This window comes from Musca vetustissima, unplaced genomic scaffold (assembly GCF_032173495.1).
Source record: "Musca vetustissima isolate MV318-11 ecotype Yass unplaced genomic scaffold, APGP_CSIRO_Mvet_v1 utg16188, whole genome shotgun sequence".
Taxonomy (NCBI): Eukaryota; Metazoa; Arthropoda; class Insecta; order Diptera; family Muscidae; genus Musca; species Musca vetustissima.
The window spans coordinates 138,112-282,290 of NW_026880015.1; the positions used below are offsets into that span (position 1 = coordinate 138,112).

The window sequence follows — 144,179 nt, forward strand, 5'->3', positions numbered from 1 at the left end:
AGAATTTTTTTGTTTTGCTTTTTTTGATTAAAAGAAAACATAATTAAAAAATTTAAAACCGGTTTTTGAACCGGTTATTCGGTTTTTTTGAACCGGTTATACGTTTTTTACCGTTTTTTTTTCAAACAATTTAGACGATTTTATGAACCGTGTTTGAGTGCATTATAACCGGTTACTCGATGTTTTTAATCAGATTTTTAATTATTGTACTTCGAATATCTATTTTTCTGACTCCAAACGATCTTATGCTTTTAAAATTTAGAGATTTTAACCGAATTTCCGAGATTTTTGAACCGGTTATTCGGTTTTTTGAACCGGTTATTCGGTTTTTCTGAACCGGTTTTTCGGTTTTTATCCTGTTTTTTTTTCTGAAATTTCCTCAACCTTTGTATTTCCATTTACATCTTTATAAAAATAATCTACATTACAATAAATTATAAGTAAATAAATATACATAATGTCTATAAATATTTTTGTTGTAGTTTTTTTTGTTTTCTATTTTTTGTTGTTGTTGTTGTTGAAACCAAATAAACTTAAAATCTAAAATCACAGAAAGAAACATATACATACACATATATAATATAGTTTAATAGAGAAATAGTTAATTTGAAATGTGTAGTAGAATATATATAAAAAATAATTGAGATAACATCAAGAAAAATATACCATCTAAATTAAATTATTTTTTTCAGGAACTAAATAATTTTTTTTCTTTTAATTTTATAATTATATAAAAATTAGTAATACATTAATGACAAAAAATATATTTATTATTTTTTTATAATAATAAAACTACAGTTAAATAAAAAATATATATTGGTTAGCTTTTCTGATAATTATTCAATTATCAAACAACGAGGCATATGATCTTTAAGATATTCAAAGAGTTCCTGCGACGCTCCCGGGCAATTGGTCAACTCCAATTCTTGCAAATGTCTCAGCTGGATGAGACTGGACAGACCTGAGGAGGTTAGTAGGGGGCAACCGGCCAGCGATAGGACTTGCAGATTACGCATTGAGCACAAATGTTGTAGGCCAAAGTCACGAACTTGGGAACACCAGCGTAAAAATAAAGCGGTTAGCGAGAGCATGGTGGAGATATAGCCGACACCGATGTCGGTTATGTGGACGCATCTAGAAAAAATTAGAAATTTTAATAAAAATTTTATAGATCTTTTTGGGCATGGGGTCTTTACCTATCCAATGTCAATTCTTCCAATTGATTTAGATCACAGGCAATATATTCCAATGAGGCATCCGTTATACGTGGACACCATGACAAATCCAAAGCTCTTAGCTTTTGTAAATTTTCGGCAATTAGCTCGACACCATCATCGGTTAATTTACTACAACCGGATAAGCTTAAAACTGTCAAATGCGGCAGCGAATGGACTGAAAAGAGAGAAAGGAGAACAATTGTAGGAAAAGTTAGCCAAATTAAGGAGCGGGTTTTAGGGATATATATTAGAGCTATGAATTTACGTTATTAGACAACCCATAGTAAAATTTTGCGGAGAACATTTTTTCCATTGATGGCAACCCTCTAAAATTAAATTTTGGTCGACTTTAAGCCCAATTTTGAATTCTACCAAAAAATTATATTTAAAAAAAATGACTCTTGTTTAGATACCGATTTAAGAATAAAATTTTATTAATAAATATTGGGGATACAGAATTCGTTTGTTAGAAAACCTATAGTGAAATATTCTGGGGAACACTTTTTCCATTGATGGTAACCCTCTAAAATCATAAATTGGTCGGGTTTAGGCCCCTATTATAAATATTGCCAAAAAATTCGATTTAGAAAATCTTTTCATATAGATAACAAAATAATTACAGATTTTTGCTGATAAATATTAGACCTACAAAGTGCTTCGTTTTAGTAACCTATAGTGAAATTTTGTGGAGAACATTTTTTCCATTGATGGCAACCCTCTACAATTATAAATTGGTCGAATTTAAGACCAATTTTAAATTCCACCCAAAAATTGTATGTAAAAAATTGTATTTTTTAAAAACCAAATACTGAAAAGCTTTTAACCGATAAATATTAGAGCTACGGATTAATTTTATTAGGTAACCTATAGTGAAATTTAATGGAGAACATATTTTCCACTGATGCCAACCTTCTAAAATTACATTTTGGTCGAGTTTGGATCCAAATTTAAAATTATACCCACAAATGCTGCTCCTTCCTAATTTCCAAATTAAGAAGAGCTTTTCTACTTATAAATATTGGAGTTCGTGATTTCTCTTCTTTGGTGACCTATTGTAAAATTTTGTGGACAACATTTTTCCCATTGATGGCAACCCTCTAAAATCATAAATTGGCCGATTTTGGTTATAATTTAAAATTTCAACCAAACATTTAATTTAAAAGCTACTCCTTTCCAATTTCCAAATTGAGAAGAGCTTTTCTACTGATAAATATTGAAGTTAGCGATTTTCTTTGGTGACGTATAGTGAAATTTTGTGGCAAAAATTTTTTCCATTGATGGCAACCCTCTACAATTATAAATTGGTCGAATTTGAGACCAATTTTAAATTCCATCTAAAAATTGTATGTAAAAAATTGTATTTTTTAAACACCAAATTATGACGAGCTTTTAACCTATAAATATTAGAGCTATGGATTTATTTTACTAGGTAGCCTATAGTGAAATTTAGCGGAGAACAGATTTTCCACTGATGCCAACCTTCTAAAATTACATTTTGGTCGAGTTTAGGACCAATATTAAATGTTACCCACAAATACAATTTAAAAGGTACTCTTTTACAAATTCCAAATGCAGAAGAGCTTTTCTACTGATAAATATTGAAGTTATCGATTTATTTTGTTCGGTGACCTATAGCGAAATTTTAGGTAGAATAGTTTCCCCCATTGATACCAACTCTCTTAAATTAGATTTTGGTCGAATTTGGGGCAAATTTTTAAAAATTACCTAAAAATTAAAATTTAGAGGTAATATTTTTATATATCAAATTTATTGTTGATTTATCATTGGTATATATTGTATCGACAGGTTTTTATTGTTCGGAAACCTATAGTGACATTTTGTGTAGAACATTGTTTTCATTGCGATCAAAATTCTAAAATCATTTTTTATTCTAATTAGAAACCGATCAAAATTTGAAAAAAATTAATCTCAATAAATGTCATTTCAAAATACAGGTTAAATTTAACCCGATTTTCCGGCTCATGTGCTGTATGTATAAAGTTCCTCTGGTCTGAGACCTATACTTAAATTTCCTGTAGAATATTTTTTCCATTGCGATCAAAACTCTAAAATGAATTTTTGTCAATTCGTAAACCGATTTAAATGTGTGCAAAATAAAAATCTCACTAAAATTCATTTCAACTTAGAGGTTAAATTTAACCCGATTTTTAGGGTCATATGCTGTATATACAAAGTTCCTCTGCTCTGAGACCTATACTCAAATTTCCTGTAGAATATTTTCTCCACTGAGATCAACCCTCTTAAATGACTTATTGGCCAATTTATAAACCGTTTAAAATTTAAGCAAAATAAAATCCCACTTTAAATTCATTTCGATTTGGAGCTCATATTTAACCCGATTTTTCTGGGTCATGTGCGGTATATACAGAGTTCTATTTGTCTTAGACCTACACTAAAATTTCCTGTAGAATATTTTTTCCATTGCGACCAAAACTCTAAAATGACTTTTTGGTCGATTTATAAACCGTTTAAATTTTGACCCAAAAAAAAACTTCCACTAAAATTCATTTCGACTTAGAGGTTAAATTTAACTCGATTTTCCGGGTCATGAGCTGTATATACAAAGTTCCTCTGGTCTGAGACCTATACTCAAATTTCCTGTAGAATATTTTTTTCATTGAGATCAACCCTCCAAAATTCGATTTTTATGGAATTTTACACAGATTTTCAGAAATGACCAAAAAATATAAATAAAATATTTATTCAGTTTTGGGCTAAAGTTGGTACCAATATTGAGTGAAATTTCTTATATATACCGATTTCTTTTCTTCGGTGACTAATACTATATTTTTATGTAGAATATTTTGTCCAAATCAGCCCTCTTAAATTATATTTTGGTCGATTTTTTAACCATTTCAAATGTTGTCTAGGAATTTGTACCAAAATATTTTTTTTAGGTTTTCACCATTTTTTCTGGTATAGAAATCCTAAATCAATTTTCCTTAAGCGAAATTATTATTACATTATTTATTATTAAATCAAATATCTTATAACAATTTTTTCCATTTAATTTGATTTCATCTTTATATTACCCATCAAGAACGTCTCCGTTCAGCTCAGTGTGATGATATTGGTTTTTCTTTATGAAGAACAAATCCGCCATGGATTGAGGCAATAATAACAATAATAATAAAATAACATTTAATAAACAATTTCTGGATTACCACAATAAACTATAAGTCACATACAGGGCCGCACACACACAAACACACATGCACACTTTTATACATGTTTGACACAGCACCCACCAAAAACCACAAAATGCTCTATTGAACTATAAATGAATGGGCGAATGTATGTGTGTGGGACTGTGTTTGTGTGTGTGTAATGTGAAATATGATGACATTATGGTGTTATTGAAGAATTGTCTGAATAGTCGGATTGGCTTCACACAGGGAGTGAATCACCACAATCACTCATATTAACACATTCACACACACACATACACCCAACATCATTGCTTCGCATATGTAGTGGTAGAGTAAATCAATAGCCTGTATTAAGGCATAGATTTCAGCCAAACAAGGCTAAATGAAATTATATATACAAAGGAAAGAGGAGAGCAGAGAGGAGGTGGGTAGGGGTGGGAGTTGCAGAACCCAGTTATAGATGCTGTTTAAACACCCCTCTCCGATTCCCTCCCTCCTCCCTCGCTTTCATAGTTTTCCTCCATTATTTACAATAAAAACAACAACTACAATTACTCCAAGCAATTCAATTGTTGTCGACAACAACACCGACAATTGATTCGAATGCAACAACGAGAGGAGAATCGAACAATCAATAAAAGGAAACCATAAATATTGACCACAATCGACAATATTGAAATATTGTGGTGGTTGTATTGTTGCAAACCGCTACGAAATGTAACAAAGAAATGTTTTTCCAATTAAATCTAAATGAAAATCATGAAAAGTCAAAAGAGAAAAATAAAAAAACGAATAAATTCCAAATTAAATTGGGGAGTAATTTTCAATTTCTTTTATTTTGACATGGTGTCAAATTGACTGAGAATATGGCATTTTAGAGGGATGATGTCAATCGAAAGAATATTCTACGCTAAATTTCACTATATGTTCTAGAATATAGGAAATCGATTGCTGTGATACATACCCTGCAAATACCTGTAGGAAAATGGGTATATTAACAAAATTGATTGTTTAATTTATGCATGTATTTTTTGGGTATTTTTTAGAATTGGTCGAAATCTATAAGTAAACTTGATTTTAGGAGATTACTACCAAAGGAAAAAATATTCTACATAAAATTTCACTATAAGTTTTCCAACACAAAAAATCTGAAAATTTCAATATATATAGAAAAAATAGCAGCTATAAATTGGATATATATAAAAAAATATTTGTGTTTGGGGATTTTTGGGTATTTTTTTATTTGGTCGAAAAATCTATGAAAACCTAATTTTATGGGGTTGGTATCAATGGAAAATTTATTCTACACAAAATTTCACTGTATGGCCTCGAACACAAGAAATCTGTAGGGTACGTATATTTGACTCAAATATCAGTAGCAATGTGAGTATATTAATACATTAATTGATATTTGAATTTATGCTTGGATTTTTTGGGCATATTTTTGTTTTGGTCGAAATTTATTGGTAAACACGATTTTAGGGTATTACCGCCAAAGGAAAATATATTCTACATAAAATTTCACTATAAGTTTTGGAACACAAGAAATCTGTAACTTCCGTATATATCGAAAAAATATCAGCTATAAAATTGGATATATATGAAAAATATATTTTTGTTTGTAGGTTTTTGGGTATTTTTTTTATTTGGTCGAAAACTCAATGAAATCATAATTTTATGGGGTTGGTAGAAAAACTCAATGAAATCATAATTTTATGGGGTTGGTAGCAATGGAAAAATTATTCTTCACAAAAATTTCATTATGAGTCTCTGAACATAAGAAAACCCTAGAAGCTGTCTATATCAGTGAAATAATAATAGCAACTGAACTATATTACAAAGTAAGGTATTACTTGAAATGGTAATTGAAACTTTTGGGTATTTTGCATAATTGATGCAGATTTTTATGAAAACATAATTTTAAACGATGGATCCTAATGGAAAAAATGTTCTACAGAAAATTCCACCATAAGTCTTCTGACACAAATAATCGGTATATGGAATATATATCCCACAAATATTACTAGCCATCTTGATATATTAAAAATAACTGATGAATTGGATTTTCGCTTGCTATTTTTTTTAATTGGTCGAAATTTCAATGAAAACCTAAAATTTGGGTCCAGATACCAATGGAGAAAAGAATCTACATTAAATTTCATTTGATGTTTCCATACACAAGAAATCGCTAGGTGTTATCTATATCCCCGAAATTTTGATAGCAATTTGACTATATTAGTAAAATGTATTGATTTAAAAAATGTTTGTAGTTTTTGGGTATTTTTCAGAATTGGTCGAATTTTTTATGAAAAAATCATTTTAGAGAATTGGCCGTAATAGCAAAAATATTCTATACAAGATTTCAATATAAGTCTTCTAGCATAAGAAATCGGTATATAGAACACGTAACATTTCAATACAGAAGCATTATTGATATTAAAAAAATTAATGATTATGTTTGCTTATATTTGGGTATAATGTAAATTGGTCGAAATCTTAATGAAAACCTAATTTTTGGGTCCAGATACCAATGGAGAAAATATTCTACATTAAATTTCCTTTGAGGTTTCCATACACAAGAAATCGCTAGATGTTATCCATATCCCCGAAATTTTAAAAGCAATTTGACAATATTTCAAAAATGTATTAATTTAAACATTGTATGTAGATTTTGGGTATTTTCAGATTTGGTCGAGTTTTTTTGTGAAAACATCATTTTAGAGAAATTACCCTAATGCAAAAAATGTTCTACAGAAAATTTGATTATAAGTCTCCTAATATAAAAAATCTATATACCGAAAATGAATCATTCAAATACCAATCCAATATTGATATTTAAAAAAATAAGTGATTATTCGTGCTTTTGGTTGGTATATTTGGGTATAAAGTAAATTAGTCGATATCTCTATGAAAACCTAATTTCTGAGGCCAGATACCAATGGAAAAAATATTCTTCATAAAATTTCAATATATGTTTCCAAACACAAGAAATCGCTAGATGTTATTTGTGTTAGTGAAATATTAATTGCAGTATGACTATATTACCGAAGAAGAGAAAATTTATTTATTATGGGTATTTTTGAAATTGGTCGGTTTTTATATAAAAATATCATTTTAGAGAAATGACCCTAATGTGAAAAATGTTCTACACAAAATGCTATTATAAGTCTCCGAACATAAGAAATCGCTATAGGTAATATAAATCCATCAAATATCGATTTTAATTTGTATATCCCACAATAAAATTATTCATTCTTTTTTAGTTGGTATATTTTGGGTATAATTTTTAATTGGTCAATATGTCAATGAGAACCTTATTTTTGGGGCTGGGTACCAATGGAAAAAATATTCTACATCAAATTTCAATATAAGTTTTCAAACAAAAAAATTATCTAGGTGTTATAGATATCCGAGAAATATTTATAGCAATTTTAATATATTTGAAAGAAAATAGTAACAGCATTTTTGTTTGGTATATTTTTAAATTGGTCGAAATTTCAATGAAAACTAAATTTTTGGGGCTGGGTACCAATGGAAAAAATATTCTACATCAAATTTCAATATCAGTTTCCAAACACAAGAAATCTCTAGATGTTATCTATATCCGAGAAATATTAATGCAAATTGAATAGATTTTAAAGAAAATAAAAATAAAATTATTATTTCGGATTTTTGGGTATTTTTCATAATTGGTCGATATTTTTCTGAAATCATTATTTTACAGGATTCATACCAAAGAAAAATTTATTCTACATCAAATTTCATTATAAGTTTCCGAACACGGGAAGTCGCTAAATTGTATCTATATCAGGGAAAATATTCATAGCAATGTGACTATATTACTGAAGGACATATTATTTGATTCTATTGGGATTTATGGGTATTTTTCGGAATTGGTCGTGATTTTTATGAAAAAATCGATATTTTAAATCTGTGGATATATTGTGTATATAACTAATTTTTTATATATTTCTTTAGCTATACATATTAATAGTTTACCCCCATTTATGTAAACATCCCTTGGGGCCTCGCCAAGTTCCACATAAAAAAAATATTATTTTTAACTTTCTTTTTCTAAGCCAAAACAACAACAGAATTCTTTATAAACTTTTTTTTTGCAACAAACGAACAAAAGGTCAAAGTTCAAAATCATCGTCATCGCCATCAACATCGTTTGATAATAAAAAAAGTCTAAGTACTGGAAATTACTTGGAGACCAAAATATATTTTTCTTCGTCTTCTTCTTGACTGCTTAAAGGATTAACTTGCCATGTTCATGTCCAAGAAATAGGGGGAGACACCAGAGAATAGAGGGGGAGGAAGGATACTGAAGAAGGCTAGAGGTTCCATGGCACAAAAAGGAACAAAAATTGCAACAACAACATTTGTTTTTGTTCAATCGTTCGTAGGTGATTTTTAAGAGGATTATTGAGGTTTTGTTGACTGCAATCTCCGCTCTCCTCTCTCTCTCTCTATTTCTCTCTCCCCAGTAATAGATATCGAATGCCAAGACAATGCTGTGACATGTTTTTTTTTTGTTCAGAGAATTTCTAAAGATAACAACATTTAGAACTTAAATATGGTCAATATCATTTTTAAGGAGATTAAAAGTAACTAAGCTCTGGCGAAGATAAAATCGAAGTCCTTCTAATAGGGATTTCATGGAAGGGATTATGATTTGGAAGATATTTTTTAGAAGAAAAAAAACTAATACTAAGACTTAAGGCTATATTTAAGGTTATATTTAGACATGGTATATTACAAATGGATAAGAGGATAGCTAAAGTGTAGGAATTCTACAATTCAGCCTGGCTGAATTAAGGTTTCCATAGGAAATCTTCAATTCAGCCTGGCTGAATTAGGGTTTCCATAGGAAATCTTCAATTCAGACTGGCTGAATTAAGGTTTCCATACGAAATCTTCAATTCAGACTGGCTGAATTAAAGGTTTCCATAGGAAATCTTCAATTCAGCCTGGCTGAATTAAGGTTTCCAGAGGAAATCTTTAATTCAGCCTGGCTGAATTAAGGTTTCCATAGGAAATCTTCAAATCAGCCTGGCTGAATTAAGTTTTCCATAGGAAATCTTCAATTCAGCCTGGCTGAATTAAGGTTTCCATAGGAAATTTTCAATTCAGCCTGGCTGAGTTAAGGTTTCCATAGGACATCTTCAAGTCATCCTAGCTTAATTAAGGTTTCCATAGGAAATCTTCAATTCAGCCTGGCTGAATTAAGGTTTCCATAGGAAATCTTCAATTCAGCCTGGCTGAATTAAGGTTTCCATAGGAAATCTTCAATTCAGCCTGGCTGAATTAAGGTTTCCATAGGAAATCTTCAATTCAGCCCGGCTTTTATTTTATTTATATATAAATTGCTAGCTATATTTGGCGCATATATATTGCGTAAATCGGTTTCTCATGTTTGGAGACTTATAATGAAATTTTGTGTAAAATATTTCTTCCATTCGGACCATGTCCCTCTAATGATGATTTCATACAAATTTCGACCAATTACCAAAATAACATAAAAACCCCAAATAAGTTATTAATATAGTTCTAATAATATTGTCAGGTTCATAGTAATATTTCATTGATATAGGTAATAACTAGATATATTTTATATGTGGAGACTTATAGTGAAATTTTGTGTAGAACATTTTTTTCATTGAGACCAATCCCCTATAATAACGATTTCATAAAAATTGCGACCAATTACCAAAATAACCTAAAAACACCCTAAAAAGCTAATAATTAATATAGTTCTAATTATATTGACAGGTTCCTATTAATATTTCACTGATATAGGTACTATCTAGATATATTTTATATTTGGAGACTTATAGTGAAATTTTGTGTAGAACATTTCTTCCATTAGGACTAAGTTGCTATAATGACGATTTCATAAAAATTTCGACCAATTACCAAAATAACCTAAAAAATCCCAAAGAAACTATTAATTAATATAGTTCTAATAATATTTTCCGGTTCCTATTAATATTTCACTGATATAGGTACTATCTAGATATATTTTATATTTGGAGACTTATAGTGAAATTTTGTGTAGAACATTTCTTCCATTAGGACTAAGTTGCTATAATGACGATTTCATAAAAATTTCGACCAATTACCAAAATAACCTAAAAAATCCCAAAGAAGCTATTAATTAATATAGTTCTAATAATATTTTCAGGTTCCTATTAATATTTCATTGATATAGGTAATATCTAGATATATTTTATATTTGGAGACATATAGTGAAATTTTGTGTAGAACATTTTTTCTATTGGGACCAAGGCCCTAAAATTACGTTTTAAATAAAATTTAGACAATTTCTAAAAACAAACCAAATAAATGGTTTATTTAATTTATATACAATTTCCAGCCGATATTTGAGGGGTATATATCATATATGGAGATTTCTTGTGTTTGGAGACTTATAATGGAATTTTGTGTAGAACATTTTTTCCATTAGGACCAAGCCCCTAAAATTACATTTTCTTAAAAGTGTGACTTCGTTCTGAAAAAACCCAAAAATGTCATTAATATTATTTATTATTTAAATGTATGCAAATTGCTACCATTAAACGATGGATATATTCTGTATATATCAATTTTTCTTGTTTGAAGACTTATAATGAAATTTTGTGCAGAATATTTTTTCCATTAGGACCAATCGTCTAAAATGATGTTTTTATAAAAATATCGACCACTTCTAAAAACACCAAATTCAATAATTCCATAATTTTTTCATACAAATTCCTACTTTTTTCCTACCAATATTTGAGTGTTATGTAATCGATATTCAGATTTCTTACATTTGGAGACTTATAGTGGAATTTTGCGTAGAATATTTTTTCCATTAGGACCAGGCCCCTGAAGTGACGTTTTTATATAAAAATTTCGATATTTTTACAAGGATACCCAAAATAATGTCTACCCCAAAACACAATTAACTTTCTTTGTTTTATATACAAATTGCTCACAATATCTGTGACAAATCTACATTGCCTAGCTAGTTCCTTGAATACCTCGCCATATCCCCTTCCCTATTATAATTTCATCTCTTCCCATTCCCCTTTTGCCAGCCTGTTTATAATGTCCCCTAAAATAATAAAAAATTGTTTTTGTCTCTACTAAGTATTCCATTATTAGATTGCTTCCTTGTAGCTTTTCCTTTTCTGCCCCATTCCCCCTTCTCCTTATGTTCTTCTTCTAGGAAAATAATGTCCTTAATTTGCTTGTCATTTGCTCTGTTGCAGGCTCCTGCAGTTTTTTTCTGTGCCTCTTAACACAGCCAACTGCAATTCAATTAAAAACTTTGTTGTGGGGCTTTTTTGTTGCTGTTGTTTTCCTTCAAGTAGCTGAGATCTCCAGGCATGTATGTATGTGTGTTATTGTATGTGTGTGAGTAATATGTATATTTCTGTGTATGTGTGTGTGTTTGCATTGTCATTTCTTAACATATTGTAATTTAAATCTGTATTTTGTGGTTTTTCGTTTACAGTTTCAAATTCGTTTAGTTTTTTTAGTTGTCTTCTTTGTATTGTTGTTGTTGTTGCTATTACAACAAGAGCAAAAAAAAAAAAAAAAATGCTGAGAAGCCTCACAAGCGTTGGCAATGCGTAATTTTTTTATTTTATTATTTTTTATATTGGTCTATAAAAGTTGCAAGATTTTTTTCAAGCTAATATTTTTTCCTAGGTTTTAATACTCGTTAGAAAAGAGAGAGACGGAACTTTTGAAGGAAAGAGAAAAACTATTACACGCACATATACAAAATTTGGAGGTTCATAGAAAACCTCCCCTCTCCTCTCCATCATTTAAGAAAAAAAACACGTCAGACAAGTTTCTGTGTCTTCTTTTTCCGTATTCTTCTTATTTCCCTCTACCAAAAAGGTTGCTCTGCGGATCAGCTGACCCATAGAGTTAGGGGGGTTAAAGAAATGAACAAAACCAACAACTACAACAACACTAAGTATCTTATAAAGTCTGCAACAACAACAACAACGACAATATGTTTTTGTTTTAGTTTTTTTGTCGTTCGCAAACTAGGCCACTGCAGTTAACCGCACAAATAACCAAGACATGAAGACAGGCACAAGAATTAGTATGCCACACAAAATCACTCACACACACAGACATCTATACAAACACACAAAGACTCACACATAAGTACCGAAGGCCTTGCTCCTCAAAGAACACTCTGCAGCAACTAACTAACCATGTTATGGATGGGTCATTCATATATTTTGCCCGTTATCATTTTCCAAAACTCTTGAGTCGGGTGAGGGGGAAATAGGGAAAGGGAGAGAAGGCGGGAGAGGGTGGGAGAGAAGGAAGAAGAGTTCCTTTCCTGGACATTACAGTTTTGCTGGTAGAATTTTTAACCTCAAAATCCAACGGCACATGTATGGCATACCAAAAAAGGTTATTAAAGACCTAGGCACTCACACACACACATAGCGGCCATACAGTCCCGGGCAAAACTGATTTGAGAAAAAAAAGAAAATTCACCCCTAAGATGGAGGTCAGAACTTTTAGGATCTGTATATAAAAATAGTCTCCCAAGCCAATACTATGACGAACTTCCATCAAAACCCATTACAAATATTTTTTAAATTTAATTTTCTATTTAATTTATAGAATATCATCAGGGGCAAGGGGTTTCCGAACCCAAAATATATATGGATCCGATAGCCCATAGCTTCTCTCCTTTACAGCATCTCGCTACAACCATTCCTTCTTGAGATATTGGCCAAATAAGTCACTCAACCATAAATTGTCTACACACTTTTGCCCCTGACTGTACATCAAAGACACTGACCCTTCCTCCTCCAAAAAAACTCTTTGTTTCTGCGGATACTTCTGCATTGCTAGGGGACAGCTGCTTCTCAACATTTGACTTGTTGTGTTTTTTTTGCAGTGCAGTTTTTCTATGTCTTCACGGATTTGTTTCCCCTTCCCCTTTCACGTTGTGTTTCACTTTAATCTACTTTTCTAATAACTTTTCGGGGGGAAACTTTGGCAGAATAAAACCTGCACTAAAACCGCATAAAATGGCTATTTATCGCCAAAAGTAAAAAGGACATACATCGAGGTAGATAACAGCTGTAGCAGAAGGTATTAAAATGAAGTTAAGGGACTTTAAAATTCGAATTCAGCTGAGCTGAATTGAAGATTTTCTAAAGAAATCATAATTCAGTCAATTTAAATTAAAGATTTAATATGGAAACCTTAATTCAGCCAGGCTGAATTGCAAATTTCCCATGGAAACCTTAATTCAGCTGGGCTGCATCTGAAGATTCAATATGTAAACCTTAATTCAGCCGGGTTGCATCTGAAGATTTCCTATGGAAACCTTAATTCAGCCAGGCTGCATCTGAAGATTTCCTATGTAAACCTTAATTCAGCCAGGCTGCATCTGAAGATTTCCTATGGAAACCTTAATTCAGCCAGGCTGAATTGAGGATATCCTATGGCAACCTTAATTCAGCCAGGCTGAATTGAGGATTTCCTATGGGAACCTTAATTCAGCCAGGCTGAATTGAAGATTTCCTATGGAAATCATAATTCAGCCTGGCTGAATTAAGTTTTCCATAGGAAATCTTCAATTCAGCCTGGCTGAATTAAAATTTCCATAGGAAATCTTCAATTCAGCCTGGCTGAATTATGATTTCTATAGGAAATCTTCAATTCAGCCTGGCTGAATTATGATTTCTATAGGAAATCTTCAATTCAGCCTGGCTGAATTTGGATTTATATAGGAAATCTTCAATTCAGCCTGGCTGAATTTGGATTGCTATAGGAAATCTTCAATTCAGCCTGGCTGAATTATGATTTCTATAAGAAATCTTCAATTCAGCCTGGCTGAATTATGATATTTGTAGGAAATCTGATGTTTTTTATAGAAAATATTCAATTCATTTTCGTTCTTGACCTAATCTAATCTGGGTCTTTGGATCAAGTTTACATTTTTTCAATATCTGCCTCGTTTTTAAACAAGAATTTCCTTGTTCTGACATTTTAATACTAGCAAATCGAATGGATTATTTTGTTCTTTGTAACAATAACAAAAAACCCAACAACAGTATCCTCCATTATGTGAAACGTTGCAATTTTCAATTCCAGGTCAAATGCAAAATTCATTTCAAACCAGCAATGAATCAATGGAAACCAATTGTTGAACTAATTCCTACGTCTAAATACAACCACAAAAAGGTATAGGGAGGGCCAATAAGGCAGGGGGAGGGAGGAGACGTACATTAAATGAAAAGAAGTACTTGTGTACGTATGTAGGTCTTCATGTCTCTCTCCTAGTTACTGTTTTTTATTGGCTAATATTTCTTACGGTATTCTGTTACCGATTTTCTAAGTAATTAAATCCGAGATATAAAAACAAAACCACAATCAGGAAAATGTTTTTTTTTCATTTATTTGCGCCTTTTAGGTATTGGGAAAAAATAGGCGTTAAAATGCCTTGACATGCGACCAAAAACAAAAACGAGCATGTTCCTGTGTGTGTGATTGATATGTGTGTTGTGATCTCTGCTTTATGAGTATCTAATGGAGAGCCAGCCAGTGTCGCCAGCCATAGTGTGTGTGTAAGGGAGAGAGAGAGACCCAGTAAGAGCAGGAGAACCATCCTCATCATAGCCATCAATAAAATTTGTTATTTATTGACATTTCAGTTTAGCTGCAAATCAAATTAATCGATGACACGATGACGTTTGTCATATTCTCAATTTGCTCACAGGCACACACACACACACATACAAATGGACACAATCTTGCAGTGACCTGCACGTTTGTTCAATGAATCAATGAGAGCAATAACTGTATGCGTGTGTGCTTGCTTTTTTTTGCTTATATGGCATTAAATCACTAGGAGATGTTGTAGGGAAAAATAAGTGGTGTCTGTTTAATGGGGTGTAACGAAAAAAAAATTGGGAAAATAAAAATACATATTTTTTAAATATTTTTCATGAGAAATTATATTATATTATATTAAATTATATTATATTAAAATAACTTATTAAATTTTTTTTATTAAAAATTGAAGATTTTCTATGGAAACCCCTATTCAGCCAGCCTGAATTGAAGATTTCCTGTGCGAACCTTAATTTAGCCGGGCTGAATTGAAGATTTCCTATGGAAACCTTAATTTAGCCGGGCTGAATTGAAGATTTCCTATGGAAACCTTAATTCAGGCGGGCTGAATTGAAGATTTCCTATGGAAACCTTAATTCAGCCGGGCTGAATTGAAGATTTCCTATGGAAACCTTAATTCAGCCGGGCTGAATTGAAGATTTCCTATGGAAACCTTAATTCAGCCGGGCTGAATTGAAGATTTCCTATGGAAACCTTAATTCAGCCGGGCTGAATTGAAGATTTCCTATGGAAACCTTAATTCAGCCGGGCTGAATTGAAGATTTCCTATGGAAACCTTAATTGAGCCGTGCTAAATTGAAGATTTCCCAGGGAAACCTTAATTCAGCAAGACTGAATTGAAGATTTTCTATGGAAACCTTAATTCAGCAAGACTGAATTGAAGATTTCCTATGGAAACCTTAATTCAGCCTGGCTGAATTATGATTTCTGTAGGAAATCTTCAATTCAGCGAGGATGAATTATGATTTCTATAGGAAATCTTCAATTCAGCCTGGCTGAATTATGATTTCTATAGGAAATCTTCAATTCAGCCGGGCTGAATTGAAGATTTCCTATGGAAACCTTAATTCAGCCGGGCTGAATTGAAGATTTCCTATGGAAACCTTAATTCAGCCGGGCTGAATTGAAGATTTTCTATGGAAACCTTAATTCAGCCGGGCTGAATTGAAGATTTCCTATGGAAACCTTAATTCAGCAGGGCTGAATTGAAGATTTCCTATGGAAACCTTAATTGAGCCGTGCTAAATTGAAGATTTCCCAGGGAAACCTTAATTCAGCAGGGCTGAATTGAAGATTTCCTATGGAAACCTTAGTTCAGCCTTGCTGAATGGGAATTCCTGTACGAAATCTTCAATTCAGCCTGGCTGAATTATGATTTCTATAGGAAATCTTCAATTCAGCCTGGCTGAATTATGATTTCTATAGGAAATCTTCAATTCAGCCTGGCTGAATTATGATTTCTATAGGAAATCTTCAATTCAGCCTGGCTGAATTATGATTTCTATAGGAAATCTTCAATTCAGCCTGGCTGAATTATTATTTCTATAGGAAATCTTCAATTCAGCCTGGGTGAATTACGATTTCTATAGGAAATCTTTAATTCAGCTTGGCTGAATTATGATTTCTATACGAAATCTTCAATTCAGCCTGGCTGAATTATGATTTCAGCCTGGCTATTATGATATCTATAGGAAATCTTCAATTCAGCCTGGCTGAATTATGATTTCTATAGGAAATCTTCAATTCAGCCTGGCTGAATTATGATTTCTATAGGAAATCTTCAATTCAGACTGGAAAATTTTACAAAAAATTATTTAAAAATATTTTTTAAAATCGAATACCTTGGGTGGCAATCAAGATATTCGATTTTTTTCAATTTCCAATTTTGTTGCATTACACCCTATTACTGACATATGTGTGTGTTATTAAGCTTATTAGTGTTTGTATGTCAAGTACTGTCGCCCATCACGCACACACACACACACATTGTATATGTATATATGGAGGGCAATTTTCAAATGAGAGTAGCTTAGATGCCGACAGTAGTGGGCTTTAATGTGATTACCACCAACGCATGTATTCAATAGTCAGGGGAAGGTATGCCAAAAAATCATTCTGGACCTAATTCATTATCCTATGCCAAATTTCGTGCAAATCGAAAGACATAGAGGGACTTTGGTGTCTCATTTACCTTAAATCGGACCAAAATATATATGGGAGCTATATGTTAATCTGACCCTATTAACTCGAGACTTGACACACAGTACCCCATGCAAAATTGTGTGCAAATCGAAAGATATATAGGGACTTTGGTGCCCTATTTGCCTAAAATCGAACGAAAATATATATGGGAGCTATATAAAAATCTGAACCGATTTTCACGAAACTCAGCACACGTCATTCTAAACTCAATTCAATACACTATGCAAAATTTCATGAAAATCGAAAGATATATAAGGACTTTGGTGTCCCATTTACCTTAAATCGAACGAAACTATATACGTGAGCTATATCTAAATCTGAACTGATTTCAATAGGGTTCGCCCTTGAGCCAAATAATTGACTTGTGCCAAATTTCATTCAAATCTGATCAAAAATTCGGCCTTTTGTTTACACTTTAACGGACAGACGGTCGGACGGACGGACGGACATGCATAAATCGACTCAGAAAGTGATTCTATGCATATTCTCAAAAGGAACCATGTGTCGTATCTCAGAATAGCCGCAGAAAAATTCATTAAAAACCTACGTCTTAGTATCTTCGTAAATTCCTACCCGCCTTGACCTTAGAAAAATTTCTGAAATTTCTCTATGTGAGTCTATACGAACCAGCTAATGGTTCATCGCAGGGACGTAAGCAGGGGGCGGCCTGGGGGCCCGGGCCCCCCCGATATGAATTTTTTTCACAACAGCGAATTTTTCCATTTTGTACTACCGGAATTGTTTTTGGAAAAGATCGGTTTATATTTGGATTTTTCTGGTCGCTACGGAGGCCGCAATTATGGCCCAAATACCGCGAATTTTTGCATGGAGAAGGGTCAAAGAATAAGCATGCCTGTTTTGATAAAGATTGGTCAATATTTAGCGGGTCAAATGGACCCTGACTTTTGTGTGGAAAATAACAAAATTTGTATTCTATGGCGTATATATTAACTCCCGAAGGACATAGACCCGAGAAGTTGATAGTATATCCAAGAGGAGTGGTTGGCCTTTAAATTGATACCAATTGCATTGTGTGTGTACTCGGATGTGGGAGTTACACTTAAATATTTACAGGTGGGTACATATTCATATATAATTTAGTAACCCATTACCATACTAGAGGGCGGAAATTAGCACTGATCGTTTTGAAATTTTTCATGAGGATCCAGGTATGGTCATGGACAACGTCGGATAATGATGATCGGCTAATAATTTTGGGATGAAGTGACCCGAAAACTTATTTTTTTTTGTGTGTTTTTATGAGTCGATTTATAGGCCACTATTGAAAGCCGAACATCACAACACAACCCACGGTGAAGTAATATTTGTAGACGTCTAGTCGGTCAAGCGGGGTGCAAATATCGCGAAATATTGTCCAAGCTCAAAATATCGAATCATAGAAAATTACATTTTCGTGGCAGTTGTGTAGGGTATCATAAGGTCGGCTCCGATCGACTTTAATGCTCCGCTCACTGGTTTTCAATAATATTTTTTTTTGAATAGCAAAATCGGGACTTTTCAGTTTTTTTTTTTGAATTATTACCCTTGGGTATTCTTCCCCTCAGTTTATTAAAATTATTTGTAATGAATTAAATCTAATCATATTGAGCGTGTAAAAGGGAACAAAATATCGAAGAAGAGCCATAGAAATACAAATATGAACAGTAAATGCATTGATTAAGTTTCAATAGTTGTGTTGTTGTTGTTTTCTTACCACAACAACACCAGAGAGATGTGGAAGCAACAACAAATCTTGTGAGGAGATTTTTTTCTTAGCTATACAAAACTAAAGATTTACACAGAAAATGCGCATATTTAGTAGCGGTTTTCAAAGAGTTTTCAAATCATTTTCTTATCAGCCATTGGCAAAGCTAGACTTAGTTAGTTAGACAAATTGCAAAAAAATACCAAAAGAAAAAAAGAATCCAATAAGAAATAAATGTAAAGCCTAAGGAATAAAAATAACAACAAAAATCGAAACAGCAGCCGAAATGTGAAATATTTGTAAAAAAATACCCCGATATCCTTTGAATATTACAATTTTATTTTGTGACCGACACTAACGGGTAAAAAAATAAGGGATATACTTCCTCTTTTTTTGCCAATTGGAATTTACTCGTTTTTGCGATCACAAATTATGAAATTGTATTTGAAAACAACACTCGGAAGGAGATCGCCTAAAGGATTATTGAACAAAAAAGGATTAATTAATTTAAAGTGAATTAAGTGCAAAGGAAAAAATATCAAGAAAAATTATATTTAATTCCCCAGTGACCATGTGCTATCTATCTCTCATGCTAGATCTATCTCTCTCTCTTACAAAAGCTTTACTACATAATATGGACATTCAAAGAGAGCTACTTTTGAAAGCTATGTGAAAGAGATCATAATTTTTTTCTTGTTGTAAGAAAGAGAAATACATACGGAAACTAGAAATAAATAAATTAAAAATATAAATTATAAAAAATACATAAATTCATATAATAAACGGATATATTTGAAAAAAAAGGTTTGTCCTACGATAGCATTGATATGGTTGTTCCAGCTTAATGATTTATTGAAAATTACTCCTAGATTTTTGGCGCTGGATACCAGCTCGATTTTTTCATTGTTGACAAGGATGACAATATGCTGCAATGATATTTTTCTGTTTTTTTGTGAATGATCAAGCATTTTGATTTAGGCGGAGTCAATAATAGGCCATTAGCTTTAGCCCACTCGCATAATCTAGAGAGATCCTGATTAAGAATTCCTACAGACTGACTTATATTGTTTAGGGAGCTACTCACAAATATTTGCACATCATCTGCGTACATGTGTGCTTTTGACTATGGTGAAGTTGATCAGGAAGATCGTTCGCGTATAAGGAGAAGAGGTGCGGACCTATGACGACGGATCTTTGGGGGACTCCTTTTTTTACAGCCATAGGTTTAGAGATCAAGGTTTCCGTGTAAACTGACTGAGATCTATTTGAAAGATAGGACGTAATTAGTTTTGTAGAGGTTGTGGAAAAATTAAAAAAAAAAAAAAAAAACAGTAAGCGGAGCATTATGGTCGGACGGGGCCGACCATATGATACCCTACACAATTTCCATGAAAATCTAACTTTCGGTGGTACTATATTCTAAGCTTGGGTAACATTTTGCGATATTTGCGCCCTCCTCTAATTATTTGTCCAGATTCCCTTCACCGTGGGTTGTGTTGTGATGTTCGACTTTCAATTGCGGCCTATAGATCGACTCGAACAAAAAAAAAAAAAAAAAAAAATTGTGTTTTCTGGTCCAATTCATCCCAATATTATTATCTGATTATCACCGAAAGTTATAGGCGTTGTTCTTGACCATACCTGGATCCTCATGGAAAATTCCAAAGCGATCAGCGCTATATTTCCGCCCTCTAGTGCGGTAATAGATTACTAAATAATATATGAATACGTAAGCACCTGTAAATATTTACGTGTAACTCCCACATCCGATCACATAGAACAATATAATTGGTATCAATTTAAAGGCCAACCACTCCTCTTTGATATAGTATCAACTAATCGGGTCTATGTCCTTCAGGGGTAAATGTATAGGCCATATAATACAAATTTTGTCATTTTTCGCACCAAAGTCGGGGCCCATTTGACTCGCTTAATAGTGACCGATCTTTATCAAAACAGGCATGCTTATTCTTTCATGTAAAATTTCACGATGTTTGGGCCATAATTGCGGCCTCTGGTGCGACCAGAAAATCAGACAAAAATAACGTTTCTTGTCCATTTCATCCCCTAAATATTAACCGATATTTACCAAAAACAAAACAATTCGCCATCCAACATGCAAAATTTCGTGAAGATTGGCCCATAACTGTGGCCTGTATCGTGTTTACAAATTATAATGAACAGACGGACGGACACACATGTCTAGATCGACTCAGCTAGTCGAGATATGACGATCGGTATACTTAAAGGTGGGTCTAGGGCCAATATTTCGCGGCGTAACAAACTTTTGGGCTGCACAAAGGTATAATACCCTGACAACATAGTTGTGTAGGGTATAATAATATTTTTATACCCTTTACCACCCTGTGCTACAGGGTACAATGTCTTTGTGCATATGTTTGTAACAGGCAGAAGGAATCAAACCCATGATTCCTTTTGAGAATATGCACAGAATCACTTTTTGAGTCGATTTATGCTTGTCCGTCTGTTCATGTTAAATTGTAAACAAAGTACAGGTCGCATTTATAATTCGATTTGGATGAAATTTGGCACAAGTCACTTATTTGGACCAAGGACGAACTCTATTGAAATTGGAGAAAATCGGTTCAGATTTACATATAGCTCCCATATATATTTTCGTCCGATTTTAGGTAAACGGTGCACCAAAGTCCCTGAAAATCATTCGATTTGCACAAAATTTGGCATAGCGTACTGAATTAAGGGTAAAATGACGTGTGCTAAGTTTCATGAAGATCGGTTCAGATTTAGATATAGCTTTCATTTTCGTCCGATTTTATGTAAATGGTACACCAAACTCTTAATGTACGGATTGATGTTAGGCGGTTCACATATAGATAAAGATCACATATTTATGTTCGTTCAATTTCCATTTCAATGTTCCATCGAAAAGGCGAAGTCTATTAGGATATACATACATGTAGAATATACTCAAAGTGGTGAAGGATATCATATAGTCGGTCCAGTCCGACATTACTACTTTCCTTACTGGTTTTTGGTATGGATATGTGTTATTCAATGAGAACCCAAAATACAAAATTACAGCCAAGTTGGTTGGAAAACCTCTCTCTAAAATATCGAATACTGTGTGGTTTAGCGTTATATGGCGGCTAACCTGAAACTTGCCTCAATATTAATAATTTTTGGTACGGAGATGTGCTATGCAATGAGAACCTAAAATAAAAAAAATGCAACCAATTCGGTGAGAAAACTTATCCAAGATCCCCAAAATGCTGAATATTGGGGGGTACCCTTGTCTGGGGGCTACCCTGAAACATGGGTCAATATTAATAGTTTTTAGTATGGATATGTGTTATACTATGAGAACCTAAAATACAAAATTTCAACCAATTCGGTTAGAAAACATATCCAAGATCCCTAAAATACCGAATATTGGGGGGTATCGTTATATGGGGGCTACCCTGAAATTAGGGTCAATATTAATAATTTTTAGTACAGAGATGTGCAATGCAATGAGAATCCAAAATACAAAAATTACAGCCAATTCAATTGAAAAATGTGTCCAAAATCCCCAAAATATCGAATATTGGGAGGTACCGTTGGGAGGGGCTACCCAAAAACTCGGGTCAATATAATAGTTTTTTCTCGGTACGGACATGTGTTATACTATGAGAACATTAAAATACACAATTTCAACCAATTCGGTGAGAAAACTTATCCAAGATCCCCAAAATGCTGAATATTGGGGGGGTACCCTTGTGTGGGGGCTACCCTGAAACATGGGTCAATATTAATAATTTTTGGTACGGACATGTTCTATACTATGAGAACCTAAAATACATAAATTCTTTCAATTCGGTTAAAAAACTTAACCCAGATCCCCAAAATATCGAATATTGGGGGATACCGTTGTGTTGGGGCTACATTAAAAAGTGGACCGATATATATCATATCCCATATCTAACACTCTAGGAATACTAGCAATGTCTGGGCAGAGCTCTATCTTAAATATTGTGATGTCGATCGTGATTTCAAAAGACTGACCGACAGACAGGCGGACATGCATAAATCGACATAGAATTTTATTCCGATCAAGAATATATATACTTTATGGGGTCTCAGGTGAATATTTCGAGGTGTCGGAATAACAAATTTAATATACATTCCACCTTATGCTGGAAGGGGTATAAAAACAAAAAAACTCCGAGAATGGAGTGGGTGGGGGTCTCTTAAGTAAAATGACGAAAATTGAAAAATGCCGGTCCTAACCTAAAATATTTAAATCATTTAAAATAATTTCCAAAATTTCCCTCTCACCTCCCCTCCCTACCCATCTCATATTCCGACTTAATATTAGTTAAATTCGAATATATATGTATCGAATTTGATCGCTATTGCACCTCTCAATATTTCGCAAATTATTTATAATAATCTCCTGCACTACACTTCGATGACCATTAACCTGCATTCCCAATAAATATATTTGTGTGTGTGTTCTTTCTGTTTTAATTTCAATTTGCAAATACCTTTTGTAAGCCATTAAAACACCTAATAGTATCCGCAGCTACATACCAAAAAAAACATCGAAAAATATTTCAAAAATAGAGATAAAAGTTTGGTTAGAGGTTATCGCAATAAATATTTGCATATGTGGCCAGTTTAAACTATTGAGCTCCCCCAGCTCAATATTAAGCGAATGAAGCCAACCAGCAGGTCGTCCTATTTTCTATAACAAATAATAAAAATGCATACAATTCAGACCAACTTTATACAAATTCACAACATGGCTCTATGCAGGTTATTTGCATGGGTCTGGAAAGGCATGGGTGGGAGGTGAGGTGAGTTGAGGGGAAGAGAGGGTTTCTGTATATTTGGTTATCTCTTTTGTTTTTAATACACAGACAACAGCAGCCACACACCGAAGTATTAAGAGGCCAAGAGGGTAAGAGAGAGAGAGTTGTGGAGAGTGAGAGGGGAAGGGGTAGAGCAGCAAAACATAAAGCTGTACAAATTTGTTTAGCACAGATGCAACGGCAATAAACACACGGAAACGGAAATACAACCAAAAAATAAACGCATATATATTCACACACAGACACCTACATATATTTTTATGTGTGATGGTCCTCATGAGTAGCCCATAGTCCACAAGCTTTGCATACATTGAAGGAGAGATAGTGAGAGAGAGAAAAAAACCATTTTAGCTTTTAGCAGCTGTAAGCAAATAATAAAAATCTACATTTTTATTGCCAATGAGTGGCGGAGGGGGAGTTTTCGTTAAGCGGATATTTGATAATAAATGAAAAATTTTATTGGTCGTATTTTTCATGTTATTGTTGGTCGGACAGGAATACAAATCCATTATTTGTTATCGGATTTTTTGGAAAAAAACATAGAGATTTATATTTTATATTTTCATAAGAATTGTGCTAGATAAGCCTTTTAGGTTATCTGGTCGGGGAATTTTCTAAATAGCGATATGGACTATAAGGAATATGTGGGCGCGGGCCATACCAACATTCGAATCGATCATGATAAAATTTGGTAGTAAGGTTTTACAGCCCCTGAGAACCAAAAATACCAAATTATTGCCTATTCGGTTGGAATGCGTATTTGAAATCCTCTAAATACCGAAATTTGGGAGATACGTCCCTATGGGGGCCATCCTAAAAAGTCGATCGATATTGATAATTTTTGGTGGGAAGGCTTTATACCTACCAAGAACCATAAATAACAAATTATAGCCTATTCGCTTGGAATCCGTACCTCAAAATCCTCAAAATACCGAATTTCGGAAGGTATCTTCAAATGGGGTCTATACTAAAAAGTAAACCAATATCCATAATTTTTGATGGGAAGATTTGCTGCACTATGAGAACCCATAATACCAAATTACAGCCAATTCGGTTGAAAAACAGACCCAACATCGCAAAAATACCGAAATGTAGGTGGTACCCGTGTACACGGGTCATACCAACATGAGGACCTATTATGATCATTTTTGTTGGGAATATTTTACACCCGCTTATAACTCAAAATACCAAATTTAGCCTATTCGGTTGAAAAACATGTCCAAGCTCCCCAAAATACTGAAATTCGGGAGGTACCTTTATATGGGGACTATCCTTAAAAATTGATCGATATTTATAATTTTTGGTAGGAAGGTTTGTCACCTACTGAGACCCCAATATACCAAATTACAATCAATTCTGTTGAAAAACTTACCCAAGATCCCAAAAATACCGAAATTTAGGTGTAGCGTTATATGGAGGCCATACCAAAATGTGGGCCGATAATAATAATTTTTGGTGGGAAGGTTTTACACTCACTGAGAACTCAAAATACCAAATTATAGCCTATTCGGTTGAAAAACATATCCAAGCTCCCCAAAATACTGAAATTTAGGAGGTACCTTTATATGGGGGCTAGACCAAAAAGTGGATCGATATTTATAATTTTTGGTTGAAAGATTTGTTCCCTGATGAGAATCCAAAATACCAGTTTACAACCAATTCGATTGGAAAACTAATCCAAGATCCCAAAAATTCCGAAATTTAGGTATAGCGTAATATGGGGGCTAGACCAAAAAGTGGATCGATATTTATAATTTTTGGTGGGAAGGCTTTACACCCCCTGGGAACCCTTAATACCAAATTATAGCCTATTTGACTGGAAAACATACCCGCAACCCTCAAAATATCGAAATTTGGGAGGTCCGTATCAATGGGGGCTTTCATAAAAAGTGGATCGATACTTATAATTTTTGGTAGGAAGATTTGTCACCCAATGAGAACCCAAAATACCAAATTACAACCAATTCTGTTGGAAACCATACCTAAACTCCCAAAAATATCGAAATTTACGTGTAGCGTTATATGGGGGCTATCCTTAAATGTGGATCGATATGTATAATTTTTGGTAGGAAGATTTGCTGCCCTATGAGAACCCTAAATACCAAATTACAACCAATTCGATTGGAAAACTTACCCAAGATCCTGAAATATCGAATATTTGAGGGTGTCGTTATATGGGGGTTATACCAAAATGTGGGCCGATAATAATAATTTTTGGTGGGAAGGTTTTACACTCACTGAGAACTCAAAATACCAAATTATAGCCTATTCGGTTGAAAAACATATCCAAGCTCCCCAAAATACTGAAATTTGGCAGGTACCTTTATGTGAGGGCTATCCTTAAAAGTTAATCGATATTTATAATTTTTGGTAGGAAGGGTTTACACCAACTGAGAACCTAAAATACCAAATTACAAGCAATTCGATTGGAAAACTAAACCAAGATCCCAAAAATTCCGAAATTTAGGTGTAGCGTAATATGGGAGCTAGACCAAAAAGTGGATCGATATTTATGATTTTTGGTGGGAAGGCTTTAGACCCCCTGGGAACCCTAAATACCAAATTATAGACTATTTGATTGGAAAACATACCCGCAATCCTCAAAATATCGAAATTTGGAAGGTCCGTTTCAATGGGGGCTATCATAAAATGTGGACCGATTTTAATAATTTTTGGTAGGAAGATTTTACACTCACTGAGAACCTAAAATACCAAATTACAACCAATTCGATTGGAAAACTTACCCAAGTTCTCAAAAATATCGAATATATCTGGGTACCGTTATATGGGGGCTAGACCAAAAAGTGGATCGATATTTATAATTTTTGGTTGAAATATTTGCTACCCTATGAGAACCCAAAATACCATATTACAACCAATTCGATTGGAAAACATACCCAAAATTCCTAAAATATCGAATATTTGAGGGTGTCGTTATATGGGGGTTATACCAAAATGTGGGCCGATAATAATAATTTTTGGTGGGAAGGTTTTAGATCCAAAGAGAACTATAAATACCAAATTATGGCCTATTCGGTTAAAAAACATATCCAAGCTCCCCAAAATACTGAAATTTGGCAGGTACCTTTATGTGGGGGCTATCCTTAAAAGTTAATCGATATTTATAATTTTTGGTAGGAAGGGCTTACACCAATTGAGAACCTAAAATACCAAATTACAACCAATTCGATTGGAAAACTTACCCAAGATCCCAAAAATTCCGAAATTTAGGTGTAGCGTTATATGGGGGCTAGACCGAAAAGTGGATCGATATTGATAATTTTTGGTGGGAAGGCTTTACACCCCCTGGGAACCCTTAATACCAAACTATAGCCTATTTGACTGGAAAACATACCCGCAACCCTCAAAATATCGAAATTTGGGAGGTCCGTTTCAATGGGGGTTATCATAAAATGTGGACCGATTTTAATAATTTTTGGTAGGAAGATTTGTCAACTAATGAGAACCCAAAATACCAAATTACAACCAATTCGGTTGGAAAACTTACCCAAGTTCTCAAAAATATCGAATATATCAGGGTACCGTTATATGGGGGCTAGACCAAAAAATGGATCGATATTTATAATTTTTGGTTGAAATATTTGCTACCCTATGAGAACCCAAAATACCAAATTACAGCCAATTCGGTTAATAAAAGTGTTCAAAATATCACAAATATCGAATAATAGAGGGTACCGTTATATGGGGACTACCCCAAATATTGAACCAATTTTGATAATTTTTCCTACGAATAATTTCTACCCTAAGAGAACCGAAAATACAAAATTGCAGCTAATTTTGTTAATAAACATGCTCAAAATCCCAAAAATATCGAAAAATAGAGGGTAGAGTTGTATGGGCACTAGCCCAAATATTGAACCAATACTTATAATTTTCAGTGCGAAGAATAGCTACCCTAAGAGAACCCAAAATACCAAATTACAGCCAATTCGGTTGAAAAACTTAAATAAAATTTCCAAAGTACTGAAAATTGGGGGTATCTACCGTTGCATGGGGGCTACCCTGAATATTGAACAAATTTTGATCATTTTTCCTACGAATAATTTTTACCCTAAGAGAATCCAAAAAAATAAATTCAAGCTACTTCGTTTGAAAAATTTGCCTAACATTTTCTGAATACCGAAATTTAGGGGTACCGTTGTTTGGGGGCCATACCATGATTGGGGGCCGATAATGATTATTTTTCGTATTTAGAATATATACCCTATGAGAACCAAAAATACCAAATTTAAGCCAATTCGATTAGAAACGTGCCCAAATATCCCTTAAAATATCAAAATTCGGGTGGTTCGGTTATATGGGGGCTATAGCAAAATGTGGATCGATGTTGAAAAATTTTGGTTTGCAATTTTGCTACCCAAAGAGAAAACCAAATATGAAATTATAGCCAATTCGATTGAAAAATTAATCCAAAAATCCGCCAAATATTGAATAAAAGAGGTTAGGGGTATATGGGGGGCTACTTCGAAACTTGGGTTAATATTGATAATTTTTGGTATGAAGATTTTATACTCAATGAGAGCACGAAATACCAAATTACAGCCAATTGGGTTCAAAAACGTGACAAAAATCCTTTAAAAAAATTGATAGCATTTTTTATATCTCGCCTAAAAGTATGCTCCAATTAATTTGTCCTATTTCGGCGTATGAGTTATATTAAGCGCTTGATATTCTAATAATATAACGTATACGCTCCAGAGGAATATTTATTAAATGGCAGAAGAAATACCATTCAGCCACCACTTTATTGTGAAACCAGTAAGGAAAGTAGTAAAGTCGGACGGGGCCGACTATATGACACCCTTCACCACTGTGGGTATATTCAACAGATGAATCCTAACAGACGTCGAATTTTTGAAGGACCATTAACATGAAAACGGATCCATAAACATGCCATTCTGCAATCTATACTATATTTTTCATTTGGTCAGATACAGGGTTGCTTCAAGCTAGGTTATATCTACTTCACTACGCTGTGCCAAATTTTTTGTCAATCGGCCTCCCTTGGGGTCTTTGGTGCACTAATTACCTTAAATCGGATGAAAATACATATGGGAGCTATATTTAAATCTGAACCGATTTTCACGAAACTTGGCAGACATCATTCTCGATATTATTCATAACTCTGTGCCATATTTTGTGCACACCAAAAGATTTCCAGGGACTTTAGAGGACTATTTACCTAAAATCGGGCGAAGCTACATATGTGAGCTATATCTAAATCTGAACCGATTTTCACGAAACTTTGCACACATCATTCTATACTTAATTTAGTACGCTTTGCCAAATTTCGTGCAAATCGAAAGATATATAGGGTCTATGGTGCACCAATTACCTTAAATCGGATGAAGATATATATGGGAGCTATATCTAAATCTGAACCGATTTTCACGAAACTTGGCAAACATCATTCGTGACCTTATTCATTACGCTGTGCCAAATTTCGTGCAAGTCAAAAGATCTCCAAGGACTTTAGTGGACTATTTACCTAAAATCGGGCGAAGCTACATATGTGAGCTATATCTAAATCTGAACCGATTTTCACGAAACTTTGCACATATCATTCTAGACCTTATTTAATACGCTGTGCCAAATTTCGTGCAAATCGAAAGATATATAGGGTCTATGGTGCACCAATTACCTTAAATCGGATGAAGATATATATGGGAGCTATATCTAAATCTGGACCGATTTCCAGGAAACTTAACACATATCGTTCTAGACATAATTCATTACGCTGTGCCAAATTTCGTGCAAATCGAACGATATATAGGGACTTTGGTACACCATTTACCTTAAATCGGACGAAAATATATATGGGAGCTATATCTAAATCTGGACCGATTTTCAGGAAACTTAACACACATCATTCTAGTCCTAATTAATTACGCTGTGCCAAATTTCGTGCAAATCGAACGATATATAGGGACATTGGTACACGATTTACATTAAATCGGACGAAAATATATATATGGGAGCTATATCTAAATCTGGACCGATTTTTCCCAATTTCAATAGTGTTTGTCCTTAGGCCAAATAAGTGACCTATGCCAAATTTCATCCAAATCGGATCATAAGTGCGACCTGTACGTTGTTCACAAAAATACATGGGCAGACAGAGGGACGGACGGACATGCATAAATCGATTTAAAAAGTGATTTTATGCATATTCTAAAAAGGAACCATGTGTCTATCTCGTTTCCTTTTGCCTGTTACAAACATATGCACAAAGACATAATACCCTGTACCACAGTGTGGTGAAAGGTATAAAAATTCCAATGGATTTTCATTTCAGAAAAAAGGTTGGAGCTATGAATAAAAAAATTGTATATTAAAATACGGAATATATTCAATACGGCAATTAGGTAAAAAAGCAAAAAAAAAAAAAAAAAATAATAACATGAATCACAGCAGCTAAAAACAACAACAACAATACCTAAAAATGAACACAAAAAAACAACAACAACAAAAATTATAATAATGGTAATATGACCGATTGTTTTTTCCTCCTGCTTCGTCGTCTTTGATTTCCAAACCCCCCAAGCTGGTGCTGCTGCTGCCGATGTTGCCATCATCATTTGGCAGCATGGTAATAGTTGCCTCCCTTCTCCCCATATAATTGTAAGGCAAATAACATCCAAAAAAAATCAAAATAATATAGGGTTGCATTTCAGGGCCCACACACACACACACAAAACAAAGACTCACGGCCTAGAAGATTACAATTCAAACGAAACGTAAACAATAACATCGGAATGGGGAGGGGGTGTGGCAGGTCATACACGTTTTGATGAATATGTCAAAAAAAATCCAAATAATAATTGATTCAAATTCCTAGGAAAATTGCTATGGATTCCAGGGAAAATTTTTAGATATCAACAGAGGCTTGAAAAAAAAATAAAATATAAAAAATGCTGCATACTTTTAGGCAGCATGTTATGAGAAATCTTAGGAATTTGGATAACAAATTAAGTAAAAAAAAATTATTTAATAAAAAAATATAAAAATGTGTTGTATTCTTTTGGAAAATATTGATATCTTGGGTTCTTTTAAGGGTAGACTTCTTCTTAATAAAAATTATAAATATCTGTACCCTCGATACTCTCTATTATTCGATATTTGTGCGATTTTGAGCACGTTTATTAACCGAATTTGTTGCAATGTGTTACACTGGGTTTTGCATTGTGTAGCAAATCTTCCTACTAAAAATTATTAATATTGGTTCACTTTTTATGAATACCGAAATATCGGAGGGTCCCTGTCGATATTTCGGTATTTTTGGGGTAATTTTTCAGACAAATTAGCTGAAATTTGATATTTTGGATTCTCGTTAGGAAGCAAATCTTTCCACAAAAATTATTGAGATTGGCCCAAATTTCGGTGTAGTCCCCATATAATGTTATGCCTCAATATTCGGTATTTTGGGGAGCTTGGTGACGTTTTCCAACCGAATTAGCTATAATTTGGTATTTTGGGTTCTCAATGTGTTTGAACTCTTCCTACAAAAATGTATTGAGTTTGGCCCAAATTTCGGGATAGTTCTCATATAATGTTACGCGTCAATATTCGATATTTTGGGGAGCTTGGTGATGTTTTCCAACCGAATTAGCTATAAGTTGGTATTTTGGGTTCTCATTGACTATCAAATCTTCCTACAAAAAATTATTGGGATTGGCCAAAATTTCAGGATAGTCCCCATATAATGTTATGCCTCAATATTCAATATTTTGAGGAGTTTGGTGATGTTTTTCAACCGAATTAGCAATAATTTGGTATTATGAGTTCTGAATGTGTATGATATCTTCGCACAAAAAATTGTCGAGATTGGCCCAAATTTCGTGATAGTCCCCATATAATGTTACCCCTCAATATTCGATATTTTGGGGAGCTTGGTGACGTTTTCCAACCGAATTGCTTGTAATTTCATATTTTGAGTTCTCATTTTGTAGCAAATGTTCGCACGAAAAATCATCAATATCGATCCACTTTTTATGATATCTCCCATAGGAAGATACCTTCCAAATTTCGATAATTTGAGGATTGCTGGTACGTTTTCCATCCAAATAGGCTATAATTTGGCATTTGAGGTTCTCATTGGGTAGCAAATCTTCGCACCACAAAATGATCAATATCGATCCACTTTTTGGTCTAGCCCCCATGGAAAGGTACCTCCCAAATTTCGGTAGTTTGAGAATTGCAGGAAGGTTTTCCATTCAAATAGGCTGTAATTTGATATTAAGGATTCTCAGGGAATGAGAAGCCTTCCCACCAAAAATGATTATTATCGGCCCACATTTTGGTATGGCCACCATACAACGGTACCCCAAAATTTCGATATTTTCGGGATCTTGGGCGTGTTTTCCAACCGAATTGGCTATAATTTGGTACTTTGGGTTTTCATTGGGAAACAAATTTTCCTCATTGGGTAGCAAATCTTCCTACCAAAAATAATCAATATCGATCCACTTTTTGGTCTAGCCCCCATAGCAGGGTACCTCCAAAATGTCGGTATTTTGAAGATTGCAGGTACGTTTTACAACCGAAATGGCTATAATTTAATATTAAGGGTTCTCAGAGGATGTAGAGCTTTCTCATCAAAAATTATCATTATCGGCCCAAAATTTCGTAGGACCTACAATACAACTGTATCCGGAAATATCGGTATTTTTGGGATCTTGGGCGTGTTTTCCAACCGAATTGCTTCTAATTTGGTATTTTAGATTCTCAGTAGGTGTAAAACCTACCTACCAAAAATTATGAATATCGATCCACTTTTTGGTCTAGTCCCCATAGGATGGTACCTCGAAAATTTCGATATTTTGAGGATTGCAGGTACGTTTTTTAGCCGAAGTGCTTGTAATTTGATATTTATGATTCTCGGTGGGTGTAAAAACTTCCTATCAAAAATTATGAATATCGATCCACTTTGTATGATAGTCACCATATATCGATATCCTTAATTGTTGCAATTTTGCACCCGAAGAGTCTGTAATTTGACATTACGAGACCTTGGTGGCTGAAAAATGCATTTTTCCCCTTTTCTTATCCTTCTTTTTATTTAATTTGAAAAAAAACTGTATTTTTTACAGTTATATTAAAAAGTTATTAGCATTTTGGTGCATTGCCTAAAAGTATGCACTACTTGTTGTGAGCATACTGCGTATGAGTTTTATTAATGGCTTGCAGATCTAATAATATTACTTATACGCTCCAAAGGAATATGATTATTTTAGTCTTTTTATATGAAAATATGTTTACTCATATATCTTAAACATATCGCAGGATATATAGCTCTAAAAAAAGGTTTCCGCACCTATACCCCTCTTCATGAAAGTGTTAAAAAATTCTTAAGAAATATTATGTTGTTGTGAACTTTAATACTTCATGTTTCCTCCATTCTTTCTTTAGTCTTTTTTCTGCATCCATTCACATTGAAAACTTCTTTTGTGAAAGAAAAACTAAAAAAATAACAACAAGAAAATTCTAAAGAAAAACTTGCATTGAAATATTGTTGCTGTGTGTAACTATCTTCTTTTTTATATTATACTCAACCTCCTATCTTGAAGCTAAAAAAGGACCATTGAGGTCCTTTTCTTCACTTCCACCCGCCACACAAACACACACAGGTGCATCACGTAGATAATAGCATAGAAATCTTAATAAAATATTAAATGTAATCATGGTCATTCTTGAAATAAATGTTGCGAGACTATCTAAAAGGAGAGATGTAAAAAAATGCAGCAGCCATCTTGTTGCTTTTTAGTTTCTTTCTTTTCTTGTATTCTTTTTTTGTTTCTTTATAGCTCTTTTTTTGGTAAATAAATTCAATGGGATGTTGTTGTTCGTCTTATGAATAATTTAAGTTCAACCAACACATATGAGTCATATCTGATATTTTCATATAAAAGAAGATAATATGGTGCATATTTTTAGGAGGGGAGACAGTTATAAATATATATATAAAATATTAAGAACAAAATTAATATAATATTGCACTTAAATATGTATAGACCAATTGGGAAATTTTCAAAGAAAAAGACATATCGATGAAATGAAGTTTTTTTTTTTTATTTTTCAAGAACATAATTTTTTCTTTATGAAATCGAAAAAAAAACCAGTAAGGAAAGTAGTAAAGTCGGACGGGGCCGACTATATGATACCCTTCACCACTTTGGGTATATTCAACAGATGAATCCTAACAGACGTTGCATTTTTAAAGGACCAGTAAAATTAAATTGAATCAATAAACATGTCATTCTTCAACCGATACTAAATTTTTCATTTGGTCAGATATAGAAGCTGTATCTAAATCTGAACCGATTTTCAGGAAACTTAACACACATCATTCTGGACCTAATTCAGTACTCTATGCAAAATTTCGTGCAAATCGAAAGATATATAGGGACTTTGGTGGACCATTTACATTAAATCGGATGAAAAGATATATGGGAGCTATATTTAAATCTGAACCGATTTTTACGAAATTTAAAACACACCATTCTAGACCTAAATCATTAGGCTGTGCCATATTTCGTGTAAATCGAAAGATATATAGGGACTTTGGTGCACCATTTATCTAAAATCGGGCGAAACTATATATGGGAGCTATATTTAAATCTGAACCGATTTTTACGAAATTTAACACACATCATTCTAGACTCAATTCAGTACGCTATGCCAAATTTCGTGCAAATCGAAGCGTATATAGGGACTTTGGTACACCATTTACCTTAAATCGGACGTAAATATATATGGGAGCTATATCTAAATCTGAACCGATTTTTACGAAACTCAGCACACATTATTCTAAACTTAATTCAGTACTCTATGCCAAATTTCGTGCAAATCGAAAGGTATATAGGGACTTTGGTGCACTATTTATCTAAAATCGGACGAAAATATATATGGGAGCTATATCTAAATCTGAACCGATTTTTACGAAATTTAACACACATCTTTCTGGACTTATTTGTGTACGCTATGCCATATTTCGTGCATATCGAAAGATATATAGGGACTTTGGTACACTATTTAGCTTAAATCGGACGAAAAAATATATATGGGAGCTATAACTAAATATGAACCGATTTTCCCGAAACTTACCAATCATCAATCTAGACTCAATTCAGTACGCTATGCCAAATTTCGTGCAAATCGAAGGATATATAGGGACTTCGGTACACCATTTACCTTAAATCGGACGTAAATATATATGGGAGCTATATCTAAATCTAAACCGATTTTCAGGAAACTTAACACAGATCATTCAAGACTGAATTCAGTACGCTGTGCCAAAATTCGTGCAAATCGAGAGATATATAGGTACTTTGGTGCACCATTTACCTTAAATCGGACGAATATATATATGGGAGCTATATCTAAATCTGAACCGATTTTCTCCAATTTCAATAGGGTTTGTCCTAGGGCCAAATAAGTTACATATGCCAAATTTCATCCAAATCGCAACATAAATGCGACCAGTACTTTGTTCACAAAAATACATGGACGGACGGACATGCTTAAATCGACTTAGAAAGTGATTCTCAAAAGGAACCATGTGTCTATATCGTTTCCTTTTGCCTGTTACAAACATATGCACAAAGACATAATACCCTGTACCACAGTGTGGTGAAGGGTATAAAAATGTACACCTTATAGCAGCCCTAAAAAAATGTGTTCTAAAAATAAATGCCGCTCGGTTCTGCCCCAAAAAATATTTGTTTCAAGTTCTCTCCTCATTTCTAGCTCGAATAAATATTCTTTAATATTACAGATCTCCTCCTGGTCGAACTGAAAAATATTCTTTAAAAATCAGAGCTTCTATGCAGCCCTGAAAAAAATATTCTTTAAAACTCAAAGCCTTCTGGTAGCCCTGAAAAAAAAATATTCTTCAAAAATGAAAGCCTCATGGCAGCCGTAATAATATTTCTTTAAAATCCGTACATTATGACTGGGCTAAAAATATATTATATAAAAATCTTATGGAGTTCTGTGAAAACCCAGAAAAATCACAGATTCACAGCCGCACTTCAATATTTTATTATTAAAATTTTTAAAAAAATATTTTTTTTTAATCCAGGCCTTCTGTGAGTATTAAAAAAATATTTTTTAATATATTAATCCCATACAATGGCGTATAAATGCTGGACAATAATCATACGCCACAGTGGCAGGGGCTTTAATTTCTTAAATTCCCAAGATTTTTTAAATTTTTTAAAATATTTTTTTTTTTAATTTTAAAAAATATTTTTTTAAATTAATAAAAAATATTTATAGTCAAACATTTCTGAATACCAAGAAGACAAAAAAGCTTCGGTTTTTCGCAGACCATTTATAATTTTTATAATTTTTTTGTGTACCCAAAAAAGTATTGCCTACTTTTAGGTTAACAAAAAAAATATATTTTTCCTTGCATACAAAAAAATATTTAATTTCTCTTCTGGAATTTTACCTTCCAATTACGAACAAACAGAAGTTACACGTGAGAATAATGACAGACCATTAATGCCACAATAACTATCATTATTAATCGTAATTAACTTCGATGACTGGCTGGTTGCTGCCTGCTTTCAGACATCATTAAATGTAGCATCTACCCTCCCCCGCAATAAATTAATGATAAACAAATAGAGTTGTTGTGACAAATCTCAGGTAATTTATTACCTTAGTGATAGTGCAGCAATTTCAAGGACAGCAACTAAAAACAAAATGTGTAGATGGTAATCAACCGATATGGGGGGTATTTGAAAACCGCATGTGGTCTATTTGTAGGTGTATTTGGTAAATATTTATTTTTTTTTTTGATTTTGAAACACCATGGGGGTTTATTAAAGGACATGCATTGTAAAAAATTTGTTTTGTTTTTTCTTATGTAAATGGCGTATGATTAATTTTATTTCAAAATGCCATTTCGTTGCAGGTGGCTAAATGGGCGTATGATTAATATTGAGGCAGTGTAAATAATTAATATTAATCAAACGTTTACTTTATATTTTTTTTGTTTGTTTTTAAATTGAAACATGACCGTTTCATACATTATGCACTATCCAAGTTTATGTCAACCCACCCCAATATTTAGTAGTGAATAACGTCTCACTGTAAACCTAAGCCGGTATCATTACCTGTGTTCTTCAACATAAGTGCATCAATCGACAGACAATTTTCTCGAAGTACACAATAATTCTCATTCACTTCATAGTACCATACGGATATATGTTCCACTTTTCCATGCCGAAGTGGTCGAGTCGGACGTTAACGGACTACGAGTGACGAAGATGCGTGGCTTGTCCGCAGTCTTAACAACGGTTCGGTCTCGCTCTTTGCCAGCTCCTCACTCTTAGCCAGCTCCTCGCTCATAGCCAAGTCCTCGCTCTTTGCAAGCTCCTCGCTCTTTTCAAGCTCCCCGCTCTTTGCCAGCTCCTCCCTCATAGCCAGGTCCACGCTCTTTGCCAGCTCGCCCGCTCATAGCTAGCTCCACACTAATAACCACTAAATACTAACCGAACCCTGTCAAACCTGAACCAGCCGACTAACAACGAGCCGACTGCAGCCAACCGATCACCAACGAGCCGACGGTAGCCAGCCGATCTCCAACGAACTACGAGTGACGAATATGTGTGGCTTGTCCGTAGTCTCGTATACTGGTGAATGCTAACAACGTTCGGCCTCGCTCTTAGTCAGCTCCTCGCTCATAGCTAACTCCCCGCTCTATGCCAACTCCTCGCTCTTTGCAAGCTCCTCACTCATAACCAGCTCCCCCGTTCATCGCTAGCTCCACACTAATAACCACTAAATATTAACCGAACCCTGACAAACCCGAACCAGCCGACCAACAACGAGCCGACTGTAGCCAGCCGATCTTCAACGAGCCGTCATCAGCTAGGAGAGTATCTAGAATCACTTTCTGAGTCGATTTATGCATGTCCGTCCGTTTGGCCATGTTGAATTGTAAACAAAGTGCAGGTCGCATTTATTATCCGAATTGGATGAAATTTGGCACAGCTCACTTATTTGGCCCGAACCCTATTGAAATTGGGAATAATCCGTTCAGATTTAGATATAGCTCCCATATATATTTTCGTCCGCTCTAAGGTAAATGGTGCACTAAAGTCCCTAAAATCCTCCGATTTGGACGAAATTTTGCACAGAGAACTGAAGTCAGCCTAGGGTGATGTGTGCAAAGTTTTGTAAAAATCGGTTCAGATTTAGATATAGCGCCCATATATATTTTCGTCCGATTTTAGGTAAATGGTGCACCAAAGTCCCTATATATCTTTCGATTTGCACGAAATTTGGCATAGCGTACTGAATTAGGTCTAGAATGATGTGTGTTAAGTTTCGTAAAAATCGATCTAGATTTAGATATAGCTCCCATATATATTTTCGTCCGATTTAATGTAAATGGCACACCAAAGTCCCGATATTTCATTCAATGTGCTGCACGAAATTTGGCATGGCGTACTGAATTGAGTCTAGAATGGTGTGTCTTAAGTTTCGAGAAAAATCGGTTCAGATTCAAATATAGGATATTGTACATATGAGCATCTCTTGTATTTAACCAAAGTGGTGAAGGGTATCATATAGTCGGCCCCGTCCGACTTTACTAATTTTATTGCTGGTTAAAATTGTTTCTTTAAAAATCTACGCCTTCTACAACGTCTAAAAACTTTTTTACAAAAATCTACACCTTCTGTGGATGCCTACAAAATGTATTTTTTAAAAATATATAAAAATCCCACGTCTACTGTCTTAAAAATCATTCGAAAACTTTTTGGCCCTTGGTGCGTATGACTGTTATTAATAGAAAATAGTTTTGGTAATTCTATTATAACTTTGTTAATATTCAAAATATTTTCAATATTTTTTCGGCTATGGAAAACTAAGAATATCCTTTATTTTTCCTACTTTAAGGACATTTACTGTATAAATAAAATTTAGTGGGTAAATGTTACATGATTTCACGAATTAATTTTTTCCAGTCCATTTTTTCCCTCTCCTTTTGTTGGCCCTTTGTTGTAAATCAAAAATAACTAAGCGTATGATTAATATTGTGGAGATATATGAAAAATAAAATATTTTACTTTTAAAAATAAAAAAATAATTGAAAATATTGAGAAAAAAATTGAAAAAATAAAAAAAATGGAAAATAATAAAATATAAATTTATAAAACCAATTGTTATGCCTTAATGGGTAGATGGTTCAAGATATTCCATTTATTTTTCATATGTTCAACCTACAACCTTTTCATTGCTTTCGAATTCCCCCATTTTTTCTCACCTAACAACATAAACAAAAAAACATTTCTCATCCCCCACCTTCCTCCCCCGCTTTTCTCTGTATGCCAATAATAATGACACTTAAATGTTAATTAACATAATGTTTTTTTCGTTTTGCTTTGTTTTTCTTTTTCTTGATTTTTCTATTTTTTCTCTTCCCTTCATAGCAGTGATAAGGGGGTGTAGGGTTGCCTCTGTATCTGCCTTTGTTGACTTGGGCTAATTAATGTCACACAGCACCGTAGAAATGTTGCAATAATTATTTGTAAATTAATTTGATGATGAGCTTTAATGAAATGTGAAATGTGACGATGATAATTGGATGAGATGAGATGTTGAGATGAGGTGAGGATCTACATGCTTGGCTGACCGACTTTTGTTGACAATTTAATTAAATTCAATTTATCATTATGGTAAAATATGTTGGGTGGGTTAAAAGAAAGATAAATATTTATAGTAAATTAAATACAATTTTTAATATAGTAAAACAGAATAATAATAAAAATGTAGTTAAACAGAATAAAAAATATAAAAATATTAAATAAATACAGAAATTATATTAATCACACACCATGGCGTATACATGCTGGCAGTAATCATACGCCACATATTTCGTTTCGATGGAAATGAATTTATTTAGTTTTTTTAATATTTCTTTAACGACACAGTTTTTTTAATCGTTAAAAACTTAAAAAAAATTTAATTCAGGAAATCATGTAGCATTTACCCACAGAATCTTTCATAAGCATTAAACGTTCTTAAAGTAACAAAACTAAAGGACATTCTTAGCTTTCCATAGCCGAAAAAATATTGAAAATATTTTGAAAATTGTCTAAGTTATGATTAAATGACTGAAACTATTTTCTATTAATAACAGTCATACGCACCAAGGGCCACAATTTTAAAACTTGTTTTAAAAGGATTTTCAAGGTATTTTTTTATATATTTTGTGTGAATCCTTAGAAAAATATATATTCAGAAAAACCCACGCCTTCTGTGGATCTTTAAAAAATATTTTTTTCTATGCCCTCAGCGTTTTTTATTTTTTTAAGGATCCCAGGTTTCTAGGCATCCCTATTTTTTGCAAGGATCCACAGAAGGCGCTGGGTTTTTCAGAATTAATATTTTTTTTAAGGATTCATACAAGATATATAAAAAATACCTTGAAAATTCTTCTAAAATAAAATTTTCACTTTTTGGACTCTGGTGCGTATGACTGTTATTAATAGAAAATAGATTCGGTAATTTTATCATAACTTTGTTGATTTTCAAAATATTTGCAATATTTTATCGACTATAGAATGCTAAGAGTGTCCTATATTTTTGCTACTTTAATAAAATTTACTATAAAAATAAGATTTAGTAGGTAAATGGATCCGTATAAAATATTTTTTTTTCCATGCCCTCGGGGGATTTTTTATTTTTTTAAGGATCCAAGGTTTCTAGGGATCCCTATTTTTTTAAGGAACCACAGAAGGCGAGGTTTTTTCCGAATATATATTTTTTAAGCATTCACACAAAATATATAAAAAATATCTTGAAAATCCTTCAAAAAGGAATTTTAACTTTTTGACCCTTGGTGCGTATGACTGTTATTAATAGAAAATAGTTTCAGTCATTTAATCATAACTTTGTTAATTTTCAAAATATTTTCAATATTTTTTCGGCTATGGAAAGCTAAGAATATCCTGTATTTGTGCTACTTTAAGGACATTTACTGTATAAATAAAATTTAGTGGGTAAATGGATCCTTAAAAAATATTTTTTTCCATGCCCTCAGGGGATTCTTATTTTTTTAAGGATCCAAGCTATCTAGGGATCCTTACTTTTTTAAGGATCCACAGACGGATTGGGATTTTCCGTATATATATATTTTTAAGGATTCACACAAAATATATAAAAACATACCTTGAAAATCCTTCTAAAATCATTTTTAACATTTTGACCCTTGGTGCTTTATTAATAGAAAACAGTTTCAGTAATTTTATCATAACTTTATTAGTTTTCAAAATATTTTCAATATTTTTTCGGCAATGGAAAGCTAAGAATATCCTTTATTTTTGCTACTTTAACGACATTTACAGTATAAATCAAATTTAGTGGGTAAATGGATTCTTAAAAAATATTTTTTCCATGCCCTCACGGGGATTTTTATTTTTTTAAAGATCTAAGCTTTCTAGGGATACACAGAAGGTGTGGGATTTTCAGAATATATATTTTTTAAGGATTCACACAAAATATATAAAAAAATACCTTGAAAATCCTTCTAAAACGAATTTTAATTTTTTGGCCCTTGGTGCGTATGATTGTTATTAATAGAATATAGTTTCGGAAATGTTATCATAACTTTGTTGATTTTCAAAATATTTTCAATATTTTTTCGGCAATGGAAATCTAAGAGTGTCCTTTATTTTTGCTACTTTAAGGACATTTACTGTTTATGAAAGATTCTCTGGGTAAATGTTACATGATTTCCCGAATTCATTTTTTCCAGTCCATTTTTTCCATCTCTTTTTGTTGGCCCTTTGCCTTTTTTACTTTAATTTCTCTACCTTTGATTTAAAATTGTCCTCTACTATCCTATAATTTATCTTAGCTATGATTTATTTTGATTTTTCCCATATTATTCTCATTTCAACATTTCCATGATGGTCTCTATAGGTAAATGTGTGAGTATGTATATCTGCTTGGGACTGTGTTAGTTGGTAATTTTGGCTTGAATGGTAAACGAAATGGATGAAAACCTCAAACCCAAAAACAAATAAAGGAAATACTCTCTCAAATAGTCATTGTTGTCATTTGGTTTCTGTGCTGTTCGGCTACTTTTTTGTTTTATCATTTTGGCCATATGCCCAAATACCCGTCTGCCAGCATCATCCACAAGCCAACACAGAGGACAACAACAAAAAGATGGACGTTTAATGTCAACACTGATGACATAGAAACCTCCATTGGATTGGGACTCAGAACAAAACAATGAAAGGGGGAAAAATATCCCGCACTCCTTCTTCCCCACTTCATCTTTTGAAGAGGGTAGAAGAAAACTCTTTTGGGGGAAAATTTTTTGGGCGTTTTGCTTTTTCGCGCTATCATTTTTGATGTTTGCCTTTTATTGTGTCACATTATTTGGCAGAAAAATATGAAAATGTTTTTTTTTTTTTATTTTCCACACACACACAGAAAAAAACCTGCCATAACAATTTCGATTTTTTAAAACCTCATAAATATTCATTGGAATTTTTGTGTGTCCAATTCAGCCTTAAGGGTCCTTTAGAGGAGCTGTGGCGCTGTGGCAACTGTGTTGAGTCAATCTGTAAACAAATTTGTATTTATTTTTTATTGTTATTTGTTTACAATAACAAATCAATAGTAAATATTTGCTGTTTTCCTAGGAAAAATTTACCCAAAGAAAAAATCGAACAAACAAACATAACCAAAGGGAGATGAAATCTAAGCCAAAAAATACCCAAATAAAATCACAACATTATATAAATTGATTTCGAAAAAAAAAACTAAATCGAAGTAGTATTTAAATTGATTTAAAAGATAAATTAGAAAAAAGTCGGCAATGAATTAAAAAAAGGGTTATTTTTTACCTTTAGAACGAAAAAATATATTTTTATTAAATTTACATATTTTATATTAAATCCCTTCTTAAACCGTGAAAATCCTGCAAAAATATATCTTCAAATATCTACTCTTATGGCTCTACTAATCCCTGAAAAAATATTATTGAAAAAATCACTCGAACAACCCTAATAACCCTTCTAAAAACGATAATCTGTTTTGGGACCCTAGTGCGTATGACTGATATTAATAGCGGATAGTTTTGGCAAATTTATCATAACTTTGGCAAATTTCAAAATATTTTAAATATTTTTTCAGGTATGGAAAGCTAAGAATATTCTCTATATTATAATTCAGAAGAGTTTTGGACAGGATTTTAATTTCCTTTGGAAAATTAAGTCATTTTTGAAAAATATAAAAAATCCTCAATATATAACTTCGATTGAAGAAAATTCTCAAATATATTCCAATTAAAAAAAATATTTTCAAATATTCAACAATATTCATAGAATCTATAAAAACATATGTGAGGATAATCTGCATATAAAAATATGAAAACAGTTTGTTTTAAATTCACTTAGTCAATGTGACAGTCACTTACGGCTCTACTATTCCCTGAAGATATGATTAAAAAACCTAGCCTATAAATAGTTCTCAAAAAAAAAAAAAAAAATAAATAAATAAATAAATAAAAAACAACGCCTCCAATAGACCTCGAAAAATTCACACCTAAAATTCCCATTTGGAGCTATATTAGTCCGTTTAAAAACAATAATACGTTTTGGTACCATGGTGCGTATGACTATTATTAATAGAAAGTGGTTTGACGAATTTAATCATAACTTTCTTGGTTTTCTGAATATTTGAAATGTTTTTTCGGTTCTGGCAAGCTGAGAAAATTCTCTAAATTCGATACCAAAGAGATTTTGAATAGCAATTTGTAATATATTGTAAAAATAAGCAATCTTGGGAGATCACAAAAAAAACCTTGTTAAATATTATATTAAGATTCTTAGTTTCTGAATGAAATAAATTTATTTTTGCTAATAATTATTAGTAAGCCTTCGCTTCTAGTTGCAAAATAATAATTCATTCAAATTTCCGATTGGAGCTCTATTAGTCCGTTTAAAAAGATTATCAAGTTTTGGTACTCCGGTGCGTATGACTATTATTAATAGAAAGTAGTTTGACGAATTTAATCATAACTTTGTTACTTTTTAAAATATTTGAAGCATTTTTTCAGTTCTGAAAAGCTGAGAAAATTCTCTAAATTGTAATTCAAAGAGGTTTTTAATAGAATTTTGTTTTTTATTGTAATATTGTATTAAAAACAATAATACGTTTTGGTACCATGGTGCGTATGACTATTATTAATAGAAAGTAGTTTGACGAATTTGCTCATAACTTTGTTAGTTTTCAAAAGATTTGAAATATTTTTTCGGTTTTGGAAAGCTGAGAAAATTCTCTAATTGGTGTTTTATAGAGTTTTGGTTTAGAGTTTTATTTTCTATTGTAAAATGAGGCGAACTTTGGAAAATTTGCTAAATGAAAATTTCAAATATTGAAATAAAATTGTTAGTCTTTATTACGGGACAAATTCTGCCTTAGAAAAATATTAAAATATTTTTTTCCTATACATTTATAATAATCTTACACTTCTAGGTGCAAAATAATAATTCATTTTAGCATTTATATTAATCCGCATTTAATTAATGATTAACACAACAGTTGAGACATTTCCTCAATCATTTGTTTTTTGTTTCTTTCATACAATCGATGCCAAGATGTGAGAAGCTTATGTCTTTGTAATGAATTCCCTCTCTTCCTCTCGGTGATGATATCTGTGAAATGCCAACATGAAATGAATGAAGAAAAGAAATCAATTGCCGAATAGAAAAAAAGAAACGAGTAGAACGAGAAGAATTCCCCATATCATTAACAAGTTCAAGGTACTTAACTCAGGATGTACGTGAGATTCTTTTTGTTTTTTTTTTGTCTCGAACTGCTTGATTACGTCTTCATTACAATTTTTTCGCTTTTAAAAATAAATTGATTTGTTTTCTAGACACACATACAATCAAACACCTAGGTGAGAAAGTGCAATAGACCCCCCAATGAAATCGTGGGGGAATTGTTTTGTAATTACGACAACAAAAATAAAAACAATACCTGAAAAAAAAATATTGAATTGCCGAACAAGTTTTCAATGACAAAAGAAAATATTTTTCATTATTATTAGCACACACACACACACACACAACAATAATAATAAATGTCTCAGTTGGCCCTTGAAAAATATTCTTTAATAAATCCACGCCTCAGTTGGCCCTTGAAAAATATTCTTTAATAAATCCACGCCTCAGTTGGCCCTTGAAAAATATTCTTTAATAAATCCACGCCTCATAAATCCACGCCTCAGTTGGCCCTTGAAAAATATTCTTTAATAAATCCACGCCTCAGTTGGCCCTTGAAAAATATTCTTTAATAAATCCACGCCTCAGTTGGCCCTTGAAAAATATTCTTTAATAAATCCACGCCTCAGTTGGCCCTTGAAAAATATTCTTTAATAAATCCACGCCTCAGTTGGCCCTTGAAAAATATTCTTTAATAAATCCACGCCTCAGTTGGCCCTTGAAAAATATTCTTTAATAAATCCACGCCTCAGTTGGCCCTTGAAAAATATTCTTTAATAAATCCACGCCTCAGTTGGCCCTTGAAAAATATTCTTTAATAAATCCACGCCTCAGTTGGCCCTTGAAAAATATTCTTTAATAAATCCACGCCTCAGTTGGCCCTTGAAAAATATTCTTTAATAAATCCACGCCTCAGTTGGCCCTTGAAAAATATTCTTTAATAAATCCACGCCTCAGTTGGCCCTTGAAAAATATTCTTTAATAAATCTTGAAAAATATTCTTTAATAAATCCACGCCTCAGTTGGCCCTTGAAAATATAGAAAATAAATTTTCATCCAAAATCTTTAGTAAATATAATTTAGAGAATATTCTCAGCTTTCCAAAACCGAAAAAATATTTCAAATATTTTGAAAATTAACAAAGTTATAATAAAATTACCAAAACTAGTTTCTATTAAAAATAGTCATACGCACCAAGGTACCGAAACTGATTATTCCTTTTAAAGGGACTATCAGAGTTCCACTGAGAATTTTAAAAGGTGGATTTGTTGAGAATCGTTTTCAAGAAATAGTAGAGGGTGAATTCATTAACGAATATTCTTCGGAGGTCCGGTATAAAAGGTATTTTTTAAAGAAATGCTGTTTAAGGTCTAATAGAGAGGGACTTTTTAAAAGAATAATTTTTCTAGGACTAGTAAAGCGTAGATTTTATATGTACTACACCAGTAGCAAATAATTCGCAGGTAAAATTTATATTAATTATTCCATGTCAAAACCTAACTGTGATTTTCCAAAGATTATCAAAGATCTATGTATTATCAATTAGAGAATATTTTTAGCTTTCGGGAAGCGAAGAAATATTTGAAATATTTTCGAAATTAAAAAAGTTATGATCAAATTACCAAAACTATTATGTATTAATAACAGTCATACGCACCAAGGTACCAAAACTTATTATTCATTTGAAAGGGATAATCAGAGCTCTAAGAGAGGATTTTAAATATGGATTTATTGAGAATATTTTTCAGTGATTAGTAGAGGGTGGATTCATTTAAAAAAAAATTTTTTTAGAGGACCTCAAGAAGCGAGACCAGTAGATCGCTTTGCTTAAAGAATAATTTTTCGATGGCTAATATAGATTGGATTTTTTAAACAAATATATTTTAGGGACTAATATAAGGGGTAATTTTTTAGGAAATAATTTTTAGGGACCTCTATAAGGCGTGGATTTATTAAAAAATATTATTAGAGTCCCTCAAAAGGCGTGGATTTATTAAAAAATATTTTTGGGCTCCAAGAGAAGGCGTGGATTCATTAAAAAATATTTTAGGCTCCGTAGAAACGTAAAAATTTTAAATCGATTGGGTTATTAGTTTTTGAGTTATCGTGCCCGCCATTCCCAACAAATGTTTAGAGAAAAACGCGTTTCAAGTTTGAGAAGCCCTTTAGCCGTCACCTGATGCTGACACAATAAATCGGCTATATCTTCAAGAGTTTCAAGTTTGAGAAGCCCTTCAGCCGTCACCTGATGCTGACACAATAAATCGGCTATATCTTTAAGAGTTCTTGAGATTTTCACTTGAAATTTTGTAGGAACATTTATTAATTAGTGTAGATTCGAATTAAATCAACAAAATTTTTGACCCCGAGAATGGTGAGGGTCCCCTTAAAACAAAAACACGAATATATGTCGGAACTTGAAAAATCTAGGCCCCTTGGCCAGTCGCTCCTTAAAAAAAATATTCTTTGAATAATCATCGCCTCTTTCTTCTTTTGTTCCTTGAAGAAATATTTTTGGACAAATCCACACTTTTTGGTATGGTGGTCCTTGAAAATTATTCAAAAAATACTTTTTTCAAAAATTTAGGCTTACTGTCCTGATAGTCCTTGAAAAAAAAAATCTTTAAAAAATCCACTCCTAAAATATACTCTTTGAAAATTGTCCTATTCTTAAATTTATTGAAAAGTATTTTTAGTCTCCAAGAGAAGGCGTGGATTTATTAAAAAAATAATTATTCCTTGCGTATACGTATTGTCACCACTCATACGACCCCAATAACCTCAATTAATATTAGTCATACGCCCCATGAGTCATATTTATTTTGCGCAGCAGTTCGAAACTATATAAAATACGAGAAGAAAAAAAATATTCCTCATTATAGTTCTGTACAAATTATTCTTTATGTGAATTGCATAATAATCCCATGCCCACAAAAAAAACTAAATATCCTTCGATCATCTGCCGAATCCACTCAGCACCTACAGTTGCATACAGGAATTGAGTGCCAAAAAAAATCGTAAGGCTACAAATAATCCATTTCTTTTTTTTGTTTTACCCAGAGGCAAAGTGCAATGGCAATATTTTTTAGTTTTCCTTTATGGCCTTCCTCAATGTGAATGGCCAGGTGGGGAAAAGGACTAAGTGGGGTTAACTTTAATCCAAAACCTTTTACAATAACAAGACATTTCCCTTCCATTGCATAGTCAAGTGCATTTTGAATTGCTCGCTCTCCATATATATTTATATGACTTACATAAAGGCATATTGGTTGGGCGCCACTAAGAGAGGGTGGAGGGGACAAGTTGTGGAACTGCAATTTTTCCGCAATTTTTCCTTACAACCGTGAAACATAACCGCTTTTTTCATTTCACTTGCTACCACTTCAGTGTTAACGCTCACATTGGCAGAGTCTTTTATTTCACAAACAGTTAACCTCAATTTGTAATGGAGGAGATGAACATACTTACACACACACTCATACACATCAATTTTCATTCACATAGATGAATATACACACACACACATGGTGCTGCATAGCCTTTGCTTAGTCTTCCGTATAGTTCCATGGCGAATGAGTGAGACGCCATCGTCTAACATTTTAACGTCAAGATGGAAACATTTGAACTTTACCACGCATTAATTTGGCTATGGCAGAGAGGACTAGGTTTGGAAGGGAAGGAGGGAAGGGTTTTTTGGTTGCATGAAAAAAGATCAACATCACCTCGAGCATCGACTAAAACAACAGTTCATGTACTTCTTGTTTGTTATTGTCAGTTGATTCCCAGTGATAATTGCCTCCGTATGCCGCAGAACAAAAATTGTCTAACTAAAAATAGAGGCCTACAAATCTTGGTTGAGACATGGAAATTATTAAGGAGGGTATGACATGTCAAGCAGGAAATTTTGAGATGTAGATTCCAGCATATCAAAAAAAAAGCTTTAAAATCTATCTATACGAAGGTTGACTGTATGAAAGATTGACCCTATGAATTATATTTTTTATGATTTCTCAAAGTTTGCTTAATTTTCCTATTTAAAATAAAATTCTTTTCAAAAACTTCTTGGTGTATAATATAGAGAATATTCTCAGCTTTACACAACCGAAAAAATATTTGAAATATGTTCAAAACTAACGGAGTTATGATAAAATTCGTAAAACTACTTTATATTAATAATAGTCATACGCACCAGGGTCCCAATTTATATAATTAATGTTTAGAGCAGTAAAATTATGGTTTTGATGAATATTTTTTTTAGAACCAAGAGAAGATTTGGTGAATTTTTTTTGTTAAGATCCAAGAGAGATTTAAGCACTGATTTCTGAAGAGAATATTTTACCAAGACATTGGATTTTAAGGAATATTTCTGTCAAGTACCAACACAAGACGTGGGTTTTTAAAGAATATTTTTTTTTCCAGGGGCCAACACAAGCCGTGAATGATTCAAAGAATATTTTTCTTAATATTTTTCTAGAATACAAGGCGTAGATTTTAATATAATATTTTTTTTCAGGGACCCACGCAAGGCTTGGACTTTAATGAACTCTATATTCGTACCTTAGGTGATGACATTTTCGTAAATTTTCAACGTTTGTCTAATTTTCTTATTAATAATAAAATTATTTTCAATATCTCTATGGATTATAATTTAGAGAATATTCTCAGCTTTCCATAACCGAAAAAATATCTAAAATATATTCAAAACTTACCGAGTTATGATAAAATTCCCAAAACTATTTTCTATTAATAACAGTCGTACGCACCAGGGTCCCAATTTAAATTGTTCATTAAGTGTGCTATAACAGTGAGTTTTTGATGAATATTTTGTTTAGAGCCAAGAGGAGATTTAATTACCGATTTTTAATGAATATTTGACCAACATAAGACGTGGGTTTTAATAGAATATTTGTTCAGGGACCAACATAAGGAGTAGGTTTTTAATGAGTAGTTTTTCAAGGACCAACACAAGTCGTGGATGCTTCAAAGAATATTTTCTAGAAGAAACAAGGCGTAGATTTCTATATAATATTTTTTCAGTGATCAACACAAGGCCTTGGGTTTAAGACAACTCTATATTCCTTCATTCGGAGATGACTCACGAATAGAGTTCCCAATGTTTGCTATATTTTCTTATTAAAAATTAAATTATTTTCAAAATCTCTATGGATTATAATTTAGAGAATATTCTCAGCTTTTTGGAACAGAAAAAATATTTTAAATATTTGGAAAACTAATCAAGTTATGATAAAATTCCGCAAACTATTTTCTATTAATAACAGTCATACGCACCAGGGTCCTAATTTATATTATTCATTATTGAGGCTGATAAAATGAGTTTTTGAAGAAAAATTTCTTAAAAATCGATGGAGCTTTAAGCATCGATTTTTTGAATACGGACTAATGGCTTAGATTTTAAGAAATACGGACCAAAACAAGCCGTTGATTTTTTAGAAAAAAAAATAATTTTTCCATAAGCTTGGATATATTTTCAGGGACTTGATGGTCGTGGATTTTCAGAGACGGTGGAAGTTGCAATTGTTAGGAAGTATGAGCCTATACTAAAAGAAGCTCATTTTTCCCAAACGGAGGAATTTTTTACAAAAAACTACAAGAGTTTGGGGTTTTTTAAAGAATATTTTTTTAGAGACTAGGACAGCCTAGATTAGCTCGAAATATTTTTCAAAGATTAGTAGGGTCTACATTTTTAAAGAATCTGAATATTTTTCAGTAGCTTTTTGGTTCTTAGACTGGATGATTTCTAAAGATTTTTTTCAACGAAATAGTGACTGTAGATTTTTTCAGAATTTATTTTCAAGGACTAGAGGAGGGTGAAATTTCTAAAGCATATTTTTATTCAAAGACTATTGATTTTTTCGGAGACTAGATGTTTATACCCTTCGCCACACTGTGCTACTGGGTATTATGTCTTTGTGAATATGTTTGTAACAGGCAAAAGAAAACGAGATAGACACATGGTTCCTTTTGAGAATATGCATAGAATCACTTTCTGAGTCGATTTATGCATGTCCGTCCGTCCGTCTGACTGTCCATGTTAAATTGTAAACAAAGTACAGGTTGCACTTATGATCCGAATTGGATAAAATTTGGCATAGCTCACTTATTTGGCCCAAGGACGAACCCTATTGAAATTGGAAAAATCGGTTGAGAATATCCCATATATATTTTCATCCGTAATTTAATGTAAATGGTGTACCAAAGTTCCTATATATCTTTCGAGGTGCACGAAATTTGGTATTGGGTAATGAATTAGGTCTAGGATGAGGTGTGTTAAGTTTCGTGAAAATCAATTCAGATGTAGATATAGTTCCCATATATATTTTCGTCCGAAAGTCCCTATATATCCTTCGATTTGCAAGACATTTGGCATAGCGTACTAATTTAGGTCTAGAATGATGTGTGCCGATTTAAGGTTAATGGCCTGTTGGCAGAGGATTTTTTTTAAATGAAAAAAAAATTAAAATATTTTTTTCTTAAAAAATGGCCCATTTTCTAATAGAAGTATTATACATCACTTTCTCTTCCTAATGAATGTTATTTAGCGAGTAGTCTTAGCTCTCAATATCTGAAAAAATATTTCAATTATCTCTTGCAACACCGAAGTTATGACCAATTTAGTAAAACTACTTTCTATTAATAACAATCATACGCACTAATGGCCAAATCTGCTTTTTTGCTTGTAAAAAAGAAACCAAATGAATTAAATCATTTATAATAAAAATTTTCGATAGCCCATCACTTAACACATTTTTCTTTATCGTTTGCATTTCTTAATTCCCAAAAATTCCCCTCCCACCCTCGTTGAATTTCTGACAAAAAGTTCTTCTTCCTGTAGTGTCTTCCATTTACGCAAATTGTAAGGGCGCAACGCAAAAATCATTGCTTCCTTTCAGCAACTACTGTTGCATTTTGCCACAATTACACTTGCCATTAATTTGCATGCATACACATAGAGAGACACACATTCAGCCAGAGACACACATACAGATAAACACCCCCAGCACTTAAATATCTCTAGTGAGACAATTGTCAATAATAACGGTGGCAATGATAATGATGTGGAAGACATGTCGTTGATTTTTTTTCTTGCCTCCACCAAACTACTTTATTCCGGGCTAATGAATAGCAAAATAGGAAAGGAAGAAGAAGGGAGGCAGAAAAAAACTAGAAAACACAACAAATCAGTGGAAGAGTACTAGTTGATTAATAGATTGCAAAAAAAGGATTGATGGATGCTGCGGAGATGGGAAGTAGGAGTGGGAGGAAAAGTGTAAGGGGGTATCTGGAACTTGTATAGGTTCAATTATGTGCGGAATTGATAGTGTGTTGTGTTTTTTCGTTTGTTCGTTTATTCTGTGTTGCGTCAGAAATGACGCACAAGCTGTTGCGTCAAAAGGACATTATTCTATTTTATTGTGTGTTCGGAAATCCTGTAATGAAATGGCACGTTTATGACATTTGTGAGAAAAAAAATAAATAATGACAGGGAGGAGAATATAAATTATTGAGGTATGTATTTTAAATAAGGTCGTAGATTGTGACATTGGTAAAAAAATTTCATAATTTTAAAACAAATTCAAAATGGTTTTTATAATAGAATATTTAATGAAATATTCGAAAAAATATATATGTTTATTTATCCCATTTTCAAAATAAGTATAAACTCTTTATAAAAATTTCATAATTTTGGTTTTCGGCGTACAGTGTTAGCTTTCCATATCAGAAAGAATTTTGAAAATATATTGAAATCTGAAAAAGTTAGGACCATTTTCGTAAAGGTACTTCAATAACATACATATTCGAATCGATTTCTTAAAAAACACAATTTTAAATAGGAATTGAAACCCTTCGCCACATATTTAATAATTTTGGTTTTATGCGTATACTGTTAGCTTTCTATATTAGAAAAAATATTTCAAATATCTTAACATCTGCCATAGTTATGGCCATTTTTGTGAATGTGCCTCCAATTATTAATACTTATACGCACCCATGTCCACAGAGTATTTTCATTAAATTAGCTGTATTTTATGGAAGAACCTTAATTATTGACGTAAAAGGCGTGGATTTTTAAAAAGAAATATTTTTAGATACAAAAATAAGGCGTATATTTATTTAAAAATATTTTTAGGCACCAAGAGAAGGCATGGATTTATTCCTCTTCTTAGCTGGCTTGTGACAGAGCATTCGTTCCATAAGCCGAGCTTAGGAAAGATTTCCAGGCGCGTCAGTCTTTTGCGCAGTTTTTCCAATTTGAATGACCATATTGTCTTCGACTTGATCTTTCGTGGCTTTCCTCTTCTGCGCGAACCATCAGCTGGTTCACTTTTATTTGCCTACTGGGCTGGAGCATCTTCATCCATTCTCACAACATGACCTAGCCAACGTAGTAGCTGCAGCTAAATACGTCTAACAATGTCGATGTCCGATATAGCTGGTACAACTCATGGTTCATTCTATGGCGGCGATATTCACCGTCAACGCAGATGGGGCCATAGATCTTTCGGAGAATTTTTCTCTCAAACACTACAAGTGCTGCCTCATCTGTTTGCGTAAGTACCCATGCTTCAGATCCGTATAACAGCACGGGCAGTATCAGCGTCTTGTAGAGTGTAAGTTTGGTCTGGCGGGAGGTGGCCATGCTTTTGAGTTGTTTGCTCAGACCATAGTAGCATCGGTTAGCCATCACTATCCTTCTCCGTATTTCAAAAATGATGTCATTCGTTTTGTTCGCAATGATCGACCCATTATATCGATGTCATCGGCGTAGTAACATTTGTTGTTTGGTGTACAAAATGCCATTTCTGTTCACCTTTGCCTCTCGTATGACCCTTTCCAGCAGGATGTTAAAAAGGTCACACGACAAACTATCACCTTGTCTGAATCCTCTCCGGTATTAAAGGTCTCCGAGAGGTCCTTTCCGACTTTAACTGCTGATCTTCTGCCTGTTAAAGTTATCCTGCATAGCCGAATTAATTTTGCAGGAATGCCAAACGCAGACATGGCTTTGAACGGATAGGGCTGTCGAATGCGGCTTTATAGTCGACGAATAGGTGGAATGTGTAGATGTGTTTTTCGTGTTTTTTTTCCAGAAAAAAATCTGGTCAATGGTGGATTTGCCAGGTCTGAAGCCAATAATATCATTGACCATTGGCTTCAGTCTTTCACACAGTACGCTAGATAGCGATGGGAAGGAGACTTATTCCTCTATATTTGGCACATATCGTATTGTATCCTTTTTTTGTGCACAAGACACAGGATGCTGAGGTTCCAATCTTTGGTCATGCATTCTTCTAGCCAAATTGTACTAATCAGCTGGTGCATGCTCCTTACCAGCATCTGACCAACAGTCTTGAATAGTTCGGCTTGTAACCCATCGCTAACCACCTGCTGCTTTATTATTCTTCAGCCAATTGATTGCGACTCTGACTTCATCTTGGCTAGGTGGTATACACTCTATACCGTTCTGGGGTATTCACTTCACTGCTACTATTTGATACCAGAAGTTTCTCAAAATGCTCCTTACTGCCTTCGCTGTCTGTATTTGTCACCAGGTTTCTTTCTTTATCTCCACAGGAGTATGTGACTGCACCAAAGCCTTCGGTTTGATGTTTTAACTGGTGGTAGAATTTTTGGACTTCATTCTGACTCCTGTACATCTCAATTTGCTCACGTTTTTCTTGCTCTTTCTTCTTCTTCTTCTAAAAATACGTTTCTCCTCTCTCCTTTTTTCCCGATAGTTCTCCATCGCATAACACGTAATGCGCTACTGTCCGCAGGGTTGTCCTATACGCTGAGTTTTTCATATCAGTAGCATTACGACACTTCTGACCGTACCATGGATTTTTTGATGGTGGTCTTTGGTACCCAAGTGTTGCTTTTGCTCCATTTTGTAGGGAGTGGGCACTTCTTTGCCATTGTGCTTCTAACTATTATTGGGACAAGAAGTACTTTCTTCAAGCAGATGGGTAAGTTGAGCGGAGTAGGCCTCGGCTACCTGTTGTGTTTGCAGCTTTTCGACGTCGAGTTTCCGTGTTGTATTAGATCGCACCTTTGCTGCAACATTAAGACGGGTGCGTACCTTGGCTGCAACAAGGTAATGGTCCGAATCGATATTCGCTCCCCGGATCGAACGGACGTCAAAAACACTGGATCTATTAAAAAATATTTTTAAAGCTCTAATTTCGATCAATATCGTTACTCAGTATTGTATTACTCAGTTCTTCCTAGCAGTACATTTTCTCCTAGCAGCAAGTCTTGTTTTAGAAAAATTTGCTTTAAAAATTGATAACAAATTTCAGAAGCAATTTTGCCGTAAATCGTCAAAGGGAACTTGCGTATATTTTTGTAGCATAATCAAGAGAATTTCCTTAGCTTTTCATATCCGAAAAAATATTTTGAATATCTTGAAATTTGCCATAGTAATGTTCATTTTGGTGAATGTATCTCCTATTAATAATAATCATACGCACCCATGTCCAGAGAGTATTTAATTGAATTATTCATATTTTATGATATTTACAGCTGTTATTAGAATTTATATTGCTTCATAGCACTCCATTGTATTACCCAGTTCTTCCTAGGGGTAAATTTTCACCTAGCAATGATTTTTGTTTTAGAAAATTTTGCTTTAAAAATTGATAACAAATTTCAGAAGCAATTTTGCCGTAAATCGTCAAAGTGAACTTGTAAATATTTTTGTGGCATAACCAAGAGAATTTCCTCAGCTTTTAATATCCGAAAAAATATTTCAAATATCTTGAAATCTCCCATACTTATGATCACTTTAGTACATGTACCTTCTATTAATAACAATCATACGCACCCATGTCCAGTACAGTATTTTATCAAATAAAGGGTATTTTATTGTATTAAAAGGTGTAATTACGTCTAATATCGTTAACTAGCACTTCAATGTATTGCCCAGTTCTTTCTAGCGGTATATTTTCTCCTAGACAAAGTCCTTCTAGGATTTAGGGTAAGTTTTCCCTAAAATATATTTGTAAAGAAAACTCATAAATAAATTTTAAGGAAAATTTACCCTAAATCCCTAACGGGAAGTTGTAGATATTTTTATACCTAAATCAAGCTAATTTTCTTGGCTTTCCATGACAGAAAAAATATTGAAAATATTTTCAAAACTACCGTAGTTATGACCACTTTTGTGAATGTACCTCCTATTAATAACAATCATACGGACCAATGTCCAGAGAGTATTTTATTGAATTATCCATATTTTATGGCATTTACAGATGTTATGAGAATTGATATTTCTGCATAGCAGTCCATTGTATCACCCAGTTCTTCATAGGGGTATATTTTATCCTAGTCAAACGTCTTTTTTTTAAATTTGCTTCAAAAATTTATATAAAAAATTAGAACCAGATTTGTCGTAAATCGTCAAGGAAATGTTTTAGATATTTTTGTACCCTAATCAAGGTAATTTCCTCAGATTTTAATATCCGAAAAAAATATTTCAAATATCTTGAAATCTCCCATACTTATGACCACTTTAGTAAATGTACCTTCTATTAATAACAATCATACGGACCCATATCCAGAGAGTAGTTAATTGTATTACCGATATATTATGATATTTACAGATGTTTTTAGAATTGATATCGTTTACTAGCACTCCATTGTATTACCCAGTTCTTCCTAGGGGTAAATTTTATCCTAGCAAAAACTGTTGTTTTATACAAATTTGCTTTAAAAATTGATCATACATTTTAGAAGCAAATTTGTCGTAAATCGTCAAAGAAAAGTTTTGGATATTTTTCTACCCTAAGTAGGGGAATTTTCTTGGCTTTCCATATCAGAAAAAAAAAAATTCAAAATATTTTCAAAACTACCATAGTTATGCAAATTTTCGTGAATGTACCTCCTATTAATAACAATCATACGCACCCAGGTTCACAGAGCGTATTTATTAAATTATTCATATTTTATGATATTTAAAGATGTAATTATATTGAATATCGCTAAGTGATACTCCAAAGTATTAAGCACACCATCCCAGGGGTAAAATTTTCGCCTAGCCAATGGCTTTTTATAGAAATTTCCCTTTGGAGCCATTTCTTTTTTTTTCTTTATTGAATTAAATTTCTGAAAACTTTCAAGAAGCCTTGTAATCTAAGTGGCTCATAAAATCTGCACTGAAGAAGACATAAATAATTTTTTGTTGGCGGTTTTTTGGTTGAAGTTATCTTCTTACCGTTCCAAGTAGGCTATGATATCAACGAGGCTTTAAATATTAAGATTTATGAGTTTTTTTTTTTTGTTTTTCACTTGAGAGCTCCAAAACTTTGTCATTAAATTGTGAAATTAAATACAAATTATGTGTGGAAATTAAATAAAAGAAGTCTTTAGGGAAATGTGTTGATCGTCTAATAGGTGTAGTATAGATGTTTGAAATTATATACCTCTTTTAAAATTTCTAAAGACTTCTAAGCACAACCACTTACTTTATGTTGCTTCTTTGAAGTTTCTTTCTCTCCCTCATCCTCCTGCCTTCAAAGAATGCCAATAATTTTTACGGCTGCCTAAAAATTATGCTTTAAACATGGCGTGATTTATGTCCCTCCTTCTTTAAATTTCTTCCTCACACCATCTTTAAAGGATTTTTCTTCCTTCGTGTCTGAATTTTTTTTTGCTACACTCTTTGGCCCAAGTAATGCTGCTGGTGCACCCTCCATGTTTTCCAGTGTGTTTTTTCCAGGCCTTGCTGAACAACTTGTTCTTTAATTATTTAAGTTGTGTGTGTAAGTATGTATGAGAGTTCGTTCTTTTTAATAGTTTCCTGAGAACTGGGTCATGTTTAAAAACCAAACAAAAACAGAAAAAGAATTTTCACAGAATGTTCACCAAGTGAATGAAAATTGTTTCTTGTTTTTTTTTTTTGTATTTTTCATTCCTTTTAATTATAACTAATTATGTCCAAACAAACACCTGCACGTGGAAGTGTACCCCCACTCCACACTTTACACTCTGGCCTGTCTGCGTACACACACAATTATTTATTCATGAATAATTCGTTATAGGTATAGTGGTATGAAATGAAATTTTCATAAAAAGATATATTGTATAGTGACCTGAATTTTTTGGCGATGAATGGGTTAATATTTTTAGTTTATATATTTAATATTTTGTGAGAATAAAAGCAGCAGGTTAGACAAAAAATAGAAAATGCCTTTTCTGGACAAAAAATTTTTTAGAGAAACAAATGTGGAAAATATATAGTCATTATAAAAAAAAATATATGTCTTAGAGCTAATTTCTTAGGAAAATGATTTTTTTCACCCAAAACATCAAGGGAAGGGTTATATTCTTGCTATACCAGAATATAAAGCATCTTCTTAGCTTCGCATATCAGAAAAAATATTGAAAATATTTTCAAAACTACCAAAATTATGAGCATTTTCCTGAAGGTCTATTCTATTAATAACAATCATACGCACCCTTGTCTTAAATGTATTTTTTTAGTTTTGTGGATATTTGTTATGTTCTAAGGTATTTTTTAATGGATTTTTTCAGAGCACACTCTGAACTATTTTAGAAATATTTTTAAGGGTATGTTTCCACCCACTAAAGAAGCCCAAAATATCGTTTTGAATAATTTTTTTTAAAAATGATGAATTTCTTCCTCCATCTCAAAAGAAAAGGTCGATACTTTTTTGTCCAAGATTAAAGAGCATGTTGTTAGCTTTCCATATCAGGAAAAATAATGAAAATATTTTAAAAATTACCAAAGTTATGAGCATTTTCGTAAAGGTCTACTCTATTAATAATAATCATACGCACCCTTGTCCGAAAGGTATTTTTTATTTTTGAGGGAATTTGTTATGTTTCAAGGTAATATTTTAATGGATTTGTTTAGAGCACACTCTGAACTTTTATAGAAATGTTTTTAAGGGTATGTTTCCACCCACTAAAGAAGCCCAAAATATCGTTTTGAAAAAGATTGCTTAGAAAATCGGAATTCTTTCTTTAATCTCAAAAGGAAGGCTCAAAACTTGTTTAACCTTAATTAAAGACCACATTCTTAGCTTTCTATATCCATAAAAATATCGAAAATATTTTCACAAGTACCAAAGTTATGAGCATTTTCGTGAAAGTCTATTATATTAATAACAATCATACGCACCTTGGTACGAAATGTATTTTTTTAGTTTTGGGGGAATTTTTTATGTTTCAAGGTATTATTTTCGCGGATTTGTTTAGAGCACACTCTGAACTATTTTAGAAATATTTTAAAGGTTATGTTTCTACCCAATAAAGAAGCCCAAAATATCGTTTTGAATAATTTTTCTTAAAAAAGGCGAATTTGTTCCCCAATCTCAAAAGGAAAGGTCGATACTTTTTTGTCCAAGATTAAAGAGCATGCTGATAGCTTTCTTTATCAGAAAAAATATCGCAAATATTTTCAAAACTACCAATGTTATGAGCATTTTTGTGAAAGTCTACTCTATTAATAACAATCATACGCACTGAGGTCCAGGATTTATTTTTTTTATTTTTGTGTGAAATTTATTATATTTCAAGATATAACAAAAATATTTTTCACGGGTATCACTCAAATCTATTCAAAAATATTATATAGGGTACATTTTCTCTCAAGAAACTCATCATTTTGTCTGACGCTACTTTTCTCCGTAAAAATGCAAAATATGATCCTAAAAGGTAAAAGCAAGATATTAAATATTTTATAGTGGAATAAGAAGCACATTCTTAGCTTTCCATATCAGAAAAAATATCCAAAATATTTTCAAAACTTCCGTGAAGGTCTCTACAATTAATAACAATCATACGCACCGAGGTCCAGCATGTATTTTCTAAGTTTTATGCAAATTTATTACACTTCTTGGTTTAATTTTAGTAGATTTAAGTAGAGCTCACTCAAGACGTTAATAAGAAATATATTGAAGCTATATATTCTTCCCTAAGAAGTCCGTAATATTTCGCGAATTTTGTTTTCTTCAATAAACTATAATTTTCGACCAAATTCTCTCAGGAAATGTTATAAAATATTCTACACGGTAGTAAAGACAATAATCTCAACTATCAATGACAGAAAAATTATTTAAAATAATTTCAAAATCACCGAAGTTATGAGCATCGAGGTCCAAAATGTATTTTAATATTTTCGTGGGAATTTATGACACTTCCTGGTATAATTTTAGCGGATTTAAGTAGAGTTCACTCAAGACTTTTATAGAAATATATTGAAACTATATATTTTTCCCTAAGAAGGCCATAATATTTCATGAATTAATTTTTCTTCAATAAATTAAAATTTTCGCCTAATTTTCTCAGGTTATGTTAGAAAATATTTAATACTGTAGTAAAGACTATATTCTTAACTATCAATAACAGAACAAATATTTCAAATATCTTCAAAACTTCCAGAGTTATGATCATTTTCGCGAAAGTCTACTCTATTAATAACAATCATACGCACCGTGGTCCAAAATTGATTTCTTTAGTTTAGTGGGAAATTAATAAATTTCGAGCTATAATTTTAATATCTCCCAATTTTGACTACTTAAATCTATCATAAAAATATTTCAATGGGTCCATTTTCCCCCAAGAAGCTGATCATATCTTCTGTGATTAAATTGTTCAGGAAAACTGCAAAATATGTTCCATAAATGTAAAAGAATGATATTGAACTCTTTAGACTTAAATATTGAGCATATTCTTAGCATTCAATATACGAAAAAATATTGAAAATATTTTCAAAACTACCAAAGTTATGAACATTTTCGTAAAAGTCTACTCTATTAATAACAATCATACGCATCGAGGTTCAAAATGTACTTTATAATATTTGTGGGAATGTATGACACTTCCTGATATAATTTTAGCGGTTATAGGTAGAGCTCACTCAAGACTTTTATAGAAATATATTGAAGCTATATATTATTCCCTAAGAAGGCCATAATATTTCATGAATTCTTTTTTCTTCAATAAATTACAATTTTCGCCTAATTCTCTCAGGGAAGGTTATAAAATATTTAATACTGTAAGAAAGGCAATATTCTAAACTATCAATGACAGAAAAAATATTTCTAATATTTTCAAAATCACCAAAGTTATGAGCATTTTCGTAAAAGTCTACTCTATTAATAACAATCATACGCACCGTGGTCCAAAATGTATTTCTTTATTTTTGTGGGAAATTAATAAATTTCAAGGTATAATTTTAATGTCTCCCAATAGGAACTACTGAAATCTATTATAAAAATATTTCAATGGGTCCATTTTCCCCCAAGGAGCTCATTATATCGTCTGTGATAAAATTGTTCAGGAAAACTGATATAGATGATCCATAAATGTAAAAGAATCATATTGAACTCTTTGTACATAAATATGGAGCATATTCTTAGCTTTCAATATTTGAAAAAATATTTCAAATATCTTCAAAACTACCAAAGTTATGAGCATTTTCGTAAAAGCCTACTATATTAATAACAATCATACGCACCGTGGTCCAAAATGTATTTTCTTAGTTTTGTGGGAATTTATGAGACTTTCTGGCATAATTTTAGCGGATTTATATAGACCTCACTCAAGACTTCTATTGAAATACAATTAAGCGGTCCCTCCCTTAAGAAGACCATAATACTTCGGTAAAATATTTTCTTTAGAAAATTGCATTTTTGTCCTAATTCTCATAGAGAAAATTACGAAGTTTTTTTATATTATAATTAAGTGTATATTCTTGGCTTTCAATATCAGAAAAAATATTGAAAATATCTTCCAAACTACCAAAGTTATGAGCATTTTCATAGAAGTATATTCTATTAATAACAATCATACGCACCCATGTCCAAAATGATTTTTTATTATTTTTGAGGAAATATATACAATTTCAAAGAATATTTTAAATGAATAGAGCTTACTCAAAACGGTGATAGAAATATTTAAGAAGAATATATTTGCCCATACGAATCCCATAATATGGATAAACACAAACTCGTTTAGAAAACGTAAAATTTTTCCTTGATCCCAAAAGAGACGCTAGGAACCTGTTCAACCTATGATAAGGATCATTATCTCTGCTTTCAATCTCAGAAAAAATATTGAAAATATTTTCAAAACTACCAAAGTTATGGGCATTTTGGTGAAAGTGCCTCCAATTAATAACAATCATACGCACCCTTGTCCAAAATGTATTTTATTATTTTACGGGAATGTTATGATATTTCGAAGTATAATTCTTACAGATTTGTTTAGGACTCAAACAAAGCTATTATATAAATATATCAAATTCTAGAATATTTTCTCCTCTATGAAATTTAACACTAAAGGTTCTACTGTGAATTTATCGATTTTTAAATTAATTTATCTAATATCTCATGCAACTTTCAATTCTATCCCACGGCAAATATTCCTCTTCATTACCCTCTGAGTAAATACCCTACCCCTTTCTAATTCTCCAGCACGATTTCTAACTCCACCAAATAGTCCTCCTCCCCTTTTCAGCACGGTTACTAGTAACCTTCATCATTAGTAATGCAAAATCTCCAAAGGTTATATTGTTGTTCGGTTCGCTTCCCCATATACAAAAACATGATTTGCGTTCAACATGCAATTCATGGCGAAACCGAGTTCAGAATTCCTATTTCATTACGAAATACCTAAGCGAATTGCGCTGCTTGTACTTGGCCACAATAATGGAGTGGCACAATGAACAGCAGCAAAAAAACCTACAGGCATTGCCACATTACGGGAACATGGCCACTAAATACCAAATACAACATATTGACAAAGTAAGTTCCTAACCTGGGGGTGAGGGGAAGGAGTTAGAGAGTTACGATAGAACACAAATATTCATTCTAGTGCCATGTCGAATTGTGTAGACATTTTTTGTTCGAGCTGTTTGTTTGCGGTTATGACAGAAACAGGAAAATAGCAATTATTGTTCTTCGAAAACTACAAGGTTAGATTGTGGTAAAGTAGCAGCAGAAGCAGCTGTCGTAGTAGGTTGTATGGGGTTTGAAGCACATACATATAGATTTATACACAGTCATGGGCATAAGTGGTCACAGACAAAGTTAAGATGATAAACATGTGTGTAACTCCTTTAAAATGTTGCCACTTTGTTTAACACATTATAAAGAAATAAGAAAATCATAACATCCCCCTATAGATCAAGATTTTATTTAGAAAAAGTCGGATCTCCGACTTGAACTCCAAAGGAAGCCTCAAAATTTTTATGATTCACAATGAAGATCATATTCTTAGCTTCAAATATCAGCAAAAATATCGAAAATATTTTCAAAACTATCAATGTTATGAGCATTTTCGTGAAAGTCCCTTCTATTAATAACAATCATCCGCACCGAGCTCCAAAATTCATTCATTTCATTCATTTTGCTATTTTTGTGGGAATTTATTGCACTTGCTGATGTAATTTTAGCGGATTTAAGTAGAGCTCACTCAAGACTATTATAAGAGTATATTTAAGCGGTAAAAGTTTTCATATGAAGTATATTTCTTAAAAATATTATGCATAGGGCCATAAAATGTACCAAAAATATTTTCATTAGGAATTTTGGCTTCATTATCAAAAGGAAAGCTATATAGTTGCTTATACCATAATTAAGAGTATATTCTTAGCTTCTCATGCCAGAAAAAATATTTCAAATATCTCCCAAATAACCAAAGTTATGAGCATTTTCGTGAAAGTCTACCCTATTAATAACAATCATACGCACCGATGTCAAAAAATCATTTTATTATTTTTGTGGGAATTTATTGCACCTTGCTGATATAATTTTAGCGGATTTCTGTAGAGCTCACTAAATACTATTATTGAAATATTTTAAGCGGTATATTTTCCCATAAGAATTCGGTAATATGGACTTAAACATATTGCTTGAGAAAATGTAAATTTTTTCCCTTGATATTAAAGGCAAGGTATGGAGCTTGTTTAATCTACAATAAAGAACATTTTCTTACCTTGACAAAGCTGAAAAAATATTTGAAATATTTTTAAAACTACCAAAGTTATGAAGATTTTCGTAAAGGTCTACCCTATTAATAACAATCATACGCACCCAGGTCCAGGATGTATTTCCTTACTTTTTGTGCGAATTTAATATATTTCAGGGAATAATTTGAAAGGAATTGATTAGGGTTTGCTCAAACCTATTATAGAAATATATCTGAGGGCATATTTTTCCCTGAGAAGACCAAAATATTTTCTAAAACATCTTCTTTGGAAATATATAATTTTTTCCATAATTTTCGGAAGGAACGTTATAATGTTTTTTGCACTATAGGTAAGAGCATCTTCTTAGCTTTCCATGGCCGAAAAAATATTAAAAATATTTCCAAAACTACCAAAGTTATGAACATTTTCGTAAAGGTCTATTCTATTAATAACGATCATACGCACTGAGGTCCAAAATATATTTCTTTATTTTTGTGGGAATTTATTATATTTCAAGCTATAATCTTTACGAATTTGACTAAAACTCAGTCCAAACTATTATAAAAATATTTTAGAAGAGTATATTTTCCGATAAGAAGTCCATGATATCGCTTAAAATGTTGTTGTTTTAGGAAATGCCAAATTTTGCCTTAATCCCAAAGGGAACTCATGAATCTTTTTAATATCTGAAATAAAGCCTATATTCTAAGCTTTCCATATCAGCAAAAATATTGAAAATATCTGCCAAATTGTCAAAGTTATGAGCATTTTCGTGAAAGTCTACCCTATTAATAACAATCATACGCACTGTGGTCCAAAATGTATTTCTTTATTTTTGTGCGAATTTATTATGTTTCAAGGTATAACCATTACGAATTCGAGTAGTACTCAGTCCAAACTATTATGCAAATATTTTCTAAGGGTAAATTTTCCGATAAGAAGCCCCTGATGTGGGTTAAAATAAATTGTTTTCGGAAATGCCAAATTTTGTCTTGATCCCAAAACTAAGTCATGAAACTTTATTATATCCAAAATAAAGCGTATGCTCTTGCCTTTCCATATCAGAAAAAATATTGAAAATATCTGCCAAATTACCATAGTTATGAGCATTTCCGTGAAAGTCTACCCTATTAATAACAATCATACGCACCGTGGACCAAAATGTATTTCTTTATTTTTGTGGGAATTTATTATATTTTAAGGTATAATATTTACGAATTCGACTAAAACTAAGTCCAAACTATTATACAAATACTTTAGAATGGTATATTTTCCAAAAATAAAGCCCCTGATGTGGCTTAAAATAAATTGTTTTAGAAATTGTCAAATTTCGCCTTAATCCCAAAGGAAAGGTATGGAATAAAACCAGAATGAAGACCATATTTTGGGCTTCCCATATCAGCAAAAATATTGAAAATATATTGAAAACTGCCAAAGTTATGAGCCTTTTCCTGAAAGTCTACTCTATTAATATCAATCATACGCACTGGGGTCCAAAATGTATTTCTATATTAAAGAGGGATTTTATGACATGTTCTGATATAATTTTAGCGGATTTATGTAGTTCTCATTCAACAATGAGATATATATTTTAGAGGATATAATTTTCCCAAAGAAGACCATGATATTTGTCGGAAAAAAATCTGGAAAAAAGTATAATATTTGACGAATGTGGAAAAGAAAAGCCTATGAAGTTTTTGACAACTTTCGAAAAGAAAGGGCTATGCATTTTTCTATACTATAATTAAGAGTACAATCTTAGCTTTTCATATCCGAAATAATATTTCAAATATCTTCAAAACTCTCAAAGTTATGAGCATTTTCGTGAAAGTCTTCTTTATTAATAACAATCATACGCACGGTGGTACAAAATGTATTTTATTATTTTTTTGGGGGAAATTATTTCATTTCCAGTCATAATTTGAATGAATTTTAATAGACTTAACTTCAAACTTTTATAAAAATTTTTCTAAATGTCTGTTTTACCTTTAAGAAGGATAAAATAGGGCTCCAAAAGTTTTTGTGGAGAAAAGGTGGATTTTTCGCATTGTTCTCTAACCAAAGGTATTTAATTAGTTTCATTTAGAAGAAAGGCAATACTCTTAGCTTTCAATACCTCAAAACTAATTTCAAATATCTATAAAAATACCAAAGTTATGAGTAATTTCCTGAAACTCTATTCTATTAATAACAATCATACGCACCCTGGCTCAAAAAGTATATTTCAATTTTTGTCGAGTTTCAATAAGTTTTAAGGTATTTTTTGAAGGCGTTCCATTAGACGTCATATTAGGGCATAGTATCCATTATAAGTTTTTAATATTTTCAATTTATGCCGCTAAATTTTCCCATTATTCATATCACTTGGGAACATTGGGTATTTACAAGAAAATTCCCAATTTGCCACTCAAATTTATAGCCACAATTTTGCCTGCAACTGTAAGTATACATGAGTTGTTTTTTTGTTCTCCCATTTCCCTGTGTGGTTGCTAGGAAGCGGCAGGAATTTTTTTCGCCATGATTTTTTCGCGGTCATACATTGCCTCCAAAGCTAATGGTTTCATGGGAATGTATGCATTGAGGGGTAAAATACAATGCAAATGCCTAAATGCAGGCAATGGAAATTTTTTTTCGTTCATGGAGGAAGCCTAGCCCTCAAACAGGCAATTGCAGTTCATGAAAAAGTTTATTTTTTTTATATGACAATAGACACCATATTTTTTCTAAACCTCCCTGGAATACATATTTTTTTTTATTTATCACTAAAATATAAAATATTGTTCTTAACCCCTTAAAGTATGCTATAGAAATGGAAAAACATATTTCACTTACCAATATTAACGATGCCATGATTGGTTAATTCCCAGCAGGATTGTAAGCGTAATATACTTAAACTATGACTTTGTTTTGGTGAAAAATAGCCCAAAGCGGCATCGGTGACATGATAGGCCTAAGAAGAGAAGGAGAGATTCAGGAAATTCATTACCAATCACAAGAAATTAAATATTTAAAATATCTCCCTTACAACCTCCCCCTTGCTTCATATCTCTACTTACTTGCAATGAAAACTCGTATAACGATGGCAATAGCTGAGCAACAGCACCCACAGCCTCATCGGCAATATTTATACAATCGGCCAAGGATAATGAAACAATGCGCGGTGTCAGGCATGCCCAGAGGCCAGCTTCTGTAACCTCATTACAGCCAGCCAGTTCCAATTCGAAGAGGCTCTGGAAAAACAAATACAGAACAGAAAGAAAAATATTAAATGTCAGAAAAATCAAAACAACAACAATAAAGAGAAGTCAAGTCAAGGCTAGTAGCGAACAGAGAGATTCATCATCATTGAAATTTAATCTTTAGGATAACGTTATAAGTTTGTTGGGCTTTGTTGTTGTGGGTGTTTTGCCAAGTTTTGAGGGCATTTTAATTTAATGCTTAATCAGTTGGATTTTGAAGGCAATTGGCGTAATGCACGGAGTTTGAAAAGTTAATAGGTTGAAGGATATAAAGTTAAAAAACTTAAAAACTGGACATAACGCAAAAATTGATACTTTAAAAATATTTTGATAAAAGAACCCCTATTATAGCTTTAAATTTTATTTTAGAGAATATTCTTAGCTTTCCATATCAGAAGAGATATTAAAAATATCTTCAAAATGACCAAAGTTATGAGCATTTTCGTGAAAGTCTATTCTATTAATAACAATCATACGCTCTAGAGTCTAAAATTAATTTTCGTTATTTTGAAGGAAAGCAAACATCTTTTATGATAGAATTCAATTGAAAATCCCTTAAAAACGATTAAAGGGATATTTATAAGGGTACTTTATCCTCAATATTTTTATAAAAATGTAAGAAATTATATTTTATGTCACATGATAATTTTTTGTTCTAATATGAATTAGTGTGCCTACCAATATGCCTACCAATCGTACATCGACATTGTTAGACGTATTGAGTTGCAGCGACTACATTGGCTAGGTCATGTTGTGAGAATGGATGAAGATGTCCCTCCAGCCCAGAAGGCATATAAAAACGAACCAGCTGATGGTTCAGGCAGAAGGGGAAGGCCTCGAATACAATGGAAAGAACAAGTTGAAGACAACATTGCCGAAAATGGTCTTTCAAATTGGAAAAACTGCGCAAAAGACCGATGCGCCTGGAAAGACCTTTTCTAAGTTCGGCTTATGGAACGAAAGTTCTGTCACAAGCCAGCGAAGTAAGTAAGTAATGAAGAGCCTATTCTAAGCTTTTTATATTTGCACAAAAAAATATTTAAAATCTCTTCAAAATTATCCAAGTTACGAGCATCGTGCATGTCTATTCTATTAATAACAATCATACGCTCTAGAGTCCAAAATTATTTTTTTGTTATTTTGAACGAAAGTTAAGATATTTTATGATTGGAAATTATTATTGGAAATTATTAAAAAGGAGGCTATAGAAATATTTATAAGGACACTTTCCCTCCCAAAATAATTTTATTTTTGGAAAATACCTACTGTGACAAAAAATGCATTTTTTGTTCTAATATGAAATAGGATGCCTATTATTTTTTGTAATAGAAATGAAGAGCCTATTCTTAGCTTTAAAATATCTTCAAAATTACCAAAGTTATGAGCATTTTCGTAGAAGTCTCTTTAATTAATAACAATCATACGCACCGTGGTCCAAAATGTATTTTATTATTTTTGTGAGATTGTATGTCATTTCCTGGTATAATTTTAGTGGATTTAAGTAGAGCTCACACAAGACTATTATAGAAATATATTTAAGGGGTATATATTCCCCTATGAGATCCATAGTATTTAGTAAAAATATTTGATTTTTAAATATGAAAATAATGGCTAAATACTGACAAGGAACGTTATATAGTTTTTTTTTTATACTATAATTTAGTGTATATTCTTAGCTTTCCATATCCGAAAAAATATTTAAAATATCTTCAAAATTACCGAAGTTATGAGCATTTTCGTGAAACCCCCTAGAAATAACAGCAATCATACGCACCAGTGTCCAAAATGTATTTTATCATTTTAGTTGGAATTTATTATATTACAAGGCATAATTTTTACGTATTTTATTAGGAATTGCTGCAATGTATTACAAAAATATTTTATTTATATAAATATATATTTTGTATATTTTAAATATCTATTTTCTTCTTCCGATGCCCATACTATGATCATAAATGACATTATTTAAAAAACACAATTCTTCACGTCTAAGCTCAAAAGAAAGGTTTAAAACTTTTTGTACTACAAATGAAGAACATATTCTTAGCTTTCTATATCCGAAAACATATTTAAAATATTTTGAGAACTACACAAGTTATGAGCTATTTCGTGAAACCCCCTTCTATTAATAATAATAATCATACGCATTGGTGTCCAAAATGTTTTTTTTTTTTTATTATTTTATAGGAAATATATTATAATACGAAGCATAATTTCTACGGGTTTCATTGGAAATCACTCTAAACTATCACAACAACATTTTTACGCATCTGTTTTCCCTAACGGAACCCCTAATATGATCTATAATTACATTGTTTAGAAAAATCATCGATTTTTCATGCTTAGACTCAAAGGGAAGGTTAAAATCTTTTATACTATAAATGAAGAGCATATTCTTAGCTTTCAATATCCGAAAAAATATTTAAAATGTCTTCAAATTTGGCAAAGTTATCAGCATTTTCGTGAAACCCTCTTGTATTAATAACAATCATACGCACCCGTGTCCAAAATTTATTTTCTTCCTTTGATGTCAATTTTTCACCATTACAAGACATAATTTCAACGGCATTAGTTGGAAATTATTCCTAACTATTTTAGAAATAATTATAAATGTATATTTTTTTTTAACATGAACTTCAACGAAAGTCTATAAACTTTTTGGTGCTATAATAAGAAAAATACCCTCAGCAAAATATATTTAAAATATCTTCAAAATTACCAAAGTTATAAGCATTTTCGTGAGATCCCCTTTTATTAATAACAATCATACGCACCGATGTCCAAAATTTATTTCCTTCCTTTGATGCCAATCTTTTACCATTACAAGATATAATTTCATCGGCATTAGTTGGAAATTATTCCTAACTATTATAGAAATAATTATAAACGTATACAGTTCATGTTCTCCTCTAAAAGTATATTGATTCGAAAAGGGTAAATTTAAATTTTAACATGAACTTCAACGAAAGTACTATAAACTTTTTAGTGCTATAATAAGAGAAATATCCTCAACTTTCTATATCTGCAAAAAATATTTAAAATATAATCAAAATTACCAAAGTTATAGACATTTTCGTGATATCCCCTTCTATTAATAATAATCATACGCACCGATGTCCAAAATGAATTTTCTTCTTTTAGTGCAAATTTTTAATAGTACAAAATTTAATTTCAATGGCATTAATAGAATTAATTGGAAATTATTACAAACTATTATATAAACATCGAAAAATCTATATTTTCTCGTAAGAATTTCATGTTCTCCTCTAAAATTATATTGATTCGAAAAGGTTGTATTTTTAAGCCATGAACTTCAAAGGAAGGCTCTAAACTTTTTAGTAACATAATAAAGAACAAAGTCTTAGCTTTCAATATTCGTAAAAATATTTAAAATATCTTCGAAAATACCAAAGTTATGACAATTTTCGTGAAACTCCCTTCTATTAATAACAGTCATACGCACCATTGTCAAAATGTATTTTCTTAATTTGGAGAAAATTTATAAAGTTTTGGATGACCTTTATTGAGACTCTTGACCACAACAAAACAAATTTAATTATGCCTTCTTAGGTCCCCATAAAATAAATAAAAACTGCCGATTAAGTCTCTTCAAAAAGAATCGAAAGAATTTTTTAAATTTTTAAATTATGGCTGTGAAAAACTTTGATAAAATCCTTGATTTATATGCTGAAAATTAAAGCATATTAATTTTTTCATTCATTTGTACTTCATTGTCATATATTTAACTATGAAAATTCAGAATTAAGTTTTAAAAAAGTCCCATACTTTGAAGAGAATATTAAATATTGTAATTTTAACAGACACAAAGTCAAATCTTTAAACTTTTCTATAACATTACTTTTTTATTTTATTTTTTTTTTTAATTTTGAATTAAAATTTTGAATTTTTTATTCAATTATTTTAAAATATTCCTTTCACTTATTAATAAATAAAATCAATACAATGTTTTGGTCTTAGAATTTAAAATCTCCATTGGATTTGCTTAATAAATTAAAAACACACATTTAAGATAAAATCAATACCTTTCCAAAATCTCCCATTTTAAATCCTTTACAATCTTTTGGACAAAAGAAATCAAAAAGAAAACAAACAAAACAATCCTAAAAGGATTAAATCCTTTTCATACGAAATTCTTTCTTTGATCTCTCTACTCGAAATAAAACTGATGTGAAAAATAATAATAATTAATTGAAAAGGATTTTAACATTTTCTTAATGAATGAGAATGAAAAAAAAAAACAACAACACAAAACACTAATTGCCATGTTAATAATTTTAATGACAGATGTGGGAGGACACGTTTCATCATGTCGATTTTTTCTGTTTTGTTTTTCAGGGAATAGATTTATATCTTACGATATAAAAGAAAGTGAAAGAAAAGGGGGATGAAATTTCTCTGAAGTATGTAACTGACAGTAATGAGTTTATTGTGAAGTAAATGTATTGACAGTTTGAGAGGGGACAGGAGAGAGAGAGAGAGAGTTTGGGAAGGGGTTCTGACTGATGTCATTGTTTCCTAATAAAGCAATAGGTAATGAAAATAAATTATATTGTGTCGTTTGTTATGGGGGGCAAACATATGTCATATGCAGATACAAGAATTTTTTGAAGAAGAAGAAAAAGGAAAAAGAGGTATAAAAATGCAATTTGTCCTCATCAGAAGAAAAACTGATAATCACAATGATATGAATATTTAATCTATGGGCAATTTGAACTTGAATATGAAAAGGATCTATGGTGGCGTATACATACTGTCGTACATCATACGCACCATATTCATAAAATTTTAAATTATTTAGAAAATCATAAAAACGTTATGATTTTTTTTTATTTTAATTATTTCTAATTATGTATAGATGTTCTGTAATATTTTTCTCGATCTAGAATTTTTGAAAAAATTTCATTGAAAGGTATGAATTTTTTCCAAATATTTCAATGTCATCCAAAAAAATTTTATTATATGTTTGTTGTTGGTTTTTTATTATTTTGTTTTTTTTTTTTAACATAAACTCATTTAGCCAAGTGCATGTTAAATGCCCACAAATAACAACGCGTAAGGTGTAATAAAAACATATGATTTATGTGTTATTCGTTTTTTCACATACATATATATTCGGCAGAATGATAATTAAAAATGAATTTTCACAAGGGGAAAAATTCTACATATTTGAAAAATAATGTCTACTGATGGAAGAAATCATAAAGAATATTTAGATTAATGAAATCATCAACCTCTTGGAGTTGTTTAGGTCATCAAATGGGTTTTTAATTGTTTATGTGGATCTACCATGCGTATAAGTGTTGTCAATATGTATACCACGTGAGGTACCAGTGTGACAATAAATATAACACTGTAACCTCTGTAAGTTTGGGTTTAAAACCCCCAGTATCTATGGAAATCTCTATACGAAAAATTCTAGTTAATATAGTAGATTTAATTTGTCTGAATAAAAATAGTTTTTGAATAAGTAAAAAACACGATTATTTTCAATGAAAGCCCCGAAGGCTTTAGCTTTGTTTACAAATATATATTTGTTGTTGTAGGATAATAACGAAAAACAGATTTATTGGCATTTAAAAAAAATTAAAAATTGTCTTCTATGTCTCTAAAAAATACAGAGTTTGTGTTCTACTATTTCACAAGGCCCACACAAAAGCCTAATATCGTGAGCACAAAATTCATATTAATTACGGCGCTAATGTGGTCGTATATGGCACTGGAAAATCTTTTGGAATATTCGCAATATTTTTTTTAAAGAGCAAGGTGAAAAATCTAATCTTCAAACCTGATGCCCTTCTCCAGAAAATGTTAAACTTTTTTTCAGCAATATTTCTTTAATAAAAACAAATAATACCCGTAAGGAAAGGAGTAAAGTCGGACGGGGGCGACTATATGATACCCTTCACCATCTTGGGTATATTCAACAGCTGAATCCTAACAGACGTCGCATTTTTAAAGGACCAGCAAAATGAAATTGGGTCCATAAACATGTCAATCTGCAACCTATACTATTTTTTCATTTGGTTAGATATAGAAGCTACATCTAAACCTGAACCGATTTCAACGATTTCAGGAAATTCAACACATATCATTCTAGACCTAATTCGTTACGCTGTGCCAAATTTCGTGCAAACCGAAAGATATTAAGGGACTTTGGTGCACCATTTACATTTAATAGGACGAAAATATATATGGATGCTATATCTAAATCTAAACCGATTTTCAGGAAACTTAACACACATCATTCTAGGCCTAATTCATTACGCTGTGCCAAATTTCGATATATGCAAATCTTAAAGGATATATATGGGTGACTTTGGTGAAACTTAACACACATCATTACGTAAACGCGGACGATAATATATATGGGAGTTATATCTAAATCTGAACCTATTTTCAGGAAACTTAACACACATCATTCTATACTTATTTCAGTACGCTATGCCAAATTTCGTGCAAATCGAAATATATATAGGGACTTTGGTAAACTATTTACCTTAAATCGGACGAAGATATATATAGGAGCTATATCTAAATCTGAACCGATTTTCACGGAACTTAACACACATCATTCTAGACCATATTAATTACGCTGTGACAAATTCCGTACAAATCGAAAGATATATAGGGACTTTACTTGACTATTTACCTATGGGAGCTATATTTAAATCTGAACCGATTTTCACGAAACTTTGGCTGTCTAACTGATCCACTCGATAATCTTTGGACTTAATGAATTTAAAATAATGACCTATGGAGGAAAACATACATATAATTTCGGTAAACTATGATGTATACGCACTGTCAATGCGTATGCGCCACCATTAACCACATTCATAAAATTTTTTTAGAGGACATGGTGGTACAAAAAATTGAAGTCCTTCTCCAGAATTATTTTACCCTATATTGTGGGACTATTACCTGTTTTTTGTATCTGTAAGAGTTTGCAACGGAGCTCTATATTGATTCTAGACCCACCCTTTAAATTATCAATAATAGAATTTTTTCTGGACGCTCTGGAGGCCACAACCCAACCCAAACTTCACAACATTTTGCACAGAGAATGAGATCTGGACAACAAATAAGAATGACTGTTTTGATGATGATCGCTCAATATTTAATGGATCAAAACTTTTGTATGAAAATAAAAAAAAATATATATATATATATAATGTGCATGCTAACTCTGGAAAGACATGCTAACTCAAAAGTTAGCAATGGTCCTGGCAATCTTTTCCAATAGAAGGGACTAAGAGTTCTAAGACAATGACTCGCTTTTTCGCATACAATTTTAAATATAGGTCCATAAAGGGATCACGTCGTATCATTTTATACATTTGGATAGTCATAGTTGTATTTTTTCACGAATGAAGTTGTAAATTGACATTTTTGATTCTTGGTGGTTATAAAACTCATTCGCTGATAGATTTTTAAGTATTCCTCCGCATTTTAAATATGTTGATGATCCTGGCCATGCAAAGTTGCTGTAATTTGGCCTCTGGATTATGGGTGATTAACACATTTCTATAGAAAATGTTTAGTCTATGTCCATGTTTTGACATAGCTCTCATGAACGGACCCGTCCCCCATTTCAATTTGTTGAAAATCATATATCGGATTTCTAACCTGAGTATCTGTTAATTGGTATTTTATCTTCTTAGAGAATAAAAGAAAGACCACCTAGCAGAAAATTTACGAATACCTACGACAATAAAATTCGTATCAATTTAAAGCTCAACCACTCCTCTTGGATATTATATCAACTTCTCGGGTCTATCTCCTTCAGGAGTAAATATATATGACATCGAATACAAATTTTGTCATTTTTCACACAAGTCAGGTTTCATTAGACCCGATAAATATTGACCGATCTTTATCACAAAAGACATGCTTATTCTTTGGCCCAATCCCCCTCTCCATGTACAAATTCACGATGTTTGGACCATAATTGTGACCTCTGGAGCGACTAGAAAATTAGGAAAAAAGTGTTTGCTTCATTTCATCCCCTAAATATTAACCGATCTTTACCAAAAACAATAGGGGTCTTCATTGGCCAGAACCCATCCTACATGCAAAATTTCGTGAAGATTGGTCCATAACTGTGGCCTGTATCGTGTTTACAAATTATAATGGACAGACGGACGGACGTACACCTATGTCTAGATCCACTCAGCTAGTCGAGATATGACAATCGATATACTTTAAGGTGGGTCTGGGACCAATATTTCGTGGCATTGCAAACTCTTGGGGCTTCACATAGCTATAATACCCTGACAACATAGTTGTGTAGGGTATAAAAACAGATTTTAAATACCAGAAAACAGCTCTTTCAAGATACAATTGAACGCCTTGGAGTTTTATGCTATGATCACTGAAACATCAAAAGAAAATTCAAATTTTTAATTAGGGACTTAGGGTGGCGTATAACTATTGTCAGCATGTATACGCCCATATACCCCACAAATAATTATAATATGCTACTAACTGGGCTTTTAATAAATGTTATAGAATATTTTCTAGGTACTTGGTGGCGTATAACTAGTGTCAGCATGTATATGCTCATCTGTCCCACAGTTAATTAGAATATGCTACTAAATGGACTTATAATATTTTTTATAGAATATTTTCTGTATTTTTTCTCTTTCAAATCACTTGAAATTTGATATCGAAAATCCGCTGCAGTTAAAGTTATTGTTATTTGCTTCGCAAAAACCCCAGCTCCTTGACCCCAATAATTATTATGCAAGACATTGTTGCCGAACTTCTAGGCACACTAGGCAAACAAAATATTATTGCGGAACAACAGCAACTACAACAAAAAATATGAATTACTCATTTGTTTCCATTTTTTTATTATGGCAATTGTTTTGGTTCTGAACTCAGAGTTGCCTTGGGTTTGTACCATGACACGACGATGGGAGGGAATAGTTATTTCCTTTAATATTTCAATACTTTATGGTTTCTGACGGCATTGTGATTCTTCTTTTGTGGGTGTTTAGAGTTCGATTTTTTTTATTTTGTTCGACAACAAGGAGTTGGAAAAAAATTAAGCCCAAAAAACTCAAATATTTTTATTTGAATTTAAATATTTAACTTAAAGGTCACCCGGGTCGTATACATGTTGATGGTAGTCATACGCTCCCTTGTACTTATTTTTTATATATATTTTTTAATGGATCCACACCTTGTGAGGGACTCTAAATATATTTTTTTAATAAATGCACGCCTTGTGAGGGACCCTAAAAATATTTTTTAATAAATGCACGCCTTGTGAGGGCCTCTAGAAACATTCTTTTATAAATCCACACCTTGTAAGGGACCCTAAAAATATTTTTTAATAAATCCACGCCTTGTGAGGGACCCTAAAAATATTTTTTAATAAATCCACGCCTTGTGAGGGACCCTAAAAATATTTTTTAATAAATCCACGCCTTGTGAGGGACCCTAAAAATATTTTTAATAAATCCACGCCTTGTGAGGGACCCTAAAAATCCTTTTTAATAAATCCACGCCTTGTGAGGGACCCTAAAAATACTTTTTAATAAATCCACGCCTTGTGAGGGACCCTAAAAATATTTTTTAATAAATCCACGCCTTGTAAGGGACCCTAAAAATATTTTTTAATAAATCCACGCCTTGTGTGGGACCCTAAAAATATTTTTTAATAAATCCACGCCTTGTGAGGGACCCTAAAAATATTTTTTAATAAATCCACGCCTTGTGAGGGACCCTAAAAATATTTTTTAATAAATCCACGCCTTGTAAGGGACCCTAAAAATACTTTTTAATAAATCCACGCCTTGTGAGGGACCTTAAAAATATTTTTTAATAAATCCACGCCATGTGAGGGACCCTAAAAATATTTTTCAATGAATCCAGGCCTTGTGTGGGACCCTAAAAACATTCTTTGATAAATCCACGCATGTCGTTCGTCCCTAAAATGCTTTAAATCCCATTTAATAAGGTTTCTCTCCTGTGATCCTTGGGTGCGTATAACTATTGTCAGCGTGTATACGCCACATTATCCTTAAGTTAAAATCCCCTTTAAAATATTCAAAAAGGATGCTATGATTATGAGCGTGAGCAAATCGAGATGTACAGGACTCTAAAAAAAATGCAAAGAAGTAGAAAAGAAATTGTAAAGAAATTAAATCCAAAATTCAAATATTTTTCTTTGGATTTTAATATTAAACTTAAAGGTCACCCGGGTCGTATAAGTACTGACAGTAGTTATACGCTCCAGTGTACCTATACCACAATTTGCTTTAAAACCATGGAGAATTATATTTCAAATGTTCTTGCCATCAAACTTTTTAAGCTTCTTACTAAAATTTTTTTCATGGCAAGAAATATTTTTTTTAAGAACATGACATGACAAAAAAATACATGTTTCCTCGTGACAACCAAAACTCCCGCTAAGTAAAAGTAATGACATTTGCTCGGTAGAACAAAAACCCCCATTAAAACAATTTGCTTTCACAGTTGACACATGTGTCTGTTGCTCTGTCTGTCTGTCTGTCTGTCTGCCAGCCAGCCAACACTTGTGATGACGTTCCTCCGTCCTGAGGTAAAACGATGACACACGATAACAATAAATGTGAAAGCTATGAATATAGACAGTCACTATGGTGGAAGGGGGGGATATTCAATTTTTTTTTGCCAACTATGTATATATGTGAATATGTGTAATGGTTCTACATTTTGGCATGGTTTCGTTGGGATTTTGTTCTTCTTCTTCTTTAGCTTTTGTGAAACTATTTACAGCTCATTGACCACAGAATTTCAAAAAACGAATTATTGGGTATTTATAGAAAGAAAGAAAAAATAATTATATATGTGAAGAAGGGAGGGAGGGAGGGAGATATGAGGTTGTTTGTGGGTACTTGAAAAAATAATTTTTAAAAAATCCGACCCTATTAGAAAAATTATTTTTTTTAATTCTCACTTTGTTTGAATCCAAGAAAAATATTTTTAAAAGATCCTCTCCCTGCATTGTACCCGGAAAATAGGATTTTATATTTTTTCCTTTGGTTCCTGGTGGCGTATAACTATTGTCGGCATGTATACGCCACCATGTACTACATTTAAAAACCCACTTAAAGTATTCAAAACAGTAACTGTGATATTAAAAAAATATTTTTAAATAAATCCAGGCTTTGTGATGGCCTCTAAAAATATTCTTTAATAAATACACGCCTTTTGAGGGACCCTAAAAATATTTTTTCATAAATCCATGCCTTGTGAGGGACCCTAAAAATACTTTTTAATAAATCCACGCCTTATGAGGGACCCTAAAAATCCTTTCTAATAAATCCACGCCTTATGAGGGACCCTAAAAATCCTTTTTAATAAATCCGCACCTTATTTCTGACCCTAAAATCCTTTTTAATAAATCCGCACCTTATTTCTGACCCTAAAAATCCTTTTTAATAAATCCACGCCTTGTGAGGGACCCTAAAATTACTTTTTAATAAATCCACGCCTTGTGAGGGACCCTAAAATTACTTTTTAATAAATCCACGCCTTGTGAGGAACTCTAAAACATTCTTTGATAAATCCATGCCTTGTGAGGGACCCTAAAAACATTCTTTAATAAATCCACGCCTTGTGTGGGACTCTAAAAATACTTTTAAATAAATCCACGCCTTGTGAGGGCCTCTAAAAACATTCTTTAATAAATCCCCGCCCGGTGAGGGCCTCTAAAAACATTCTTTAATAAATCCACGCCTTGGGAGGGCCTCTAAAAACAGTCTTTAATAAATCCACACCTTGTTTGGGACCCTAAAAATCCTCTTTAATAAAGCCACGCCTTGTGAGGGACTCCGAAAACATTCTTTAATAAATCCACGCCTTGTGGGGGACTCCAAAAATACTTTTTAATAAATCCAGGCTTTGTGTGAGACGCTAAAAATATGTTTTAATAAATCCACGCCTTGTGAGGGACCCTAAAAATATTTTTTAATAAATCCACGCCTTTTGAGGGACCCTAAAAATACTTTTTAGTAAATCCAGACCTTGTGTGGGACCCTAAAAATGCTTTTTAATAAATCCAGGCCTTGTGAGGGCCTCTAAAAATATTCTTTAATAAATCCACGCATGTCGTTGGCCCCTAAAAATGCTTTAAATCCCATTTAATTTGATTTTTCTCCTGTGATTCTTGGGTGCGTATAACTACTGTCAGCACGTATACGCCACAGTGTCCTACGTTTAAAATCCCCTTAAAATATTCAAAAATTAAACTATGATAAATTTCAAAATATATTTTGAAACTACAGAATCTGCAGATTTTTTCCAATCAATAAAATAATTTCATATCCCTCTCAAGAAAAATTCCCTCCACCCCATTATATGAAAGCCAATTTTTAATGTACTGATTTGTGTCACTGCTGCCGCTGTTGCTGCTGATTATGGTATATTATATCTTTAAGAACATCTATGTGAACAGTGAAAGTTAATACACAAGAGTGAAAAACACAAACAACAACAACAACAAAACTAGAACAAATACAAACTATAACAACAACAAATACCAATGGGGGAAAGCAAGAACAGAAGATGAATGACATGGTCGAATGAAGGGAACTAATACAAGCAGTGTTTTTTATACTCTAGAGATTGTCACGCTCGGAAAACAAATCGTTTTTCAGTTCAGTTCTTCTTCTCAGTCTCTCATTCTAGTTATCGATATGTCAAAAGCACGCACATATCATCATCATGCGAACACAAGCAGACCGACATACATGAGAAATAAGTGAAAGTATTCTTGACATGATATGAAGAATGATGGAATGGACGGAGGGAATTGGTACGGAAAATTCTTTGATGTGTGGATATTACACGAAAGAAACTTTTGAAGAATAATTTTTATAAATTATATTTATTGAAGAAATAAATAAAAAATCACAAAATATATCTGTCTAAATAAGATTTTTCATCGCTATTTAATTTTTAGTACACCAGGTCGTATACGTGCTGTCGATAGTTATACGCCCCAATGAACCTAAAAATATTTTTTTCTAAATCCACGCCTTGTGAGGAAGCCTAAAAATATTTTTTTTCTAAATCCACACCTTGTGAGGGATTCTAAAAATATTTTTTAATAAATCCACGCCTTGTGAGAGACCCTAAAAATATTTTTTAATAAATCCACGCCTTGTGAGAGACCCTAAAAATATTTTTTAATAAATCCACGCCTTGTGAGGGACCCTAAAAATATTTTCTAATAAATCCACGCCTGTGAAAGACCCTAAAAATATTTTTTAATAAATCCACGCCTCTGTTGGCCCTTGAAAAATATTTTTTAATAAATCCACGCCTCAGTTGGCCCTTGAAAAATATTTTTTAATAAATCCACGCCTCAGTTGGCCCTTTAAAAATATTCTTTAATAAATCCACGCCTTGTGAGGAACCCTAAAAATAATTTTTAATAAATCCAGGCCTGGTTGTGGTCCCTAAAAATATTTTTTTAATAAATCCAGGCCTGGTTGTGGTCCCTAAAAATATTTTTTTAATAAATCCAAGCCTGGTTGTAGTCCCTAAAAATATTTTTTAATAAATCTAGGCCTGGCTGTGGTCCCAAAAAATATTTTTTAATAAATCTAGGCCTGGCTGTGGTCCCAAAAAATATTTTTTTAATAAATCCAGGCCTGGTTGTGGTTCCTAAAAATATTTTTTAATAAATCCAGGCCTGGTTGTAGTCCCAAAAAAATATTTTTTATAAATCCACGCCTTGTGAGGGACCCTAAAAATATTTTTTTCTAAACCCACGCTTTGTGAGGGAGCCTAAAAATATTTATTTCTAAATCCGCGCCTTGTGAGGGAGTCTAAAAATATTTTTTTCTAAATCCACGCCTTGTGAGGGACCCTAAAAATATTTTTTTCTAAATCCACGCCTTTTGAGAGACCCAAAAATAATTTTTTTTATAAATCCACGCCTTGTGAGGGACCCTAAAAATATTTTTTAATAAATCCACGCCTTGTGAGAGACCCTAAAAATATTTTTTAATAAATCCACGTCTGGTAAGGGACCCTAAAAATATTTTTTAATGAATCCAATCCTTGGCAATTAAACCCAAGTCTTCTCTTGATGCCTAAAAATATTTTTTAAAAATATTTTATAATAAATCCACCCCTTCTATTTGTCTCGAAAATATTTTTAATACCTCCAGGCCTTGTAATGGTCCCTTAAAAATATTCGCTACCAAAATCTTATTTAAACGGATATTTTAAACCCCTGAAATCCATTTATTTGCATTCAAGTCCTCCATGTCGTATACGTGCTGTCGTTAGTCATACGCACCCCTGCTTTATATGCAATATTAAATTGTGTATTTCCCAAAAAATTAAAGCATACCTTTTAGGCGCTCTCTCTCTCCCTCTCTAAATCCATTTGGCAATTAAATTTAAATGTTCTGTTGATGTCGGCATTTTCGCAAATACTTCTCTTAATTAACTTTGAAGACAATCAAATCCTAGCCTTAGGACTAAATGAAATTTAATTTGAGTTGGCAGAAAATTAAAGCATACTTCTAGGGGGTGGGTGGGTGAGTGTGGTGAAGTGAAGTGAAATGAAATTAATTGCTGCTGTCATAGCTAACAATGTTTCTTCATTCGCCTGTCGATTTGTCAGTGGAAATTTTGTAGAATGGGATCTGTCTTTTTTTTCTGTTTTGGACAGAGAACATAAAATGACGTGTCTGCCTGCCTTTCAGTCTGTCATATTCATATCATGCTGCCATTCATCTATTTTGTAAATTTTTTTGTCTTCAATGTTGCTTTGAGTGAACTTGCCGTTTCTTTTTTGATGATGCTGCCTTTGTCGGGGTGTCGGTCGGAGGAGGTAGCTTTCACAGAAGCAACTGGAAATGGTCTGCCTTGTTTTGTTTTGCTTTCATGTGAATGAAGTGAAACTATTTTCAGATGCTTAGGAGAGGTGAGCAGAATTTTGCGGATATGCTTAAATTCTGAAATTTAATTTAATATCACCTGCATCCGTTATTCTTTCTTTTTTCTGTGGTTTCCGTTATGGTAGATATTTTATAATTTAATTTTTCTATAACACATATATATATGTATATATATATATTAGATTTCTAATATAAAAGACGCCGCCTTTTCGCTTTAGAAAATTTCCACTCAATTTAATTAAATTGTATCAAACAACAAAGATATGGCCACCTCTGCTTATCGTCTGTGCCGAACAAGTTGAGTGGCTTTCCGCTGTGACACACGGTTCTCATATATAGATTTATTTTGTTTGTTCGAAATATTTTTTCACACCTTTGCTGACACATGAACGAGGTGTATTTAAAAATTTTTATAATGATCCTAGGCCTTTATTTAGAGCGCCTAATAGGTATGCTACACATAATTTGATTTCACATAAAACAGGGGTGCGTATAACTAATGTCAGCACGTATACTATATGAAAGGCTACTATATTTTTAGGGTCAGAAACAAGGCGTGGATTTATTAAAAAATAGTTTTAGGCTTTCTCACAAGGCGTGGATTTATTAAAAAATAGTTTTAGGGTCCCACACAAGGCGTGGATTTATTAAAAAATAGTTTTAGGGTCCCACACAAGGCGTGGATTTCAGAAACAAGGCGTGGATTTATTAAAAAGGATTTTTAGGGTCAGAAACAAGGCGTGGATTTATTAAAAAGGATTTTCAGAGGCATAATAGTAACTTGATGCGTATAAGTATTGACAGCACGTATACGACACTGCGCACTGTAATTCAATTTCAAGGTTAGGAACTTTTTTTAATTTCTTCATAATTTTTTAAACCAATTTTTATGTTTTTTCTATGGAAAAAAATTCCTGAGACCCTCAGGTTAAGTTTTTTTCTATAGAAAAAAATTCGCGAGACCCTCAGGTTAAGTTTTTTCTATAGAAAAAATTCCTGAGACCCTCAGGAACTTTTTTCTATAGAAAAAAAAACTTTTTTCTATAGAAAAAAATTCCTGAGACCCTCAGGTCAAGTTTTTTCTATAGAAAAAAATTCGCGAGACCCTCAGGTCAAGTTTTTTTCTATAGAAAAAAATTCGCGAGACCCTCAGGTCAAGTTTTTTCTATAGAAAAAAATTCGCGAGACCCTCAGGTCAAGTTTTTTCTATAGAAAAAAATTCGCGAGACCCTCAGGTCAAGTTTTTTCTATAGAAAAAAATTCGCGAGACCCTCAGGTCAAGTTTTTTGCTATAGAAAAAAATTCGCGAGACCTCAGGTCAAGTTTTTTGCTATAGAAAAAAATTCGCGAGACCCTCAGGTCAAGTTTTTTCTATAGAAAAAAATTCCTGAGACCCTCAGGTCAAGTTTTTTCGATAGAAAAAAATGCCTGAGACCCTTAGGTCAAGTTTTTTCTATAGAAAAAAATTCGCGAGACCCTCAGGATGACTTTTTTCTATAGAAAAAAATTCTGAGAAATAAACAACCACATTCCTACCTGCAAAAATAACAAACAAATATTTTTATACAAAAAACATGTCATCCAAGCGGCCTCCCACATCAGCACATTGGAACTATTTGCCTCCTCTTCCACCCCCTCCCCCCTTCTCCCTCTTTCAATTTGACTACTTGTGAATTGACCATAACAACTAAGTAAAAATTCAGACACAGCAGACACTCATCGCCTCATCATCAAGAGAGGTGGCATATCCCACATACCTGAAATAGATACATACATACACACATGTGTATGTCGGTGTGTTAGCCATTCCAATATTTATTTTTGTATAATTAAATATTTTTAAAATAAATTTTATTTTTTATGGCAAATTATTATGGCACACTTTCAAAAGAACCGCACACACACATCATTTTTGGTTAGGTGAAGACCGCAAAAAATAAATACAGGGTGGAGGAGGGTAGAAAATGGGGGGTAATTGGGGGAAACCGAAAAAAATCAATGCTTCTGCTGCTGCTGACCACAGACAATGGAAACGCCCGCACAAACATTTTTATGTCGCCATCCATCCAAATAAACAAAGCAGAAAAAAATTGTTGGGGCTGTGCGTCGATGAGTCATCTTTCGATGCAGTGTGGTGGATGGGAGGTGAGAGCGGCAGTGTGAAAATCAGAACCAGAGTAAGAGTTATTTAACTGTGTGATTTTTCATAGTGGCAACGAATACAGGAAATTACACGCAATGAATAATGGCGCCAATAAGTATGCTTTACTTTTTCTGTTGGTGCTGCTGAATTAGGTAATTGAAGGTTAGATGAAGGATATTTTTTCCGCAGAAGAGGAGGACATTTTACAGAAAAATTTAAAAAAAAATAAATTAGGAGAACTTTTAGAAATACTTTTTACTAAAAAAATATTCCTGAGACCCTCTGGGATACTCAGGACTATTTTTTCGATGGGAAAATCCGGAGAACCTGAGGTAATTTTATTAAAAAAAAATCCTTGTATCCGAAGGACATATTTTTTATAAAAAATAATTATTTCTGAAAAATTTTTATAGAGAAATATTTTTTCACATATGACTGAACGAATATTATTCGGGGACCAATATAAGCGCCTAAAAGGTATGCTTCAAATTTGGGCAACACAAAATTTAACTTCACATAAAGCAAGGGGTGCGAATGACTAACGCCAGCACGTATACGCCATGAGAGACCTGAACATAAAAAAATGGATTTGAAGCAGTAGAAGGTGGGAATTTCTTAATTTTTTTAAAGAATATTTTTCAGGGTCCACTATTGGGCAGGGATTTTTTAAAGAATATTTTTAAAGGCCCTCAAGAGACGTGGATTTTGTAAAAAATATTTTTGAGAGGCTCTTAACAGTCGTGGATTGTTTAAAGAATACTTTTTAGAGGCCTTAACAGTCGAGGATTGTTTAAAGAATACTTTTTAGAGGCCCTTAACAGGCGTGGATTTTTTAAAGGATTTTTAGAGGCCCTTAACAGGCGTGGATTTTCTAAAAAAAAATATTTTGGCCACCTCTGCTTATCGTCTGTGCCGAACAAGTTGAATGGCTTTCCGCTGTGACACACGGTTCTCATATATAGATTTATTTTATTTGTTCGAAATATATTTTCACACCTTTGCTGACACATGAACGAGGTGCATTTAAACATTTTTATTATGATCCTAGGCCTTTATTTAGAGCGCCTACAAGGTATGCTACACATAATTTGATTTCGCATAAAACAGGGGTGCGTATAACTAACGTCAGCACGTATACGACATGGAGAGCTACCAATAAAATATGGATTTCAGGGATTAAATAAAGACGAGGATTTATTAAAAAATATTTTTAGGGTCACAAACAAGGGTCCCACACACAGGTGTGGATTTATTGTTATTAAAAACTATTTTTGGGGACTCAAATAAGGCGTAGATTTTTGTAATGTTTTTAGAGGCCTATAAAAGGCGTGGATATTATAAAGAATATTTTTTGGAGACTCATATAAGGCGTGGACTTTTTTAAAGAATATTTTTTGGAGACTCATATAAGGCGTGGATTTTTTTAAAGAATATTTGTAATGCATTGTTTTCTATAGTGGAGCAGTTTTCCGGCTGGTCTCAGAATTTTTTTCTATAAAAAAAGTAATCCACAGGGTCTCAGGATTTGTTTTCTATGGAAAAAAAGTGTTCTTGAACCCCTCCGGAATTTTTGCTATCAACTTCTAATCAAATTTATGTGTTTCAGGGTGCGTATAACTAGTGTCTGCATGTATACGTCACCCTGTTCAAAGCTTAAAATCCCTTTAATTTAATTACAAAGAGGAGGAAAAACTATGAGAGTCTCAGGATTTTTTTTTTTTTTAGAAAAAAGTCTTCCTGAGTCTTCCTTCTATAGAAAAAACTTGACCTGAGGGTCTCGCGAATTTTTTTCTATAGAAAAAAACGTGACCTGAGGGTCTCGCGAATTTTTTTCTATAGAAAAAAACTTGACCTGAGGGTCTCGCGAATTTTTTTCTATAGAAAAAAACTTGACCTGAGGGTCTCGCGAATTTTTTTCTATAGAAAAAAACTTGACCTGAGGGTCTCGCGAATTTTTTTCTATAGCAAAAAACTTGACCTGAGGGTCTCGCGAATTTTTTTCTATAGCAAAAAACTTGACCTGAGGGTCTCGCGAATTTTTTTCTATAGCAAAAAACTTGACCTGAGGGTCTCGCGAATTTTTTTCTATAGCAAAAAACTTGACCTGAGGGTCTCGCGAATTTTTTTCTATAGCAAAAAACTTGACCTGAGGGTCTCGCGAATTTTTTTCTATAGCAAAAAACTTGACCTGAGGGTCTCGCGAATTTTTTTCTATAGAAAAAACTTGACCTGAGGGTCTCGCGAATTTTTTTCTATAGAAAAAACTTGACCTGAGGGTCTCGCGAATTTTTTTCTATAGAAAAAACTTGACCTGAGGGTCTCGCGAATTTTTTTCTATAGAAAAAACGTGACCTGAGGGTCTCGCGAATTTTTTTCTATAGAAAAAACTTGACCCGGGGGTCTTGCGAATTTTTTTCTATAGAAAAAACTTGACCCGGGGGTCTTGCGAATTTTTTTCTATAGAAAAAACTTGACCCGGGGGTCTTGCGAATTTTTTTCTATAGAAAAAACTTGACCTGAGGGTCTCGCGAATTTTTTTCTATAGAAAAAACTTGACCTGAGGGTCTCGCGAATTTTTTTCTATAGAAAAAAACTTGACCTGAGGGTCTCGCGAATTTTTTTCTATAGGAAAAAACTTGACCTGAGGGTCTCAGGAATTTTTTTTTTTCTATAGAAAAAACTTGACCTGAGGGTCCCAGGATTTTTTTTTATAGAAAAAAAGTCATCCTGAGGGTCTCAGGATTTTTTTCTTCAGGAAAAAGTCATCCTGAGTGTCCCAGGAATTTTTTTCCTATAGAAAAAAACTTGACCTGAGGGTCTCGCGAATTTTGTCTATAGAAAAAACTTGACCTGAGGGTCTCAGGAATTTTTTCATAGACCAACAATTAAATCCTTTTAAAAATTATTAAACATCTTCAAAGCGGAAGTTTTATCCCTTGATATTTAAATAAAGTGCACAGTGTCGTATACGTGATGTCGCCAGTTATACGCACCAAGGTACTATTAAACATCTGGAATTAAGTTTTAATAAAATTCTTTGATTTTTTTTTGACTACTGAAAAAATTTGAAAGAAATCCTTCGGCTATTGGCAAAAAATATTTTTTAATAAATCCAAGCCTTCGACTTAAAAATATGGTACCTAAAAATATTTTCCATAAATCTACGCCTTATAGAGGTTCCTAAAAATATTTTTTTTAAATCCACACCTTATAGAGGTTCCTAAAATATTCTTTAATAAATCTATGACTTCTAAAGATATTTTTCTACATTGAAAAAATAGTCCTGAGTGTCTCAGTATTTTTATATTAATAGAAAAAATTATTCTTGAGGGTCTCAGGAATTTTCCTGAGAGCCCTCAAAAAATTGTTTGCCTATTGATAGCCTCTACCATAATCGTAGCTCCTAAAAGTATGCTTTACATGTCATGCAATTACAAATAACATGGTTGATGGGTTGGCTGGTTCATTGTTTAATTTGACATTGACTTATTGACATTGCTGCCATCATCATCATCATTGTCAACATCATCATAAACAACAACAACAACAACAATAATAACAAATCCAACAACAACAACGAATGCAAATAGCTAAACAAAGCTTTGACATCCTTTTGTACTAAAAATTCCATTTAATGCAAGTATGACACGCATATATGGGATGGCAAATACACAGATACCCTCTTTGAGAGAGAGAGAGGGAGGGCAGAGAAGAGAGTAAGAGAGGAGCCTCTGTATGCAGAATATCATCGTCATCATCATCATCATTCACAAAATATTTTTGCTTTTGACAAATTTGTTTGATTGAGTGGAATTGGGGCATGGAACGTGAGTTGCCTGGTAGATGTGTGTGTGTGATGAAATCTACCCTGTGTGTGTGCCACACAAACACAAAGTGAGAGTGAACGCACATATTTGTCATTTACTTTAGTTGCAATTTAAATTGAGAAAAAAACGGGTTATACAATTTTCCGAACGTGTTCCCTCTGTTCAGAAGCACATAATATTGTTGTTGTTGCTGGTTGTCATCACGACTCTGCTTTGACATTTGAAATGTCATGCGAGACATGAAAATGTCATTTGTTTGTATTTGAGTTTTATTTGTTTGCGGAGCGGAGATATTGCAGTGCAATGTGCGATTTAATGATGGAGAAATATGACAGAGGAAAATGTTTTTTTATTAAAGCATACTTTTAGGATAAAATAATTTCAATTTATTAAAGTATACTTTTAGGAGTTTTAATTTTAAATTATTGGAATTTTATATTCTTTATGACTCTAAAAAATAAAAATCATCTCAAACTCCCATTCTTTAAAAAAATTTAATTTTCTTAGAAATATTTTCTCAATTTTTTTTATTAAAAGCATACCTTTAGGCAAATAACATCATCAAAGGCAATTTGTAGTTAATTGGAATTTTCATAGGCAATCTTAATACCATTAAGAATAGATGTTCGCCAAAAAATAAAGGGGGGAAAGTGGCAGACAATAAATTTTAGAGATGAAATTAAATTTCCTCGAATTGCCGACATGACTCGACACATTTTCAAAGCTAATGGAATTTGTTCGAACAAAGGATGATTTAACAACATGATGTAGAAATATTTTAGGATAGAAAAAATTTTGAGAAAAATTCCTGAGACCCTCAGGATGACTTTTTTTCTATAAAAAAAAATCCTGGGACCCTCAGGTCAAGTTTTTTCTATAGAAAAAAAAAATTCCTGAGACCCTCAGGTCAAGTTTTTTTCTATAGAAAAAATTCCTGCGACCCTCAGGCCAAGTTTTTTCTATAGAAAAAAATTCGTGAGACCCTCAGGGTCAAGTTTTTTCTATAGAAAAAAATTCGTGAGACCCTCAGGGTCAAGTTTTTTCTACAGAAAAAAATTCGCGAGACCCTCAGGGTCAAGTTTTTTCTATAGAAAAAAATTCGCGAGACCATCAGGTCAAGTTTTTTTCTATAGAAAAAAATTCGTGAGACCCTCAGGGTCAAGTTTTTTCTATAGAAAAAAATTCGTGAGACCCTCAGGGTCAAGTTTTTTCTATAGAAAAAAATTCGTGAGACCCTCAGGGTCAAGTTTTTTCTATAGAAAAAAATTCGTGAGACCCTCAGGGTCAAGTTTTTTCTATAGAAAAAAATTCGCGAGACCCTCAGGGTCAAGTTTTTTGCTATAGAAAAAAATTCGTGAGACCCTCAGGTCAAGTTTTTTGCTATAGAGAAAAAATTCGCGAGACCCTCAGGTCAAGTTTTTTGCTATAGAGAAAAAATTCGTGAGACCCTCAGGTCAAGTTTTTTCTATAGAAAAAAATTCGTGAGACCCTCAGGTCAAGTTTTTTCTATAGAAAAAAATTCGTGAGACCCTCAGGTCAAGTTTTTTGCTATAAAAAAAATTCCTCATACCCTCAGGTCAAGTTTTTTGCTATAGAAAAAAATTCGTGAGACCCTCAGGTCAAGTTTTTTCTATAGAAAAAAATTCGCGAGACCCTCAGGTCAAGTTTTTTGCTATAGAAAAAAATTCGCGAGACCCTCAGGTCAAGTTTTTTCTATAGAAAAAAAATTCGCGAGACCCTCAGGTCAAGTTTTTTCTATAGAAAAAAAATTCGCGAGACCCTCAGGTCAAGTTTTTTGCTATAGAAAAAAATTTCGTGAGACCCTCAGGTCAGGTTTTTTCTATAAAAAAAAAATCGTGAGACCCTCAGGTCAAGTTTTTTCTATAGAAAAAAATTCCTGAGGTTCACTCAGGTTGGGTTTTTTCTATCGAAAAAATCGGAGGATCTCTCAGTTTGACCTTTTTATTAAAAAATCCTCAGATCCTCGAACTTTTTATTTTCTTGGTAATTTTTGCCTTCACTCACCTGCAAATGATCCAGCAACGCCTCCAAGCCCCGATCCGATATTGAGGAACATCTTAACGACAACGAGTGTATGTGCTTCGATGCCAGCGTAAACGAATGGACCACATCGTAGGCATCATCATCGTTGGCCCCCACCAAAGCCAGGGCATGGAATCCTCGTCGTATCAACGAATTGAACAACTTTACCCGATCGGTGGCATTCATTTGCCGTAACTCACGACACTGTAGCGTCGGCAGCAGACCCGACCAGAACCGAGGACTACGATACAAAACATCCCGCCATTTCATACACACCTGGGCCAGGACTCTCCGCTCGTAGGAGTTGAAATACAAAAAGAATCGGTTGAGGAATCGTTCGTCCTGCATAAGGGTCTCAATGCTGGTAATGGGAGGTGGTAATTTGGGTAGGATCAAGGCGGATTGTGTGACAGCTTGGGCCAATTGTGAATTGCCTCCGCCACCACCACCTACGCCACCCGTGGCATAGGGATGATGTAGATGAGGATTGGGCAGCTGTTTACGCATCTGTAGGGGGGTTAGTGACTGAGTCTTCTGGGCCGCCGCCATACCCATGGTGGTGAATTGCGGTGCTCCCGGCCCCACCGACCCCGGTATGGTGATGTTCATTTGCTTGGCAATTGAATTCACTGTGGGCGTGGGTGGGGCACCCAGTGGAATGTTTGGTACCGTGGGTGGTGTGCCCGCCGGATTCATCACCAGATTCGAGTTGATCAGCGTCGAATTGGCGATCTGCGAACTTAAATACTGTTGATGCTGGGAGGGAGGAGGAGGAGAATTCTTGTGGACCTGCTGCTGTTGCTGCTGCAGGAGTTGATAACTGTTCACCGTGGTGGTTGTTGTCGTTGTCATGTGCTGGTGCTGATGCTGCTGCAGGCTGTGATGGGACTGTTGGTTACTCTGTTGCTGTTGGGTGTTGATGGTCCCAGCCCTGCTGGGTTTGTCGGGCGTTATTAGACCCGTTGTGGCTCCTCCCGCTGTTGTTGTGGTACTCTGATTGGAATTATTCGCATTGGAGTTGTTCGCATTCGAATTCGAATTCCCACCACCGCACAGAGCATTGGTCACCCTTTCCATTACCGATGTCTTGCCACTACCCGAGGACGATGAAGAGGACGACGACGAGGATGTGGACGACGTTGACGAAGAAGAGGACGAAGATGATGAATTGCCGGAATTCGCCGCCGATTGGGAAGAGGAGTTATTTGTAGTTGTTGTTGTTCCCGTCGTCGCCGAATTACTATTGTTTGTTGCTGTTGTTGTTGTTGTCGCCGTTGACTGTGCCGTTGCATTGTTGTGATGATGTTTCGAACGCAAGCCGAGGCCATTGATACGCTTGGATAGTTCAGCGGAGGCACGTTCGACCACGCCTTGCGCCGATATCGAGGACATGGTATGCTGAAATAAATTCACTTTGCAGCCGGTATTTTCAGCCCCTGGGTCCCGAAAAAAAAATCACGATATCAGGATGGTGAAGGGAGGATGGAATCAGATTTTTTCGAGAAGAAAATGTTAAGAGCCGATTTTCTGCTTGGCAATCATAAGCGTTGATTTTTTTCCACGAACGAGGAGATCCGATATAATTTTTAGGAGATTAATTCCGAAGGTTGCTGCATTCGGAAGGGCGAAGAGATTATCTGAAAAAAAATTAAAAATTATTTTTTTTTTTAAATTAATTTTTTGCATTGGATCGTCTTTTGTCTGCAGGCCGGTCAGGTTCGAAGATGGGCTATATCGGTCCACGTTTAGGAATAGCTCCCATATAAGGGTACCCCCCAATTTTCGGTACTTTTGGGGTTCTTTAGCGCGTTTTTCAACCAAATTCGCTGAAATTCGATGCTTTGGGTTCTTATTGGGTCCACTTTTATAGGTCCACTTTTTCTGCTGGCCCCCATATAACGGTACACCCCAATTTTCAGCATTTTGGGGATTTTGTTCGGATTTTTCCACCGAATTGGCTGTAATATAGTACTTTGAGTTCTTATTGGGTAACAAATCTCTCCACTAAAAATTATAAATATAGGTCAATTTTTTCGGATAGCCCCCATATAAGGGTACCGCCAATTTTCGATATTTTGAGGTTCTTGAGCACGTTTTTCAATCGAATACGCTGAAATTTGGTACATTGGGTTCTTATTGGGTAACAAATCTCTCCACTTAAAATTATAAATATAGGTCCATTTTTTTGGGTAGCCTCCATAGAAGGATACCGCCCAAATTTCGGTATTTTTGGGTTCTTGAGCGCGTTTTTCAATCGAATTCGCTCAAATTTGGTACAATGGGTTCCTATTGGGTAGCAAATCTCTCCACAAAAAATTATGAACATAGGTCCATTTTTTCGGGTAGCCCCCATATAAGGGTACTCCCCAATTTTCGATATTTTGGGGCTCTTGAGCGAGTTTTTCAACCGAATTGGCTGAAATTTGGAACAATGGCTTCTTATTGGATACCAAATTTCTCCACAAAAAATTGTAAATATAGGTCCACATTTTCTGCTGGTCACCATATAAGGGCACTCCCCAATTTTCGATATTTTGGGGTTCTTGAGCGCGTTTTTCAATCAAATTCGCTGAAATTTGGTACATTGGGTTCTTATTGGGTACTAAATGTCTCCACAAAAAATTATGAACATAGGTCCATTTTTTCGGATAGCCCCCATATAAGGGCACTCCCCAATTTTCGATATTTTGGGGTTCTTGAGCGCGTTTTTCAATCGAATTCGCTGAAATTTGGTACAAAGGGTTCTTATTAGGTAGCAAATCACTCCACAAAAAATTATAAATATAAGTCCATTTTTTCGCATAGCCCCCATATAAGGGTAACCCCCAATTTTCGATATTTTGAGGTTCTCGAGCGCGTTTTTCAGTCGAATTCGCTGAAATTTGGTACCATGGTTTCTTATTGAGTAGCAAATTCCTCCACAAAAAGTTATGAACATAGGTCAAGTTTTTCTGGTAGCCTCCATATAAGGGTACCCCCAATTTTCGATATTTTGGGGTTCTTGAGCGCGTTTTTCAATCGAATTTGCTGAAATTTGGTACAAGAGGTTCTTATTGGATACCAAATGTCCCCACTAAAAATTGTAAATGTAAGTCCATTTTTTCTGTTAGCCCCCATATAAGGGTACCCCCAAATTTTCGGTATGTTGGGGTTCTTGAGCGCGTTTTTCAACCGAATACGCTGAAATTTGGTATTTTGTAGTCGTATATGGTAGCAAAATTGATAATATTCGGCCCCTTTTGCGGGTTGTCCCCATATAAGCCCCTTTTTATACCCTTCACCACACTGTGGTACAGGGTATTATGTCTTTGTGCATATGTTTGTAACAGGCAAAAGCAAACGAGATAGACACATGGTTCCATTTGAGAATATGCATAGAATCACTTTCTAAGTCGATTTATGCATGTCGGTCTTTCCGTCCATCCGTCCGTTAGTCTATCCGCCCGTCCATGTATTTTTGTGAAGAAAGTACAGGTCGCATTTATGATCCGATTTGGATGAAATTTGACACAGCTCGTCTATTTGGCCAAAGGACGAACCCTATTGAAATTGGGAAAAATCGGTTCAGATTTAGATATAGCTCCCATATATATATTTTCGTCCGATTTAAGGTAAATGGTGCATCAAAGTCCCTATATATCCTTCGATTTGCACGAAATATGGCTTAGCGTACTTAATTGAGTCTAGAATGATGTGTGGTAAGTTTCGAGAAAATCGGTTTAGATTTAGATATAGCTCCAATATATATTTTCTTCCGATTTTATGTAAATGATGCACCAAAGTACCTATATATCTTTCGAATTGCATGAAATTTTGCATAGCGTACTTAATTGAGTCTAGAATGATGTGTGCTAAGTTTCGTGAAAATCGGTTCAGATTTGGATATAGCTCTCATATATATTTTCGTCCGATTTTAGGTAATTGGTGCACCAAAGTACCTATATATCCTTCGATTTGCACGAAATTTGGCATAGTGTACTGAATTGAGTCTAGAATGATGAATAGTGAGTTTCGGGAAAATCGGTTCATATTTCGATATAGCTCCCATATATATTTTGGTCCGATTTTAGGTAAGTGGTGCACCAAACTTCCAATATTGCTCCGATTGAGACAACATTTTGCACAGAATTAGGTCCAGATTGATGTATGCGAAGTTTTGTTGGAATCGGTTCAGATTTCGATATAGCTCCCATATATATTTTCGTCCGATTTTGTGTAAATGGTGCACCAAAGTACCTATATATCTTTCGATTTGCATGCAATTTTGCATAGCGTAATGAATTAGGTCTAGGATGAGGTGTGTTAAGTTTCGTGAAAATCGGTTCAGCTTTGGATATAGCTCTCAAATATAGTTTCATCCGATTTTATGTAAATGGTGCACCAAAGTCCCTATATATCTTTCGATTTGCACGAAATTTTGCACAGAGTACTGAATTGGGTCCAAATTGATGTTTGCGAAGTTTTGTTGGAATCGGTTCCGATTTAGATATAGCTTTCATATATATTTTCGTCCGATTTTACATAAATGGAGCACCAAAGAGTCAAATTTAGGCCGATTGAGACACAATTTTGCACAGAGTACTGAATTAGATCCAGATTGATGTATGCCAATTTGTAATAAAGTTCAGATTGGTATGTGTATGGATGATTTTAATTTAGTTCAAATATTTATGTACGCAGTTAATTTCGTCCGATTCCATTTCAGTGGTCCTGCAAAGATGCTATGTCTATTCTATCAAAAGGATATTCTACATATGAGCATCTCTTGTATGTACCCAAAGTGGTGAAGGGTCCCGTCCGACTTTTGAATTTTCCTTACTGGTCAAATGTTATTGTTTTGGCAAAAATTTTATTAAATTCGATATTATATATTATATTTACTTCAAATACTTTTATTTAAGGTATTTTTTATTTAATTTGTTAAAAATATTTTATTTTTATTTTTATATTTAATATTTTTTTTTTTAATATTTGTTATTAATTTATTTTTTCTGAATTTTTATTTTATTTCCATTTTTGGTTTTTAAATTTTTTTCTTTTAAAAATTTTATTAATTATTTTTTTACAATTTTTATATATATATTTTTAGGTTTTTTTTATTAATTTATTTTTTCAGAATTTTGATTTTTTAAATTATTTTTTATAAAAAAAAAAATATTATTTATTATATTTTACAATTTTTATATATTTTTGTATGTTTTTTTATTAATTTATTTTTTTTGTTTTGAATTTTGATTTTTTAAATTATTTTTTATAATAAAAAAATATTATTTATTATATTTTAAAAATTTTTTATATTTCAATTAATTAATTTTTTTAATTTTTTTTATTTTTTTTAATTTTTAAATTTAATTTGTATCTTTTATTTTTACCTCTAAAAAAATTCCTTTGTAATTACTTACCTGTTATTATTAGTTTCTCTTCTCTTTGATGTCTTTCTCTCCCCCTTGTTTGATGTGCTTCAATGAGAAAAAGTCCCGCTTTCTTAACAATCAACAGCTTCACAGACAATTATTTCACCGCGTTCCGTTAATTTTCACAACAAAAACACCATCAAACGGTAATTTCTCTTTTATATATGCCACTTTAAATATCTCTCTCACACACAGCCACTGATCTCTTAATCTCTGAAAGCCACAAAACAGTTGTGCAAATTGTAATGTAACGGATGTTTGCTCTTTATCTCTTTGATGGTGATGAAGAAGATGGCGATGATATCCAATGTAATGAGAGCGCTTTTAGCAGTGACAGTAGTCTGTTATTTTATATCTCTCTCACACACACGAATTTCTCTTTACATTAAAGATGAAGGTGATGAAGATGATGGCGATGATATCCAATGTAATGAGTGTGCTTTTAACAGTGACAGCAGTGTGTTACTCTGTTTCTCTCTCACACACACACAATGTTCTCTTTACATTAAAGAGCTATTCTTGCTCTGAAACAATTAATTAGACGTTTTAATGGAATTTCTCGCGTTTTTTTCTTGTTTTTTTAATTATTTATTATTATTATTTTTTGGATTAGAAAAATTTTCAATTTTATTTTAAAATGTTGGACATTTAATTTTGCTGATGCCTTTCAAGAACAAATTAAACTTTCGACAGCCTTCAATCTTTAATCCCCTCTTCTTATGTGGATGGTGATGTCCTGTCCCGTTAATGTTTTTTTATTGGTAACCTTGAAAAGAGAAGAAGAAAAAAATAAGCCATTTTTAAACATTGCTTGTATAATTAACTTTTCGATATTGTTGTTGTTATTATTTTTATTGCATTGAACAAAAAAAGTTGTTAAGGTAAGTTGAGAAAAAAAAAGTTTGCAAATTTTTTTGTTGTTATTTTGGCATTCAAAACTTTGTTTGGTAGCACCAAAGTTTTCAATTTTTTTCGCATTGTTAAATTGAGTGTTTTTCCTTAGAGCTCGGGTTGTTAATTTAGTTTTTGTGTTATTTTTGTGCTGCTTCTTCTTGTTTTTTTTTTTTTTTTTTTTTTGGGAGAAACTTTTTTTAATGAACTGTTGTTATTTTTAGAAATTGGAAAATCTACCCCCAAAAAACCCCCAGTTAGTAAAGTAGTAAAGTCGAACTGGGCCGACTATATGATACCCTTCACCAGTTTGGTATATTCTACATATGTATCCTAACAGACGTGCTTTTTTTCGAAGGAATTAAGTGCAAATCGAAGGATATATAGCTTTGGTGCACCATTTACCTAAAATCGGAGGAAAATATATATAGGAGCTATATCTATATCTGAACCGATTTTCCGGAAACTTAACACACATCTTTCTATACCTATTTCATTATGCTGTGCCAAATTTCGTGCAATTCGAAGGATATAAAGGGACTTTGGTGCATTATTTACCTAAAATTGGACGAAAATATATATGGGAGCTATATCTAAATCTGAACCGATTTTCAGGAAACTTAACACACATCATTCCATACCTAATTCAGTACCCTATACGAAATTTCGTGCAACTCGAAAGATTTATAGGGACTTTGGTGCACCATTTACATCAAATCAAAGGAAAATATATATGAGAGCTATATCAAAATCTGAACCGATTTTCACGAAACTCACCCCTAATCATTCTAGACTCTATTTAGTACGCTATGCCAAATTTCGTGCAAATCGAAGGATATATATTGACTTTGGTACCCCATTTACCTAAAATCGGACGAAAATATATATAGGAGCTATATGTAAATCTGAACCGATTTTTACGAAACTTGACACACGTCATTCTAGACCTAATTCAGTACGCTATGCCAAATTTCGTGCAAATCGAAAGATATAGAGGTACTTTGGTGCACCATTTACATAAAATCGGATGAAAAAATATATGGGAGCTATATCTAAATCTGAACCGATTTTCACAAAATTTAACAAACATCGTTCTAGAGTTAATTCAGTACGCTGTACCAAATTTCGTGCTAATCGATGGATATATAGGGTCTTTGGTGCACCATTTACAGTAAATCGGACGAAAATATATATGGGAGCTATATGTAAATCTAAACCAATTTTTCCCAATTTCAATAGGGTTCATCCTTGGGCCAAATAAGTGAGCTATACCAAATTTCATCCAATTCGAATCATAAGTGCGACCTGTACTTTGTTTACAATTTAACATGGACAGACAGACGGACATGCATAAATCGACTAAGAAAGTGATTCTATGTAGTATAGAAGATCTCCGAAGAGGTCCTCCATAGCCTAGAAGAACTCTGAAGACCTCTGAAGAGGTCCTCTATAGTACAAAAGTCCTCTGAAAGGTTCATCTATAGTCTAAAACTCCCCTGAAGAGGTCCTCTATTGCCTAGAAGACCTCTGAAGATATCCTCCACAGCCTAGAAGACATGAAAAAAGGTTCACTATAGCCTAGAAAACCTCTGAAGAGGTCCTCTGTAGCATACAATACCTCTGAGGAGTACCTTTATCGACTCGAAGACTTCTGAAGAGTTCCCATAGACCTCTGAAGAGATTCTCTATAGTATAGAAGACCTCTATATTATAGATTAGTATGAAAGTCCTTTAAGAGGTCTTTTAGGCCATATAGAACATTTCAGAGGTCTTTTAGGCTATATAGGATACAGATAAAGACCTCTTAAGAGGTCTTCTAGGATATAGCTGACCTTTTCAGAGCACTTCTAGGTCATATTTGATATCTCTTTAGAGGTCTTATAGACTATAGAGAACCTCTTTAAGACACTTAAAGAGGTCTTCTAAGGTCAGCTATATCCTAGAAGACCTCTTATGAGGTCCTCTTTATCCTATATAGCCTAGAAGACCTCTGAAATGTTCTATATGGCCTAAAAGACCTCTGAAGAGGTCCTCTATAGAATAGAATAGCTCTAAAGAGGTCCTTTATAGCCTATAAAATCTCTTAAGAGGTCTCCATAGCCTTGAAGACCTCAGAAAAGGTCCTCCATAGCCTAGAAGACCTCTGAAGAAGTTCTCTATAGTATGAAAGACCTCTGAAGGGTTCCTCTATGGTACATAAGACCTCTGAAGAGGTTCTCTATAGTATGAAAGACCTCTGAAGGGTTCCTCTATTGTATAGAAGTCCTCTGAAGAGGTCCTCTATGGTACATAAGACCTGTAAAGAGGTTCTCAAAAGAAACCATGTGTCTATCTCGTTTCCTTTTGCCTGTTACAAACATATGCACAAAGACATAATACCCTGTACCACAGTGTGGTGAAGGGTATAAAAAAATATTTCTTTAAAACAAATACATTTTTCGCCTAAAAGTAGGCCTTGCTATATTAACGATTCTGCTTAGGGGAACCTAAGTGCGTATGCGTATTATAGATTTGTATGAAATTCAAATTAATAACGCCCATACGCACTATGGTTCAATGAAATCAAAATTAATAACACTCATACGCACTAAGGCTCCGCCAAACCAGAACTATTATTACAGAAAAGCCTTTGTGGAAACCTGCGGAATTTCGTTAACCAATTTTGAAATTCCCCAATGCTTAACAATTCGAATTTTCGCATTCATTCGCCACAAAGTTAACAACCACAAATACTTTGTTAAATACAAATTGTATCTGTAATCTTTTCAAATTCCATTTTTTCGAACCCAGACAACCACAAAAAATGGTGGCTTAAAAAAAGAAGAACTTCCGCATTCATTCCCTATAGACCTCTTCAGCGGCATTTTAGCTTTCAACAAAAATTGTTGAAATGGATGAATGGATTCGTTTACGTGGCCAGGTAGCCACTTTGGGATGTTCGCCATTCATCATGGACTCAGGCTTAATTACTAGTTCATGTTTTACTCCTGCCGATGTTTTTTTCGCCTTCATGATTCTATTTATTTGCCATTACTGGTTAACAACCGCAGTAGAGAGAAAAAAACGCAAAAATTATGTATGTAAAGCTTTCAGTTACGAACGTCATTATATGCAATTTACTTAGTGGCTCTGTAAAGCTCGTGGTCGTCATAGGTAAATAAATACACAGGTAATCCATTACAGAAGAAAAAACATCAACGGGGTCAAACGGGGCAGCCTGACAGACAAAGCTGTAAAGTTCAGTGGCCTTTTCAGGGTGAACCGAAGGAAGCAACTTAAATAATTTAATACGATTCTTGGTAAAAAAGTTAATTTTGACCACAAGTCAGCCAATCCCGGTCATGACATGTTGAATCTCCTTCGGCATTTGATTTAAGTGCCTAATAGTATACATCAGTTTTTGTTTTTTTTTTACTTGTCCATCAATCAGCCTTCAAGGGCATATCAGAGTGGGATATTAATTATTTACTAATTGACCTGACGGAGGCAAATCTACTAGGCAGACAGGCAGGACATTAACCACAGGTCAGATTATTTTGGTACAGCAAAAATATACTGAACAAAAAATTTTACCGATAACAACAACATTGAACAGAGTCTGTGGAAAAAATAATCGATAACAATATTTGCATGGTAAAAATGATTCATAACAAACATTTTCCACAAAAAAGTTGTTCGATGACAGCGATAACGAACAATAATGCCTTCAATAACAACAATTTTTAACGAAAATGTCTTCGATAATACCAATATCGAAAAAATGCCTTCGATAACAACAAAAATGTGTTCGATAACATTTAATACTATTGAAACATTAATTGATAACATTATTTTTTAATTTAAAGTTGATCGATAACAATGTTTTAATTAAAGAAATTTATCGATAATAATATTTCCTGCTATAATTGTGATCGATAAAATAATTCATGATTAAAAAATGGGTCAATAACAAATTTCTCCGCAGAAAAATATTTCGATAACAAATTTTCTTAAAAAAATAAATTCGATAATTAGTTAATATCTGCAAAAAACCTTCGATAACAACGATATTAAACAAAAATGTCTTCGATAACAACGATATCGAACAAAAATGCCATCGATAACAACAAAAATGGGTTCGATAACATTTTTATCTATTGCAATATTAATCGATAACAATATTTTTTAGAAGAAAGTTGATCGATAATAATATTTACTGCTAAAAATGTAATCGATAACATGATTCATGATTGAAAAATGGGTCGATAACAAGTTTTTCAGAAGAAAAATATTTCCAAAAACAAATGTTCATTAAAATATAACTTCGATTACTAGCAATTCTATGGAAAACATCGTCGATAACAATGATATCGAACAACAATGTCTTCGTAAACAACGATATCGACAAAAACTTTCTCCGATAACAATGACAATGAACAAAAATATGTTCGATAGCATTTTCATATATTGCAGCATTAATCGATGACAAGTAGATCGATAAAAAATTGTTTAAATAAGAAATTAATCGATAACATGATTCCAGACTGAAACATGGATCGATAACGATATTTTCTACGGGAAATTATATCGATAATCCTTTCCTTTATAAAATAAATTCGATAATTACGAAATCTATGGAAATGTGTTCGATAACAAAGATATCGATCAAAAATGTGTTCGATAAAAATGGTATCTATTGCAAAAATTATCAACAAACATTTTTAAGACAAAATTTTATCGATAACTCGGTTTCAAGAAATAACTTTATCGATAATATGATTCCTGGTTAAAAATAGGTCGATAACAAATTTCATTAAGGGATATTATATCGATAATAATTGTTTCCTTTATAAAATAAATTCGATAACTAGCAAATCTATGGAAAGCATGTTCGATAACAAGTTGTAGAAAAATCGATAAAATCGATTGTGTAAAAAAATGCGTTCGGTAGATGTGTTTCCCTTTAGAATTTTCTTAATTTTTACGTAAAAAAATAAAAAAAATGTTCTCCATTTTTTTGTTATCGATATCGAAAATATAATTGATTTTTTTATATTTTTTTCTTTTTCCTTTACACATAAAACCAAGCAGAACAAAAAATATTGCCTTATTTTAGGCAAATCTCTTTAATTTAAATATTAATCAAACTTGAACTAGTTTTGCGTATTTAAATATTTATTTATTCCATTTTTGTTCTATGCTAATGTTGTTGCTTTTGTCCTATGAACTTCATTTTCCATAATAAAAAAAGAAATGTCGACATGTTTGGTTTTGTTCGCTGCTAAACTCGTGCCTACTAAAAACAATAAACTTGCATTTGTTTTGTAATAATATTTGCATAAATAAAACAGGCTATAAACATGCATACACCGACACACACACACACTCACATACATACAAAGTCAGTTCTCTAACACAGCATGACCATAGAACAGAATAATAATAAACCACAAACGAGCATAAAACAACAAAGCAATGGAACAAACAACAACCAAAAAAATCGATAATAATTCAGCCACTTTGTCCAAAGAGGAGAAGAGAGAGGGAGAGAGAGCTGAAGAGTGCAATAGAAAAAAAGTTAGTTCAGTGGAACAGCCATGACATGTAGACTAGAAAAAAAAACAGAAACACACAAATTAACAAACAACAAACACAACAAAAAATGGAATAGAAATAAAAAAATAACAGCCATAGAATGAAACACACAGACACACACTCATACATACATATTTTTTCAGTGGATTAATTGGGAGAGAGAAGAGGGGAACGATTGAGGTAAAAGGATTTGCAGTGGTTTTGCACGAGACCAGGCTTACCACAGTTTTTGTGAAACCAACAAACAGCACACACACGTAGGCACATATATGACTGTCTGACTGTCTGTCTTTATGTATATTTCTTTTTTCTCTGTTTATTTATTTGTGACTATACCACACATCAAACTTTGCCATCCTTTGAACCGTGTTACGTTCAAAAGAGGTAACAGTTTATAAACTAACAACAACTTCAAGCAAACTCAGTCATGTTTATTCCTCTCCATCAAACTGATTAACTGTCATAACAGCTTTGGTGAATTAATGCATGACAAGACACAACTTCCTTCCATAACTTCCATTTTCTTCTCATACGACAATAACATAAATTCACATTTATGGGCAATAACAACAACAACTACCACAACACAACAACAATCATAACAACAACAACAAAGTAACATTGCCTGGTTGCTAACTATAACGGACCGCACACACACACTGAGTCAGCCAGCCAGCCTCACTAATTTATCAAAACAAACTAGAACTCTATCTCTTCATAGGGGGAGTGTGTGAGAGAGTGCCTGTGTGTGTGGTGTGCGATGTAGGTGGGGAGAGAGAGAGAGTATGAACCTGCTTGTTCTGGCTCCATTGCCAGCCAGCCTCACTCGTTTATCAAAACAAACTAGAACTCTATCTCTTCATAGGGTGATGGTGTGAGAGAGTGCCTGTGTGTGTGGTGTGCCATGTTGGTGGGGAGAGAGTGTAAACCTGCTTGTTCTGGCTCCATTGCCTCGTTGTAAAGTAAATACAGAGTTTGTAAACAAATAGACCGTGTAACATAACTGTTGTGGCTGCTGTTGTTGTTGTTGTTAGACTTGTGATATTGTGTCACACATAGGGAATTATTACATGGCTGTGTCTCTCTCTGTCTCTAACTCTTCATAACGCAGAGTTATGCATGATTAACTACTAATAATGCTACTCTATCAATCGTACTCTTGTGTTTACTTCCTGGTTATGTTTAGTCAAACACAGGATGTTTTTGCAAGAATAATTCTGTTTGAAGTTAAATTAACCAATAAAAGGAACAGGGATACTGGATTTTTGAAGTGACTAAAAAGCAAAATACGTTAAGTAACAAATGAATAAAAAATTTACAAAAAAATAATAAAAAATTATTAAATATAAAAAATTAAAAATATAAAATACACTTTTTAAAAAAATTAAAAAAAAAATGTTTTTATTAAAAAAAATATTTTCTAAATTGAAATTTAAAAAAAAAATATAATATAATTTTATATTTTCTAAAAATAAATGGAACAGGAATACTGGATTTTGATGGGACTAAAAAACAAAATAAGTTAAGTAACAAATTAATAGGAAATTTAGAAAAAAAAATAATAAAAAATAATTAAAAAATATTAAATGTAAAAAATTGAAAAATATAAAAAATTAAAAATATAAAAATTACACTTAAAAAAATTAAAAAATGTTTTTATTATAAAAAATTATTAAAAAAATTGAAATTAAAAAAAAATAGATTTTATATAACTTAATTTTTCAAAAATAAATGGAACAAATTAATAAATTTACAAAAAAAAAATAAAAAAAAATTAAATATAAAAAATTAAAAATATAAAAAATTCAAAATATAAATATACTTTTAAAAACATTTTAAAAAAATGTTTTTATTAAAAAAAAATATTTTCATAAATTGAAAAAAAAAAATATTTTATAATATAATTTTATATTTTCTAAAAATAAATGGAACCGGAATACTAAATTTTGAAGTGACTAAAAAGCAAAACAAGTTAATTAACAAATTAATAAGAAATTTACAAAACAAAAAAAATTAAAAAATATAAAAATTTAAAAATATAAAAAATTCAAAATATAAAAATACTTTTTAAAAAAAATTTAAAAAAAAAATGTAAATTGAAATTTGAAAAAAAAAAATATTTAAAATAAAAAAAAATTATTGAATATAAAAAATTATTAAATATAAAAATTTAATAATATAAAAAATTCAAAATATAAAAATACTTTTAAAAAAAATAACAAAAAAATAAAAAATTAAATATAAAAAATTATTAAATATAAAATTTAAAAATATAAAAAAATTCAAAATAAAAAAATAATTTAAAAAAAATTAAAAAAATGTTTTTATTAAAAAAATATTTTCTAAATTGATATTTAAAAAAAATATTTTATATAACTTAATTTTTCTAAAAAAATATTTCTTTAAAAAATGTTTTTTTTTTTATTTTTTTTAAGAAATGTTTTTATTTAAAAATATTTTCTAAATTGAAAATTAAAAAAAAATATTTTCTATAACTTAATTTTTCCAAAAAAAATTCTTTTTAATTATTTTTAAAAAATTACCACAAGACTGGAACAATTATTTACTTGTGTGTATGTTTTTTCGACCACATTAACACGTGTTGTTTGCATGTATGTACATGTTATTACCAAACACACACACGCACAGCTATTAACTCAAACATATGGCTCATTACAAAATAAAGTAAATGAAAAAAAATAAACAACAACAAAATAACCACAAGAACAACAACCTGAACAAATGTGTAGTAACACACACACGCACACACATAAAAAGGATAATGACAGGAAAACATTTTTGCTAGTTTATGATTTTAAGCACGTCCGTTCACGTTCACATTGTACGCACGTTGATGGTGGTGGTGGTGTTGGTCATTTTTTATGTTGTTACGACGTGTTATTTCTTTTTTTTTCTATTACTCCCTCCATCTGTGTCAGGTGTAACTTGCCACTCTCTCTCTCTCCCCTCGGAGTAAATCAACCCATCAACGGTTGATTAAATAAAAAAAATGACCAGCTGTTAAAGGTGATTTAGTTGGGGAGTATGACGTAGGTTTGACAAACGAGGTGCTTAACTCAGTAAGCGGCAGTTAATTGCGTAAACCGTTATAATAACAACAACAAAAGCAATAATAACAACAATAATAAATATAAGAAAATTGTTATTTTTGTTATGATTATAAGATGAAGAAATGAGGAAACTTTTCGTAAAAAAAAAACTTTTTATAGAAGAAGGGATGGAAGTACATTGTTTCAAGGCGTAATTTTTAAAAAAAAAAAATATTTTTTAAAGTAACAAAAAGGCGTGGATTTTTTAAAAAATATTTTTTCAAGTAACCACAAGGCGTGGATTCTTTAAAAAAAATATTTTTTCAAGTAACCACAAGGCGTGGATTCTTTAAAAAATATTTTTTCAAGTAACCACAATGTGTGGATTCTTTAAAAAAATATTTTTTCAAGTAACCACAAGGCGTGGATTTTTTAAAAAAATATTTTTTCAAGTAACCACAAGGCGTGGATTTTTTAAAAAATATTTTTTCAAGTAACCACAAGGCGTGGATTCTATAAAAAATATTTTTTCAAGTAACCACAAGGCGTGGATTCTATAAAAAATATTTTTTTCTGAATATAAATTTTAATATTAAAAATTAAATGAAAATATTTTCTGAAACACTTTCTTTTTTCTTTAATTCCCCTTACAAAACCAGGCCAACCATTTCCAATTCAAATGGGGACAACATGTCAGTATCATGTTAAGACATCGAGTTAAGCCTAAGCTCTCTCTCTGTGTTTCTTTATTTTGACAATGTCAGGCAATTAGAGCTAAATAAAACATAAGCAATCAACAACAATAACAACGACAGCAAGATCTTTACATCATTTAACTAAAAACACAAACGAGCAAGCACACACACACACCCACCCATTCCACCCAACTGCAGTAAATCCTACTTAAATCCCACATTGAATTGAGCTTAGCCAGTTAGATTTGTCAAACAGAGAACAGAGAAAGAGACAAGAGACAATCACACAACGGAGGCCGCTGAGTAGGAGAAATTCATGTAACGTAGAAGCAACAATAACAAACAGCATTCAACATACGGCACCCAGCACACACATACACACACAGTCACTCATCATACACAGATCCACACATCACACAGCCACCCATAACAACAGCCACTCAGTGTAATACCGTTTTCAATGCTAACTCAGAGAGTGAGGAGAACTGTGTGTGAGAGTGAATGTGTGTGTTTGTGTGTTTGGCTCCGTAAATCAGGCTCGGGCAGAGAATAACAAATTTGCGTTGCGTTGTCAATATGTGTGTGTGTCAATGGGTTTTCAGTTGTTTCAATTGAATGTGCATGAGAGTATGCTGTTATTAACTTTCATGAGAGAGCACGCGTGCGAGGTTTTGCCTGATGTGGCCGTAAATAACATGCACATTATATTTCATAGAGATAAACCCACCAAAAAAAAAAACAGAATTACAAGAAGTTTGTTGGTGAAATTGTTAAAGGAATTACCAGAAATAAAAGAAATGAACAACAACAACAAATAAAAAATAAAATACTTGACTTAACCAGGAAAAAGGTGGTGAGGGGAGGGGTAAGGGAGGAAAAAAGGGTATCATAACAATATTGCCTGTTTTATTTATAAAAAAAAAAACCGAAACAAATATATTGCCAACGTTATCATTATTGTCATCACTTTTGTTTGATGTCTTTTAAAAAAAGTAAATCTAGGCAGTATTTTTTTATGGATTGCAATTTGGGAAAATCTACGTATGTGGGTGTGTGTGTGAGAGTGCCTTTCTCTCTGAGTTTTCGATTTAATACCATCACGGTAATTGAGTTAAGATTTATGGCAAAGCAGAGGGATTTATTGATGGATGTTAGACGCGTGTAAATCAAATTTTTTTTTATATTTTAAATTTGAAAAACTGAAAATTGAGAAACAAATGAGATTTCAATTAGATTTATGAATTTATTGAAATTTATTTTAAAAAAATAATGGCACCCAACATGGTGACATTTATATGAATTTGCATCAATCTTTTTTTTCCTGTAGTGCTTTATTGAAATTTATAAAGTATATAAAATGTTCCTCACAAAGTGAGAGTATTGGTAAATTTGTTCTTAATATACAAAATTGTGAACGTATGTTGGGCGCCACTCGATAATATACAAATTATCATCTGATATATCAATTTATATAGCAACAAATTATTGTAAATACCTCTTCCAATAGACTAGAGGTTTTCGGAGAAGATCTCTTCTTTTGAAAATTCCATAGAAGGGATGGGGTTTTCCCATTAAAAAGTTAATCGAAAATAATTTTTCCTATTGGAAAGTTCATTGAAAATGAAATTCTCCCATTATGGTGATAGAGAAAAGTGGCGCCCACAAATGTGAATCTGAAGGGAATTTTTAGGGCTCAGAAGAAGATAGAAATATACTTCAATTTTTTCATTAAGCCTTTCATTTTCAATTAAGCCCTTTTAATTGAAAAAATACTCAATTTTATTTATCATGTTTATTGAATTTTTCTATTAGAAAATCAACCTCCAATATATTTTTCAATATGAGAACCGGTATCCATGGTGTAATTATGTGTTTGAGCAATGTGGCGCCCAACAGATATTCCACACAAATGTGGATTCAGAAAAAAACCCACAAATAGTTCCATGTTGCCTACCTTCAATTCAGTTTTTGAATCGGAAAAAAATTCAATCCTACACCATTTTCTAGGCAAGAGAGCACATTTGTTGAATTTTTCTATTGGAAAATTTAACTTCAATATTTTTTTTTCTACACATCTGTGTATAATTTTGTGATTAGGAAAATGGCGCCCAACATGTACTGCATACAAATGTGGATCTATAACTGGGGATCTGGGGATCCAATTTGTTCCCATCTCCAATAAAGCTTTTTGATTGAAAAAATTCTCTCTGGGGGATCACATCGATTAAATTATTCTATTGGAAAAGTTTCTCCAATATTTTTGTCCATAAAAAATACGAATTTATGATATAATTTTGCGTTTAGCAATGTGGCGCCCAACAGATATTGAGTAGGGCACCATACACGTTATAGTATGGAGTCCTACTTTTATAATTGTGGGAATATCTGTTGGGCGCCACTTTCCCTAACACACAAAATTATATTTACCAGCAAAAAACACTAATGGTCCTTATAAAACCTAAAAGGACATTGACGGTATACAAATAAACAAAAAAAAAGCAATAAATGTAAATTTAAAGAGCCGATATTGGCGTAGGGGATGATAGATACCAAGCAACGGCTCTGAATGGCTTTAACATGGCGAAGCCCAGGCTTATCTTGGTCCCTCTTTCATCTCAATTGTGGACACTGACCTCCCCGCGGTGCCACCTGGGGAGCTATTCTCATCACCCGATGAAATAGTGAGCTAACATGTGCCGCGAGTTCACCCATAAGAACTATAAAAAAATGGGTTGAGGCGTCGGGTTAGTTGCCCACTCTCGGAAAACCCAACCTACTATGAAAAAGTAAAGAAAAAGAAAACCATACCCCTCTAATGTTGACGACCCCCGCAAACGTATAAAGGACCACGATCTGCGAATCTGCACTTGGAATGTGCGCACGTTGTACAGAACAGGGGCACTGTTCGCTTTGGCGGATATACTCAAGAAGTACAAAGCCGATATTATTGCCTTACAGGAAATGCGATGGAAAGGGACAGGCGTAAGTAAATCAGACGATTACGCCCTGTATTATAGCTGCCATGAAACGAGACATGAATTTGGCTGCGGATTTATGGTTAACAGGAGAATAAAAGACCTTGTCTCCAGATTCACTCCAGTAGATGAGCGAATTGCTATAATTCGTATAAAAGCGAAGTTCTTTTACATCAGTCTAATTTGCGCCCATGCTCCGACCGAAGAAAAAGATGAACAGACCAAAGACATATTTTACGAGCGCCTAGAAACAGCATATGACCGTTGCCCTGGCCACGACATTAAAATTCTGCTAGGAGATTTTAATACAAAAATCGGAAGGGAAAATATCTTTGGCCCCACCGTCGGAAAATTCAGCCTTCATGAAGAAACATCCGACAACGGCATGAGGTTGATTGACTTCGCGGCAGCAAAAAACATGGTAGTTAGCAGCACCAGATTCAAGCATCTCGATATACACAAGGCCACCTGGCTTTTTCCTGATCAAGTAACGAGAAATCAAATTGATCATGTTGTGATAGACGGAAGGCATTCATCCAGTGTTTTAGACGTCCGATCGATCCGAGGAGCGAATATCGATTCGGACTATTACCTTGTGGCAGCCAAGGTACGCACCCGTCTTAATGTTGCAGCAAAGGTGCGATCTAATACAACACGGAAACTCGACGTCGAAAAGCTGCAAACACAACAGGTAGCTGAGGCCTACTCCGCTCAACTTACCCATCTGCTTGAAGAAAGCACTTCTTGTCCCGATAATAGTATAGAAGCACAATGGCAAAGAATTGCCCACTCCCTACAAACTGCAGCAAAAAGAACAATTGGGTACCAAAAACCACCACCAAGAAACCCATGGTACGATCAGGAGTGTCGTAATGCTACTGATGTGAAAAACGCAGCGTATAGGGCAACCCTGCAGACAGTAGCAACACGTAACGTGATGGAGAATTATCGGGAGAAAAGGAGAGAGGAGAAACGTGTTTTCAGAAAAAAGAAGAAAGAACAAGAAAAACGTGAGCGTGAGCAAATCGAGATGTACAGGAGTCAGAATGAAGTCCGGAAATTTTACCAACGAGTAAAACACCAAACCGAAGGCTTTGGTGCAGGCACATCCTCCTGTAGAGATAAAGAAGGAAACCTGGTGACAAATACAGACAGCGTGTTGAGGATCTGGAAGGAGCATTTCGAAAAGCTACTAGTATCAAATAGTGGCGATGAAGAAGATACCCCAGAACCAATAAGAGATGATGGTGTAGAGTGTATACCACCTAGCCAAGATGAGGTCATAAAAGCAATTAATCGGCTCAAGAACAACAAAGCAGCAGGAGCCGATGGGTTACCAGCCGAACTATTCAAGACTGGTGGCCAGATGCTGGTCAGGAGCATGCACCAGCTGATTAACACAATTTGGCTAGATGAATGCATGCCCAATGATTGGAACATCAGCATCCTGTGTCCCGCAAAAAAGGAGACAAGACGATATGTGCCAACTATAGAGGAATAAGTCTCCTTCCCATCGCATATAAAGTGCTATCCAGTGTGCTGTGTGAACGATTGAAGCCAATGGTCAATGACATCATCGGACCATACCAATGCGGCTTCAGACCTGGCAAATCCACCATTGACCAGATTTTCACTCTGCGCCAAATCCTGGAAAAGACCCACGAAAAACACATCGAAACATACCACCTTTTTGTCGACTATAAAGCCGCATTCGACAGCCCTATCCGTTCAGAGGTGTTTAAAGCCATGTCTGCGTTCGGCATTCCTGCAAAATTAATACGGCTATGCAGGATAACTTTAAGTGGCACAAGGTCAGCCGTTAAAGTAGGAAAGGACCTATCGGAGCCCTTCAATACCGAACGAGGATTCAGACAAGGTGACAGTTTGTCGTGTGATCTTTTTGACATCCTACTGGAAAAGGTCATACGAGACGCAAAGGTGAAAAGAAATCTGTACACCAAACAACATCAGTTACTCGCCTACGCCGATGACATCGATATAATAGGTCGAACATTGCGAGCGGTAACAGCCACCTTTGAACAAATTGAAAAGGAGTCTGCCAAGGTAGGTCTGGCAGTAAACGGCGAGAAGACCAAGCTGATGGTATCAACGCGCAAGACGTCCAGTAGACTCGGACCAACTGTGGAACTTGAGAACTACAGCTTCGAGGTAGTTAAAGACTTTATATACCTTGGTACCGCCATAAATAAAACGAATAATATCAGTTTTGAAATTCGGAGAAGGATTGTGATGGCCAACAGATGCTACTATGGTCTAAGTAAGCAGTTTAGAAACAAGGCCACCTCTCGCCAGACCAAACTCACACTTTACAAGACGCTGATACTACCCGTGCTATTATATGGATCAGAAGCATGGGTACTTGCGCAAGCAGATGAGGCAGCGCTTGGGGTGTTTGAGAGAAAAATTCTCCGAAAGATCTACGGGCCGATCTGCGTCGACGGTGAATATCGGCGTCGAATGAACCACGAGCTCTACAATTTATACGCGGACATCGACATAGTCAGTCGTATTGAGCTGGAGCGACTACGGTGGCTAGGCCATGTTGTGCGGATGAATGAAGATGCCCCAGCTCAAAAGGCATATAAAAATGAGCCTACTGATGGTTCCCGTAGAAGGGGAAGGCCACGAATTAGATGGAAAGACCAAGTAGAAAACAACATCTTGGAACGTGGTCTTCCGAATTGGTGGACTTGCGCACAAGACCGAAGCGCTTGGAAATCTTTTTTAAGCTCGGCTTATGGAACAACCGTTCTGTAACAAGCCAGCTAAGTAAGTAAGTAAGATATTCAGACAAAAGGGAAAAGGGGCGACAAACATTCAGCCATCCTTGCAGGCATTACTCAACTTGGGAAAATCCATAAACAAAAACAAACTAGAAAACTCCCTTAAAACTCAAAGAATGACATCACACAAATAAACAGATTTTCCACTACAAGTGTTGGTAGAAAATCAACAACAACAACAATAGGAAAATATCCAATGGCACCACCACAACATTAGGCGGGTGGTTAGCAAACAAATCCATCTATGACCGCTCATGGCATATAAAATAAATAGTTATAAAAAAAAACAAAACAAAACACAAAAAACAGAAACAGCTACAAAGCAAGGGAAAAGATAAAACAAGGAAAATAAAGTAACGAAAAGTAGAATAAAACACGACCAAAAGAAAATACCAAAAACAAACAAGAAAAACCCCCAATCGCTGTAAATAGATTAAAAACAAAAAAATAAATGGTCACAGGAAGTTTTAGGTTATAAAAAGAAAATAGAACAACAACAATAACCACAATAACAACAACAAAAATACCATTTATAAAAAGTGCTCATACAAAATAATACCCAGTGTGAACTAAACAGGCGAGCCTCTAAAATCGTTTAGATCCTCGTCATGTTTGGCGTAACAACCCCCACCTCTTGAATCGGCCTTAGAGACTAGACATTCAGACATTTGAAAAATAAAACAACGATGTGAGGAGGAGGAGGAGGAGGAGGTTCGGCATGACTGCAGGATCATCAAGGTGGGGTTAAGGGTTATTTGCGTCTATGTTTTAATTTTTTTTCCATGGTGCTAATGATGTTGGCTAACGATAATAACACCATTTTAGACAAAAGGCCATAAAATAGACTAGGAAAATAAAGATAATGACATCAGAATGTGTGCTTGTGTCAATCGGTGCATGTGTTTCAATATTTTCGAGTATTTTCAATGTGGAAAATCGGTTGTCAAAGGTTTTTTTTACTACAAAAAATATATATTTAAAAAAAAATATATATATATATATATATTTCCATTGGCATTTTTAAATATTTTCAAAGTGGCGCCCAACAGATATTCCCACAATAAAAAATGCAAATTTTCACTAACATTGTCGACTTCTTTTTCGACAGTGGCGCCCAACAGTTCTTCTCACAGATTTGTAACGAGAAAGCAAGTCGACAACTAAGAAAAAATAAAACCTATAAGGAAGGTAGTAAAGTCGGACTGGGCCGACTATATGATATGATACATATGATACATATGTAGAATATACCCACTCTGGGTATATTCTACATATGTATCCTAACTGAAATTCGGAAAGTACATATGAAAGCTATGCATATTTAAATTTGAACCGATTTTCAGTAGGAAACTTGCCAGAGATTGATTTATATATATTAACGAAAATTGATGTAGGAGCGTTATCTAAATCTGAAACGATTTTCACGATACTTAGCACACATTATTCAAGACATAATTCAGTAGGCTGTGGCAAATTTCGCATGAAAATCGCATGATATATAAGGACTTTGGTGCACCATTTACGTGAAATCTGACGAAAATATATATGGAGCTTTATCTAAATCAGATCGGGTTTTCACGAAACTTGCAACATTTCATTCTGGGCAAATTTTGTGCAAATCGCAGACACAGTGCCAAATTCCGTCCAAATCGAAAGATATATAGGGACTTTGGTGCACCATTTACGTGAAATCTGACGAAAATATATATATGGAGCTTTATCTAAATCAGATCGGATTTTCTCGAAACTTAACACACATCATTCTAGACTCAATTCAGTACGCTATGTCAAATTTCATGCAAATCGAAAGATATATAGGGACTTTGGTGCTTCATTTCTATTAAATCTGACGAAAATATATATCAGAGCTATATCTAAATCTGAACCGATTTTCACGAAACTTGCCACTTTTCATTCTGGACTCCATTCAGTACGCTGTGCCAAAATTCGTGCAATTCAAATAAAATCTGACGAAAATATATGTATGGGAGCTATATCTAAATCTGAAACGATTTTTCCCAATTTCAATTGGCCTAATAAAAGAGCTGTACCGAAGAATTTCATCCAAATCGGATTATAAATGCGACCTGTACTTTGTTTACAATTTGCACACATCAACAGATTCAGTACGCTGTGCCAAATTCCACAGTGTGATGAAGGGTAAAAAAAGGATATACTTTCATTTTTGTAACTCCCATTATCCTTTTTATGGGAATTCCAATTATACAACGAAATTTCCAATTTTTTTTTTTTCTACGAGAACCGCACTACTTGCTGAAATTTTGTGTTTCACAAAGTGGCGCCCAACAGATATGCAAAGAAATATGTGGCTAGAAAGAACTATTATATCTCAGAAAAAAATTAAAAATCGTATATTTCCTATGTTCCAATTGTATTTTATTTGTATTACAAAGTGGCGCCCAACGGAAATACTCACAAATCTGGTTGCAGAATGAACTGCTATCCCCCCAAAGCCATTACATAAACTATTTTCGTATCTCCAATGGTCCTTCGACCTCCACAAAATTTCAAATGAAAGGAAATTGGTTTATATTCCATAGCAAATGAGAGGCAGATCATCTGTTACCAGTTTCACAAAATCACGTCCACATCTGGCATTGAAAGTCACTACAATTTTTCCTATTCATAAAATTTATATGAATGGTCCTTCGGCTTCCCCGGGCAAATAGGAAAAATATCGCAATTTATAAAATTCCGAATTAGTTAGTTCTAAAATCTCTGCATGAAGTTTTTTTAAAAGGGAAATGGTCCTTCGACTTGTGTAAAACCATTTATTTAAAGAAGTAATTCACATGCCGACAAATGGCCAGCATTAAAATTTTTCTTCCGTCTTACAATGACGGCCATCGTGCGGAAATTGTCCTCCAATCTAGAGCTAATTTTCATTTGTTGGAAATGAAATATTTAGAAAGTGGTCCTTGGACCTCTGGTAATTGACCTCATTTTGAATTCCCAGCAAAATATTTTTGGAAAGTAAATAAATTGCTGTACAAAAAATTGGTTGGAAATTTTAAAATGATGAAGATTTTAATAAAATTTGTATCCCTTATCAAAATGGCGCCCAACGTGATACAATTTTGTCCTCAGCGTAATATTTTAATGGGGAAAATTATTTGCTTTACAAAAAATTGATTGGTAATTTTTGACTTTAGAATTTGAGACTTTAACCAAATTTCTGTAATCTGTGTTTTACAATGGCGCCCAACGTGACACACATTTTGAAAATTATCAGTAATTTTTTTAACATGTTATTGCTAATGAAATATTTAAAACAGTGGTACATAGAACCCTGTCAGGGGAGTGATATTTCTTCTTTTTTTTGATATCCCAGCAAAACATTTGACGATAAAATTAAAGGATTCCAAAGAATTTACTGGGAATTTAAAAAAAATAATTTTGTTTTTTTTTATTAAACAACATTATTTTTCTAATTCCCTGTAAATTGAAAAACATATTTTGAGAGATGAACTTGTTTTTTCAAGTTGGTATTTAGAATGGCGCCCAACGTACCAAATATCCGTAATTATCCTTATTTTGTTTTAATTTACGCTTATTCCTCTATACGTATATTTTTTTACGTAAAAACATTAAAAATATTTTTTTTTAATCTTTTTCTCAAAAAATAAAAAAAATACAAATGTCAACTACTATTAAAAATTGTTAAAAAATTTAATTATTGTTGTTTGATTTTTTTTTTAATATATCCCAATATTTAATTTTTTTTCAACAAGCTTCCATGTTTTTCCTTAAATATTTTTTCGGAAAAAAAATTTCTTTCAAAGACATTTTTTTTGTAGGCCCGAATTTATTCACCAATCTAAAAAAGAATTTTAAATTGAATTGCATTTTTTTTACAAATCTCCTTAAAGAATTATTTTTCCAATGCAAAAAAAAACCCGCCCCACAACATTAACGACCCTGACCGAGTAGGCACATTAACAACAGCAACAAAAAATTGGGTCAGATATAGGAAACCACTGCTGCTGCTGCAGTAGTCAGTCATATGACTGACTATTCAACATTTTCCAAAGAAAATTTAAAAAATGCCTTTAAAGAACAAACTAACAGCAGCAGCAAAAACAACAACAAAGACGATGGACAAAAAATCAGTGTCATTTGCAAAAGTTGAACACACACACAGACACACACAAAGCAAGGACACACACAGCACTTGTGTGTGATATATACAGGATAATGGAAATGAAACAAAAAAAAATAATACAAAAATCCAACACACAACTGCTGACAAAGAAAGGTGGGCTGGCAGTCATAAAGGAAAAATAACATAGACTGACTGACTGAAAAGCATTACCTCACTTCCGTGTTCAAGCGAGACACAAGAAAGGATGTGATGAAAGGGTGCAAATTTGTTTTTTTTTTCTTTAAATTAAAAAAAAAAATATTTTTAAACTTTTTTAAATATTTGAAATAAATTTTCATTATTTTGAAGTTTAATAAAAAATTTCCCTTTTGGGACTACTTTTTCCCCAAGCCTTTGGAATTTTATTTTCCCAAACAGACAAAGTCCTTTACAAACCACCCTAAACGCCTCCGTTATTTTTGTTTTTGTGTGGAGTGGTGGGTTGGAGTTTTTCGGTGGAGTATTTTTTCGTTTCACAAAATTTTCATTTTCTAGCCATCCAATAAGGATTTACACAACAACGAGCTTTTCATAATTTTTCTTAATAATATTTTTGTTTGTTGTTTTTATATGTTTTCTTTATTTAATTATTTTATTTCAAAAATATGTGTATTTATATAAATCTTCACCTTTTTTTATTTTTTAGCGTAACGAAAAAAATCGTTTCCTTTATTTTTTATTTTTTTCTCAAATTAGCACTAAAGAAAATCAACATTTATTTTTCTCTCTACTTTGGTTGCCACTTTTTTACACTCTTCCCGAATTTATTTTTAATTTTTTTCTGCTATTATTTCTTGCATTAGAGGTTTCTATTTTCTTCTTTATAAAATTTAATTTAATTGATTTCCTTTATTTTTTATTGTTGTTTTATTTTTCTTTGTTTTCTATTTTTTTTATTTTTAATTAAAAAATCTATGTATTTTTTTCATTCTTTTGTTCCTGTGCAAGACTTCTACTATATTTATTTGACCGTTTTTTATGACCGAACATAACAGCGCACGACTCAAAACTGCATTCGACCAAATGTCTGACAAAGTTTTCATTTCTTCAATGAGCCGTCGTTATTTTGTCCCAAAACAATGTCTCTGAGAAATCCTTAATGGACTCTCTCTCTCTCTCTCTCTCTGCCTCACATTCTTTGCTTGATAATATCAACAACAATTCTCCCCCTTTTAAATGAAACAGTTACGCGCGCTCTCTCTCTCTTTCTCCGTGTTACTCTATCCCCCAACAAATGCTCCCATTGCTCAGACAGGCTATTTTGTTTGTGTGACTGGCAAAAACAAACATGCGCAAAACAATTGTTTTGGTTTTGCCAAACAACAGCAACAACACACACAGTGTAACGGTAGTGGGCAAGCAAGCATGCCTTAATGGGGGAAGCAAAACTAAAAAAACAATAACAACAACTAGACAACATTCATAGGAGTCTCTATGACATGAAAAAACACCCCCAATATAGCAGGCACACATACAGAGAGGGAGAGTGTGTACCTGAGAACTCTGTGCGTAGAGAGAGTTAATAAATGACCACAACTAAAGGCACTTTCTTATTGGGAGAGCATAATTCCTTTTGCTATTGGTCTTAGAGTGGCAAATGTGACATTTCTTCTTCTTAAATGAAAATGACAACTCCGTTAATGACAGCACAGCTATAATGTAAATAAATAACAATAGAAAACATATGGTTGGCCATTATAGCAACCAAGCAAAAGGGAAAATATATTTAATTAAATAAAATAACTTAATAAGTAAAAAAAAATTAAATTAATGGAAATCAATATAAAATGAAAATAAATAGAATAATATAAAATGTAATATAATATAAATTAATGAGTATAAATATGAAAAATAAAAAACAATAAATGAATATCATGGCAATAAATAATATTCTTATTGGAATATGATCAGGCATGATTTTTTTCTCATAGATAAGCCTAACAAAGATATCTTTTCCTAACAATAAGTTACAAAAAATGAAAATAATTTTGTATTAATTATTAATAATAAAAAATAAGAGAGATCCATAATAGAAATTATAAAGTTTTAATAAAAAAAGCTAATAAATTAATATCATGAGAAAAAAATTATTATAATCTCCTTTTCATATAAAAAATTAACAACCTATTTTTCCCCAAAAAAAAAAATTATTTTTTAGAAAGCAACAAAAATTTTTCAAATTAAAATTAACAAACTATTTTTCCCTAAAGAAAAATTGTTTTTTAGAAAGTAACAAAAATTTTTCAAATAAAAAATCCAAAATTTACCTTCAAACAGAACATTTTTTTTTCAAAAATTAAAAAAAATCCAATTTTTTTCAAAAAAAAAAAATATACTGAAATTAAAAAAAAAAAATCACATGTTTCAAAAAACCCCGACATCTTCTCCAAGAAACCTAAATTTTTCCAGAGTTTTTCCAAAAAAATCCTAATTTTTTCTTTGGGAAATATTCAAATTTTTTGGAAAAAATTTAAATTTAATAAAAATCACTCAAATTATGCTTTCAAAAATTTTAATTTTGTTCTTAAAAAAAATTAATTTCAATATCCATCCAAAAGTGTTTTACAAAAACTTCCCAATTTTTCTTCAAAAAATATTTCTACAAATAAAAAACATTTTTTTCAAAAATAAAAAAACAAAACAAATATTCATTTAAAAAAAAATCCCAATTCTTTCTTTATCAAAAATTTAAAAAAAATCCCAATTTTATTCAAACAGAATCAAACAGTTATTAAAAAAATCATTTTTTCTTACAATAATACTTTCAATATCCATCAAAAACTGCTTTCCAAAACCTCTCCAAGTTTTATTCAAAAAAATTTCAACAAGTTTTTGTCAAAAAAAATCAAAGGAAAAACACACAAAACTATAAAAACAATACGCACGTTTTTACTATACAAATATTTTTTGTCAAAAATCTTAAAATATTCCTATCTATTTCTGCAAAAAATTTAATTAAACAGCAATTTCTTCAAAAATTCCATAATTTTTTTTTCAAAAAGAATCCACAATTTTTGTCAAAAAAAAAATAAGAATTTAGAATTTTTATAAAAAATCCAAAATTTATGAACAAAATAACTTGAAAAAATTCACTATTTTTCTTAAAAAAACAAACTTTAATTTTTTTTTATTAAAAAAAATAATTTTTTCTTCAAAACAATATTAATTACTAACATCCATCGAAAAAGATGATAAATAATTCAGATATTTTTGTCAAAAAAAAATTTAATTACAAAACAAATATCTTCAAAAAAGTCGAAATTTTCCTTTCAGAAAAATCTAATATTTTTCTTAAATAAACACTTTTTTCTTTAACAGACTTTAAAACTTTAGCAACATTAAACCGCCACAATTATAGCTTTATGAATTCTTATAAATTTTCACAATTTTAATTTAAAATCATTACTATAAAATAATATTAAGAAATCCCTTCAAATGTCATTCCTTTGCTTTAAAAGAAAATAATAGCCTCTTTTAAATGCAGTCTACCATTTTGCATTGTACTACCATTCTGTCTTGCTCTCCCTCTCTAAGTCTCTTTTTTACTGTCTCTCTGTCTATTTGCCTTGCAATCACCATTGCAATACAAAACAATAACAACAACAAACCAACTACATCCAGGAATAAATCCTTTTAGTTAAACTGGGCATAAAAAACAAGCAAAAACACGCCTGCACTTTAATTTTGACGTCAACAGACGTATGACTGTCATACAAAATAAAAAAATACCCATACGCACCCACACACCATCATGCACTCTCTAGAGAGTTAACGGCAAACCAACACCCCAAAAGGCAGCAGCAACAACAACAACGACGACGGTAAATTCAATCTCACAAGAATGTAATGAAATCATGTTTTCTTTGAGATGGGCCTCGTTGTTTGTCGTTCGTTTGTTTGTGGCTGGTGTTGTTGTTGTTGTCGTCCAAAGCCATTGTTTACTTCAGTGCCTGTTAGGCACACACACACACACACCCACTGTGATTCATTTACTCACATATCGCCACACTCATATGATCTCTCATGCATAGCACAACACAACTCCCATCATAACGAGTTACTGTTGTTATGAGGGAGTCGTGTGTGGGTGGGTGAATGTTCGTCGGCTGTTCGTTGAAAAAGAGAATTAAAACAAAACAACAACGAGGTACCGTTGCATATTATTATTGTTATTGAGTCAAGTAAATGGGATTATTTGAGACTTAGTTAGATGTTTTCAACATCAGTTGTTGCATTTCCTGTTGATTTTTTTTTTTTTGTACTTTGCCTGGTCGCAAAACTCACACACATTGGCATCGTCATTGTGGTCGTGTGATGCTGTTGGCATTTCTATATACGTCATTCTGTTTGTAGACAAAAACAAAGTATGGGAATGCATTTGATTTTTTTGTGTCGCAGCTAAATAACAGGGAAAGTTGTTGTCCATAAATAAAATAGAAAAAAAAATGAAGAAACACACACAGTCAGACTCACAGAGTTATGTACGTAAGAGAAATGAGATGGTTCATATTGTCAGGGTTTTTATTGCATACTTTAAGTCAATATTAAATAAAATGGTGGAGAAATGTGACTGGGAGTTATATTAAAGTTGACAGGGATTATGAAGAAAATGGATGAATAGAAAATTATGATGTTTTATTAAAGAATATTTTCATTTTGAATTAAAAAATATTTAAAAAATTCTTAAAAAATAATTCATAAAAGAAAAATATTTTAAAAACTAAAAAAAAATATTTTTAAAAATCATGCAGAAAAATCAAAAAATATTTTCAAAAAAATTCTTTAAATGCATTTTTTCTTAAAAATCCACCCAAAACATAAACGATATTATTTAAATATTTAATATAATAATATTATTTTAAATAATAATGATTAATTTTGATAATAATGATTAATTTTGAAATGGTTTCATAGTTTTTTCCTATTTGAAATTTTTATTTATTAAATTTATAATTTTTTATATATTTTTTTAATTCTATGATTGTTTACACTAATTATTCCATTTATTAAATATACATATTTACATTTTTTATTAATTATTTAATTATTCTTTTTTTCAACCACTTGCCATTAAATTTTTTGAATTGTTAATTTATTTGAATGCACGCTTTTAAATTTATCCCCAAAAGAACCCCCATTACAATTAGCAACTCATTACTCCTCCTAGCATTGAGAGCGAGAGAAAAATACCCCCAAGAGATGGAGAGAGTAAGTGAACAATGACATAAAAACTGTCTTCATGGTTTTGTGTCATTAAAAGTTAGCTACGTATTGTTTTTGTTTTTCTAATATTTTTTTTTTGCTCATTAGATATCCCACATCTGTTTTGTTGTTTTTGCTGTTTTTCGATTTTTGTCACTTGCTGTTTTTGGAGACCATTTCCACTTTCATGCTTTCTTGTTGTTGATGTTGTTTTTTTTTTTTTAATGTTGTCTGCTGTTGCTGCTACTGTCATTGCTCTTTTTGGTTCCTCAACTTTACAAGGAATTATTTATTTGTCTTTCTTTGTCCTTCCTATACAAGTGGCAAAAGTAATCGTGGGGATTATATCGACGAAAGTTCAATACCATTATTGTAAACAAGAAATATTGCCCTAGCAAGGCAAAAAGCATGCTACTTTGTGTTCTAACGCCATATGCTACCATAAGCACTCTCCCTCTCTCTCACACTCTTCACTTACAACTATAACGGAGTCTTGTTGTGATATTTTTTGATGTTGATGGAAGTAAGAAAAATACACAAAAATATAAGTAAAAATATGTGTGTATGTATGTGTATTGATGCCTTTGCTTGAGCAGACTTTTTGACGCCAAACTGTTCTATATATTTTTGTAATATATTATTTAGTTCATTGGAAAACAAAAACAAGGCGCTCTGCTCTAGTTGATCTCCATCCCAGCAAAAAACAAGCATTCACCATCACTCTCTCTCTCTCACACACACACGAACAGGGAAATATGAGATGAGACGAGCCACCTAACGGCGAATTAATTCTTATAGGAATTCCAATGGACAAGAAAACAAAGGAGAGAGGAGAGCACAGACACGAACACACACATACATGTGTATAAACATGTGTATCTTCTAGCACACTTAATGGGGGAATATTTATTTAACTTGCCATTCAGACTTGACAAAAAGAAGAAAAAAAAAATAAAACGAATAAAGAAACCCAAATCAATTCCCTTTTTGACGGATGTGTGTGGAGAGGAGAGTTAACATGTTTACTGTTGATGTCAAAATATTTGTCTTGTTTTTATTATTTGTTGTTAAATATTCCCTTTTGATTTCACTTGTGATGTCATGTGGTGGCGGGCTGAATGTGTGTGTTCGTGCGTGTTTAGTAAACACATTGCAAATGATGATGAATTGTTTATTAATAAATGGTCAGCCCTAAAGTATGCTATAGTTTTTGTTGTAATTTACTTGAATTTGTGGCATTGTGGTTATGTGGTATTTTATTGGGACAAATAAATAAAAAATAATAATAGGAGGAGTTTAAAATATAAAGGAAATTATAAAAATTGAATCCGATTCGTTAATTAAAGAAATAAAAAATTAATTAAAATAATATAAAATGAAGAAAAAATCAAAACATAAAAAGAAGAAAATAAGAAAATATCCTCAGGTTTTCGGAAGTGTTTTTTTTCATAGAAAAAAATCGTCAGGTCTTCTGCGGTAGTTTTTTCCATAGGAAAAAATTTGTCAGGTCCCCATAGAAGAAAAATTGTCAGGTTCCCTGAGTCGTTTCTTCTATAAAAAGTATTTCTCAGGTCACCTGAGGTATTTTTTCCCCATAGAAAAAAATACTCATGTCCCCTAATTTGTTTTTTTTTTTAATTTTCAATAATATTTTTTGTATTTTTAATTAATAATTTTTTTTAAGGATAAATTTGTGCAATTTTTCATGCTTAATTCCCAAAATATAAATAATTCATTAATTTCTACAAAATTTCTCAAAATTCCCATCCAACATTAACAAAAAAAAACTCATTTTCCCCTAAATTGCCATTCAAATCTTACATTTGCCACACTTCAACATTTAAGTAACACCCTTTAACACAAAAACACAACCCTGTCTCGCCAAACGGGTGACCACAAATCAACAACTTCCCAAAACATATGTTCGCTCACAAAACCCCCATACTGTCCATACAACACACACACACTCTACATGAAATACCCTGTCTCGCCTTACGCAGATATTTTGCGGTCGGGCATTTTTATAGTCTCCCGAAAAAATCCATTAATTGTCTAAGAATAAGACAAACAATCCAATCAAAAACTATACACACCGCTTCAGCAAAGCATCAGTATGCTGAGATCTATGAAAGTTTGCATTTTTCATTGTTAACAGACGGTGAAAAAGTGTTTTTTCCATCATCCGAAATCAAATTTCGTTTTTCCCAACACTCTTCTGTTTTAACAAATCCACACACATCAACCAGCCAACGAACGAGCGAACCACCAACAACAGCGACAACGACGAAAGCCAGCAGCTACAGTAACAACACAGAGAGGTAAGAATGACACAAAATAAACGACTAATGGGAAAATGTCAAAACTGACACACACAATGCTGAAATGTTGAGAGTCGCCAAATGGTGCTTTTGACTGCGACGGTACGGCTGATGCTCTTTGTTGTTTTTTGGGGGCAAAACAAAAACCACGATGAGAGTTGTCAGTTAGAGTGAGTAGTGTTGCCAGATGTGTGGCGAAAAATGTTGACTAGACATTTGTTGTGAAACAAATGCGCGCGCCTCGTGTATTGTGTGCTTTTTGCAAAACTCTCTCTCGGCGAGAGAGAGAGAGAGATAGGGGAAATAAGTGAAATTTTATTGTGTTTACAAAAGAGAGAATGATGCCAATACAGCACATGTTGGGTATTTCCGATGAGACAGAGAGTAGGTGTTGAATAAAGGCGTATGTTTGTGAGAAGGGGTTTAATAAAAAACGAAAAAAAATCACCCAATACAAAAAATAATATAAAAATAAAAGATGAAGGAAAAATCAAAACATAGAAAATAAAAAAATTAGGTAAAATATCCTCAGGTTTCCGAAAGTGATTTTTCCATAAAAAAAATTCCTCAGGTCCCCTGAGGTGGTTTTTTTTCTATAGAAAAAAATTCCTCAGGTCCCCTGAGGTGTTTTTTTTCTATAGAAAAAATTCCTCAGGTCGCCTGATGTGGTTTTTTCTATAGAAAAAAATTCGTCAGGTCGCCTGAGGTGGTTTTTTCTATAGAAAAAAATTCGTCAGGTCGCCTGAGGTGGTTTTTTCTATAGAAAAAAATTCGTCAGGTCGCCTGATGTGGTTTTTTCTATAGAAAAAAATTCGTCAGGTCGCCTGAGGTGGTTTTTTCTATAGAAAAAAATTCGTCAGGTCGCCTGAGGTGGTTTTTTCTATAGAAAAAAATTCGTCAGGTCGCCTGAGGTGGTTTTTTCTATAGAAAAAAATTCGTCAGGTCGCCTGAGGTGGTTTTTTCTATAGAAAAAAATTCGTCAGGTCGCCTGAGGTGGTTTTTTTCGATTATATTTAACTATTATTTTTCCTTTTTTCCAGCTCCCTAATTCGTCACTTACCCACACACTTGCACACATTTCCTTCCTTCCACATATCTACTTCCTCCTGCAATGTCTTCAGCGCCCGCTGCCACAACAACATCAAATACAGAAATCCGTTATGTTACCGAAGTGCCTAGTAGTCTAAAACAGTTAGCCCGTCTGGTTGTACGTGGCTTTTATACCATTGAAGATGCTCTCATCATTGATATGCTGGTTCGTAATCCCTGCATGAAGGAGGATGACATTGCCGAACTCCTCCGCTTCGAAAAGAAACAAATGCGTGCCCGCATAACCACCCTGCGCAGTGACAAATTCATACAGATCCGTTTGAAAATGGAAACAGGACCGGACGGCAAGGCGCAAAAAGTCAATTACTATTTCATTAATTATAAGACCTTTGTAAATGTAGTCAAATATAAGTTGGATCTGATGCGCAAGCGCATGGAAACGGAGGAACGTGATGCCACAAGTCGAGCCAGTTTTAAGTGTACGAATTGTAATAAAACCTTTACGGATTTGGAGGCGGATCAGCTGTTCGATTTCAACACTCAGGAATTTCGTTGTACATATTGTGGTTGTACCGTGGAGGAGGATACATCGGCAATGCCGACCAAAGATTCGCGATTAATGTTGGCACGATTCAATGAACAGTTGCAGCCGTTGTATGATCTGCTGCGGGAGGTGGAGGGTATTAAGCTGGCGCCAGAAATCCTTGAACCTGAACCTGTGGATATCGATACGATAAGAGGGTGAGTAAATGAGGTTAATATTATAAAAATTGAATACTTACCTGGTATGTGTTTCCTTTCAGGATCAACAAACCCTCTGCGGTGCGGGGCGAAGGCCAACAATGGTCCGGTGAGGCAACCCGAAACCAAGGTTTCGCTGTGGAAGAGACACGTGTCGATATCAACATTGGTGGTGATGATGTACCCGATCAGGTTGCCGAACGTAAGGCACGACCCATCTGGATGACAGAAAGTACGGTCATAACCGAAGACAATACCGACAATACAGATGCCATACTCAATGAAGCAGCACAAAATTCACAACAACCTGGCCTTTCAGCATGGTCATCGTCGACGACGACCAGCTCAACCAGTGCCGGCACCACTACCGTTAACAATAATCGCAAAAAGGAACAGGAAGATATTATGGCGGTGCTGCTGCAATACGAAAAACAACCCGAACAAAAGAAAAACAACACCAAGGGACTGCGGTTCGGTACTTCCAATGCCAATTCCAGTGATTCGAGTGATGATGAAAATGATATAGAAAATACCAAAATTCGTGAGTTTGAAATTTGATTTTCTCATTCCGATATTTGATTTAAATTTTCCTTCTTTTTTGTTTACAGCCAATAACGATGATTATAATAACTTTATTAATTCCGAATCCGAAGAAGAAGAGGATGATGTTCCTTCGGTATTAGTTGCCGGCCGTCCCCATCCAATTGATCAAATCAATGATGTTCTAATTGCCCAAATGTCTCAACAGGAAAAAGAAAACTATATCCACATATATCAGCAACATTATAGTCATATATACGATTGAGGTACCCCTCCACCACCTTACATCCTGTTTTTACACCTCAATCTTCTGTTTTCTTATTCTTCAGTTTTTTAACACAACAACTATTACTATAATTATATTAATTATTATTATTTGTCATTTATATATTATTAGTTAATTCTATACCCACCAGCATATGATGTTTTATTTCTTTCTATTTTTATATATACCGAGAATAATGAATATGTGAACCATCCTCCTATCATCCATTCAAAACCTCAACCTTAAGCCTGATCACCTCCAGCAACCTCCACCTTCATCCAATGTTATTTTTACAATTTACTCATTTCTTTTCCGATCCTTCCTTCCTTCTTTTAATTTTCGTTAATGTTTATATAAATATATTTAAGATGGAAAGAGAGGAGAAAAGAAATGCTAAAAGAAAGAAAGAAGAAAAAAGAGAATATATTAAAAAAAAGAATCAACAAAAACAATAAAAAACTCGAAAATTAAAATTTAATTGTTTTAATTGCCAAAAACTGATTCAGATTCCATGAGGTAGTTTTTTCCCCATAGAAAAAATTCGTCAGGTCCCCTGAGGTGATTTTTTTCATAGAAAAAAAAAAATCGTCAAGTCCCCTGAGGCATTTTTTTCCATAGAAAAAATTGATCAGGTCCCCTGAGGCAACTTTTTTCATAGAAAAAAATTCGTCAGGTCCCCTGAGGCATTTTTTCGTATAGAAAAAAATTCGTCAGGTCCCCTGAGGCATTTTTTCGTATAGAAAAAAATTCGTCAGGTCCCCTGAGGCAACTTTTTTCATAGAAAAAAATTCGTCAGATCCCCTGAAGCAACTTTTTTCATAGGCAACTTTTTTCATAGAAAAAAATTCGTCAGGTCCCCTGAGGCAACTTTTTTTTCATAGAAAAAAATTCGTCAGATCCCCTGAGGCAACTTTTTTTCATAGATCCCCTGACAACTCTTTTCGTCAAGTCCCCTGAGGTATTTGTTTCCATAGAAAAATAAATCGTCAAGTCCCCTGAGCGGATTTTTTTCCATAGAAAAAAATTCGTCAGGTCCCCTGAGGTAATTTTTTCCATAGAAAAAAATCGTCGGGTCCCCTGAGGAAAATTGTTTCCTTAGAAAAACTTTTGTTAGGTCCCCTGAGGTATTTCTTTATATTCCCAATTCGTTATACTTTATTTGTCAGGATTATAATGTTGTTCATGCAGGTTTTCCTTTTTGGGTATCAACGTAGTTTTTACTTCTTGCGTAGTTTTTACTTCAACTTCTGTGAAAATTTCCAAAAAATAAAATTAATATTAAGTTATATGATTCTTAAATTAATGTGTCTTACCAATAATTCCCGGTGAATTTTCCTAAGAGTCGATATTATGTTTCCAGCATTATGATCAAAATTCAATATAAAAATATAAAATAACAATATAAAATTTTATGCAGCTGTTCAATGCTTTTGGCGGCAAAAACACCAATATGACAGCTTATTGCAATGACAAGTGATTATTGTACTCTCTCTCTCCCCCTCACTATGCATATGACACCATCATTGTCAGCTATCTTCAATTTCCCATCATTATGATGAATTGCCGTTTATTGGCATATTAAAATATTTATTTTACTTTTAACTGTTTCCAATTTATTAGATATTTATTTAATTTTATTAATTTGTTTATATTTTTTATTAATTTCCCCATATTTTGATTATAAATGACGACAAGAAATGCGTTCAATGCATTTTCCGGCAAAACAAAACTTGTCACATTCTTGCAAAGGCAAGTGATTGCACTCTCTCTCTCACACACACACACTATGCATACCTATGCATGTCGCCTTCTTTGTCATTTGTCTTTATTTCCATCATTATGATGAATTGCTATTTATTTGCCCATTAAACTATTTATTTTACTGTTAACTGTTTCAAATTCATTTAATATTCTTTTTATTATTGTTTTTTTTTAATTGCATCACTTTTTGATTTATAACAAACCGATATTAAGCGCACTGATTTAATTATGGGCCGCAGTTCAATGTTTTTGGCGTTTAAACCACAAATCTGTCATATTCTTGCAATGCCAGGTGATTGCACTGTCCCTCTCTCACTCACTCACTATGCATATGTAAGCATGTCACCTTCATTGCCATTTGTCTTTATTTCCCATCAAATATTTGCATATTAAAATAACTATTTTACTGTTAACTTTTAACAATTTATTATATTTAAATTGATTTTTATTTATTTAATTATTTTTTATCAATTTAATTACTTTTTATTACAATTCAAAGATATTCTATTCACTGAATCAATTATGGGCAGTCGTTCATGCTTTTGGCGGCAAACAAAATATCCTGACAATTTGTTACATTAACAGGTGATTGCTCTCTCTTTCTCTCCCATTCTCACAACAATGCATAATGTAAGCATGCCACCATGCAATTTCGTGATATTATTAATTTTCGTGATAATAAGACCTCTTTACTATATTAAATATACCCCCTCCTTACGATACGACTCTGTTTTGCCGATTTTTCTCTCGCCAATTAAACTTCAAATGTATCGCCTGCCCTCACAATAAAACAAAATGTTGCTCAACATGTCAACTGCCAAAAACAATGCCCATATGGCAACTCTCTCTCACAACTTGCGGCTGCCATCAATTTGCAAGTTAAAGTTCTTCTTTTTTTCTTAGTGTTTATTTATTCGTCAAACTAAATGAATTGGCCAGAAGAAAAATAAAAACGATGATGCGCTAGTCACCATAATACAAAACGAAAAATCCATGTGCTGTGTGGACGAAGTGTTTTAAATTAAAATAATCATTTTTTTTACAACGGAACGGGTTAATAAAAAAAGAAACAAAGTAAATCATCTGCTGGCATTATGAATTTCCTTTTATTATGAGCACAAGGCAAAGTGTGTGAGAGAGAGTGTGAGAAGAAGAGTGCAATTGTCGTATGAATGAATGTGACGTATGGTGTGAGCAAAAGAAGAACTATCCAAAAGTGAAGAGTACAATTTATAATAATAAAATAAAAAATGTGGTCACAACATTTAATTGGCAATTAAAAGTTAAATAAATATTAAATTAATTAAATAAACAAAATAATCATATAAACTAATAAAAGTTTATTTACCCTCTAAGCAAGCTTAATTTTGTTATGTATTGACCCATAACCAACAACAAACCACCTTTTAACAGCAATTGACAAAATAAATGTGCATATTATTGTTGTTGTTTCTGTTGCTCGAGTGTGTAAATGTTATATTTCATTGTGTCGCGCTATAATTTGTGTTGTTAGTATATAATTAGGCTGTGTATGTCAATATTTACACACCAGTCAAAACGAAAAAAAACCAACAACAGCAACAAAATCAAACACACGAAACACTTACATTTCCTTTTGTGATTTAAGTTAATTTCTATCATTAAACACAGGGGCCTTACTTCTTCTATACATGCCTAGCCTGCCTAATCAAGAGTTTATTTGAACAAATACAACAACAATACGTGTGGTAATAATAATAATTATTAACATTAAATTACACCGGCCGCAACTGCATCATCAAAATGAGACCAAAAGTTGACAAGGATTTACTGCCTATGAAGGCCCATTATTTTTTCTTTAATGCTGGTAAGTAACTAACCCGAAAAACAACAACAATACACACTCACACAAATTCCATAAGGGGAGTAATTGGGGGTTATAGCCAGTCCGTCAGTCATAAACATTTGACACATTTTATCTGGCATCATGTTCATTTTAGCCTCATTAATGCCCCGACATGTATATGTCTAGAGTTGTTTTAGTTTATAATAATTGTTATTATTTTATTTTTTATTATTATTACTTTGCTTGTTTGCTGTTCCTTTTTTATGTGCAAAGTCTAATCACTCATACTAGTTAATAGTAATTATACACTGAGAGAAGAAACAAATTGACAAATTGGTTAGCATGCCCAATGTAATTTGATGTGAGAGAGAGAGAGTTGTACTGAGCGCGTCTGTAATCAAATGGCAGTGAGAATAGTGACAGCTACAATAATGACAATTGCCGCCAAAAGCATCGATCAGCCAACCAGCTGTCTATCATTTAATCATCATTTCATTGTTGGTCGTCAATTTATAACACAAAATATTAAATAAACGAGGAAATTAATGAAAATGAAAAAGTAAATAGGCAATAAATCAATTTGAAATGGATAGATATTATTGGACAAGTTTTTTTTCACATTTTTTTTTGGATAAAATTACAACAAAATGTCATATAAAAAGTTATGCAAATTAAAAGGCAGACATTGTGTGTAATGTGTGTGAGAGGGAGAGTGTGAGAAACATAATTCATTGTAGCTGTCAAATAATGACAATAGCTGCCAAAAGTCATTGATTGGCTTTTATTAAATCACATCTAACAAAAGGATAAGAGTTAAACAAGGAGATAATTCTATTAAATGGAAAAAATTAATAAAAAATGCCGTGGAAATCATTAGTACTATTTTGTGTCCTTATTTTACCAAATGAAGTGTGTGCAAAATAAAAGAATGATATGTTTAACAAGCGTAATAAATATATGACAGTACAAAATTGCATTGAGTGTGACATTTTAATCATGACTATTGTCGCCAAAAAACAAACGTAACTGTCAATCATTTAATCATGACATCGAATATCGTCACTTATAACACAAAAATTGAAAAATATTAAAGAAATTAATAAAAATATAAATAAATAAGATAAAAGGCAAGAAAGCATTTTAAAGAGCAATGCAAAGGAAATGCAATTGATCAAGATTATGCACAACATTTTATGAAGTATACATGCCAGTGTCAATGGAATTTATTGGCATATGCAAATGAGAAAGAAGAGAAAGAGAGAGTGAGCGTGACAATATGTTGTGAGAATGTTGACAGTCTATCAATGACTTTTCCCGCCAAAAGCATCGATCATCTGCCAATGTTTTAATCAAATCATTGATTGTCGTCATTTTATAACAAAAAAAGAAAACCAAATAAATGATGAAATTAATAGAAAATAAAAAATAGGCAACAACATAAAAAATTAAATTGACAAACACAAATGCAATGGAAAAGCACATAAAAATTCCCATTTCAAAAAAAATAAATAAAATTCCGCCCAAAAGATCAGCTGATGATCATTTAATCAATTTGCTGATAAGGAAAAATGTCATGAATTGGAAATTATCAACGGCAAACATTTTCAATGGATATAAAATTATTAATAACTTGTTCTAAAAAATGTTGGAAACTTAGGTATGCTTTAGTAGAAATGTTATCGGATTTTGATAATAATAATATTCCTTATATTCTTCAAGTTTTCGTATAATAAATTGTGAGGATCGTAAGGAAATCTCTGATATGCCTAATACTTAATTACATCACCCCTGAAAATGTAATTCGATAATTGCGAAATATCGAGAAATCTTTACAACAAATATAAAATTAACAAAAGACCTCAAGCTCAACTAATCATATTATTTGAAGACCGGAGCACTTAAAATATATACCAAAAATCGATCAAGAGAAATCGAAATACCAAAACACACACACTCAAGAACTTGAACATACCGAAAATGAGACGTTACGGTTGAAAATGATATATAAAATCCTCAAAATATTGAAAAGTAAACCTACTATTTTAACTGAGTATATCTATATATCTGTTATATGGGGACTATACCAATAGGGGTAGCGATATTTTGGCACAGAGGTTTGATACCCAATGAGAATTTAGAAACAGAAATTACAGCCAATTTGCTTTAAAAATGTGACAAAGATCCCAAAAAGTGCCCAAATTCTCAAATATTATATATGTGTATTGAATTTCGAATTCCATTTACAACAACTCGCAATATTCATCGTAATACCCATAAATATTCTGGATCAGAGTAAAAAAATGTATATTGACCACCTTCATAGTATGTACAAAGGAATCAAATTTCCATGCCAAATTATTTTCAAAAACTTCAATTCTGTTTCATCAGGCCTAAAATGTGGATTTAATGTGGTTAAATTTGCAAATAATATCCACTCAAGTGCTTGTCTGGGGTAAAATGAAACCACCCTTCATTGCAAAAAAAGAAAAAAAAAACAAACAAATCAGAAAACAAAATCCCATCTATGTTTGCAAACTTTTTGCATTTGCTATTCAAAGAATTTATTTTGCTACGTGATTAATACAATTATATTGCATTATACGCATTGTAGAAAATCTATATTTATTTATCTTTCCTTCACTACCACCCTCCACCCCTAGCATTTGTCCTTATGCATGGTTTTAAATTACTTGATATTTATTTTTTCAGAAAAAAATATTAATTTGCTTTTCATTGTTTGATATTGTTGTTTTATCAGCAAAAATTATTGCTTAGCTTCTTCGTCTAAACTCCCATATAGCCGATGGACATGTGAGCTGGGTTATTTTTTTTCTTTCTTTATGTCCAATATCATTACTATGTAGCTTATCTTGATGAGAATTTAAACAATAAAACTGGAGATTCACCCGCTCCTACTCTTCCTCCTTTAGAGAATACACAACAGCAACAACAAAAAGTCAGTAATGCACTAGTAAATATGCTAATAAAAGACAGTTTTTTTTTTTGTTTCTAGTGTGTGTATATGCAGATAAAAAAAATTAACTAAGTGTGGGCGGAAAATTGTTTCTCTTTTTTTTGAGGGGTTTTTGATAAAGGCATGAGTTATGGCAAATAACGTCCAACAGCAGCCCAGCCATCAGCAACAGACATTAATTAAATATGCCCAAAAACACAGCAAACAATTAGAGGATATTCAGCAATGAAAAAAAATATTAAATAAATTTATAAACATAAATCTAGCATACCTAGATTTTTTCTGAAATGTCAAGAAGTTTTTTTTTTTTTTTTGTTTGCCTCAGAAAAAATATCTCAAAAACGTGAAATGATAAGCCACCTGAGATAAGAGATAAGCAAAAAAATAAGACTAAGAATTTATAAATGAAATTGTAAATTTGGAAATAGGTTACTAAAAATTTTCGAATGTCGTCACATAGGTATAACACAAAAATGGGATATTAAAAGAAGCAAATGCAATGCAAGAACATGTTTGTGCATAATTTCTTTTAATTATAAAAGCCATTGTCAATAGAATTGATTGGCATATGCAAACATATGAGAGAGAAAGAGAGAGTAGTGGAAATATGTAGTGAGCATGTTGACAGTCTATCAAATACTTTTGCCGCCAAAAGCATCGATCATCTGCCAATGATTAAATCATTTCACCATTATAACACCAAAAATTGGAAAAAATAAGAAAATTAATAACAAAAATTAAATACGAAAATAAACAAGAAAGCAAATAAAATAAAGAGAATGCAATCCAAAAGGAAATGAAATTGATCAAGATTGTGCACAAAATGTTATTAAATATAAAAGCCAGTGTCAAAAAAAAAAATTAATTAGCATATGCAAACATATGAGGGAGATAGTGATATAAGTGAGAATATTGACAGTCTATCAATGACTTTTGCCGCCAAAAGCATTGATCATCTGCCAATGATTTAATCAAATCATTGATTGTCGTCACTTTACAACAAAACATTTTTTAATGGATTACAATTTCATTTATGATTTTTTTAGTTTTATTAATCGTATTTGTAATATTTTGTATTTTTTATAAAAAAATTCAATACTCCACAAGTTAAAAGTTCAATGTCTTGTCATTTTTTTTAAATACCACTCAATTTAATTTATCCTCAATGGTGGCTAATTTTTCATTCATTGGCTCACTCACTCAATCAATTAAAAATTACAATTCCCCCCATTATTGGTCAATTTCATTTCACACATAATAACTGCTTGATGGCTTGCTTGCTCGCCGGCTGGATTGTTGGAATGTCAATCTAGATTAAAGAAATATAATTGAAATCGCCCGGTCTAATTGAATTTGTAACCATGTTTTTTCAATAATTCTTTTTTTATGATATCAAATTGATTGGAGATGATAAGATTGCTGTGGCAACAATTAAACAAAAAAAAAAATCATTTAAGACCTTGGCCAACTGGTACAATGCAAATAAATCAATTTTGATTTTCAAAATTATTATGTAGGGGTAATAAAACAAAAATTAAATTATGTATATTTTTGGGAATTGATTTTTCGAACATTTCTATTATAATTGATGGCAATAATATGTCGATATGAAGAAATGAAGATTTTTTTTAATTTCGAAAAAAATATTTTTTGAAAATTTTCCTTTAAATCCTTATATTTAAAAATGAAATTTATTTAATTTCATATAAATAATTGAAATATAAGGAGAATCCTTCAAAATTAGCTTTTTCAGAAACTCTACAAAATTGGAGAGTTTTCAAAATCACTTGCATTTTCGATTTTTAATATTTTCAAGTAAATTCACATATTTGATTTTGAAAAAAAAAAATCCAAATAAAACTAAAAAAATTACCCTTATTCCACCGCTTTACCGAGAAAGAAGTTTTGTGTGAGACTCTACATACATTAAATTTTGCTGAAATCGATTCAAATTATATTGAGAAGGCCAAATATAGTTCAAAAACATTGGAAAACAACGTTTTTGGGAAGTTTCCAAATTTGGAGACTTTTTTAAATTACATGAAATTTAAAATTTTCACTAACCAAATGATTTCAAATCACATATTTAACATGATATGAAGAAAATGTTTAAATATGAATAATAAATATACCCTCTGGGCCCCAAAATGTTTCATAGAGGTACATAGCCACTATTAGGTAACTTTTCGATCAATTTTTCGTTAGTGCCAAATTCTCCCACAATTCTCCAGTATAGAGAGATGATGTTAATGGAAGAAATATTCTACACTAAATTTCAACATAGGTCACCGAACAAAATTAATCTCTAGCTATAATATTTAACCAAGAAAAACTTAAAATCGTATTGGATATTTAATAATGGATATTCAATCATGTTGATTGAATCATTTTGCTAGCCTATTTGTGTAAGGGCCAAATTTTCGCTCATTTCTTGACTTTAGAGGGATGATGCCAATGAAAGAAATATTCTACACTAAATTTCATCATAGTTCACCGAAGAATAGAAATCTGTAGGTTCAATATTTCACCAAGAAAAACTCGAAAACAAATTGGGTATTCAAAAAGAATGATTGGTTAATTTTGATAACCTATATGTGTATGAGCAAAATTCTCCAATAGAACTTCAATTTAGGGGGATAATATCAATGGAGGAAATATTCTACACTAAATTCCACTATAGGTCACCGAACAAAAGAAATCTGTAGATTCAATATTTCACCAAGAAAAACTCGAAAACACATTGGCTACACAATGGAAAACCAGATATTGTGTAATTTTTCGAGCAATTTTGAGTAAGGATCGAATTCTCCCACATCTTTCCACTTTAGAGGGATGATGTTAACGGAAGATAAATTCTACACTAAATTTTACCATAGATCACCGAACAATAGAAATCTGTAGCTATAATAAAAAAAGTTTTTGAGTTAGGGCCAAATTCTCCCACATCTCTTCACTTTAGCGGAATGATATTAATGGAAGATAAATTCAACACCAAATTTCACTATAGGTCACCGAACAAAAGAATTCTGTAGGTTCAATATTTCACCAAGAAAAACTTAAAAACCAATTGGGTACATAAAGGAAAAACTTTATTGGGTAATTTTTCGACCAATTTTCAAAAAAAGTCAAATGTTCGTACAATTCTCCACATTATGGGTTTGATGTCAACGGGGGAAATATTCTACACCAAATTTCACTATAGGTCACCGAACCAAAGAAATCGGTAACTATAATTTGTAATTTGTAATTGTAAAAATAAATTGGGTATTTTTTTCGATCATTTTTTTATTACCAAAATAATTCGATTAATTATTTCTCTCTCTCCCTCTCTTTCCGTTTCAGGCACGGCACCCGTTGTACCCTTTATGCCCACTCTCGCCAAACAGTTGGGCTATTCCAATGTCGTTGTGGGGACCATGTATGCTATACTGCCGGTGATTGGTATGCTGGCCAAACCATTATGTGGCTTTATTGCAGATCGGTAAGTCGAAACAAAATACGATTCAAAAAAGAAAAAATCCCACTAATATTCAAAATTTTTATTCTAGGTATCAACGTCATCGCAGCCTTTTTATTGCCGCTGAAATTCTTACCGCAGTTGCCTTCTTTGCCATAATGTTTACACCCGCCATTCCACAACAGCCACCCTCTGTGGCATTTCACTGTCATGCCGGTGAGGCAAATTTCCATTTTTGTACCGAAGATCAGTGTACACTGAACGAATTAGAACGTGACTATGAAGATAAGGCATTGGCATGTAAGCTCAATTGTCCCACAGAGGCATATATGTGGGATATCATATGTCAAAATTGGAATGTCACATCATCGGGGCTGTGTCCACCGGCAAATAATACCGCCAACATTGATATAAGTGCCACATTCACAAATTTGCTGGTGGAACGCAATGAAACCACCAATGAGGGGTGTGCGTTCTTCAGTGTACCGCACATAAAGGCTGAGGTGAATGGCCATAATGCCACCATGTATTGTCCCAAGGATAAGCCATATTTTAAGGCGCAGTGTTCAATGCAATGCAACGATACCTACTTGGATAGTAAAATTTCCAATGATCCGGTGATTAGCACCAAAGCTGCCATGGGTCTGTATCAATTCTGGTGGTTTTTCGGAATGTTGATCATTTCGTGGATTGGTATGGCCGCTGTGGTTAGTATTGGTGATGCCATTTGTTTTGGTATTTTGGGTGAGCGGGCCCATTTGTATGGCAAACAGCGGCTATATGGTTCGGTGGGTTGGGGTATATTCTCCATTTTGGCTGGGGTCCTCGTTGATAAAATGTCCAATGGTGTGGAAAAGGATTACACCATTGTATTTTGGATGACGGCGGTGTTGATTGGCTTGGATGTTGTGGCCTCAATGAAATTAAAGGTAAGGTTTTTCAAATACTCCTTAAAGATTTTGTGCTAAAACCTCTCTTTTATCTCTTCTAGCACACCCAAACCCACTTATCCCCCAATATCCTCAAAGATGTGGGTCAAATGTTCCTCTCCGTACGCTGTTTGGTCTTCTTTGTGTGGTGTATATTCATAGGCCTGGGCACGGCGCTGATATGGAACTTTTTATTTGTTCACTTGGAGTCGTTGGGTGGTTGTGATGCCACCTATATGAAGACTCTCCAAGGATTTGTCATGTCCATTCAATGTTTTTGTGGCGAATTGCCATTTTTCTTTTTCTCCGGTTGGATTTTGAAGAAAATTGGTCATGTTAATGCCATGAGTATGGTCCTGTTTGGATTTGGTGTACGTTTTATTTTGTATTCCATGTTACAAGATCCATGGTATGTCCTGCCCATTGAGTTGTTGAATGGTGTTACCTTTGGTTTGTTTTATGCCACAATGGCTTCGTATGCCAGTATTGTTGCACCACCCGGTACTGAGACCACAATGCAGGTGAGAGTAAAATAAGCTTTGTTTTTAAATCAAAAATAATGTAGAATAATTTTTTAAGGTTATGTATGGAAACAAGTGAGGTTAGGTGGGGACAAATTTAGGATGTATCTGCTAAAAAGTAAACGTGAAAATTTTGAATGTTTTTTGTGTTTGCAGAGTCTATAAGCGCGGGTTTTTTAGAGAATTTTTTTTTTCATAAACAATTTTGAGGTTATGTCCAAAATTGTTTTTTTTCTGGTTTATTTTGAACAAAAATCACATTGATTTCACAACCTATTACTTCCTTAAAAAAATTACCTTAAAATAAAAAAAAAAATCATAATAAACAAGTGAGGTTATGTTCAAATATTTTGAGGTTAAAATCGAAAATTCGGAAAAAACATCGTTTTTGTCATAGAAATTTAAATAGAAGGTGGAGTATACTATAATGCGACTGTACAATTCCTTCCTAAAACAAAAAACCTTAAAATAAAACATTAAAATCATAACGAACAAGTAAGGTTATGTTAAAATATTTGAGGTTATTTTAGAAAATTCGGAAAAAATCATAGATTTTGTCATGGAAATTACAATCGAAAGTTGGGTGAACTGTAATCCGACTATACAATAATCTAAAATAGCTTCTTTAGATGCAGTAAGTAAAGTTTTACGTAGAAAATATTTATTCCGACCATTTCCCAATAAAGGAAGGAATTTATTGTAAAATTTTTGATTACTTTTGAGTTAGAGGCAATTTCTCCCACGTTTATTGACTTTAGAGGTTTGGTGTTAATGAAATAAATGTTCTACACCAAATTTCACCCTAGGTCACTGAACAACAAAAATCTGCAGCTATAATATTTAACAATAATAAAGATAGAAATAAATTGGGCATATATAAAGGAAGGAATTTATTGTTAAAAGTTCGATTACTTTTGGGTTGGAGCCAATTTCTCCCACAATACTTCTCTTTAGGGGTTTGGTAGTAATGAAAGAAATGTTCTACCCAAAATTTCACCCTAGGTCACTGAACAACAAAAATCTGTTGCTATAATATTTAATCATAAAAAAATTAAAAACAAATTAAAAAAATTATCTAATTTTCCCCTTTATTTTACAGGGCTTGGTTGGTGCCATTTTCGAAGGTGTTGGTGTGTCGGTGGGCAGCTTGATTGCCGGCTATCTTTTTGATTCGATTGGCGGTGGTCATACTTTTGAAATCTTTGGTGTTGCGGCATTTATTGCCTTCATTGTACACGTGTGTTTGCAAATGTATTTGCAACGTCATCATTCGAGTAGTGATACGGAAAATGGTAAGCAAAGTGTTGCTGTTGTTGTGGATACGACGACAGCTCCAACAACGTCGGAAATTGCTAATCTTAATGATGATGATGAAGATATAGAATCGAGTATTAAAACAACTACAACTAGTGCCAATAATGAGGAGCACCACAAAAACAATTCATAACAGTGTCTTCTATTGTTGTGGGAAACAAATGTTTGAATGATTTGTTTTTCTACTTTTTTATTTTTTTAATGATGAAAGACGACGAATTTAGAGATTTTTTTAAAGAGATTTTTAAAAATACTATTTTTTATTATTTTTTTATTGTGGTTTGTTTTTTTAATGTAAATATTGTTGATAAATACTTTAAAAACCCCTTTGGTATAAAATTTTGTTTTATTGATATATCAAATAAAACAAAATTTTATACCAAAGGGTTTTTAAAAGACAAAAACGATATTAGTCAAATGAGTTTTGAGAGATAAGTTGAACAAAAAAAATTGTTTTTCAAAGAAAAAACTTTGTCACCGAACAATAGAAATCTGTAGCTATAATATTTAACAATGAAAAAGTTAATAACAAATTGGGTATATAACCTCAACAATTTTTTGAGTCACTTTTCGACAAATTTTGTGTAGGAAGCAATTTCTCCTATATTTATTCACGTTAGAGCGATTGTATCAATGGAAGATATGTTGCACATTAAATTTCACCCTAGGTCTCTGAACAAAAGGAATTTGTAGCTATAATATTTAATAATAAAAAAGGTAGTAACAAATTTGGCATATATAGAGGAAGGAATATATTGTGAAATTTTTGAATACTTTTGGGTTAGAGGCAATTTCTACCCCGTTCATCCACTTTAGAGGTTTGGTAGTAATGGAAGATAAATTCTACACCAAATTTCAACACTACAATATTTAACAATACAATATTTAACAATAAAAACGTTAATAACAAGTTGGGTATATAACCTAAAAAAAATTGTACGTCACTTTTCGTAGGAACCCATTTCTCCCATATTCATTCACTTTAGTGGGATGGTATCAATGGATGATATGTTCTACATTAAATTTTACCCTAGGTCACTGAACAAAAGGAATTTGTAGCTATAATATTTAACTATAAAAAAGGTAGTAACAAATTTGGTATATATAGAGGAAGGAATATATTGTGAAATTTTTGACTACTTTGTGTTTTTGAATACCTCATACAGCTTGAGGGTGGATGATAAACAGGGTCATCTACTCCCAATTGTATTTTCTTTATAACCTTACATATTTTTCTATTTACAAAAATATAAATATTTTTCTAATTAAATTTGTAACTAACCATTTGATTTATTTATTTTTTTCTAGGCACTGTTAAATATTTAGCGCCTACAGATGCCATGCATATGCTTAACGATCAAGAATTTCTAACGTAGATGTGGGCTGTATAATCTGTTTTCTAGTGTGTTTTATTTTCTATTTTCTTTTCGAGAATGTGTATGTCTGAGTGTATGATTTTTTTATAAGTAGTTTTGTTTTAATTTTTTTGTAATGGCTGGTAAATATTCTTTTTAAATTTTTAATATTTTTAATTTTTTAAGCAAAAAAAGATAATAATGGAGGATAATTTATTAGATTGCAATGGCTAAATATTTGGAAATCAATTATTATTTGTTTAATTCAACAAGACCACTCAAGACCCCTCATGATTGTAATAAGGAGAAAGAATTAAATTGTAAAAAATGTGTTGTTTAGATTTAGGTTCAAATTCTCCCGCTTTTCTGCACTTTAGAGGTAGGGTACCAATGGAAGAAATATTCTTCATAAGTTTTCATTATATGACCCCGAACAAACAAAATCTCTACATACAATATTTTCCATCGAAAAAAGCAATAACAAATTGAGTATGTGAAGGATAGGTAAACTTTTCGTTTATTTTTGAGTTTCAATGCCAAAAATATTCCTCATAAATTTTCATCATAGGACGCCGAACAAATAATCTCTAGATATAATATTTCCCGTCGAAAAAGTTAATAACAAATTAGTATGTGTTGATAAGGGTGACCTTTTCGTTTATTTTTGAGTAGGAACCGATTTCTACCCCTTATGCTCACTTTAGAGGAATGGTTCCAATGGTTGATATATTCTGCACTAAATTTTAACATAGGTCACTGAACAACTGAAATCGATGGGTATAATATTTAACAATGAAAAAATAAAAGCAAATTGAGTATATGAAAAAAGTAATTTATAGGTTAAATTTTCGTTCATTTTTGAGAAGAAGCTAATTTCTACCCCATTTCCTCAATTTAGAGGGATGGTTCCAATGGAGGATAAATTCTACACTAAATTTTACCATAGGTCACCGAACAAAAAAATGTGTAGCTATAATAATTATTATTTAAAAAATTAATAACAAATTGGTTATATATAAAGGATCGATGTTTTTGGCAAATTTTGGGTAGGAGTCGATTTCTCCCATATTAATTCAATTTTGAGGGATGGTGCCAATGGAGGAATAATTCTACACTAAATTTCACTATAGGTCACAGAAAAAAAGTAATATGTAACTATAATATTTAAACAAGAAAAAATTAAATTATATTGGAAATTTAATGGAAAAAATTATTGGATCAACTTTTCGTTTATTTTTGAGAAGGAGTAAATTTCTAACACATTTCCTCACTTTAGAGGGATGATTCCAATGGAAAATAAATTCTACACTAAATTTTAACATAGGTCTCCGAATACAAGAAATTGGTAGCTATAATATTTAACAATGAAAAAAAAGAATAATATATTGGGTATTTAATTGTTTTAATTAATATCCCCTGTTTTCTTATATTTAGCCATTGTATTAAAGAATTTTTTTAATGCCAAGCCAATTTTATTAGATAACAACATTTTAAATAACCTCCTCTTATTTTTTTATAAAAAACATAGAATTTAATATTGCATAGTTTTATACATATTTTTATAAGTAGATATTTTTTTAGAAATTCATCTAATTTATTAATTAAAATTTTAAAAATTGTAACAAGTTGCATGCTTAGTTTTTTTATTATTAAAGCAACAACTTTTTTATAAACTTAAAAGAAAGATAAAAAAACAATTTATAAAAAAACAGAAAGTCATTCCTAAACTTTTAATAAAAAATGCCTATGTATTTTTACAGCATGCTCCAAAAACTTGTCATTATAAAAATTAAAAATTTAAAAATAAAAATTTTAAAATTTAAATTTTTTATAATAATTAAACTATAGTATATTATATAAAAAAATATTTTTATTTATAACTTTTTTTGTAATTGTTAAAACCAAAAGTTCTAGTTTCCATTTTCAAATGAAAACAATTTATAAATTTTATTTTTAATTATTTATATATATAAAAAACTGATAACAAATAAAGTCTTCATAACTTAATAAGGGTACTACTATATATTTAACAAAATTGAATTTATTGTTTTATTAAAAAAAAATATATAAAGATTTGTGGGGTTTTATTTTCCTTGTAGAAAAATAAACACCAATGGAATTATTTTTTTTTTATAAAATAATTTAAAATTTTTCTAAGGCACAACAAATTTTAGTATAAAAAAATATATATAACAATATATTGTTTTTAGTTCAAAAAACTATTATATTTAATTTCAAATGTAACCCATCTTTCTTCTCTTCTATTTTTTATATAATTTTTATTTCTATTTAAATTTGTTCTCATTTTTAATTCTATTTTTCAAATTTACTTAACAAAAAATAAATCAATAAATACTATTGTGGCTGTTGCTGTTGTTGTTTACCAATTAATGATTCTTCCTGCTGTTGTTTTTGTAACTTCTTTTGTAGTTCCTTTTCTTTGCACGTCTGTATGTTTAGAGCTCTTTTCTGTTAAAATTAAAAACGAAATAAATTTATTAAATTATATTTTTAAGTAATTGTTAATGTTTAATTTTTTAGTTTATAAGCATGTGTGTTTTTTTCTAATAATTTTTAATAAAACAAACATACCTTTAGTACTTTGGTCCTCTGATAAATATTTTGCATTTGTTTTTTAATTTTCAATAATTTTTCACGATACAACTTGACATCAGTCATCTAAAAAAATATATAAAATATGTTTAAATATTTATTAATTATTACACATCGATCTCCCTCCAATAACCTAATTTTAGGTCAATTTTTTAGGTTAATTTCGAAATTTGGCAATTTCTCCTAGAATTTACCGCTTTAGGCTGGTGTTGTCAATGGAAGAAGTGTTCCGCACTAAATTTCACTAGGGGTTACCAAACAAACTAAATGTGAATATATAATAGATACCCCTAAAATATCGATCTCCAAATTGGTTAACACATTTTTGAGGTTATTTTCGAAAAATGTCCATTTTAGTCCCGAATACCTCAATTTAGCAGGTTGACATCATAGCAATAAATGTTCTACACTAAATTCCACTGTAGGTCACTGAATAAACTAAAGCTGTATATATAATGGATACCGCTTAAATATAGGCCTCCAAATTGGTTAACATTTTTTGACACATTTTTGAGGTCATTTTCCAAAAATTGTCAATTTCGCCCCTTATACCTCAATTTAGCAGGTTGATGTCAATGGAAGACATGTTGCACACAGAATTTCAGTATAGGTCACAAAAGAAACCAAAGCAGTATTCTTAATAGATAACTCACAAAATTCGATATCCAAGTTACTTAACATATTTTTGAGGTTATTTTCTAAAAATTTTTAATCTCGCCCCGTATACTTCACTTGAACAGGTTGATGTCAATGGAAGACATATTCCACACAGAATTTCAGTATAGGTCATCGAAGAAACCAAAGATGTATTTAAAATAGATACGCCTTAAAAATCGATCTACAAATTGGTCAAAATATTTTTTTATTTTTTGAATTTTAACAAAATATCCTTAAATACTTCACTATAGAAGAATGTCGTAAATGAAAGAAATATTTCGCATAAAATTCCAATATAGGTCACCCAACAAGTCTAAGCTCTATGTGTACTAGATACCACATGGAATTCCGACTATAAAAAGGGGTAGCAATATTTTTTAGGTTATATTTCAAAATTAGACAAACTCTCCAAAGAAACGTCACTTTAGGGATGTGTCACCAAAGGGAGAAGGATTATAAATTAAATTTCACTACTGGTCACCGAACAAAAGAAAGCTCTATATAAACTATTTACCACTAAAATATAGGATTTCAAATTGGTAAATAGATTTTCTAAGGTTATATATGAACATTTTCCCAATTGGACAAATTTTTACAACAATACTTCAATTTAGAGGGATGACGTCAATGAGAGAATTATTCTACATCAAAATTCATGACAGGTCACCGAACAAAGGAAAGCTATATAAATACTATTTACCAGTAAAATATGGGATTTCAAATTGATTAATAGATTTTTTAGATTATATTTCAACATTTTCCAAATTGGACAATTTTTTACAACAATACTTCACATTAGAGGGATGATGTCAATGAGAGAATTATTCAATATCAAAATTCATGATAGGTCACCGAACCAAGGAAAGCTCTATATATGCTATTTACCCCTAAAACATGGGTTTTCAAATTAGTTAATAGATTTTTTAGGTTATATTTGAACATTTTCCCAATAGGGCTATTTTTTACAACAATACTTCGCTTTAGAGGTATGACGTCAATGAGAGAATTAATCTACATCAAATTCCATTATAGGTCACCGAACAAATCGTATCTCTAAACATAATATTTATGCCTTAAATATAAATATTTTAAATATAATACATTTTTGGTATAATTTCCTATATAATTTTTTTAATTCATCAATTTCTCCTCATAATACTGGACATTCCCTATTAAATCAATTTGCTTTATTTTATAGTATTATCCTAAGGTACATATATTTTTGTTTCCCTTACCATATCTTGCAATTTGGCAACTTCACCATTGTCCAGCTTGAATTTTTCCGCTGACAAATCTATATAGATTTTGTTTTGTTTGCCTCTGAAAATAGACAACAATAAGATTTTGAAATAACATTTGAAATAATAATTTAAATTTCCCACTTACATTA

At 32.6% G+C, this 144,179-nt stretch overlaps 4 protein-coding genes across 4 annotated transcripts in view; 2 read left to right on the plus strand and 2 right to left on the minus strand.

The window, feature by feature from the left end:
- Positions 1-836: 836 nt before the first annotated feature.
- LOC133325288 (F-box/LRR-repeat protein 16) lies at positions 837-91,126 on the minus strand. The gene is made up of 8 exons (XM_061534076.1): positions 90,998-91,126; positions 90,492-90,874; positions 90,149-90,449; positions 89,685-90,115; positions 66,580-66,753; positions 66,356-66,473; positions 1,197-1,392; positions 837-1,134 (listed from the first exon to the last, which is right to left on the minus strand). Exons 1-8 carry the CDS (start codon positions 91,092-91,094, stop codon positions 837-839), a joined length of 1,998 nt encoding a protein of 665 aa, XP_061390060.1. The 5' UTR covers positions 91,095-91,126.
- A 29,588-nt stretch (positions 91,127-120,714) lies between these two features.
- LOC133325289 (major facilitator superfamily domain-containing protein 6-like protein B) lies at positions 120,715-139,551 on the plus strand. Its single transcript, XM_061534077.1, has 7 exons — positions 120,715-120,718; positions 128,920-128,990; positions 135,286-135,424; positions 135,492-136,329; positions 136,392-136,850; positions 137,950-138,142; positions 139,473-139,551. Exons 2-7 carry the CDS (start codon positions 128,927-128,929, stop codon positions 139,538-139,540), a joined length of 1,761 nt encoding a protein of 586 aa, XP_061390061.1. The 5' UTR covers positions 120,715-120,718; positions 128,920-128,926; the 3' UTR covers positions 139,541-139,551.
- Positions 123,889-125,388, plus strand: LOC133325287 (general transcription factor IIE subunit 1). Its single transcript, XM_061534075.1, has 3 exons — positions 123,889-124,578; positions 124,641-125,119; positions 125,187-125,388. The coding sequence occupies exons 1-3, from the start codon at positions 123,899-123,901 to the stop codon at positions 125,381-125,383; spliced, it is 1,356 nt and encodes a 451-aa protein (XP_061390059.1). The 5' UTR covers positions 123,889-123,898; the 3' UTR covers positions 125,384-125,388.
- Positions 139,552-141,874: 2,323 nt separating the features above from the next.
- The window catches only part of LOC133325297 (biogenesis of lysosome-related organelles complex 1 subunit 6), a 3,474-nt gene continuing 1,169 nt past the window's right edge, over positions 141,875-144,179 (minus strand). The window contains exons 2-5 of the mRNA XM_061534084.1: positions 144,176-144,179; positions 144,025-144,109; positions 142,112-142,198; positions 141,875-141,988 (exon numbers count right to left, since the gene is read on the minus strand). The exon at positions 144,176-144,179 is cut by the window's right edge and continues 296 nt beyond it. Of these exons, the coding sequence (XP_061390068.1) occupies positions 141,875-141,988; positions 142,112-142,198; positions 144,025-144,109; positions 144,176-144,179 (290 nt within the window). The remainder of the gene's footprint in view (positions 141,989-142,111; positions 142,199-144,024; positions 144,110-144,175) is intronic.

Bases quoted from the DNA above. Each gene is read 5' to 3' on its own strand.
- LOC133325288 (XM_061534076.1), bottom strand. From the start codon at position 91,094: ATGTCCTCGATATCGGCGCAAGGCGTGGTCGAACGTGCCTCCGCTGAA. The intron at 90,875-90,997 runs ACAATGCAACGG...CGGCGAATTCCG, and splicing joins GCGTTCGAAACATCATCACA to GCAATTCATCATCTTCGTCC. The intron at 90,450-90,491 runs GTCCACAAGAAT...CAGCATCAACAG, and splicing joins TGCAGCAGCAACAGCAGCAG to TATTTAAGTTCGCAGATCGC.
- LOC133325287 (XM_061534075.1), top strand. From the start codon at position 123,899: ATGTCTTCAGCGCCCGCTGCCACAACAACATCAAATACAGAAATCCGT. The intron at 124,579-124,640 runs GTGAGTAAATGA...GTTTCCTTTCAG, and splicing joins GATATCGATACGATAAGAGG to GATCAACAAACCCTCTGCGG. The intron at 125,120-125,186 runs GTGAGTTTGAAA...TTTTGTTTACAG, and splicing joins TATAGAAAATACCAAAATTC to CCAATAACGATGATTATAAT.
- LOC133325289 (XM_061534077.1), top strand. From the start codon at position 128,927: ATGAGACCAAAAGTTGACAAGGATTTACTGCCTATGAAGGCCCATTAT. The intron at 135,425-135,491 runs GTAAGTCGAAAC...TTTTTATTCTAG, and splicing joins TGTGGCTTTATTGCAGATCG to GTATCAACGTCATCGCAGCC. The intron at 138,143-139,472 runs GTAAGCAAAGTG...ATTTTTTTCTAG, and splicing joins GAGTAGTGATACGGAAAATG to GCACTGTTAAATATTTAGCG.